General features: G+C 42.3%; 2 protein-coding genes and 2 long non-coding RNA genes across 15 annotated transcripts; 2 read left to right on the plus strand and 2 right to left on the minus strand.

The window, feature by feature from the left end:
- Nucleotides 1-16,176: 16,176 nt before the first annotated feature.
- On the minus strand, nt 16,177-21,394 carry LOC108352768 (uncharacterized). 2 transcript variants are annotated; one of them, XR_001841159.3, is made up of 2 exons: nt 20,985-21,394; nt 16,177-17,696 (listed from the first exon to the last, which is right to left on the minus strand). It is a non-coding gene; the product is annotated as an uncharacterized LOC108352768 (long non-coding RNA). The 2 variants fall into 2 exon arrangements; XR_001841158.3 differs by having other exon boundaries at nt 16,177-17,799.
- Nucleotides 21,313-76,095, plus strand: Bod1l1 (biorientation of chromosomes in cell division 1-like 1). Of its 7 annotated transcripts, none has more exons than XM_039092813.2 (27): nt 21,313-21,700; nt 27,915-28,039; nt 32,298-32,488; nt 32,966-33,580; nt 34,207-34,356; nt 37,027-37,193; nt 38,975-39,086; nt 39,578-39,716; nt 42,139-42,211; nt 43,644-49,617; nt 51,320-51,393; nt 52,321-52,405; nt 55,396-55,439; nt 56,729-56,789; nt 58,331-58,401; nt 58,877-58,949; nt 60,349-60,428; nt 63,599-63,677; nt 64,051-64,127; nt 64,853-64,928; nt 65,011-65,045; nt 66,314-66,359; nt 68,487-68,536; nt 68,638-68,719; nt 69,222-69,375; nt 71,777-71,917; nt 74,699-76,095. In XM_039092813.2, exons 1-27 carry the CDS (start codon nt 21,464-21,466, stop codon nt 74,814-74,816), a joined length of 9,129 nt encoding a protein of 3,042 aa, XP_038948741.1. In that variant the 5' UTR covers nt 21,313-21,463; the 3' UTR covers nt 74,817-76,095. The 7 variants fall into 7 exon arrangements, with proteins under 7 accessions (XP_038948741.1, XP_038948742.1, XP_038948745.1 ...); XM_039092814.2 differs by having other exon boundaries at nt 51,329-51,393; XM_039092817.2 differs by having other exon boundaries at nt 43,644-48,822.
- A 20,535-nt stretch (nt 76,096-96,630) lies between these two features.
- Nkx3-2 (NK3 homeobox 2) lies at nt 96,631-99,018 on the plus strand. Its single transcript, NM_001399522.1, has 2 exons — nt 96,631-97,106; nt 98,362-99,018. The coding sequence occupies exons 1-2, from the start codon at nt 96,656-96,658 to the stop codon at nt 98,895-98,897; spliced, it is 987 nt and encodes a 328-aa protein (NP_001386451.1). The 5' UTR covers nt 96,631-96,655; the 3' UTR covers nt 98,898-99,018.
- A 1,992-nt stretch (nt 99,019-101,010) lies between these two features.
- Nucleotides 101,011-111,036, minus strand: LOC102550431 (uncharacterized). Of its 5 annotated transcripts, XR_010057545.1 has the most exons (6): nt 110,626-111,036; nt 109,864-110,068; nt 108,274-108,381; nt 105,785-105,956; nt 103,256-103,363; nt 101,011-101,270 (listed from the first exon to the last, which is right to left on the minus strand). It is a non-coding gene; the product is annotated as an uncharacterized LOC102550431 (long non-coding RNA). The 5 variants fall into 5 exon arrangements; XR_005493312.2 differs by lacking the exon at nt 109,864-110,068 and having other exon boundaries at nt 110,852-111,035; XR_005493311.2 differs by lacking the exon at nt 109,864-110,068 and having other exon boundaries at nt 110,626-111,035.
- Nucleotides 111,037-143,623: the final 32,587 nt, after the last annotated feature.

Raw genomic sequence — 143,623 nt, forward strand, 5'->3', positions numbered from 1 at the left:
ACTGAGATGGAACCTTTAGATTTGTGGAAGCTAGGAACTGGGAGAATGCAAGTCAATGAATCACCATGGCTGCGGTGGGGAGGAGGGGAGGATGAGACGTAAGAGCTGAAGGAGAGAAAGTCAACCAGCCATGTAAGAATTGTGGCAAGTGGCCACTGGCCACTTCCCCGATTGGACCTAGGGTAGCAGGGGAAGATAGGAGTCTCAGGAGTACGGGAGGGGAGCGTTTGCTAGCAGGGGAATGTTTAGGAGTGCCCAATCTTTGAACCAGTCATAGCATGTCAAAAATTAATTGATGTGCTGACTGTGTGTGTGTGTGTGTGTGTGTGTGTGTGTGTGTGTGTGTGTGTGTCTTTCATTCAAGAATCCAAAGAGCTCCTGAGCATGTACAAACATGCCACCCAGGAGCCAGAGTGGTTAGCCAATTATGCATGGAAAAGCAGCAATTGCTGAACTATATCCCAAGTCCTACATAGTGCTAAGACAGTGATTTTTTTTTTCAAATTCATTGAGGAAAGATGGTTGAGAAATTTTACCAATAATTGGTCACCATCTGGAAAACTTTATCACTGACAGCAGTACCACAGAGGACATGAGCTCCCAGGCCACTTCCCCTCCTTCACTCTGAATTCGTACCAATCCTGTGCTTACTTCCAAATGCCTGCGTGTTTCATGGGGCCTTTAAATGTAGCTGTTCCTACCCATCCATGCATTGAAATATTAATTGCCTTACTATAACTTGTTTTCCTTTTCCTTTATAGGATGAACATCATAGTGACTTTAAAAAAAAAAAAAGCATGTCTGCAGGCAAGTTGGAGGATCAGTAAACCTCATTCCCAGACATTTAAGGAAGCATTATAGAACATTCGTTTTAACTCAGCACAGCGAAAACTCTGTCTAATACCAAAAGGCTGACATCTGGCCAGGGCCATCTGGTATCATACAATAGAGAGTAGATGAATAATTAAAGAGACAAGACAGGTTACATATATAATGTTACAGTGTAATATATTTTAAAGGACACCGTCACCATAGTGAGAAGGCAACTCACAGAGAATAAATATTTGCAAAGCATTCGAGACTTTGGAGCACTTAGCCCTAAATATGACATCTTCCTCAAACCCCTCCCCTCAAGGCTCAGGGATCTATGTGGATGAGCCAGAGGTCACGAGTGACTCCAAGGAAACTGTCTCCCAGACACAACAAGACTAAAACACACAATACATTCATAAGAGTTCATGTTCATCTTCAAACTTGCACATGTTCAAACCAGACAAAATTCTGTCACCATAAAGGAGATGCAAGCATAAAGTCCCATTGGTAAATAAGAAGCTATTTCTGACTGATATCTTCTGACAATAGGAAAAGCAGTTTTCTCCCATGGAGTGATACTGGGTAAATCAACAGTACCCAAGGGCAGGTCCCATTTTCAAGAATAGTTGGCCAATGGAAAAAAGATTTCATGGTTCTTTGTGTGCTCATGTTTTGTTTTGTATTTTTATTGGATTTTTTATTGGATATATTTCTTTATTTACATTTCAAATGTTATTACCTTTCTCAGTTTCCTGTCCATAGACCCCCCTCTCCTCCCCCTCCTCCATAAGGGTGTTCCCCCCAATCCACCCCCATTACTGCTCCTCCCCCGACATTCCCCTGCACTAGGGGTCCAACCTTGGCAGTACCAAGGGCTTCTCCTTCCACTGGTGCCCCAACAAGTCTTTTTCTTTTCTTTTCTTTTTTTTTTTTTTTTTTTCGGAGCTGGGGACCGAACCTAGGGCCTTGCGCTCGCTAGGCGCCCCAACAAGTCTATTCTCTGCTACATATACAGTTGGAGCCCTGGGTCAGCCCACGTACAGTCTTTGAGTAGTGGTTTAGTCCCTGGAAGCCCTGGTTGGTTGGCATTGTTGTTCTTATGAGGTTGCAAGCCCTTTCAGCTCTTTCAATGCTTCCTCTAATTCCCCTAAAGGGGGTCCCGTTCTCAGTTCAGTGGTTTGCTGCTAGCATTCACCTCTGTATTTGACATACTCTGGTTATGTCTCTCAGGAGAGATCTATATCTGGTCCCTTTCAGCGTGCACTTTTTAGCTTCATCAATCTTATCTAGTTTTGGTGGCTGTATATATATATAGGGGCCACATGTGGGGCCATCTCTGAATGGCCGTTCCTTCAGTCTCTACTCTAAACTTTGTCTCTGTATCCCCTCCTATGTATATTTTTGTTCCCCCTTTTAAGAGGAAGTGGAAGCATCCGCATTTTGGCCGTCCTTCTTCTTGAGCTTCATGTCGTCTGTGGACTAAGTCTTGGGTAATTCGAGCTTTTGGACTAATGTCCCTTTATCAATGAGTGGTTTTTTTTGTTGTTGTTTTGTTTTGTTTTTTTATCTTATTTGTTTTCACCTTGTTAATTTGTTTGCCCTTTTGACTTTTGTTTCTTGGTTTGTTTTTTTTTTAATTTTCATTTTCTTAGGGTTTTTTTTGAGGTTTATTTTGGTTTTGTTTTCTTTTAGAACTATTGAGAAAAACAACATGAAGTTAGGTGGGCAAGAGTGGAGAGAATCTGGGAACAGTTAGGGGAAGGGAAAGAATATGATCGATTTGAAATGTAAATAAAAAATATCCAATAAAATTAAATAAATAAATAAGTGGACAAGCTATTAAAAAGTGAAAAAAAGATTATCAAAGTATATTGTATGAAATATTTAATAAAAATTAAAAATAAATATTGAAAATAAGCAGGTAAAATATATTGCCTGAAATTTTTAAATAAAATAAATAAGTAATATAATTTCAGGATCATATAGCTAAAAAATCAATTTAGAAAAATAACTTGAAAGTTGACAAGTAAATAGGCTGGCGAGACAGTTCAGAGGATAAAGGTGCTTGCCAGGAAGCCCAACAACGTGAGTTCCATCTCCAGGTCCTCTGCAGTGAAGGATAAATCTGACTCTGGCAAGCTGTTCTCTGACCTCTATGTACACACACACACACACACACACACACACACACACACACACACACGCACACGCACATGCACATAAACACATACATGCATACATACATAAGTAAATAAACAAATTTGTTTTTGAAAGAAATTTAATGAGAAAGAGTTGAATGACTATAGAATTTATAGATGGCTGGCAGGGATAAACATCCTTATCTAACACTGGAAATGGGATTTGAAACAAGAAAATAACTCATCCCAAATGTCACGATGGCCATTATGGAATAAAGAACAACTTTTTTTTTTTTTTACGGAGAGGTTGTGAAAGATGTGGGGCTCTAGCAAGGTGCTAGTAGGAATGGGGAAATGGCAGCTGTGTTGGGAAATGTGTGGCGATTCCTGAAAGTATATAACATGGGACAATTCCATGATATAGCATTTCTATCCTTGAATGTATTCCCTACTGCAGCAGCACTAATAATCATCGAACAGCAGGAGCCTAATTGCTTTCACCAAAGAATGACTGTGAGTATAGCCTATGAGTATGTCTTAGCTTAGTTTCAAGAACACCCTGTCAGAAACCACTTAAGGGTGAAACTGTTCATTGCACATCACAATTCTAGGTTCTGGAAGTCACGAGGCAGAAGCTTGAGAGAACTGGTTAGATTGCATCCTCAGTCAAAGGCAGAGAGGAGCGCATGCTCAGCTCACCTTCTCTACCCTTAACCAATTCAGAATGCCCTGCCTATGGAATTCTGCCACCTACAGTGAATGCTCTTCCCATCTCAACATAGTCAAGACAGCCTCCCCACCCCCTGCAGATGCTCCTAGGCTAACCTGAACAAAAATCCCTCATAGAGTCTCTCTTCCCAGATGATTCTAAATTGTATCAGGTTAACAAAACTAGTTGTCATCACAGCATATAGAGCAATGTTACTATTCTTTCAAATACTGAATAAGTCCATTTAACTAAGAATCCTAAAGCAGACAAATTAACAGAGTCGGAAACTAATATAGCACTTGCCAGAGTATAAGACAGTTAACTGGAGTGTGTTCATTGTTTCGTGTGTATAAAGTTTCATGTAGAAAGGATAAAAATAATTTCTTTAGTTGGACAATGGTGGGTTTTACAATTTAATATAAATATGCCTAACACCATTGATATGTATGCTTACAAATAGCATGAGCTTCAATCTTCAATAGTTTTGATTTGCTAGATATTCATTCTCTTTAAAATTAGCATACAGAATAATGGATTTAGTTAACATACTTACAAATGTAAATCATGTACTTTGTCCATATTAATTCCCAAACTCATCCATTTATTAGGATCCTAATACAACTCTAAACAGTTAACTCACTCCTGCAATGGCAGTGGTCATCTTTTCATGGGGGCACAGCTCTTGTGATAGTATTGCCTCCTAAAGACCCCATCTCTCAATGCCACTCACTACCCTGGCCATTAAGTTATCTACACATGACCTCAGAGAGTCACATTGGAACTGCAGTAAAGGGCATCCCATTGCTGGATTGGTGGGCTTGGAGTGTATTTACTATTTTCCCAACATGCTCTACAGTAATTTCTAAAAGGCGTTAGAGGAAAGAAGGTCAGTTCACAGCCAACCAGAGAATTGACCAACCAATAGTAGAAGCTCATTTGACTCCGGTTGGTTGAGGAGATTCAAGAAGTACTGTGTGAACATGACATGCTTGCCACCATCCTGATGCTCCTACTTCTAGAAGAATTTCACACTGCATCAGCTTTGAGGTCTTCAAAGCAGGGTTGTGACCATGGTTGCAAATATGTGCCATCTGGAAGGCAGCTAAGCAAGTGTAACACACATTCCTAGGAACCTGTCGCATCCATTTCCACACCGTGCTCTGTGAGGCTGACCACTCCATGGGAGCTGCCATGTGAAAGACAACTTACCATCCCGAATTATTTCTCTCACGTTTGCCCTGTGTGCAGCACTAAGTACAAGAACCTAATGGAAAGGAACTAGTATTTATTTAGCACCTAATGCAGCATACTCAGTCTGAAGTGTTTTGTTTTTTTGTTTTAACATAATACCTTTCAAAGTTTAACCAAACCATCTTATGGGAGAAAAAGGTATAAATAGCATTAAGCAATCAAGACAAGTGAGACATTTCAACGAACCCCGACCCCTGGTAGTTCCGAGATACTGAGCCAGCAACCAAACAGCATACACGAGCTGGTCCGAGGCCCTAGACACATATATAGTAGAGTTCTGCTGCTCTGGCTTCAGTGGGAGAAGGTGTGCCTAATCCTCTTGAGGCCCTGGGGAAGGGAGGGGCCTGGTGGTGGGAAAGCATCCTCTTGGAGACATGGGGGAGGAGGAATAGGTGAGGAGCTGTGGGAGGGGGGACGGGGAGGTAGGCCACAGCTGGATTGTAAATAAGTAAAATAATAATAATAATGATAATGATAATGAAGAAAAAGAAAAGTAAGGAGACACAAGCTTACTTGGGAAAGTAATGCCAATGCGTAGATCATATCCAGCTCAGCCAAGTTAAAATCCAAGTTTGTCTACATCGCAGGTAACAATTCATCAATGGTGGATATTTGATACATATTTGACCCAAAGAAATAGACATACAACCAGCCACGTGTGATTACGGCACGTGCCTATGGTCACAGCAGAAGAGACATGAAGGCAGGAGTATCAGCAGCTAAAACACATCAGCCACACAGGAATTCAAAGACAGCCTGGCTACAGGAGACAGTCTCAAAGAAAAACCTGAGTTCTCCACTTAACCATGACAGACAAAGCATCCAGAGTCCAGAACAAGGAAAGAGATATGCCTTATCTCATCCTGGCTTTTAAAAACTAATAATGTAGACATGATTGCATGCCAAAAATAAACAAAAATAAGTCTGACAGCCAACAGGGACTGGGGTGGGGGGTACGATGAAATCAGTGGTCTGCCAGGCTAACTACTTACTGGCAGCTAACTCTGCAGAATTGCCTTCTCAGACACTAGCACATTAGATATTCAGCTAATGGCGTCAAAAACAATACCCCTCTCAAATCCCAAGTGAAGTACACGCTGGCGTCCTCTGCAGAGCTGTGTGTTTTCTGACTTTTCTTTTGGCTTTTCTTCCTGTCTGTTCCAAGGACCTCATTAGAAACAAGAACAGAGCCACGCCTGACAAAGAAGAGCTCTCCCGGGAAGGACTGGGAACAACCACTGCCAACTAAGCACATCAAGGCCACCATTTTCAGTCTCAAAATAGGGGGGATACCCTCTCCACATCATCCGTGCCTGGTAGCTAAGAAAGGACCCTGAACCTGATCTTATCTTGTGGGGTTGGGGGTATGCAAATGATTCTTGAAATGTTGTTTGCTGCCTAGAGTGGAAGTGCTCTCATCTATCAAGTGACTATGTGGGTTTAGTGGTACTAAGTACAGGCCTCCTCTCTTCCAGGTTCCTAAATAACAGGTACCTACCAGACCAAGGAACACCAGGAAAAGTCACACTACAGTACTACATGATGCTAAAGCCAGGCAAGTACCCCATGACTCCCTCTTTTGGGGAGAAAATTAATTAAAATAAACACTCTCCAATGTTCTTATGATACTTGAAATGCTTTGAATCTACCCAGAGAAAAAGGAAACAAAAAAATTCCTCAGGGCACCTGGTCAGCAGTTGCCCTCTCAGACTGTTCTCATAAGCAGGGCAGGAGAAGAGTGAGTGGGTAACACCATACCCACTCACATTCTGCATGTTCTGCAGAGGCTGTGTCACCCAAGTTAGTGTGACTTACACGACCCATGGTGTGCCAAGATCCTGGAACCCACTGAATTGTCCTGACCAGGAACTAGGATCATCACACATGGAACTCAGTATAGGAGCAGAAAGAGGACACAGGACATTCAGGGATCGAAGTAAGATATGACACTAATTAGAGCAAATGAATGCAACTACTAATAATGACAGTCATTATCCATCACAAATTGATCTTTCCACATTTTATCCCACTGCTTAATCTTATCAATCCTGTGAGATACACATTCATATCAACCTTGTTTACATGTAACAGACTGACCACTGGGAACAGAATCTGAAAATTGGCAGAAGAAAACTTAAGTGTTCTAAGTAGTTGTGGTAACACTTGAACTTAGCTTTTTACCAATTTGGTCCTTAGTCCTAGAAGTAATCATCTCAACAATCCTTTAGTTGTGCCTAAGTAAAGGAAGTTTATTCTGACCCCTTGGGTAGAAGGTAAGAACATTTCTATAGGGCTAGGAGGTGAGCCCTGGGAATAACCAGAATAGGGGAAGGAGGTCAGAAGAGAATGAGTAGGCATGACAGATCTTCCTTCATACATATTTGACATGTAGATCTATACCTATATAGAGGGAAGACCCAGGAGGGTCTGGGGTGAGATCGTTTGGTATTTATTACTTCAACTAGAGCACACCTCCTGATGGACCTATGCAAGGTCAGTTGGCAAGAAGAAACAGAACAATGTCCAAGAAAGAAAATATAGAAACAAGTGTAGGGGTGGGGTCCCAGGCTCGTTTGGTCAGAACAGTGTATTAGTCCTTGGCAGGGATGCTGTGCTCCACTGTGAGAGGTCCCCCTGTGTTCTAGGCTCTATCTTGGGAAGTGCCGTTGCTGTGTATGAAGTAGAAGAAATGACTTATCACAGTCTGTGACCCTGGTAACCCAATTTTGTAGAAGATATCCTTTACCAAAAGCAACCCAAGAGAATAGTTATTGCCCACTGTGCTGAAGAACCATGTGGAGGGCTGGAATTGGTTGTGTCCAGGCTCAAGGCTTTACCACTTCGGTAAGGGTAGACAAATCCCCAGAATTATTCCTCACCTGCAGAACCCCAGTGGGAACTCTTGAGCACTTCATGAAAATGCTCCTGAACACAAGAGGTAAAAACTGTAGCTAATCTGAACAAGCGGAAGACTGCAGACTCCTGCATTTGTATGAACTCTCAAAGTGTAGGTTTATCCCAGGTCCTAAACATGGGAGACAACTGAGGCTCACAGAGGATTAATAACAGAAGTTTAACGGCCCTTGGTGTTCACTGTTCTTGGCATGCTTCTAAAACAGACTGATTCTTGGGCTGAAATCCAATCCAATTGAATCTGCCTTTTGGAGTGGAGCCCAGAAATCAACTATTTCTGGAAAAACTCCCCAAATTATTATAATATGTGGACAGGTTTATTGAAAAGAACGAAACCAAGGGAGAGAGGCAGAGAGAGGGAGCAGAGGGAGAGGGAGAGGGAGGAGAGGGAGAGGGAGAGGGAGAGGGAGGAGAGGGAGAGGGAGAGGGAGAGGGAGAGGGAGAGGGAGAGGGAGAGGGAGAGGGAGAGGGAGAGGGAGAGGGAGAGGGAGAGGGAGAGGGAATCAGAGAAGGAAGAAAAGAACAAGGACAGAGAACAGGACAGGGAGAGGTACAGGGAAAGAGATTGATACGGCCATTGCTCTTGGTTTTCTTTTTAATTAACTAATTTATTTACTTTACATCTCAGTATCAGTTCCCCCCTCCTCCAAGTACCCCCTCATGCAGATCCTCCCCCATTCTTCCCTTTCCTTCTCCTCTGAGAAGGGGAGCCACCCTCTGCGTATCACCCTACCCCACCCTCTTGCACATCAAGTCACTACAGGATTAGGTGCATCCTCTCCTACTGAGACCAGATATGATGGTCCAGTTAGGGAAACAGCATCCTCAGGCAGGCAGGTAACAAATTCAGGAACAGCCCCTGCTCCAGTTATTGGGGCACCCACATGAAGACTAAACCGTAATCTGCTACATGTGTGTAGTGGGCCCAAGTCCAGCCCACGTTCACTCTGTGGTTCAGTGCTTGGGATCCCCAAGTGTCCAGGTTGGTTGTCTCTGTCGGTCTTCATCTTCCTGTGGAATCCCTTCCCTCTTTGTGTCCCTCAGTCTTTCCCCCAACTTTTCCATAAAGTCCCTGACTTCCATCCAATATATGGCTTTGGGTATCTGCATCTCTTTCAGTCTGCTCCTGGGTAGAGCCTCTCAGGACTACAAGCTTAATAAAGTATCATTGATAGTTTCAGGAATTGATCCTTGCCCATGGGATTGGGTTTTAGTTTGTGTTGGAATTTTTCTCTCTTCTCCTCATACCTCCAGTGGTTTCATTTTTTAATATTTATTTATTTATTTATTTATTTATTTATTTATTTATTTACATCCCAAACACTGCTCCCCTCCAGGTCCCTCCCTCACAGAGTTACTCCCCCATCACCCTCCCCTTCTCTTCTGAGAAGGTGGGCTCCCCCTGGGTATTCCCCACCCTGGAACATCAAGTCTCTGCTAGATTAGGCACATCCTATCCCACTGAAGCCAGACAAGGCAGCCATGGAGACTGAGCTACACATCTGCTGCATATGTGCTAGGGGCCTTGTTCCAACTCATGTATGTTCTTTGGGTGGTGGCTCAGTCTCTGGCAGCTCCCAGAGGTCCAGGCTAGTTTATTCTGCTGTTCTCCCTGTGGGATTCCCATCTCCTTCAGGACCTTCAATCCTTACCCTAAAGCTTCCATAAGTGTCCCTGAATCCTGTCCAATGCTTCTCTGTGGGTATCTACATCTGTTTCAGTCTCTTGCTGGGTAGAGCCTCTCAAATGACAGTTATACTAGGTTCCTGTCTGCAAGCATAGCCGAGTATCATTAATAATGTCAGGAACTGATGCTTGCCCATGGGATGGGGTTCAAGTTGGGCTGGTTATTGTTTGGCATTTCCTTCAATCTGGGCTCCATCCTGCATTTCTTTTAGGCAGGATAAATTTGGGGTGAAAAGTTTTATGGGTGACTTAGTGTCTTATCCCTCTACTGAGGGTTCTGTCTGGCTACAAAAGTTGGCCTCTCCAGGTTCCATGTCCCCACTGCTAGGCATCTTTTTTATAAGAATTTCATTCAATCTGTAGATGGCCATTTTCATTATATTAATCCTACAAATTTATGAGCATGGGGGATCTTTCCATCTCCTGATATCTTCACCAATTTTTTTTCTTCAGAGACTTGATGCAAAGAATTTCTTTTGGGAGGAAAACAATAACTTAACGAACACATCCAGACGATAGTATTAAAATAGGAGTACACTATGGTCAGGGAAATAGATAGGCTAATTCCAGATTTTCATTTCTCCCTCCCCTCCTCCAAGTCCAGCCCCCTGTTTCATCTGCAGCTCTGCAGCAGAACGCCTGCTGAGACCTTTCTTCCCCATGGCCGCATCCCCAGGGCTCCAAGCAGACCTTCCCCTCCTAGCCTCCCGCCCTCTGCTCATTGTTTAATCCCAACTTGCTCCAACTCCAGCAAGCATTCCCAGGGAACCCCCAGGCCACACTGACCGGGAGAGGAAGCAGATTAACTACAGATCTCCACCTCTCCCTCCGTTCCTCCAAGTCTAATCTCCCAGTCTCATCCCCAGCTCTGTAGCAGATCTTCTTCAGTGGCCTTTCCTCACTCTGTCATCACTTTCAGAGGAATAAGAAAACATAGGTAAAACACTTTGCTTTCCTCAAATATTACCATCTGTGAAGGTAATCTAAATGAAATCACTAAATAATGGGACAGACAGAATCCCAACAGGCCATCTCTTGTCACCAATGAAGCTTCCAGAACAGGGAATGGATTGCATCTAATTGAGTTGTTGGTCAAAGGAAATCCCGTGGGAACTTCCTAACACCTTAGGTTCTTGCCAAGACTCTAGATTCTCCACAAATAGACAGCAAAACCCCACTACTGAACACCTATCCAACTCACTAAACATGGAGAAGTCAAGCTAGCACCTGCAGAACCTTCACCGAATATTCTAGAATCTTCGGTACAGGAAGGTTTGCTGGACATTACCAAAACAGAAACAAATATCAACACAGTCACAAACTCTTCATCTACGATGCTGTCCTGTCTATGATATATGCTAGGGCAATGGTGGTACAAAGCTTGTGAGAGTGACGAATCTGATTTGATTTAAAGCCCAGTCCATGAGGTGGAACTCATACCCAACACTGCTTTAGTGACCAATAACCAGAGAAAAGATAGCTTGGGGGGGTCCTAGGGTAAAACTAAATACTATTGTTCTAAAAATTATTATTAAAAATCACAGCAATAAAATGGCTCTTAATGACTGTGGTGGTTTAAATATGCTTGGCCCAGAGATTGGCACTTATTAGGAGGTACGGCTTGTTAGAGTAGGTGTGGCCTTACCTTACTGGGGAAAGTCTATCACTGTGGTGGTGGGCTTTGAGACCATTCTCCTAGCTGCCGGAAAAACGGTCTTCTCCCAGCTGCATTATGATCAAGACACAGAACTCTCAGCTCCTTTTCCAGCATCATGCCTGCTTAGATGCTGCCATGCTACCTGCCCTGATGATAACAGACTGGATTACTGAACCCAATTAAATACTTTTCCGTATAAGAGTTGCCTTGGTCGAGGTGTCTCTTCACAGCAGTGAAACCTTAACTAAAACAATGACATTCTTCAATACTCATAGGTAAGTTCCCTTCTTCAGCTCTCATCAGAAACACTTCTTACAGCAGCATTTGGAAGCAAATACAGGGACCTACAACCAGACATCATGCAGAGAGTAAGAGACCTTGGAACATTTGGCTCCAAATGGGATCTCTCTACCTAATCCCTCCAACTTACAGAGCAAAGAACCCAGATATTGTACTTTTCTTTCTGTCATTTGCCATGGAGAGAAACGAAGGGTAAGAGTAGAATAAAGATGATCCTAGAATGTCTGCTGTTGGAAGTGAATGAAACTCATCTTTGGTCCTATTTGAGAACTTGACTTTAAGACCCTTGAGACTTCAGGCCTTTGCAGTCGGGCAACAGGCTGTATTGGTACAGGCTGGGCAGGGAGCCTGAAATGGGAAAATGGGTCTTCAGGTGTCAGAGAGTCTTTCTTGTGTCGAGGCTTTTCTTCCTAGATGACTTTTGAATTAAAAGTCTTTGGGGATGGAGGGTGCCTCTTCCGTGCCTGCCCTGTGAATACTCTTTACAAAGATTTATTCTAAGCCTAGATGATAACCAACACATGCTTCTATGGAAATTTACTGGGTTAAATCTATATTAAAGTACATGCGTGCATTTTTAATAGCTTAAAATAGTGAAAATTCTAATTTGTGTTCAAGCTAGAACACTCTTGGCTGATATTCAGACATTTATAAAAATAGTTTTCTGAATCTTGTCCATTACTCAGGTCACTGATGAGTGTGAAAGACACTTAACATAAACTCTACCAAATATCAAAAAAGTATGACTGACAATTCAGTGTTGCTTGTCTAATAATTACTAGTGAGTATATTTATGCAAATTTCTTTGACGAAGTAGCCATAGTTCCTCCTTCCAACTCTCTTTTGCTCCTTCTTGAGGCACACTGTTAACTATGGAATCATTCTTCAAATCTTCCTATCAAAAAGGTTCTTGCTTTTAAAGATTCCTGCCTAATGAATTCATGGCTTCCCTAAGTAAGTAAAACCCTAATACAAAAACAGTAATCCATCTATCTTGAAGAATATCAGATTTATGCTGGCAGTTTGATGCATGCCAGCATCAATTAGTAGAAAGTATCAAGTCAAGGTTCAGTTTGTTTACAATGTGATAATTATTTCCAAATGTGAAATTCATCAGCCCCCTCTTCATGCTGTGTGTTTCTTACATGCTCATGTGACTTGAATACCCTTCTGTTACAATGACAATGCACATTCCATATAGACAACACTGTTCGTATTAGCTAGGATCCCCTTGGAGAACTTGGTTCATACAATCAAATGACGTCTAGAGATAAATGAAGTGGAGCATATGCTGTGCAGGCAGGGCCCTCGCTTGCCTGCTCTTTTCATGTGTCTCACTCTGTGTTGGAAGACCAGCTCCACCCATGTGGCTGAGTACCTGGTGTTTTAATACGCCAGAATTCTGCTTCCAGTATGACCATTTGAGAAGGATACATGTTATCTTAAAAAATATCAGAGAGAATTCAGTTGGTCCACTTTGGGTCTTTTCTTTACCTCTAGACTACTCACTAATATCAACAAACCTTTCCTACCTTTCTACCAGAAACTTGTGTTACCATTGAATTATCACAATTTCAATGAAAAATATTGGTAATACAATTTTATGGTACTTGAAAAAGACCAGCTAGTCTTTTATCAAGAAAATTGACCCATGGACACATCCACAATCCAATCTGATGTAGATAATTCATTTGCGATCCCATCTTCCCTAGTGTCTTAGGGCTACTGTCACTATGATAAAACAACATGGTTTATCTGGCTTATACTTTCATATTGAGGTCCTTGATCAAAAGAAATCAGGCAAGGAACTCAAACAGGGCAGGAACCCGAGAAGCAGGAGCTGATGCAGAGAGCATGGAGGAGTGACTCTTACTGGCTTGCTCAGTCTGCTTCCTTATAAAATCCAGGGCCACCAACCCAGGGATAGCATCACCCACATGGGATTCCCTCCCCTTACTCCCAACACAATCTGATATTATGGAAATGTTTTGATAATTCTAGCTTGTGTTGAGTTGACACAAAACTAACCAATACGCCAAGTATGCCTAGGTGAGTGTCAAGTTGACAAAAATCTCTGACATTTCACCCTTTGTCAACTTTGACACACAAACACATCACTTCAACTCATACCCTTTTCCTCTTTTATCCTCAAGATCATCTGTAAATATTACAATATAAAACAGTACAATGGTTTGGGATTTAGCTCAGTGGTAGAGCTCTTGCCTAGCAAGTGCAAGGCCCTGGGTTCAGTCCCCAGCTCCGAAAAAAAAAAAAGAAAAAGAAAAAAAAAAATAAAACAGTACAATGGTAGTACATAGCTTTAATCCCAGCACTTAGGAGACAAGGAGATCTCTGAGTTTAAGGCTAGCCTGGTCTATAAAGCAAGTTTTAGGACAGCCAGAGCTACACAGAGAAGAAAACAAAAAGGAAAAACCAGAGTGCAACTTTTAGAAGCATCTTTCCACGCTTGAAATTTCAATGTCTCTTTTAAACAAAGTGTTTTAACTGTAGGCTCCTGTGAAATCAAAAGTCACATATTTTCTTACTCCAAATGGGACAAATAGGGACACAGTTACAATCAAATAAAAGCAAACCCCAAATTCAGCAGTGTGAATGGCTCAATATCTGATATCTGTGGCTCATTTACAATCCCTTTGGTCTCCAAAGGATTGACTTGTTTGCTTTAGGCCATTCATCAAAACATTTGTTTGCCAGCATTCAGACTTTTCCTTCTGCTAATATTCCAACATATTCTAATTATTGAGTAGTTTTCCTTCTCTTCTGCTCATTGCAATCTTGAACCTTTTCATTTAGAAATTCAATGAGTGGCTGATCGTAAATACACTAAAAATGTAAAGAAAATTCCCTCTGGCCCAACACAGTGGATTGTCAGGGTGAGATATAACGGCCCCAGAGGAGATCCTAAGATATTATCCCTCCTCTTCTCTGTTTGAAAAGAAACTTCCTTATTAGATGCATTGAAAAGAAAATAAGAAGTGATCACTCAGTGTCCCAACCCACTTTGTGTTCCCATAAATGTACAGGATAACCCCAAAATGCAATGGAGCGAGACCCAAGTGAGCTATTTTCATAAGCAGCACATAAATCTTAGGCTGAGGCTTCAACCTAAATGTTATATTACCATGCCTAATGAGTACACATTTCTGTGACTGGTATGCGGTATATTTATATGATAAAAGTCCTCTATCTAAAAAAAAAAGGTTCCATCCCAACTAAATTGCATTATGCTTAATACTCGATCTTACTCTAACTTCAAGTTTATAAGACTTGAGCAAATCTATCAACTAAGTCAACTTAAAAACACAAGATCCATTAAATAGAATAAAATAGGGGGACACTAAAAAAGGAAACTGAAAATCAAAGAAGGATGTAAAGGAGGAAAAAAAAACACAATTTGACACTCTAGCTAACCTTATATTTTATAATTGTAGTAATTCAAGTTGCATACTTTGGGAAAATTATATTCCTAGATGAAGGAGTCTAGCAAATTATGTCAGTTTTTTTAAAAAATGTATAAAAGCAAGATTATTCCAAATATTTTAGAAGTTGTGTCAGACTAAAGATGAATTCTGAAGAACTCATTTTCAGCCCTCGACTCTCTCCTTTTCTGCCATTGCCTCCCTCTTCATCACTCTCTCCTTCTACTCTATTCTCTAGCAATCCCCAAGGGGAAGAAAACCTATTTCGAAGTAAAAATATTATTATTACCTAGTTTTAGTCCTCACTCTCTGCCTCCAACTCTCCTCCAGTTTCCCTTCTGATCTACTGCCAAACTTCATGTCCTCCTCCTTCTATCATTTTCAAATTTTAAACCCACTGAGTCCATTAAGTATACAGTAGTCATGGGTGTCATCCATGGGGTATGCAATTAGCATCTGTTTTTAAGAGAAGGCCAGGAAGGAGAAGAGACCCTGATAGCTCTGGACAAAGGTGATTCTGAAAACTTTACCTATGAGGTTTGATATTCTTGCTGTGTGCGTCTGCTTATACATGAGTATATGAGCATTCTTAGAAAGTACAATAAGAATACTTATCTTCAAGTACATCAACAACTGAGAACCAAGAATAGCTGAGCTCAGCATCCCTCTGGTAACCTATCTAATAATTACTATTTATTGAGATACTTTTATATTTAAACCTTCTAAAACTTAGGAGATAAAGAAACAAAGAGACCAAGTCTCTTTCATGAGACTTGGAATTTTTCTTTATAATTTTCTAACTGACAAGAATATTGCTGACGCATTATTTACTGAAGCTTAACTGAGGATATTATATTCTCTAAACAGCCATTTTTTGTGGTCCAGACTTCTTTATTTGATTCAAATTTTGATATTTAAAATATTCAACTATTCACTTCCCTCATTAAAATAGAAGTTCCAAACAGTTCAGAATTTTAAAACTCTAAATCTTCTAGTACAAAACTCCATCATGGGGATACCATGACAATAAGAATATTAACTAGAACTAACCAGTGGGATTACTATATTGCTATTGTTCTTAGAAATAGTAAAATTGTTAGACAGCAGTCAACACTTACACTTCCTATTGACAGTAGGCTTGTCAAATTCATGAAATGATAGTAAACTCTGTGAGACAGAGATATTGAACTGAAAGGCCCCCGGAGTGGGGAGACCCTCACTCAAGTCTCGGGATGACGCAACCCCCCAAGAACTCACACAAGACCGTCCTTGTTGTAATCACATGAGGTTTATCGATAGCAACCAGTGCACTGGGGTCGAGACTCGTATCCCACGCAGGGGCAGTGGAGTTCGACCCCGAGAGGCTGGGAGAAGAGGTATTTAAAGGGAGAAACCACAACCCGAGGGGGCAGGGATGGCGTCATTGGAAAGTGTGTAGAATAACAGTGAAAAATCACAAGGAAGAACTCTCTGTCCCCCAAGATTGTTTCCTAGGAGAAGCTGTCTCCTACTTCTCAGATTGTTTAACTTCATGGTCCGATAGTTCCTAGGAGAAGTTGTTTCCTGCTTCTCAAGATTGTTCTCTCAGATTTATGGTCAGCTAGTTTCTGGGAGAAAGCTGTTGAGCTGGCCAATGTAATTATTCTATAGCCCTAGGAGAGGCTTCTTGGAACATATAATTCTGGGGCCTAACCTGTTTGTTTGTTTGTTTGTTTTCTGCTCTAAACTTTGTGTCTAGGGGGGCAACTTTAAAACTTTCATCTTTTAGAACTAGAAATGTTAGAACAAATTGAATTTACTAAAATGATTTTAAGACATGTCTTTAAAAGGAAGTTGTCTTAGCAATGTCTATTGCTGTGAAGAGACACTGTGTGAAGAGATCACCGCAAACACTCTTCAAAATCTCCAAATCCTTTCAGCTTCGTTGGCTGTTAACACACGTCTTTCTCTTGGGCTCTTTCCACGCCCCATCAGCAGCTTTCCTTGGCAAGTGCCTTCTCTGAAACTTCTTGAGCTGGGCCCCACAGTGCAAATCACACTCATCACCACTCTTTTCTAAGCTCCTACTAGGATGGCCCATTAAGCCTTGTTTAGAAAGTCCAATCGCTTTTCTAGTCCAGATTCCCAAAATGTTCCACATTTATTCAAACAAAAACGTGGACCACCCTATCACAGCAATACCTCATTTCCTGATATCAACTTCTACCTCAGGGTTTCTATTGCTGTAAAGAGACACTATAACCACAGTTTTATAAAGTAAAACATTTAATTGGGGCTGCTTACAGCTTAAGAGGTTTAGTCCATTCTCATCACACTGAGAAAGATGGCAGCATCCAGGCGGACATGGTACTGGAGAGGAGCTGAGAGTTCTACATCTGAATTGGCAGGCAGCAGGGAAAAAGAGTAAAACACTGGGCCTGGTTTGAGCATGCGCCATCTCGAAGCCCACCCACAGGACATACTTCCTCCAATAAGGCTACACTTCCTAATAATGTCACTCCTCGAAGTGGGGATTTCTGGTTTCCTTGGAGACTCAGTTGTGTCTTGTGTTTTTCTGGACGCTGTCTTATGACAGGATGTTTTGCTGAAGCAGACACATGGTGTTTTTCTGGACGCTGTCTGATGAAAGGGTATGTGATGTTTGGACAGATTGTAAGTATAACCCAACAGACCATGAACAATGCTCGGATACTGGCTCTCTATGCTGGTCTTGTGCTTCGCCGAGGCTGGTCTTCATTGCGTTTTCTTCGGTTCACCATGCTTTCTTTGATGATTTTTGCTTGTCCTGACTTCATAGAGAGAAACACATCAAAGACATCATCCATCAAGATCAAGTAGGCTTCATCCGAGGTGATTCAGGGACACATCAACTTAATCCCTTATATAAACAAACTAAAATTTAAAAATTACATGATTATCTCATCAGATGCTGGAAAAGCTTTGGATAAAATCCAACACCTGCTCATGATAAACATATTAGAAAAATAATGGATACAGGGCACATAACTAATCATAATCTAAGCAATATACAGCCAGGAGTCAACATCAAACTAAATAGAGAGAAACTTAATCCATTTCCACTAAAATCAGGGACAAGACAAGACTGCCCACTCTCTTCCTATCTTTGCAATATGGTTCTTGAAGTTCTAACCCAGCACACAAGACAACTGAAGATTAAGAGGATACAGATTGGAAAAGAAGAAGTCAAAATTTCACTATTGCAGATAATATGATAGTATACATAAAATTCTACCAGAATACTCCTATAGCTGAGAAACACCTTCAGTAAAGTGACTGGATACAAAATTAACTCCAAGAAAGCAGTAGCTCTCCTTTGTACAAATGAGACCCATCTGATGGTCAAGCACCAATCCCTGACACTATTAATAATACTATGTTATGCTTGCAGACAGGAGTATGTTGTCCTCTGAGAGACTCCACTCAGCAGCTGACTTAGACAAAAAGCCAAACAGTGGATGGAGCTTGGGGACTCTTATGGAAGAACAGGGGGAAGGACTGCAGGCCTGAAGTAGATAGGAACTCCACAGGAAGACCAACAGAGTCAACTAACTTGGACCTTTAAGGATCTTGGAGTCTAAACCATTAACCAAGGAACATACATAGGCTGGACCTGGGCCTCCCCTCTCATCTGTAGTAGAAGTACAGCTTGACCATCATGTGGGTCCTGAACAACTGGAAAGGGAGCTATCCCAAAAGCTGTTACCTGTACATGAGATATGTTCTATTAGCTGGGCTGCCTTGTCTAGCATAAGTGGAAGAAGTGTCTAGCCTCAGAGAGACTTCAAGTGCCAGGGTTGGGGGAATGCCCTGAGGGATCCCCCCAAGCTCAGAGAAGGAGAGGGACTGTGGGATAGGATAACTGGGAGAGGGGCAGTGAGGGGGAATGTAAAGCAAGTAAGTAAAGTTAAATTTTTTATATATATATATATATATAACTCTAAAGAAACAATCCAGAGCACACAAAGCAAACAGGGACACTAGCAAGAAACACTACTTTAAACAGCTTTCTAAAAATAAAAATTGTAATATCCCCCCTTCCCTTTTCTTCTAGGGTAATTATTCAGCCCTAGAATCTGTCCTCAAACAGAAAGAAAAATGCCTTTGAAACAGGCCAACAATACAGATCAGTGACCTGGATTCTTTTCAATGTGTCCAGGATGTTTTTCAAGGTTACAACATTGCTCAAGATACATTGTATCTAGAGTGTGGGATCAGTGTAAATGGAACTCCTGTATACCAGCATGCTACTTCTAAGATTTCAATAAGTCCACATCACTCAGTTTAGAGAATTAATTGAGAATTATCTAATTTACAATCAGTTTATACCTTCATACATTTTGGAAATGATTTAGGACATTTTATATATTATGTAAAAAATATTATTTCTAATTTTTTAAAGATTTTTATTTAAATTATATATATTTATTTTATGTATATAAATATGCTGTCTTCATGCACACCAAAAGAGTGCATTGGACCCCATTAAAGATGGTTGTGAGTCACTATGTAGTTCTGAGAACTGAATTCAGGACCTCTGGAAGAGTAACCAGTTCTCTTAGCCTGGAGTCATCTGTCCAGCCCCTTAAATTCTTTTTAGCAGCAACTACCTTGTATTAATTTTTTAAAGTTTAGTTGTTGTCCCTAATTACATTTGCGATTTTTTTTAGTTTTATGGATGACTCAGCTATTTTAGAAAAGTTGATTTAATTAGATATATACTTATATACCAAATAAACACTAAACCTTTTTATATTATATACACACTTGACAAGAAGCACTTAACATTCTGCATTTCACTGTTAATACACTAAGGAAAAACAAATTATAATCTCATCTTGTTGTGAAACCTTATTTTGAAAATTAATTACACAAAAAAATTATACTAGGCAGGTGTAGTGGTACACATCTTTAATCCCAGCACTCTGGAAACAGAGCCAGGTGGAATCTAAACAGTGAATTCAAAGCCAGTGAAATCTACATGACTAGATTTGTTTCAAAAAGAAAGAAGGGGAGAGGAGGGGAAGGGAGGGGAGGAAGCAAGCAATTAAATTATGCTTAACACCACTTTAAACTTGACTGTTTTTTTACATGTTTTCTTTTGTTGTTGTTTTATTTGTCTCTTTTTAATGTTTTGTTTTGTTTGTTTTTGAGACAGAGATTCTCTGAGTAGCTCTGGCTGTCCTTTAACTCTGTAGACCTTGAACTACAGTGGCCTTGAACTAAAGAGATTTGCCTGCCTCTGCCTCCGGATTCAAGGACCCACCACCCAGAACAGATTTTATAGACAACTCAGTCCTGGGTCAGGCGATTTCCCCGGTGAGTAAGTCGTGTGTTTATGTGATATTCTGATGTGCAAATTGGAATTAGTAGAGTGTCCTAGTATTACTATCGCTATGATGAAACACCACGGCCAAAAGCAACTGGGGAGCGGGGGCGGAGGGGGTGTGTGATTTGGTTTATACTTCCATTATCATCATCAGAGGAGGTCAGGACAGGAACTCAAATACGGTAGGAACCAGGAGGCAAAAAGCTAAGGCAAAGGCCATGGAAAAGTAGCTTGCTCCCTCTAGCTTACTCCGCCTACTTTCTTACAGAACCCAGGACCAGCAGTCTAAGGGTAGGCCCCTTCCTATGAACTAGGCCCTCCTACATCAATTAATAAATTAATACTACATTAATTAAGAAAATGTCTCACAGACTTGCCTATAGCCAGCAGATCTTAGGGAGGCATTCTTGACTGAGATGCCCTCCTCATGGATGACTAGCTTGTGTCAAGTTTACATAAAACTAACCGGAACATACAGGACTCAGTCTTAAGTGTCATCCAAGGACTAAACGCCCTAACGCGTGTATGCACCATGCCTAAGACACAACGCTATACAAGTTTCACTCATTATTACCACAATGAGCAGCAAAACTCTCGTAGCTAAAACCCTACCTTAAGAGACAGTAAAGGGAGGCTTATAGGATGGAGCAAGCGAGAGAGACACACTAAAAGAGTATAAAGGAAAACGAGGATGGGTAGGTGGAATAGAAAAGCGAAAACCCTGAAGTACCATTCTCGAAAAGAAACAGATCGAATCCTAGACTTCGGAGAGTTCGCCTGCTGGTCCCAGGACTGGTTCGCACTGCGGCGGACTCAGCAGCCGCAACAGTGAAACTAGACCAAGCCTTGTTCCAGCCTACTCTGAGCTGAAGCTAGCGGGCGCACCCTCCAACCCAGATCTTAGCTGTTCTGCTTCTCCACAGCAGTGGCCACCACAGCTTGCTTCCGCCCGTCTCAGCCTCGCGAGGGCGCTCATGCCGCTAGGCGGCTGCAATTGGACTTCCGCGGCCCCCGTAGCTAGGATTTAGTTGCCGCTGTCACCGCCTTTTCCTCCTTTCCCTCAGTTCCTTTTCACTTCCGGGGTTGCTCTAGATCCGCTGGTTCCGTAACAACATCCCGTTGGCTTCCCTCAGGCGGCGGGACCTGTGTAGCCGCCTCCCTCAGAGAGCCTGCCCGCCTGGGCTCGCGCGCTCCCTAGCCCGGGCCGCCATGGCCACCAACCCGCAGCCGCAGCCCCCGCCGCCCGCGCCTCCGCCGCCGCCACCTCAGCCACAGCCTCCGCCGCCGCCACCGGGCCCTGGAGCTGGCCCCGGAGCGAGCGGGCCGGGAGGCGCAGGTGCTGGCTCCGGGGACCCGCAGCTCGTTGCCATGATTGTAAACCACCTCAAGAGCCAGGGGCTTTTCGACCAGTTTCGCAGGGATTGTCTGGCGGATGTGGACACCAAGGTGCGGGGCTGGAGCGGCGGGCGGCGCGGGGAGTGGGGTCCCGCGTGCTCGGAGGGGCGACTTTCCCCGGGCCGGACCCTCGGGACTGTCTTGCACAGGGCTCCTTTTGCAGCCGCCGCTTCGTTTGTTTATTTGTTTGTTTGTTAGACCTGCAGAGGTGTGCAATGCACTCTGCAAGGCTTGGAATGTTCATTCATTCCCTTGCCCCTCTGTTCCTTTCTTGGGCTTGTGTTTCTTGAATACCTACTGTGTACCAGGCACTGCTTGGGCTCAGCAATTATACCGCTGTAGTAAGCTAGATCAAGTCGTTGTTCTTAGGGAGACTGGTTTGAAAGCGGGACTCGGTTTAGTGTTCATTCTTATTTCCCATGGTCTGTCTATTTACTTTTTCCAGCTAAGTTGTTTTTTGCCTATCAAAAGTTTCTTCGGCTTGTGAACACCACAGATTTTGCGTTTGCAGATATCGTAAAATGGTAAAGGAATGGTTTACAATGTGTTTTGCTGGATGTTGAGGGGCGGGTAAAGTTGCAAAGGTAGGAAGGCAAACCTAGGCAAAGAAAAAAAGTGAGTTGGGAGACTGGATGGTCTTTTGCAATGGCTGCCTAAGTTAGGTCAAGTCAACTTGCTAAGATGAGAAGAGGCAGAGAGAGGGAGAGAGGGGCCGGGAGTGAGGGGGGGAAGGATGGAGCCAGCCTTTCGGTTGAAAATTCCAGGAGAAGAAATGTGACAGCAACTTGCTGAAGTGAAAGAAGGACACGCGGGGGGAAGGGGGTGGGGGGGTGTGCGTTAGGAGATTGAGGCCCGTGAGGCAAGGGTCAGCAGAAAGGTTCCCTAACCAAAATGAAGGGGATATAGGCACTGAGACAGAACGGTGCTTTGCAGGTAAGCTGTCATCTTGGCAGCGATCCAAGGATGCGGGACCAAGCAATGAGTGAAGTTAGTGAAAAGCTAGAGAGTATGTTGGAAGCGGGAGAAGGAAGAAGTGTTGCTTCCTCTTGTGGGGTTTTGGTTGCTTTCATTTGGTTTTGTTTGGGGGTGTATGTGTTTATTTTTGCTGCAATGTGGGTTGGTCCATTGGATTGGAGTTGTGATAATGGAAGGTTTTCTTCGGCCTGTCAAGTCTGAAGAACCTGGTTTCTTTAAAAGGGGGTTGTTTGCAGCACCTTCACATCCTTGGGCTTTGAGGTCACCTGCACACAGTTCTGCCATCTCCTCTATAATAATTCCTCCAAAGAACTTGAGGATATCTAATACAAGGACTCTGGTCCTGGGCCCATTCCCTTAGCCTTTCCAAAATGTAGGTTTTATTTACAGGGACTTCAATTAATTGGGTGTGTATAGAAAGTATAATCTTACCTTGCTTAGGAGCTATCACAGCCATATTATAGTCATTGCTGTTGCCTTTTGAAAAATATTTTAATGGGGAAATATTAGGCATGGTCAGGTAAACGTTCCCTCATATAAAGCTAGTTGTTTGCAAGTAACAAGTGGATATTACACATTAATGTTCTCAGAAATCTGTGTATCTGTGTTGTCACTGTATATCGTGTTTAATAAATTTAATGTTTTAATATTTTGATGACAGGTGCAGTCTTTACAATTGAGCCTTTTATTTATCCTGTCTCCATTAAATACTACTGTTGCCTGTGGTATCCCTGCCCAATCTTCCAAAAGTAGATTTTTAAAATGTTTCTTGGGGAAAGAAGAAAAGTTGGTATGACAGTGTAAGTAAGGAACGTGGCCTTTCTCTTCAAATGGGCACAGTAAAGTGCTCTTTTCAGTAGTTGACAGTGGGTGACTGTAGGCAGTTTCATGAGGTTCAGCCTTGTGCTTTGTATAGAGAGTTGAGGGACCACAGAATGTTCTTCTCTAGATAAGAAAGCTTAAAGCTAGATAAGAATGTAACAGAAAAGACGCTCTTCCCAGAGAGCAGCACAGCGGGGCATAGTTGCTGAATCTCCCCTATAATCATTCAGTTTCTCTTCTACTCCCTACTGTTGTTTCTGTTCCCCCATACCTTCCTTTCCCTTAGATAACAGTTGTGTTGTTTTTAACCTAAATATTTATAAATAAGTCACATTTCTATTTTTTCTAATATGTAAAATGCAAAAGAATACTACTTAAGATTGTAGCATTTATAACAATACAATGAGTAGGCTAAAATAGAGGCAATATTCCCTATTCATGCAAATGAACTCTAGGTATCATCTGCCACTTATAGGAAGTATGGTATTCTTCATACCTGAAGATGAAAAGCTGCTCTGCTTTCTACCTAAAAGTCTCCCCTGTGGTGTATAGGCTATGAACAGTCAGCGGATTATGTCAGTCACATACATGTGTAACAGCCCTGGGTTCATCCAGTGTATCCACACTGGGGTGAGGGGTACCAGTGTCTACTCCCACTCCTGGAGCCATAAAACATAACTCTCCTGGTAGTCGTCATACTTGAAGGACTGTAGCCTTGGACAGCTCCAAAATCCAGCTACACCACTAAAGATGCGCCTTCTAGACAGCTAGTCATCAGGTGACTGACTCAAGCTGTGTGGCTTGAGAGCCATCCTGCCCCCTTCTTATTGATTACCAACTGGAGAATGAAGAGGGGCAAGCAAGAGGCCCAGCATTCTGTCCAGACAAGAATTTGATGGACCAAGAAAATTCAACTTCTCTTTTGATGACTAGTAAAAGTAGTTTCGGATACTTTCCCAATTATGAATGGCTTCTGGTCAATTAGTTCATGGATCAAGTAAGTATTCACTGATCAAACTTGTGTGACAGACATAGTTTAGAAGTTGGAAGTGCAACAGTAACCCAGAATCCTGCTGCTTCACAGTTTATCCTAGCAGAGGGAAAAAAAGTAAGTAGTCTATAATCAGCTCTGTGCAGAAGAAAAAAGCAGGAAAAGCATAAGAAGGCTTACTATTTGTTCTGGGTAAGGTTTGAGTTAAGATACTATTTGAACTATCCTTGAAGGGATTGAAAAACAAACAGAAAACGGATGCCTTCCAACCCTATAGCAGAGGTAGAGCCTAAGACCTGAGCCAGAACTGCTGGGAGGAGAAAGTACACCTCCCACCCCCAATCTAATGGATTGTGGATCTCAGCCTAATTGTTTAGGGTTTTTTTTAGTAGTGAGAAGTTTGTGAGTTTTGGGAAAAAGTTAATGATCTGACTTGTATTTTAGATGAGGTGATAATTCTTGGTCAACTTTGGACTACAAATGTTTTGCAACCCTAATTTTAGAAGATTTAAGGTACTCTCTCAGAAGAGGGATGTGAGTTAGGCATGGACAGGCAGGAATGTCGGATGTGAGAAGCCTTGGAGCAAGGCTGGAAAAGATAGTAGGAAATGGGTTCTGAACGTCCTCTGATGTATCTGCTAGGACCTGTAGACTTTGCTGACCAGAAGAACTTGTTGGCTTTAAATTTAAGGCAGGATCTTGCCATATAGCACAAGCTGGCCTTGAACCCAGTACATAGCCTGAGTAGACTTTGAAATTGCTGTTCTCCTGCAAAACCCCAGCAAATACTGATTACAGACATGGACCATTGTGCCCTGCTGGTTAAAAAAAAAACCCATAAGCAAGAAAAATTGTTCTTTGTGGGGGAACTGAAATTTGAATTTGTTTTGAGGGGACTAGAGAGCTAAATGTATTCAAGTCCAAATGCTTGTTAAAAGAAAAAAATACATGTTATAAATGTTAGAAAGACAGAAAATTTCCCATTGATTTAGAGTAAGTAAAGAGAGGCATGAATAAGTAATTGGGTGATTTTCCTAGGGAAGAGAAAAAAACAAAAGTTGAAAATTGAAAGTGATGGAAGAGCATTGCATAAGGCTAGGACCTTAAATTCTGTGGGAGGTAGTACCTAGTTATCACTGGCGTGCCAAGCAGTGTGGACCAGAGATGCAAAAGTACAGTGCCCTACACGAATTGCTAAGTGGTGGTATGTATAGAAGATGGCAGGAGTGTGAAAGGATGGTGGATAATAAGCTCACTTTGGATGCAAAGAATGAGCTCTAAGGCGAGAACTTTGTCAGGTGGACGAGTAGAGGGAATGGTTATGTGAGAATTGCTTACTGGGATAGCAGCTTTTGTAGGAGGGAGAGAGAGAAGTGGCACAGAGTGGTGCTGCTCTATTTTCCCTAAAATCCTTCCAGGTCACTAACTTATATTGAATGGGTAAAAGACAGATAAGCAAAGATAACCCTGAATGAGTAGATGAAGGGACTGATGTAGGTAAGGACCCTTATGTTTTGTTTTATTGTGTTTTGGTTTTGAGACATGCTTTCTCTGCATAGCCCTGACTGTCCTGGAACTCAGAGATCCCCCTGCCTCTGCCTCCTGAGTGCTGAGGATTGCTGCACACACTGCTGCAGCCCAGCTAAAGAGTCTAACTTTTTTGTTTGCTTTTGTTTTGTTTTGTTTTGTTTTGTTTTTTTGGTTCTTTTTTTCAGAGCTGGGGACCGAACCCAGGGCCTTGCGCTTCCTAGGCAAGCGCTCTACCACTGAGCTAAATCCCCAACCCCTTGTTTTGTTTTTCAAGACAAGATGTAGCCCTAGCTGCCCTGTGACTCATTCTGTAGAGCAGGCTCGCCTGGAACTCAGATTCACCTGCCTCTGTGCCACCACCACCCTCACCACCATTTCTCAAATAAAGACTTGATCTTTCATCCTCCTCTGCTCTCCTCCCACCCCCCTCCACCTTTGGTGGGAAGGAGGGGCAAGAAATGGGCAGTTAGAGTTTCTAACCTTAGACAGTGTGGACCTTTTAGGCTGGTTACTTGTAGGGTCTGCCCTGAGCTGTGTGGAGTATTCAGTGGCATTCCTGCCCTCTCTCCTCAGTAATAATCTACAGTGCTTTAGACATTGCCAAATTCCCCCTGGAGGGAAGAGAGGTTAAAATCATTCCTGCTTGAGAACTACTTTTACCCCATATTTAGTGTATAGTTCAGTGGTCTGTCCCTGAGGAATTTCTCATAAGTCTATAACTCGTACCTCATATCTTACCACCACAGACCTTCATTATTTCAGTTATTGCATACTTTTCCAGGTAAGTTTTGTGTCTGCTTACACATAGCTGTTCAACCACTGTGTTCATATGTGTAATGAATGGCCATTCTCAAATCTTGTACAAGTACCAAGTCCCAGCCTGTTTCCAGCTTTATTTCTGATGTCACTGGACTCTCTTCGCTAACTACATTAGACTACCAATATATGGGTTTCCCTAGTACTTCTGACATATTGTTTTCTAGTCCAGTGATTCTTTTCTTTTGTTATTGGCTCTGTCCACAAAGGGCATTCTCACCCCTAGTTACATCATGCAACTTTGAAACTAATTTTCCAGGTAGGTCATATGCCACATTCTTTTTTTTTTTTTTTTAACTTTTGTTATCTGTTTGAATGAATACAGACCATTTATTTGGAAGCTTTTATAAATATAGCAGCAGATATGAAATTTAAATTTTATTTAAACTTAAATTGAAAACGGTGTACTGGACATTGTACTGGACCCTCAGTCCACCTCTAATTCTCCTGTCAGATCTTTCCAGGGAGTCTGCACCACCCCTTCTCAAGGCCTCTTGAGTGTGCAAACACTTCTTGCTCATGCAGCTCTTATAGCATCCAACCAACCACGCCTTCCTCAGCCAGTTTTAACCTTTCATACTCTGGGGGAGATCTCTGGAGGTGATGCATTTCCTTCAAGCTCAGGTCTCTGCTTTCATTCCGTAGAGATCTAGAGAATCTGCCAATCAATCAACAGGCTCACTGAACTATCTGACTCCAGTACTGCAGTGTTTGGGACAGATATGAAGAGAATCTTACTGTCATTCTTAAAGCAAGCAAGAGGGACATTAAAATAACATTGCCACAATCTTTTTCAGGACTTTTTTCCTCTCTCTCTTTGTTTCAAGGCCTCTAACATTAACTTTTGTGTTTTATTTTCTGGGTTTTTTTATTTGTTTGTTGTTTGGTTAGTTGGGTCTTTTTGTCTACAAAAGGGTTGTTTTCTTCATCTTAACTCTACTTACAACTTGTCTTAGATAAACTTTATTTGTAAGTTTTAACTGTGAAACTTTCCATCAACTATAAGAAACCTTAGGACTATGAAAAATGTTATTATGTTATGTTAAAATTACTGAACTGGTTTTCAATATTGTATGAATTAAAGGTTTCTAGCATTTATGGGTTTTTGGTTTGTTCTGTTTTTCTTTCTAGCCTGCCTATCAGAATCTGAGGCAGAGAGTTGACAACTTCGTTGCAAACCACTTGGCAACTCATACATGGAGTCCCCACCTCAACAAGAACCAACTGAGAAACAATATCCGACAGCAAGTTCTGAAGTAAGTCTGAGTTCAGGGCATAGGCTAGGTTTAAAATGCCATTGTTTACTTTGTCCAAAAGCAAATGGACATATGTTCTCCTCATGTCGGTGCTTTTGGAAGTTTAATATGACTTAGTCCAGTAGTTTTAGAGTATGGCCTCATAATTTCTATTTCTTTTATAAACTTTAACTCTTCTTTTTCTGTAGACTTATAGTTGTATTTAAATACTTGAGAAAAGAAATAGCACGACTTAAAGGAAAACCATCCCAAAAAACTCTATGTAAATATTAATAGATGTAAATGCTATAATGTCCTAGACAGTTACATTAATGACTATTTTCTTGTTTAACAAGTAAAACATGACACAGCTCTGAAATTTAAAAAAAAAATCTCTTGATTATAGGTGTTGTCTTCTAATATATTCAGCATGTAGCTAGATAAAAGAATTTTCTCTTCAGTCATTTTTGCATCAGCATAAGACACAAAGAATAAAGGCTGAAATATTTAGAAAGTCTGAAATATTTACTTTTAAAAAGGGCAAACTTGATTTACAGTCTTCTGCTTGTTTTTGAATATAAATATTTGCTAAGACAAAAAAGGCTTTCTATCTCAGTTGTTTAAAGAGTGCATATTCTTCCTGCTTTGACAAATATTTATACTCAAGAACATTTATAAAGTGTGGCTTTAAACAGGTGATAGTACTGTATCAAGCCCATGTAGTGTGATAGTTCCAAGCTGTAGGAAGCCCCAGAAATAAAAATGCACTAAAAAGTTCATTTATCCCAGGTAATGCTAGGAACCCAGAACCAGGGAGCTTAGGCGGTGTCTCCCTGCACATAAGAAAAGGAAACAGCACTAGACTTCTTGTCTATGTTTTAAAAGCTACGAAAAGTCTGGGTGAGATCAAAAGATGCTATCAGAAGGCTGCTTAACAATAATACCTCTTGGTAAAAAGTCAAGGCTGTTTCCTGAAAAGAAGATACTAGAAGGAGTCTGTTGCATGACAGGCCAAGAAGGCTCCTTAGTTCCACAAAGTCCTTCAGTAGCAAAGTAGCACAGGAGTGGGAGCTGGGGTGCAGCTGTGGTGCCTGACTCACATTTATATGCAGTGCTACTGATAATGCAAGGCTCTGTTCCCACACTTCCTCGATGTGGCCGTCTACAGATGATTGCATTGCTTCATTCCCATCCCACTTAGAAGGCTCTTGCACTCTTCTCGGGAGAAGGGTATCTTTACAGTGCCGAACCAGTTCACAGGATCCAGCAAATCTTGCACTATTTTATTATCCAGTGTTGAGAGTCTCAAAAAGAACAGTTTTCTGGTGTTTTTATTTATACATTAGTGTGCAAGATCTCTTAAGAAGGAAACTGTCATTTGATTTTAGGTGAGGGAAATGTGAGAAATCACTTGCAGCACTAGTACAATAAAAGACATCTTGACCACAGTTTCATGCCTGGTAAAAGGTAAGGAAGCCCAAAACTGGCAGCGATGAGTGAAAGAACACTGTGAGACTAAAGACTGGGAAGGAGAATAGCCGTATTCTGGGAATTCACAGCCACTCTTCCTGAGACTTCTGTACATTGTCCCCTCGTTACCCTGTGGATATGGAAGTCAAAGAAAATCTACAGTGGAATCCAGGTCATTGGGCTTGTACTGCAAGAGCTTTAACCATTGAGACATCTTGCTTGCTCCATTTGCAAATCTTTATGTTAGAAGCAGTATCATATTGAAGTTTTCCTTAGAGAAGGATTTTGTTACAGTTGATTTTTTTGTTTGTTTTCTTGAGATAGGGTATCTCTTTTTTGTTGTTTTGTTTTGTTTGTTTTTTTGAGACAGGGTGTCTCACTATGTAGCGCCGGCTATCCTAAAAGTCACTCTGTAGACCAGGCTAGAAACTCATACCACCTCCCTCTGCCTTAGAGTACATGTGCACTACTGTGCCCGGTTAGTGAAGGGTTCTTTAGTTGTATGCAAACTCAGACTGTATGGATGGACTAGCCCTATAAATAACTGTAGTCTCCAGCAGGTTTTCACACACACTTAAGGAAGTACTTAGCAGACAAACCATCACATTTACCATTTCTATAGAACAAATGGACTACTGTCAGCAACTTAAAGCTTATCTTTTTATTCAGAAGGAAGGAAATTTTCACTCTGTGTATTCATGCTGCAAAATCTGAAAATGCTAGATAGCTTTCAGTAATGATTTGGACAAAATTTTAAAAGAGAAAGAAAGGGTTAAAAGAGAAAGAATGTTTTTTACTTATATATTTACTTTTTCCCCCCAGTACTAGAGGTAGAATCCTGGTTGTCATATGTGCAAAAATAAGCACCTTATCACTGAGGGACTTTAAAAAAATAGTAGGGTCGCCGTATGTAGCCATGAATCTCATATTCTATATGTAGCCCAGGCTGGCCTTGAACTAGAATGCTGGAATTACAGGCATCTACCATCTTGCCTCAGCCCTTTTTGTTTGTTTTTATTTTGAGGAAAAGTCTCCAAATTTGCCCAGGAGGACCTTGAACTCTTACCCTAAAATTTCCCTGTTTCTCAGGCTGGTCATAAACTTGTGATTATCCTCCTCAACCTCCCCAGTAGTTGGTATTACAGACATGCACTAACCAGGTCTACAGGTAAGTAACTCGAAACAGGAAGGTTTCTGTGGTCAGCATTTGACTTTACCTATGGACCTAGAGCTGAGACTTGTCTCTCTGAGGTGGCAGCTAGGGAGTACCTAAGGCAGTGAGTCTACAAAGCAGTGGACCAGTAGATGTGGACCCGATTTTTGCATAAGATCTTCCTCCATGGGAAGAAAGACTAAATTTAAGAGTATTTTTGTTTACAGGACAAGAAGCCAAAATATAGGCAAAACAGAGAAAGGTAACTGAAGCAGCACTTTTGGGTTCAGTGGGTTTTATTCTTTAATTTTATGCCTTTGTACTTATACCTTGCAGCAAAAACGTTTTAGTGGTTCTTTGTGCCACATTTGCAACTCATGTTTAAAGGGGTCAAAAAGACCTTCAAGATATAGCACTGTTTTCAGGATTTGCATTCTGTTCTTTAATTTTGTAACTTGAAAAAGCAGGTAACCTACTTTGTTGCATGTCAGCTCATTTTTCTTTATGTCCCACATAAATAGAATTATGTTATCACATGGCTTCAAAGTGCCTCAGGAATTGAAAATGCAGTCCACCCTCACCAGACAGGTACACTCAGAAACAGCATTTGACAGTGTAAAGATAACACCTCCTCACCCACTCTATCTAGAAAGATGGGGGCCAAGAAGCAGGAGGTGTCTACTGCCTCGGTCTCCCAACACTGTCCTGGGCATTTTGACTCCTCCTAGTGCATTCTAAGAAGAGATGTGATCTTAACTCTATCTTGCTCAGATGTCCTTTTACACAAGTGCTGCTTAGGTGTTCTTGTCGTGCCTGTGTGCCCTCTGGGTCCTTAGACTTACAGTTACTTCCCTCCCTTCCTCTCTACACATCAAGACTCAGCTCAATGGCTTCTCTTTCTGCAGTATTCCACCTTCTTGTGGACATAGCCAATACTGCCTTACTCTTCTCTTTCCCCACAGTAGATTGTGTGTGTTCATGTCTAGCCTCTTGTATTTTAATTGTGTCTGTATCTTTAACCAACACAGGGTCCAGGTCTGGTTTGTAGTTGCCTGGTGGCCAGTATGGTGCATTTTATGTAGAAGACATTCATAACCTACGTCTTTAAATGGCTAAATCATCCTATTTTATAACAGGAAGGTAATAAAAAGGAAAGCCAGACATGTTGAGTTTTATTTTGTTTTCCTTGTTTCTTGTTTATCAATTTGATGAAATTATGCCTTGTGTATATTCTTTACCTTAACTAAAAACTCAAAGACTTGCAAAAAGTTTATATTTTCTATTTTTAAGAAAACATTTCAGAGTCAAGATTACTAGGCCTGGAACTCATCAGTCGTGAGGCCCTCTTATGTTCCAGGGATGGAGGTTGAGAGAGGTACCACCTCCTTCATGCTCTTCAGCACTGCAGCAACGCCAGAGACCTTTTCTGTGTTTTAGTCTTTCTACCAGGGATGCATTGGTGGATGGTTTACAAATGTCTTTGTAGTATAGCATGCCTAAAACCACTACTGTATTAACTTTCCCAAATAGAATAATGAAGGTTGAACACATGTAGATACTATTTTCTTTAAAATAGTTTGTGCAAATAATATAAAATTATTTTTTTTTTTTTTTTTTTTTTTTTTTTTACCTTTCTGTGAATTGCTTGTATTTCAGATCAGGAATGCTGGAGTCTGGTATTGACCGAATTATTTCTCAGGTTGTGGATCCAAAGATCAACCACACATTCAGGCCTCAGGTAGAAAAAGCTGTGCATGAGTTTCTGGCCACATTGAATCACAAAGAGGAAACAGCTGGCAGCACAGCTCCTGATGATGAGAAGCTGGAGTCCTCTGTCATTACCCAAGGTGCTTTGCTTTTCTCTTGTCGGTTCCCAGGCTTTCCTTGTTCTGATTGCCTGGATGGAGAGGTTTGGTTTTTAATATATTGCTCCATTTTGCTACTCTAATGAAATTATATGTACTTTCAATATTGCTCAAGTTCTCCAACTGGCAAGACATTTCTATTTTGAAATTAATTTCAGAAAGCATTGTAGTAATGATGAGTTTGTGTGTGTGCACACTTGCTATAAGACAGAAGGCAACTGAAATAGTAAAGACATTTTTTTCACAAGTGGAATGTTCTCAGATGTGTTGGCATCCTTCCTGTAAGACACTATGTACTCAGGAGATAGAAATTTTTTAGTATGTGTACCAGCATTGTACCTGAAAAGCCTACAGGAACATGTGTTTCTGCTCACCTTATAACAGTTGTGTGTAGTGTCAATGAAGTAGAGGGATGTACTTTTTCATACATTAATTCCAAGTCCTATCTTCTCCTTGAAGGTGCTCCTGCTCCTGGGCCCAGTGCTAATGTAGCCAGTGATGCCATGTCAATCTTGGAAACCATAACTTCTCTTAACCAAGAAGCTAACGCTGCCGCCAGAGCTTCAACTGAAATGTCAAATGCCAAGGCCAGTGAGAGAATATCCAGAAAACTCTCATCTCAGCCAAGCACTGACATTAGCACAGACAAGGAGAGAGGCTCAGAGGATGGGGCTGAGAGAGAAAAGGTTACCCCTGATTCTGGAGGAGAGGGGCTAGAAACTGCTCCCAAGTCAGAAGAACCCAATGATCTCCCATGTCCAGTGGAAGAAACTAAAAATCATACGAAAGAGAATAGCTTACTGTTCCTAAGTAAGGATGCTCAGCAGGAAAACAGTGACCCAAAAATTAAATCAACGGACAAAGGAGAAAAGAAACCAGATGGTAATGAGAAAGGAGAAAGAAAGAAAGAAAAGAAGGAAAAGACTGAAAAAAAAATTGATCACTCTAAAAGGAATGAAGACACACAGAAAGTGAAAGATGAGAGGCAGGCCAAGGACAGAGAAGCGGAGAGCACGAAGCTTCCTTCTGAAAAGATCAGCAGCAGAGCCAGGGCTGCAGAGGGGACAAAAGAAGGTACATGGATAAGCCACATGGTTTCAAGAGCAGATTGTTCCTTACAGGAAGAGGGACAGTGTCATATTTGGTTTTGATTGTAATGATTTGTTTTGGTGTTTTCATGTCAAAACTTGCAAAACAGTAAAAGTAATAAGCTGTGCATGGTGGCACCCTGCAGTAATCTTAGCACTGGACATGTCTATTGCAGGGTCCAGGCTAGCCTGAGCTAAATCATTCTGCCCCATTTGGGCTGGATGGCAGGCAGGAAATAGATATAATTTCTTTACTATACTGATGTCTCTATTCACCAAAAAATTAACAGAAAAGCTACAAACTTTGTAATTTATATTATCATTTTTTTCCACACTGTTCCAAGCAACTTATATCATGTATACTAATTTTCAAAAACCAGGTAGTAATAATAATAGTTACTTAAAATCTACATTTGTATATAGCCTTACATTATAAATTAATAGTTATTGTTGCAAGTGACTATTTTACCTTTGTATTTTATTAAGATAGCTGCTTTTCTTTCTGATAGCTAAACTTATTGTTTAAAGCAGGAAATTTCTAATACTGAGGGCTTAGGCTTTAAATACATTCTTGTGCTCAGTTGTTTACTTTGCTTCATGTTTTTCTTAAAGATTGTTCTTTGGTAGATTCTGATGTGGATGGTCTCACTGATATCACAGTTAGTTCTGTCCACACCAGTGACCTTTCATCTTTTGAAGAAGACACAGAGGAGGAAGTTGTCATGTCTGAGAGCATGGAAGAAGGAGAGATTACATCAGAAGGTAAGGGTAATGCATTTTTCTCAATATCTCTATGATATTTTTGTAAGCATTATTTGCATTCTGTTCTAATGGCTACTTCCTGACTGTGTGGCATAACTAGAGCCTGCTACCTTGTGATTGCAAGATTGGCTACTGATTGAGCTGCAGGGTTGTCTGTTTAATTATCCTTGTATATGTTCCCAGCCCTCAACAAGCCATCATTTGATGCTGTTACAAAATTGAGAGAAGACAGTGTACACAGACTTTTATTTCTGTGTGAATGATACTTGGTGGAATACAAGCGCGAAGGCTGCCCTCACTTCTACCACCAGTTAGAAATTTGAGGGACCTAAACAGCACCCTTGGAAAACTGATTTCCTAAGAAACCTAACAGAGTTAACCAAAAATACGTATATTATACTAGTCAGGTATGTTGTCTTGTGCTTAGAATCCCAGCACTGGGAAGGCTGAGGCAAGAGAAAAACTGTTAACTAGGTCTATATAGGGAGTTCTAGGCTATACTTCTAATGTAGTGCCCTGCCTCAAATAGCAAATACTAGTCTACTCGATACAGTTGATCCAGCTAAGGAACATAGTCAAATCAGAGAAGGGATGGTATACAGAGGGTCAAGTTTAGAAACATTCCAAACAGGACCCCTCTGTATGTTCTCCCTAGAATTGTGGGCAACTTGACATCCGTTTCTATAATTGGGATAGACTATGATAAACCAGAGAACTTCGAATTTACAGATATTCATTTACCTCTGCCTCTGAAGTGTTGGAATTAAAGGTGTACACTACCACACCCAGATCATACCTGAGATCTTAAGCCTACCTATGTGTTCAGGGAAACACACAGAACTTCGGTCTGAACTTTTTATGTGGACTGGAGGATTAGCCATAATGGCCTGCCTGCCTTTGTGCCTCTACCTAAGAGATCTTGCTGCAGGACTGGATCCCATTCCTCCATCTTAACAATAGTAGACTTTGACCATGAGAGAACCAGGAAAGCAGAAGCACATCAGTCAAGTACAACATCATGAGAGCCTGGAGATGACCTCTCAGAAGCCTAAGGCAAATGTCAGACCTCTCTGGGCAAAGTTGAAATCGTTATTATAGAGTTTGCTTGTCAGCCAACCCTTCCTACATGCTTACTAGGGTCCAGAGACTGTGCTAATGTCTTTCTTTGTCTTAACTCCTGCAGCCCTGGAAAGGAGGCACAACAAAGGGAACAAAGTCTTAAAGTATGTCCTATCCAAAGTCACATAGCCACTGAGCACCAGGGCAGAATTCATAGCTGAGTCTGCATGTAGCCAGTACATGGGGCTGCTCTTTGCCCTGATATACTCTTACCAGTAGGCAGCATCCTTTACATTTTCTGCTAGTTTTGGATAGGATGTCTAGGAAGAAACTCAGAGGGGGAAGTAGAGCCTTTTAGCTTCACGGATCCTTTTCTTAGCCTTTCATGTCTTTAAATTTAATGTATATGTCCAGAAGAATCAAAGTTACATATTCAGAATAGGGGCAACAGTGTACACTAGCTATGATGGTGGTCCTTACTGCCCAGCTCATGTAGAAAGGCTAGTCCCCATCCTGTGATTCCTGTGGTTTTTCTACTCCTCTGATGCTTTGGGGTCTGCTGGGGTGCTTTCTTGGTTGGGGCTAGATTTTATGTGTACATGCTCTAAACATAAGAAGTTCACTAAGAACAATAAATAATAAGAAATGAAAGCATTCCTTTTTTCTGCCTTTCTGCTGTGTCAAATGGAAAGAATGCCTTCCCAGTGCAGAGGTGTTAGTGTAAGGTGTGTGTGATTGACTCCTGCTTTTTCCCTGAACGCATAAGTAGGGTTAAGATCTCAGGTATGAGATGGGTATGGTGGTGTACACCTTTGAACCCAACACTTGGGAGGCAGAGGCAAGTGGGCATCTGTAAATTGGGGACCAGCCTGGTCCTCACAGTGAGTTCCAGGACAGCCAGAGAAAATAGTGAGACTCTCTCTAAACAAACTAAAAAAATAAGTAAAATTTCAAGTATGCTTTAAAGTATAGTTTCAAGTGAATTTCCTCAATTTAACAGTGATAACCATTTATCACTGTTACATTTATATCAAGACCAAGAATTAATTATTTGTCAAATTATGTTATTTAAAATAACTAATGAGAGGAACAGTTAGGAAGGTTCCAGCAGCTTCAACTAAGTAGCCTCCTGAATTACATCAAACAGTAGACGGTAAAGGAAGACTTAAGCTTAGACTGGCAGAAACAATCTATCAACCTCTGAGTGGAAGCTTCCTTCCCATCAGGTCATATTCAGGTCACAGTTCTAAAGGCCTAGCAGTAGTACAGCCAGTGTGTTCTTGGCTTCCATGTTGAGCCTACAAAACCACACCTCTCCAGGGGCAGAGTGGAGCCTCTGTGCCTCCTCTTCAGTTCTGAGCCTGTCCTGCTTCTGCCCTGCTCTGTGCAACTTTCCTCTATGCTTTTTTTTTTATAACACAAATGTCTAACTTGCTCTGCCTCTATATATATGTGGACTGTAGTTTTTTAAACTGTCAGTTTCTGAATTTCCTCATACAGACAACCCCTTTGGACCTTTAAATACATTTGAAGTATATTAGTATCTTTTGCTGCATATATGACATGTTGTTGCTTGTTGACAGAAGCACTTTTTATATGGCTTCTTTCCAGATGAAGAGAAAAACAAGCAGAATAAAACAAAAGCTCAAACTAGTGATTCTACTGATGGAAAAGCCAGAAGTGTACGGCATGCCTATGTTCACAAACCTTATCTCTACTCAAAGTACTACAGTGATTCTGATGACGAACTCACAGTGGAACAACGGCGGCAGTCCATTGTAAGTCCAGTCGATCCCTGACTGATTTAGCAGTGGTTCTAAACCTTCCTAATGCTGCAGTCCTTTAAACATTCCTCATGTTGTAGTGGCCACCACACTATGAAATTATTTTCTTACTACCTCATAACTGTAATTTTGCTATATTATTTTGTAATTATGAATTATAATATATATATGATATGCAGAATATCTGATATACAACCTCTGTGAAAGTGTTGATCAACCCTCAAAGAGATCACAATCCACAGGTTGAGAACAACTATGATTTAGCCTGCTACAACAGACTGACAAAATTTGAATGGTAGTCTGTGCACGGTATAGTATGCACACAGCAGACATGGCCTTGCCCTCGGGGAGCTTGGCGTGGAACTACATAGAATAGACAACAAAGGTGATACACCTCATCACTTTCCATGGGAGATCTGGAAAGTGCTGATCCCAGAGCGTTTATGCTGATGGAACACAGCTAAAAATCTGCAAGTGTAACTTTTTTAAAATGTAGTATGGGAAGCATAAAAAATATATCAGTAGTGCTATCATATCATTGTTACAAACAAAAGTGAAAAAATGTATGCTTCATATTGTGAAAATGCTCATATCCCTCTGACTCATTCCACACAGACATACAGTGAGTAACTAGTATAATATTGAGAGAAACGCAGTCTACCAATTTTCTAGGTTTGAAAATGCTTCCTATTATCAAGTACCGTGTTCAATTATTGAATGCTTTTCAAACAAGATTCATTAGTTTTTAAATGGCTTACAGTTTAAGGAACATAACAATTTAAAAAGTTTCTTATGTCATGATTAGGGAATTTATAGAAATAACTGTTGAGGACAGCACTATGCAGTGTGACTGCTAGCCAGTTTTCCTTCTAGGCTTACTTCTTAGAGAGGATTCAGAGTAGGAGCTATGCACCTGCTTAGGATTTTGAGTTGGATGTTTTGAAAGTTTGGCTTTGAGCTCTGAGCCAGAAAGGGATGGTTTGAATAACAAGATGATTGTGAATTCTCTCTAGTTGAGATTCTGCCAGCAGAAAGTCCCAAGGCCACAGTCGAGGCCCAGGAGTGTAGCCACCAAGTCAGATTGGCTGTAGAATTTACCTGTCACTTGAAGTTCTGAAGACTTACCCATTTATGCTTGATATTTATGTTTCTATGACTTTTCTCTCAAATAACAGTACTCTTTTGTGGTTGTAGCATCACCTTTTTTCAGATAATGCCTTTTCTTCTTCAAATTAATAGCATTCTAATATAATAATTAAGTTTTCCTATCTGTGCCTTCTATCAGCTGGTAGCTTCCAAAACAGAGTAGTCATACCCATACCTAGGCACACACAGTTAATATCTGCTTCCTTTTTTTTTCTTTTCTTTTTTTTTTTAAGATTTGTGTGTATGTTTTGCCTGTGTGTATGTGTATGCCTGCAGAGGTTAGAAGGTGTTAAATTTCCTGAAAAGTGGACTTAGTGATGATTGTATGCTATCATGTGGTTGCTGGGAACAACCTTAGTCAGCCTGGGTCATCTGTGAGAACAGCACGTGCTCTTAACCACTGAACCATACTTTTGCATATTCTATTGATTTGTAAAAACATCAGAAGAACAAACTAAAACTTTGTTGGTGGGGGCGACTTTGAGTACTAGGGTTTACAACCCAAGGCCTCCCTCATTTGCAGAGCCGGATCAATACCTCAAGGATGTACTCTCAGCTATTTTCTCACATACATTCTTTCAGAGTGTCTTTGCTTTTACCTGATAATATTCGGGCAATTGTGGTTTTAGGCTAAAGAAAAAGAAGAGAGACTTTTAAGAAGACGAATCAATAGAGAAAAACTTGAAGAAAAACGAAAACAGAAAGCAGAAAAGACAAAGTCTTCCAAAGCGAAGAGCCAAGGTATAGCAGATATTACTGTTATTTGAGAGTATCTTATACACACCATCATTTTCTAGTTAGTCTCATATTCCTTGTGGCATATGCACATAAAAAGGTGATATGTTCCTAAGTGTGGAAGAATTTATTCTGCAGTAATGGTGGAATGGATTTCAGATAGAAGCAGATGAGCATTTCCAATGATGATAATGCAGCTCACATCATCTTTGCTTTTTCCTTTTACTTTTGTTATTTCCTCTGATGCTGGGGATTGAAATCAAGGCCACAGACTTGCTAAACACAAGCTCTGCCCCAGACTGTATTGCAGCCCTTATGTTGACTTTTATCTGGCACAGTAAATATAACAAAATTGGCGTCTGTTTTTCCTAGCAGAAACGGAGACTCCTTCGAAGCTATTTTGTGTTTTATACTGATTATAAAGCTGTAATGAAAAGTAAATAGAGCACTGTTACAGAACTGTCTTCTGAAATAAAGCTTCTTTATTTACTTTCTAGGCAAAAGTAGTGTGGACCTAGAAGACTCGTCAACTAAGACTTTGGAACCTAAAGCCCCAAGAATTAAAGAAGTCCTTAAAGAACGGAAAGTTTTAGAGAAGAAAGTAGCTTTAAGCAAAAGAAGAAGAAAAGATTCAAGGTGCATTTTTACCTGTTATATTCTGAGTGTCACATTAATGGTGTGTTTGCAGAAGAACAGCTTTGAAAGTGGGCATAGGCTGTCTTAAAAAGTAGCTGGGCATAGTGTGGAATGCATATAATCCCAATACTGGGGAGGCAGGAGCAGTGGGATCTCTGTGAATTTGAGGCCATCCTGATCTACACAGAGAGTAAGGACAGCCAGGGCTATAGACAGAGACCCTATCTCCCCATTTAAAAAAAAAAAGTCCTTTTCACTTCTTGATGGATTGTGAGTTTCTGTGTTAACCATCATTTTTTGCACAAAGAGACATCTCTGTTGAGGTCTGAGAACTGTACTAATCTATAGGTGTAGAAATAACCCTAGAACTCTGGCCTTGAGCTCACTCTGGTCCTTCTGCCATGGCCTCTCCAGTGCTGGAATTAAAGGTGTGTAGCTTTTTTAGAGAGAGGAATTTATAGGGCAGTTTGATTTTATATCTATTCAGCAAAATAAAAGTAGTATGTCCACCTCTGGGTCCCATGAACTCTCGAATCATGCATTTTAAATGTCATAAGTATTTAATATTAGTATGACTAATATGAAAATTAGTCAAATTTACAGTACCGGGCACATGTCTCTTGTGGATCAGGCCTTAAATCCAACCAGAACATGATTAGTGACACCCATAATGTTCATGCCACTGTTGCACCTATGAGCATGTCTTACCATGCTGGTGGTTGTTGGAGCTCACAGGGTTCACAGCTCTGTGGACTGTTGATGACTCCCTCCATCCCCAGGAGCCTGCTTAATACCTTCTGGTACTTTGAAGTTTACCCAGCAGGGAAGAAGCTTTGAGAATAGTACTAGCTTGATTTCTCCATGTCCTGTGGTTGCAACCAAGATCAGTGATAATAGCTAGTACTGTTTTGGGAATCTCTGAGACTCCTTCCCAACCAACAACTTGAGAAGAAGCATCTGACACTTGGGTAGTTATTTGGCAACCTAGGGCTTCTAGGGGAAGCATTTTCCTCTGAATATCTGGGGATAGAACTCAGGCCACCTGTCTTGGCAGGAAGCAGCTTTATTTAATGGGCCATCTTGCTGACCTTGACATTCGTTTATTATTATTATTATTATTATTATTATTATTATTATTATTATTATTAATCATTCCATTTGTTTACATCTGAAATGATATCCCATATTCTTAATAGAAAAGCAGGAACTGTTGCACCCATGGGAATGATTTGTACTACAACAGACGAATAAAAATTAAAAAAAAAAAAAAAAAACAAAAACAAAAACCAATCTGTCAGAAAAAAAAAGAAAAGAAAGTCTCATGTTGACTGTAGGTGTTACTGTGTGTTTATAAAGGCCTTGCCTTGCAGTTTATTGTTTTACCGTTTTTCATTGTGTTACTACCTATAGCATTTTAAAGTACATTTTTAATCTATGAAAATATGACAGACGCTTTAGATTGTGTCCTAGAAAGTGTATATACATAGACATCAATTCTCCCCTGTTGCAGGGAGTTGACTTTATGGGCTCCTGGAAGTAATTGTAGAAGCATCACGTCTGGGCCAGTGTAACCACTTCTAACAGAGGTTGCCTCTGTTCACTAGTCTTCCCAGCACCTATTTTAACATCACGCCATGATTTCCTCTTCACTGAAAGTTGGTTTTTTTTTTTTAAGTACTGTATTTTCATTGCTTCTATTAGTTATTGAAGAATTACAGAGAAACTCTTGAAAATAGCTATGATGTAATGTGAACCATAGTCTACAATTTTATTATTCCATTCCAATTCCTTTCTTAAACTCACTAATTTTATTTTATGTGTATGTGTATTTGTCTACATGCATTTATGTGTATCACGTATGTGCAGAAACCTGTGGAGACCGGGAGATGGTGTTGAATACTCTTGAACTGGAGTTACAAACGGTTGTGAGCTGTCATGTGGGTGCTAGGACCTGAACCCAGGTCTTCTAGAAGAGTAGTGGATGCTTTTAGTGGTTAAGCTCTCTGTCCAGCCCATCATTACAATTATGTAAATTAGTCATAAACTTGAAGATAAGTGGATTTATAGAACTCAGAGAGAGGGGAGCCAGTTCTCAGGTTTATTGAACCCTATTCATATAGCTTTGAGTCAAAAAGATCTCCCTGCATTTTCAAAAGATGGTGAGGCATTCAAATGTCTGCATAGTGGGTACAGTGTTTGAAGGACAACACATTAAGAACTGTCCGTGTAGCGTGTTTTGCTTTAGCACCAGGGGTGTTCATGCCATACTTGGACTGTGTTCTCTGATGACTAAACATAAGGTTAAATTAAAGTGTAACCAGCCTCCACTGATGAAGTGAGTAGTAAAGAAAAGAGTTTCACCTCTCTTGTGAGATTCTTAGATTCTGATTGGAAGTTCATATTTGATTTACTCCCCTCTCAGGAATGCTGATGAAAGTTCTAAAAAGAAACCTCAGGCTGAGGAAGAATCCAAGGAAGCCCTCAAAACAAGTGAGGTATGTCTTAGTGAAACCCTTGTCAGAACCTTTTTGTTAGGTGTGGGTCATTCAGTATTCCTTTGCAACAAAACAGCATAATATGATCTTTTCAATATTATATCTTAAAACCATTCTGCTCAGTATCTTTAGCCTCCCATTCGGCCTAAATTCCTGTTGTAATGAGTTGATGCATATGATTTTGTTTTGTGTAGAGAGTAAGTTCTCTTCCTTTACTCTCTTCACTCTGTTTCTTATATACAGCAATAACAAAATTGTCAATAAGAAAAAAGAAAAAACAAAAATCACTCAGAGTAGGTTCTCTATTTTATCTCCTTGGTTTCCACATATATAGAGTTTTTTGGAAGGGAAGTATTCCAACAAAAAAAATTTTTTGAGACTTTTGCTCACTTTGTGTTACTTCATAATGTGCATAATTGTTTAACAATTGATTAATCTACTGAATGGATACATTCTCAATTACTTAAGCACTACCTTGTATTTGACACTAGGGTTGTGTCCAAAATGTGCAACTTTTAAATTGTGAAAATACATTCAGGGAATGCATTTTTCCCTGTGTTGGGTTATTTTCTTGGGGCAGATTTAGCTTTAATTGAATTTAAGTCTTTATTTGTATGAATATATTCATAATCCTGTAGCTAACTCACTGTTATGTTTCTGAGGTAGAAACACTAATAGCTTAGCAATTGTTAAAGCCAGTAAATTTCTTTATTCAGAAACTAGAGTCATATTTAGACATAGTCCTGATATGTTACTGTATATATTTAAATATTTAACTTTCCTTTTTGTGGAAATTATCTCATGAAGTCTCATACTTAATATATTAAGTGCCAAGACTGGGGTGGAGAGGAAAGTTCAGGTATTGTGCATGTTTCCCCAGTATGTCCCCAGAACTTATAAACATACATGTATGTATGTGCTTATGTCACATGTGTATGCTTACACTGTTATTCAGTTACTATATACATTTGGGATTTTGTAAATAAAATATTGCACAAATAGTTTAAATCCATCTGATTTCTATAAGTGATTTGGGTCTCTAAATTTTAAAATAATATAAGTCTATCCCAACATGCATATTTTTATACTGAAAAGAGCACTAGGCTGTACCTTAGTTAGCTTACATTTATTAAGGGCTGTTGGGTCATAGTGAGCTATAGTCATTTATAGTATTGAAGACTTTCTAAAGGTATGAACCAGTTAGATGAAATAATTGCTCTAAAACTGGGAAGAATGTGAGACGCAGAGTCTGACCACCTAGACACTTACATTTCACTGAATTTCAGCTTCTTGGTGCCTGATACTTACTATGGGCTACCTCATCCATGGAGCAGAAGTGCCTCCCATGTTTGAGAGCTCACATAGTAACTATACCCAAATGTTAAGTTTGTATCTAAAATGTATTTCCTAAGTACCCTTTGTTTTCCAACAGCACTGTGAAAAAGAAAAGGCCTCCTCCAAGGACCTGAAGCACACTCATGGAAAAGGTGAACCAAATAGACCTGCCAGGAGGCTTTCAGAGTCTCTGCATTCAGTAGACGACAACAAGACTGAATCAAAAGTAGAGAGAGAATATAAGCGACGGACATCCACACCTGTTGTATTAGAAGGAGCTCAGGAAGAAACAGATTCCAGAGATGGAAAAAAGCAACCCGATCGCTCAGAAATTAATATGGAAGAAACTCAGAAGCAGAAAAGCACCCTTAAAAATGAAAAGTATCAAAAGAAAGATGATCCTGAAACACACGGGAAAGGCCTACCTAAAAAAGAGGCAAAGTCTGCTAAGGAGAGACCTGAGAAAGAGAAAGCTCAATCAGAAGAAAAATCCTCATCAAAACACAAACACAAAAGTGACAGTGTCCATAAAGTGGGTGACGAGACTGAACCTCATTCTTCTGAGAAGAGTGAAGCAGAGGAAAGTGTTCGGAAGCAAAGTCAGCAAACCAAGCTTTCTTCAGATGATAAAACTGAGCGTAAGCGTAAACACAGGAATGAAAGGAAATTGTCGGTGTTGGGTAGAGATGGGAAGCCGGTGTCTGAATACACTATAAAAACAGATGAGCATGCACGTAAAGATAACAAAAAGGACAAGCACCTGTCATCTGAAAAAACCAAGGCAGAACACAAATCAAGAAGGTCAAGTGACTCTAAACTTCAGAAAGATGTTCTAAGCTCCAAGCAACACAGTGTAACCTTGCAGAAAAGAAGTGAGAGCTGTTCTGAAGACAAGTATGAGACAGACTCCACTAATGCTGACAGCAGCTCAAAGCCAGAAGAGCTTCTTCATAAGGAGAGGCGACGGACAAAGAGTTTGTTGGAAGAGAAGCTTGTGTTAAAGTCTAAATCAAAAAGTCAAGGCAAACAAATAAAAGTTGCTGAAACAGAATCACAGGAAGGTGTCACAAAACAGGTGACAACTCCAAAGCCTGATAAGGAGAAGAACACAGAGGACAACGACACAGAACGGCAGCGCAAGTCCAAACTTGAAGACAGAACTTGTGAAGAAGCTGTCGCTGAACCTGCATTAGAGAGTGCTGTGCCTTCAGCACATAGTTCACAAAAGGACTCTGGGCACAGAGCTAAGGTAGCATCAGTTAAGGAGAAGCATAAGACGGATAAAGACTCAACCTCCTCCAAACTTGAGCGGAGGGTCTCAGATGGTCACAGAAGCAGAAGCCTAAAGCACAGTAATAAAGACGTGAAAAGGAAAGAAGAAAATAAGCCAGACGACAAGAATGGTAAAGAGGTTGACAGCAGCCATGAAAAGGGCAGAGGGAATGGCCCAGTCACAGAAAAAAAACTAAGTAGAAGGCTGTGTGAAAACCGAAGAGGAAGCACGTCACAGGAAATGGCCAAGGAGGATAAGTTAGCAGCGAACTTGTCAGGCACTGCCAGTACTTCCTCTCTGCAGAGACCCAAAAAAAGCACAGAGACCGCATTGATCCCTGAACAAGAGCCAATGGAAATTGATTCTGAGGCAGCTGTTGAAAATGTGTCTGAACTTTCTAAAACCGAGGACATCAGTAGTAATAGTTCTCAGCAAGACACTGACTTTGAAAATGTTACAAAACATAAAGCCGCTGCTGGAGTTTTAAAGGATGAGTTAAGAACTTCTATGGTCGATTCAAAACCAGCAGCAGCTGTGACCTGTAAATCAGGGCGTGGGCTAACAATAACGAGCAATTCTGAAAAGCATGCTGACCATAAAAGCACCTTGACCAAGAAAGTGCATAGCCAAAGTACTGCATCAAAAGCAACTCCTAGGGAGAGGGAGCCCGCTCAGAGAGGAGCCCAGGAAATAAGTGTAGACTCTGAAGGGAGTCGGAAAGTGCTTTCTAGGGCCCTATCAGAAAATGAGAAGGGACAGAAGAATTTGAAAGGCGTGTCCAAAACCACTGAAGAATGTGGCACTCACAGAAATGCTTCTCTTGAATTCTCTACAGACTCAGACCTCTTGTCATCCTTAGGCTCTGTGAGTGTTGTTCCTCAGAAAGAATCTCATGATTCAAGTACAATTACTGTAGTTGACAGAGAAGCCATTTCAGAAGGTGGCAAAGCCAGTACCTCCCTTGTAAATCATTCTGATATTCCTAACCAAAATTTGGCTGTTAAGAAGTCAGAAATCCTTAAGACAAATGGCAGCAAAGAAGGTAATGATGGCTTCACGGTAGATATACTAGCAAAAGCAAATGGCAGTGGCAAAAGGCACCTTTCTGAAGATAGCCAGGCCATGTTGCTATGCAGTAAAGAAGGCAAAGTAGGCATAGCTCTTGCTGGCAAGCCAAGTGGCGTGATTGGGGAAAATAAGAGCATTAGCAAACAAAGGAGCCTGATGGGCACAGCCAAGAAAGAGAGTGATCTGAATGTAGATCCTGATGTAAAGCAAGACAGTGCAGCAGGCGAGCATGTCGTAGACCTGACTACAAGAAAGGAGGCTGAAACAATCAGACGTAAGCATAATAAAGATCCAGATGAGAGTAAAAAAATACCAACGGATATTGAAAGGAAGACTGAAAACAGTGAAGTAGACACCAGTGCTAGGCGTGATTCTGCCCCTGTGCCACAGCAAAGGCATGGGAAAATGGAGAGGGGGGCAGCTGGATCTGGTAGACGAGACAAATCCTTTATTGCTACTAGTACTGAAGGGACGGACAAAGGCATCATGTTAAACACAATCAAGGCTGGAGATGCCACTACCACCTCATCAGAAACAGGAGGGAAGGGGGTGGCCTTACCTTGCACCAGTATTGAGGCAGATGAAGGATTCATTATGGGTGCATGCCCTAGAAACAATCCCCTCCAGGTTGGGGCAGAAGCCAGTGAATGTACTGTTTTTGCTGCAGCTGAAGAGGGAAAAGGTGTTGTCACAGAAGGATTTGCTGAAAGTGAGATTTTGCTTACAAGCTCCAAGGAAGGAGAAAGTGGAGAATGTACTGTGGCTGAGTCAGAAGACAGAGTAGCAGGTCCCTTGACTGCTCATACAGTTCAAGCTGAAACCAATGTGAACAGTATTACAACAGAGGAGAAAGATGATGCAGTAACCAGTGCAGGCTCTGAGGAAAAGTGTGGTGGTTCTTCATGTGCAGTCGAGGGGACCGCTACTTTTGTTGGTGAAGTTGAAAGTGATGGAGCCGTTACAAGTGCTGGAACAGAAATAAGAGCAGGATCTGTGAGCAGTGAAGATGTTGATGGGTCCCAAGAAAATAGGATACAAGTTGGTCCTAAAAAAGAAACAGAAGGCACTGTGACATGTACCGGAGCCAAAGGAAGAAATGATAACTTTGTGTTCTGCTTGGTAACGGGAGCAGGAACCCAGGAACAGCGTGTGGTTACAGGTGCAGATGTGGTCCAGGAAAATGATGATAAATCCCTAGAGGCAAGTGCTAACCAAGGAGATGGTTCTGGAACTGATGGTACAGAAGGTGAGAGTGCGGTCACCAGCACAGGCATTACTGAAGAGGATGGGGAAGCATCAGCAAATTGCACAGGCTCAGAAGACAGCACAGAAGGGTGTGCCATTAGCTCTGAGACAGAAGAAAATGCAGAGAGTGCCATGGACAGCACAGAAGCCAAAGACATGACTAATACACCTTTGGTGGCTACTGGTCCCTGTGATGATGAAGGCATTGTGACCAGCACAGGTGCAAAAGAAGAAGATGAGGAGGACGAAGGTGTTGTGACTAGTACTGGAAGAGGAAATGAAACTGGACATGCTTCAGCATGCACAGGGATAGAAGAAAGTGAAGGAATGTTGGTTTGTGAGAGTGGAGAGGGGGGTGGTCCGATTGGCCCTACTATGGACCACGTGGATGCTGAGGCTGGGGCAGCAGCTATGAATACAAATGATAGTAATGTTGATAGTATGAGTGGTGCTGAGAAGGAAATCAAAGACACTGACATCTGCTCCAGTGCCAAAGGGATTGTGGAAAGCAGTGTAACCAGTGCCTTTGCAGGAAACAGTGACAGGCCGCCAGTTCTAGAGAGTAGTGAGAATCCTATGGCTAGTGCAACTTCTCACCACAGTGATAGTCAGCTTACCAGGAAAGAAACAGTAGAAGATACAACTATTTCCACTGGCTTGGTGAGGGGCAGTGATGATGTTCTTCTGTCTGGTGCAGTTCCAGAATATGAAGTTGGCCACATGTCACCCAGGGAAAATGAAGAGTGTGATGGCCTTATGGCTTCTACAGCCAGTTGTGATGTTTCCAACAAGGACAGCTTAGCTGGGAGTAAAAGTCAGGGCAATGGCTTGGTGATTCCTACCAGCACAAATGATTGCACCCCTCCGATAAGTGCGGTTATAGATGTGAGAGGAGGGCATTCGTGTACTCTGAGCACTGAAGAAAATAGGAATGATGCTAGAGTACACATGGAAGGATTTGAGGCTCCTATGCCCAGCGCAATTTCAGATGAGAAGAGCCAGCTCACTGCTAGCAGAAGTGAAGAAAAGGACGAGTGTGCCATGATTTCCACGAGCATAGGGGAAGAATTTGAAGTTCCCATTTCTAGTGCTGTTACCATCACATGTGCTGAAAGGCAGCAGCCAGTTGCAGCAGTTGAGGAAAGTACTACAGGTCCAGCCTTGGTAAGCACTGAGGACTTTGAGATACCTATGCCCAGTGCTCCCACTGAAGCTGAAAGTCCTCTCGCTTCAACCAGCAAGGAAGAGAAGGATGAATGTGCTCTCATTTCAACCAGCATAGCAGAAGAGTGTGAAGCCTCTGCCTCTGGTGTAAGTAGAAATGCACCATCTGACGGGAATGCAGTCATCTCAACAAGTTCAGTGGAAGACTGTGAAGGCTCTGTGTCCAGTGCTGTCCCTCAGGAGTCCGTCTGTCCCTCAGTTGTACCAGTAGAGGAGACAGGTGACACTGCCATGATTTCTACAAGCACCTCTGAAGGACGTGAAGCAGTCATGGTTGGTACTATCCCTACAGATGAAGACCAGGCCAGCACTGTGAGAGGGGAAGATTTGAGTGATGCTGCCATTATTTCCACCAGCACAGCAGAGTGTGTGCTGACATGCACTAGCCTAAGCAGACATGAAGAGAGTCAGCAGGCCTCTACACACAACCCAAGAGGAAATGGTGGACGTTTAGTTACAAAGCAAAGTAAGTGTGAACTACCCATGCCCAGCCTCATGACTGAGAGTAATTGTAAGTGCCCTGGGCCATTCACGACGGGCAAAGGAGTAGGGCCTTTAATGGCAGTAAGCACCAGGGGGGAGCATGACAGACTGCCAGTCTGTGAACCCTCAGCAGGACAAAGCCAGCCAGGCACTGCTTTGTGCTTAGGAGAGGAAAAAAGTCATGGCATGGACTGCCCTGGTCAAGACCTCAATGCCAAAGAAAGGAATACATTGCTGAGCTGTGTTCAGAGGGAGAGCAAAAGTGTAGAGGCAGAGGCCGCAGGGGACAGTAGCACAGCCAGTGGTATAGTGAGAAAGGACTCAGAGAGGAATGCAAACTCACTGTCTGAGACAAACTGTCTGAGACGACCAGAACAGAAGTCTGCTGAGGACTCCTCTGGCAGTATTCACTGTCTGGCAGCAGTAAATACTGGTGCTAAAACTGATAACATGCTGCCCATCACAGATGCTGCATCGGAGTGTCCTTCTGACCAGCAGGAACCTGAGAACAACTTGAAAGCTACCACCAAATGTATTACAGGTCAAGAGTCAAAAATGCCTTCTTCCCACACAGCAGTCCTTCCATCTGTCTGCCGTGTAGCTCCATCTGCTCCAAAACGGGAGGGGGGCCTGCCTGCAAAAAGTGACCACAGTGGCACATGGACTAGTGAAGGGTCTGCTGAGAAAATGGGACATGTTGCTGGTGCAAGGCAGTCATACCACAGGGAAGGAAACCTTGATGTCACTATTCCTCCTGAGGATAATGGGTGTGGCATAGGTGAGAGTCCATTTATAATTGTTTATTCTAACAGGTGACTTGAGAGCAAATCCTGTGTCTTAAACATTAAAACTAGACCCATTGCTCCTGGGTCAGTAGAGAAGAGGCAGGAGGCTAAGGGCAGGCACTTAAACATGTTGGTTTCTGAGCTTCATCCGTCCATCTTCAGATTTAATTGTCTGTACTTAAGTTGGTTAGTTGAGGATTGAACCCAAACCTCTCACATACTGTACAGCTGAGCTACGGACATTTCTAGCTCCTATTTTTGTGAACTGAGTTGGCGATTCAAGTAAGATGCATTAATTTCCAGTTTAGAGCATTTGGAAGGGGCAGGGGAGACAGATGCTCCTTCTTCAAATGTCCTGTTCTTGTGGAAATCAGTACTGTCTTTCAGAGGTGTAGTGCAGTTATTACACTGTCTGGTTTCGGGTGGTGTGTACAGTTACTACTATACTAGGCTAGGGGTGCAGATAATCAATGGGGGGAAGACAGCTATGAATTCTGCCACAGTGATTCAAATACGACAAGAGTTTAGGGTGAAGTGAAGAACAGCATATTCTACAAACTCAGTTTCTGACTTAGAATTGAAGGAGCCAGTAGACTTTGATTCGTCTCCATTTTAGCTTTATAAACTATGGCATCCTTAACATTTAAAGAGGAACCAACTTTACTTCAGAAAGCTGCGGCTAATAATGTTAAACAGCATTAACAAATGCCCTAAGGAGTCTTCTCCATGGAAAAACACACCAATTGGTTGTCTAGCACTAAATAGCCCAGAAAATACACATAATACATACTGAGCAGGTCATGTTTAGGGGTGGGTGGGTGGGTGTGTGTGTGTGTACCCACAGGCAGGTCGCCACTAACTCCAGTTCCAGAGGATCTGACATCCTTGCAGAGATGTATATGCAGGCAGAACAATGTACATAGATATAAATAAATACTTTAAAGCAAAAAATTAGGAAGAAAAGTATTCTAAAGGTTGAAATGAATAACTTTTACCATTATTACACTTAGCCTAGAATGAATCGAATACTCCAATGATTTATGTGAATCAGTTATATTACATTCATTTATTACTCTGTCCCCTGAAGAGCAAATAGAGGCCTTTTAACAAGAAAAACCACAGGATCTTGAGGAAATGAAGGCTCTTGCTTTTCTTTATCAGCTTCTGTATAAGACAGGTGAGGGAAATAAGCCACAGCTACAAAGTGGTAAAATTGCTACCTGACAAGATCCCATTGTCTCTGCATCTGCTTGGCAGGTTTTAATTCTGTGTTCAGTTTCACTGTGTCAGAAAGCAAAGTGAGTCTACCGTACATCACCTTTTTGGTCAGGTATTTATAAATCTCAAGGTTCAGAATGTTGCTTATATATTTTTAGAGACATTTAATGGAACTGACTATAGAATGATACTAGGAAGAAAGATAAATCCACAAATAATATATTTTATCTCCTTTTCTGGGCAGCTTACCTTTTTATGCAAACACGAAGGAATTCCATTCCCCACAGATGAGCAAATGGCCACTGCCTTTTTCCAACCCCTTCCCCCCACAGTGTACTTCTTTTTGCTGCATTTTTGCTCACAGTGAAGTAAGTCAGCGGGCCCAGGTGGCTCTGACTACCAGATAACATGCCATTTCTTTTCTGTGTGAGATGTATTTTTGCATTCAATTTTTTTAAATTATGTTAATTCTTTGAGTTTCATTAGGCAATGAAGAGTTACCACCAAAGGGTATAGAAGGATCGGAACTGTCGGCCAACTTAACAACTGAGGTAAGACCAGACACGTGGTGTTTTCACTGTATGGGGTGAAAAGCTAAGAACTTAGGAATTTTAGTAAAAAATACTGTTGTCAATTCCATCTCCTCAAGACAGACATGGAGCCTCCTTCAGTTTCTCTGTCACCCATGTTTAATTTGCTGTCAACAAAACATGAGTCCATGACTTTCTGTTCCCATAGCTACCACCCACGCCTCAGTGATGTTTGTGGCTTCCCATTGGACCTGGACTTGTGCTATCACCCTTCCTATGGTTTATGTTACCATGCCCAGTGTCTTTAAACATAGAAATTGGGTCTTGTCATAGCTCTGCTTAACTTTTCCATGGTTTTATGGTTTGAATAAAATTGTTGTTAATTTCGACAGATCTGTACTATACACAATTTAGACTCTTGTTTCCTGTTTCTAGACTGATTCCTCAGTACTGCCAACAGTGTGAGGAGCTGGCAGTGAAAGGGGGTTACTAACAATGCAAAGGGAGCTTACCCCAAGAGAGCATTAAACAGGCAGCAAGGAGAGTTTGCAAAATGACATTGGTGCAGAATCCTAAAGTAGAGTTGAAGTGTATTGAAAGAAGAGAAAACCTAGGCAGAAAGAGAAAGGATGAAAGCTGTTGTGGTGCTCCAAGCTCCCACTGTAAAACTGCATTCTGGCTAAGGAGTGGCCTAATCAGGGAGGAGCACACGTCTTGTGCTAAGCTAGAGAGTTTCAACCTTCTGCAGTAAGAGAAGCATTGCTGGGTGGAATATGAGGTCGGACTGATTTTTCCTGTTTTGTTTTTAAATGTTGACATGTTCATTCTTCAGTTCATGGGAAACATTTTTAAATTCCTTCTGGATGCTGAGGGAGGAGGTCTTTAATTAGCCACAGTTGACAGCTAGGCTCATCTCGCTTATTTTTGTGGTGCTTTGGATTTTCATAGATATCTGTGAGTTCAGAGGAAGATACAAATCATGGAGTTGTAGCAGCACCCGAGAACCCGTGTGTTGGAAGGCCGAGTGGGGCAGGTAGGCTGCCTCTAGCAGTCATTCACACTGTCTGTTGTTCACACTGTCTGTCTCTGCATTGAATTTTATCTTTCATTGCAGCTTAAAGGTGGTTGATAGTTTAGAGAAAACACTGACAGACTATGAATTTGCCTCTTACTTTTTAAAATAGTTCAGAGAAAATACATTTTTCTATTTTTTTTTTTGTTGTTGTTAAAGATTTATTTAAAATTTTGTTTATTTGAGTGGGCGGGTGGGTATGCACATGAGCATTTGCAGGTGACCTGTGAAGCCAGAGCTGTCAGATGTCCTGCATCTGGAGTTAGAAGCAGTTGTGAGTCACTTTGTGTGTGCACTGGGAGCTGAACTTTGATCTTCTGCAAGAGCAGCACACCCTCATAACTGCTGAACGCTCTCCCTTGAGCCCCGTATTCTTTCATTTTGTACATACCCCCTTTCCCCTCCTGTTTTACATAGGGTTATTGTTTAAATCTGACATCTCCAAATAGTCATGGTAGAAGGAAAACTGTCTAGGTGCTTCATTCCCTATGTGCTTCTTCATGCCCTTGCTGCCCTCCCAGGGCTCCTGCAGCCTGTTTGCAACAACCGGTCATGTGCCCTAAGCCCTCGCATGCTGGCTTCGGCCCTAGTAACAGTATGGAACCACTCTTAGCTTGCCTTACCTTTTTCAATCTACAGCATTCTCTATTGTCAACCATAAAACTTTAAAGAGAAGTCTCGGAATTAGAAAGGATTAGGGCAATAGCTTTCAAATGTTTTAGTTTCAAGACAGTTATGAAGAACTCCAGGGTCAAAATATTGTCAGTTTGATGAGTTTGAATGTAGAATGTCTCCACAGACTTACAAACTTGAGCAGATAGTAGTGCTGTTTGGAAAGGTTAGAGAGCCTGTAGGAGGCGGAGCCTCACTGGAGGAAAGGGTTTAGATAGCCTAGCTGTTGTTCATTCTCTGCTTCCTGACTGGAAGCAGTGTGCCCAGCCGCTTTGTGTTCTGCCAGCGTGCCTTCCCTGCCACAGTGGACTGTGCACCTCTGGAATTGTAAGCCAGAGTAAAGTCTCTTCCTTCTGTCAGCACGCTTCACCACAAAAAGGAGAACATAACTAAGACATACATTAAGACTACTAAAATGTTATCTCCCTTATGAGTTCATGACTGTGGTAGGGAGTTTTCAATTGACCCTGCATCTGCCACGTTTGCAGTTAACTAAAAGGGTCCCAAACTCCAATAGCGGCTGAAAGTATAATTCAATTCAGTAGTAAGTATGGCACTTGCCTAGCATGTGGGAAGCTCTTGGTTTCAGTCACCAACACCACCGCCAACAAAAAAATCTCCAGACAAAATTCACTATACATCTATGCCATACTTTGTTCTTATATTATGATTTTTAAAAAGAAAGGAAGAAAATAAAAGAATGAAAAGAGCATCCGAGGAGGTGGAAGCAGAAAGGAGGAACTCCTTCGGGCTCCACCTGTCTAAGAACCATTAGGATAAGGAAATAAGAATGAGAAAAAGTATAACAATAGAAAATTATTTTCTTCTCAGCCATACATTAAGAAGAAAAGGACTGCTCTGTCAGAGTATAGCTCAATGGTCAATTGTGCCATATCATATAGAAGGCCCTAAGTTCAATCTTCAGGCCTGTAGTGGGAGAAGTTACTAGAAACTTTTGAGGTTTTAACTCTTTCCTCTCTCCCTTGCTCCCTGTCCCCCTCACCCCCTTTCTCCAATGTTAAATATCATACAAGAAGTGGTACAGCCAACAACATGAAACCCTCCAAAGACTACCTGAAAGGAAATATGTAGCTCCCAGAGATGAGATGCCGCAAGGCATGATCAAGGAGCATCTGATGCAGACACAGCCAGTAAAACCTGGATCTCAGCTCCTCCACTCATCCTCCTATAGATCCGATTCCTCAAGCATAACCTTGAGAAAAATGCCTTTGTACATTTGTAACTTGTTCAGAAGCCTGAGGAGTGTATTAAACCAAATGCTCTATTTCTGGTATTGAATAGTGTTGCATACCAGAGTCGGGGTTCCTGCAGAAGATGCTAGGATGGCAGTCATAATATCTACTGTAGATAGCACTTCTAAATTATTTCTCCAACAAAACATTATACTAGGTGCTATGAGAAGCAACATATATGCCATGAGTAAGGTGCAGGAAAAGCAGATCATTCAGATTCAAAGAATACTACATATAAATCCAAATTATGACTGCTACCTGGAATGTTGGCAGAAGGGGCATAACTGAGGACCTTTCTGGACAAACACATCTGAAATGACCTCAGGAGCCTTCTACACAGAAATTCACAGTCCTTAAGACTACACAAAGATGCCAAGTCACTCATTCCAGAGTTAAATAATCCAAAATATGAATCCATTGGTTAAATGAGTATGGGTCTTTAAATACTGTATAATGTTCACTGTCAAGGAGATGTTTGTGCGTTCTCAGTCTTTGGTTCCCATATCTACTTTTAGACTGTTTTACTGTGTTTAGGTACAATTCAATAAGAGATCTATTTACATAGAAGGAGGCTGTTTAAAAGAAAAATGTATATTCTGTCATTGTTGAGGAGAAACAGTAGGCTTGTTACTTCAAGTTCCAAAGAATATAAACAGACCATTGCTGTGAGGGGAAAGGATCTAACCTTTCATCTGTTGGCATTATTTTTAAGTGAGCCAGTGTTAACTGCAGCTTAGCAGATAACATTTAAGATCTCCCACCTTTTCCTTAGCTACAGATCATTGAAATGGTTAAATCACTGCAGTGACTTAATGGGCTGCAGACATTATTGTAAAAATCCAAGCTGTTTTTCTGGTAATACGCAGAACACAGGTTGTAAAAAATGATTGGTCAGAGTTTTACGATTCACAAAAATAGAGGTCACTTGAGATTGTCTTGTTCAACTCCTCTGCTCTGGAAAGCTTTAAATGTGTTGTTCTACATTTCAAACAGTGTTGTTTCCTTCTGTCTCATGTTTTTGCACAGCTGAACTACAGGTGGAAGCTTTGTTGATGAGTGAGTCACTAAATGTAAGTAGTTGTAATAGCTTGGCTTTTGATGGTGGGTTTTTTCTCCCCCCATTTAAAGATGAGTAGAGAAAAAGTAACTAGTGTATGGGGAGTTGTGTACAGGAGGCGGTGTGGAACCATTCTCTCCACTCAAGTTCAGCAGCTTTTACTTGACCTTTTCCACAGTCACCTTCACGCCCTAACAAAGAACTCTGAGCTTTCGGTTTTTATTGTAATAGAATTGCAAATTCAATTGTAATATCTTAGATTTTAATGTTGATGTAGACAAAATAATTTGAGAGTTAGACTTCATGTTAGAAGACTTGTCTGAATAAACTGAACTGGGATTACTATAAACATTTTTCCCCAGGTATGGTTTTCATAATTGCTTTGAGTCCTTGAAAGTTTTGTTTCTGTGTTGCCTCAGTGTATCTATAGGGAACTTAACACCAGGAGTGAACATTTTTATGAAATGCTCACAGATCTACATTAGCCATGCTTTCCTGTCTCCTGGAAGAAATGGGAGAGCTCTCCTACTGCCAGGCACTGTAGGGTCAGGGTCCTTAGCTCAATTTATTGAACCACCCAGTTCTGTGCCTAGACATTCACAGAGTACGCTGAAAAGAAAGAGAAGTAGTGCACTTTTGCCCTCTAAGTTGAAACCCACTCCACCAGACCAAGTATGCCACCCCATTACTGCAAGTCCCCAGTGGAGTACAACCTCCAACGGTCATGAGGAATGTAAAATGTTGTAGGACAGAAGACTTTATAGTTTAAAGTATGGTTGCCAAATAGATAATTTTCTGACAAAAATATGTAAGAGTTTTATTGGGGTTTTTTTTTTGGGGGGGGGGGTTCTAACTTCTTGAAACAGAGTCTTGCTATATAAGCTGTTGCTTCATATGTAGACCATCTGACCTTAGCCTTACAGCAGTCATTCTGCCTCAGCCTCCCCAGTGGTAGGATTGCAGGTGTGTGGGCTACACCAAGCTCGAGTTTTTATAAAGAGAACTTGTAAGAGTTCTTTGAGTGAAAGAGAACTCTCAAACATGAGCTTTTTTCTTAATTTGCTTTTTCCAAAATCATTTTAAAGACAAGGAGAATAAACACTGAATCATGATAACTTAATAGGTTAGAATTTTTTTCACAATGCAGGCTCTCTGTACCCTTCAGCTTCTGGGTCAAGTGAAGAGAACATGCCCCCTAGTCCTGACAGCATTGTTGCAAACAGCCAAGTGCACACATGCCTTTTACCTGCCTTTAAGTTTAAGTGAGACTATCCAGAAACCACCCTTTTATTGTGTATTTAGGTTGAAAATTCAGAATCAAGAATTAATGAAGAAATTCACTATGACTCTCGAAACAAAGAAGGTAAGTTAATGAATCCTACCATTGTAACTTTAGTGTTCATTATATTTACTATTTCTTGAGAGTCTTCATGTACTGTATTCCTCTTACTTCACAGATGTTCTTATGTAGTTTATGTAATTCAATCAAATGAACATTAACCATTGCATTTGGAGTTAGGGAAATAGCTGACCGAGATTGAGTACTTTGGCTATACAGCTAAGTGGTATTTGACCTTCCCTAACTACAGGGACTTTGCCAGCAGCAGCCTCACAGTGGGTTCAGTCCGATGTTGGCCCAAACTGCAGTCTCATGTGATTTGTATGGTAGAGATATGTTAGCTTCACAGGCTCAGTGAGATACGAGATCAGGCTGTCACATTCGTAGGAGTCAGCCCTTGATGCGCATCACCTCTGAAGGTCACGAGCTCCAAAAAAAGAATTCTGTTCTCATCCAGTATGTGAAGTTTCGTTGGTTTCTGCTAATTTAGTTGATAATGAAGTCAAGTTTGAAAAAGATTATATATCATATACTCAGTTCTAATATATGACATCATATTTTAGACAATAGCAAAACAGTGCCAATGATTGATAGACACGTGTGTGCCCATCACCTCATTCATCATACCTTCAAACTCAGCATATTCGTTTCACTCATTTGTTAAAATGTTACAAATGTAGTGAGTCCCCATGACAGGGCTACCTTATCACAGTCTCTTTCTCTTTCACCTCATCCAAAAGGAACCACTATTCTGTAACCTAGGCGTATGTAGCATATGTTGCCTTGTTTAGGTGAATGGTGACCACATTTTACAAACCATTTCTACAGTAGTTGCCTATTATGCAATATGTTCTGAGGTTCTGTCCTCTTTATTTTATAGTCCAGTTACTCCATTGTAATGCCAGTTAGTATTACATTGTATAATACGGCACAGTTATTCTCTCTTTGTTATGTGTGAATATTGCAACCTTTTTACAACTTTTTCGAATTATAGAGTACTATTTTGCATGTCCCTGTTCCTCAAAAACATGAGCAGTGTTCTGTGTCTCCAGATTTGCTTGGTTACAAGCACATCATCTGCATGCTGAATGCTAGCTTATCTTGGTTACGAGCATATCGTCTGCATGCTGAATGCTAGCTTATCTTCAGGTGGCATACTTGTCACTTCGCACTCGCATTGTGCCTGACCTCATTAGGCTGTGATGCTTGCTGATCTGATGGCTGTGGTGCAGTACGTCATGGGGATTCCCTGGACACCTAAGACTGTTTGGCTACAAAGCTGAAGGAAGAAGGTCTTGAACTCTGCTGTGTAAAATTGAGTTTTGTAGCACTGATCTTAATTCACATAACAGTGACAGACAGTGGGACTTCCCTATCAGCACTGTTCTAAGAATCCATCATAAATGATCTGAACTGTTGTTCACAGTGCCCAGCGCATAGCTGCTACTCAAAGGGATGAGTACACATTTTCCCTTAACTACGTGCACAAACATCTGCGTGGTTTACTTCAAAGATTTAATATGGTTTTTTAAATATGGCTTTTGTCGTTGTATTTACCATTTCAGAAATAAGCTGTGGTAGAAAAGACAGCACGGAAGCTCTAAGCGGTTGCAGTGCTGAAGCAGATCCTGAAGAGGTATGTTCCCTAGTTCACTCATGTGTTCTGTGTAGGGTTTTCACCTACAGGAAGAAGGGTGGTAGAAAGGTTTTCTTGTTGGTTTGGGTTTTTTTTTGTTTGTTTGTTTGTTTTGTTTTGTTTTGTTTTTTTTTTTGGATTTTGATTGGTTATCTGAAAGTTTCATGTGTGGTTTGGTCGTATTTGCTCTCTCCCAGTTTTCTCCCTCCACCTGTACTTCTCTACCCATCCAACTCTGTTGTTCCTGCTGTTTTCTAAGCTCTTCAAGACCAATTTGTGCTGCTTAAATACTAATTAAATTAACTAGCTCTAATGACAGTCTAAGCCGAGGTACCAGTTTCAAGTACAGTTGTCCTTTGTGTTATTATTAATGTATCTACTTACTGTAAGTGATAGAAGCTATTGCTGTACGCCGTTACTTTAACTGACTGGATCCAGATCCTGCAGCCTATAACATGGTCATTGTTAATTCCAGGTTGAAGAGGAAGAAAGGCATATATCTAAAAGAAACAGAAAGCAGGATTACTCCTCAGAAGAAGAAGAACTAGGTATTCATATGTGCTTCTGTTTTAGATGTTGGAAAAGTTACATGCATACCTAATAATGTGGGGCAAGAAAATAATTCATGAAGATAGTAACTGTTTATTACTTCATAACATTTGAGGCTAATTGGAGGCATCAACAGGATCTTTTCAGCCTTGGATCCAGAAATGAAACTATTGCCTGCAGAAAACCCAACATGTGGACCCCTGCCAAATGCCTGATGGCAGTGTAAGCTGTGATTCTGTTATGGGCAGTGAGTGAGGCACTGTAGCCAAGGCACATGTGACAATGCCTCTGCCTCATCCTGTTGATATCATGGCCTAGAACAGCCACATGATAGAACTTCTACAAGAGTGGACATGTAGCATTGTGACTGGCTACTAGAGGCTGTTGAGCATTTGGATATGGTTAATGTGGATGAAAGACTGAGTTGTTTTAATATTTTTTTCAGTATATTAGATAGTATAGGCCATAGTAATAAATTTGAATACATAATGACACAGCACCATGAAGTTTTCTGTCTTAATGCTGAGCCTGATCCCACGGACCTGGAAATCCCAGCTTTTCAAGAGACTGAGCAGCAGGGCATAAGGTCCAGGCCTAGCTGGGCAACAGAGGAATACTGAAACACATGTTGCCAGTGGCTGCCATGACAGACATTGCCTGACACAAAGTAGAAATGTATTAAATACAAGTGAAGGAATATATGCAAAGAATACATATTTTCTCTTTTTTTTTAATTAGATACATGTAGTTAGTTTGTGGTAGTAAATTGAGTTCATATTTTATATTCAGATACAATGCATGGTACTTTTATTTATAGCTCCAGTTTATCTTCATAGTATGTAGTGAATAGAAGGTAAAGTTCTGAGAGGTTTACTTCATTTCCCCAAGCAAACCTGCTCCCACAACCCAGGTCTCCTGCTCAAGGCTGTGCCTCATGGATGAAACTTATTCAAGAAAGTGAAATTGCATTGTCTCTGGGACTGAAAGCACCCAGCCCTTCCCTAGACTCAGGGTCTCTTGTCAGCTTCTTGGTGGTTGTTTTGGTTTTTTTTTGTTTTTGAGGCAAGGTCTAGAAATATAGCTGAGACTTGTCACTGAACTCTCAATACTCATGCATCCATTCCTGAATTCTGGGTAAACTATCATAGGTTCTCAGGGTTAGGCTATCATGCCCTGATAACACTTGGAGGTTTGGTTTTGTTTTGTTTTGTTTTGTTTCATGCTTCCTTTCTTGGCAAGCCAACAAGTCTCTTAACATTTTTAAAATGTTTAGAATAACTTTTGGCTCTAGCATATCATATACCAAAAAAACAAAAAGTCTGCTCTCCTAAAATAGAACTGTATTTCAGTTTCAGTTACTTTTTGTTCTTTTGTGACTCTGTCCACACTGATTTACAGATGATAGCCCAGATGTCCTGGATTCCAGAATACAAACAGCACAGAGACAATGTTCTGAGACTGAGCCACATGACACAAAGGTAATCTTCTACTGACTGATTTTAAGTTTGGAGGTAGCCTAGTTACATCATTATAAATACTTATAATTTTTATTCTGCTACATTATGCTTCTGACAGTAATCAGCTTGTGATAAAAGATGAATATAGTGCTTTCTTATAACTTTGCTCGATGGTCTTACTTATTTCTCAAGGTTTTCAGATGTTTTCTTCTGAAAGTTTATCATGAAGTATGTGCACTAATGGTGATGCATATTATTTACACATGTTGATGTGCTGCCTCTGATTACTTTGCTTCAGAGAAGCAGCCTATGGCTACTTGCCTTCCCTCTGCTCCTGTTCCTGCTGGTCCCAGATGCGCACGTCCCGCTGTGTACTTTTGCGTGTTCCCTGAGCCATGGCTACTCTCTATCTCTCCTGACTGTGCTGTTTTCTCCACCGAGTTCTTGCAAACATAAAAGCTGACGAGAGCCGTTCTCCTTGCGTCCACAAGAACTGGTGAACTAAATAAAAAGAAAGGATTTTTAACAGCCAGAGAAGGAAAAGTAGCATAGTGCCATAAATTTCAGTGAGTTGTGCCTAGGAAAGAAATAGGCTTTTAACTCATTCCTCATTGCCCTGTTCATAACTAGGGTCATAAGACAATACTCTTACATGAAGAGAGAAGCAGTCTGAAGAAATTTTATTTCCCCTCAATTTCATGTAAGTTTTGAAATAATTAATTGATTTAAACCTAATAGCTCAGAGATAGAGCATTTGATTAGAATATATAGAACCCTGAGCACCATCTTCAGTTCTTTAACATAAAAAAGCATAGCCCATTTCACAGTAATAGTGATCTGTAGACTAGGTTGGGAGTGATTTTACCTTTCCTAAAACATTTCATGAAGTAAGGATGTATCACTTTTTATAAGCAATAAAGTCATTGTCAAATTGGTATGACAAAACTACAAAAGATAAAAATTAGATTTGGAAAAGCCCCAGACACTGGAAAAGTGGAAAACAGAGAATAAAAATGAGTTCACACTTGTCATGAGGAGCTGGTAGAATTCTTGTGGGACCTAGTGCTTGCTCTAAAACAATCATCCCCTAACTGGAAATACATTCTGTCCCAGACATGATGACTGGGCATCATCCTCAGACATCCATGAGCCTGAGCAAACACCAGCTAACTAACAAAGGCACGCATCTGTCCTCCCACCATCCAGCACATGAAAAGAGTCTAGGTCGGAAGTCAGTCTATATGTGAGCCTGAGTATTAATAGTGACAAAGTAAATAGCTTGTTCTACAGACAGCTCTTAGGTTCTCTCAGGTGGGCAGACCTTCCGTATTCTAAACCCATACCCTCCAAGACCAAAAGCATAAAAAGCAACTAGAATATTTAAAATCTGCATTTTAGTTCTATTTTTATTTAAAATTATTCTAAAATTCTCTGTGAATATTTAATATAATAACTAGTCCTGGTGTCTGCAATCATAGAGAGCCACATTGTCGTTCCATGTCTTGGTACTGGTCATATAGTGCTTTCAAAGTCCTTAGGGAAATCTGGGTGTTCCACAGGTGAGGGGACTTGGGAATGACCCCTGGCTTTCAGCATCATGCAATTAGGTTTTACAGATAATCAGTTAAGTGAACTTGCAAAGTTAAATTCAGTGACCTAACACAGTGGATATCTTAGGACTCCTACAAAGAGAACATAACGTTGTATAATCACACACAAACGAAAACTGCCTGAGCTCACACTGCTATTACTAGGAGATAGCACAAGCTTCTTGTCATCTTCGTTACTAGACAGGAAGAATCTGCCTCAAAGTAGGCCATATAATATATTCCTAGTGTCTGTAGTCATACTACTATCTAGTAGAACACCAGAACTGGATTTCCTATTTCTTAGCAGTCATTGGCCAATCAAAAAATATTTTCAAAAATGCATTGGAAATATATACAAATATATATGTGTATATTAATATGTATTTTTTCATCTCTTTCCTACTCACCAGAAATAATTTTTTTTTTGCCCATCAAGTTTCTTTTTTACTGCCCATATATTTTTGGATGTGTGGCCTTCCACTGAGGCATAATAGACCTAGCAGGGACCACAATTTACAGAAAGCTGACTCTCCCTCACTGGCAGCTATCAGTTGCCAATAGTTCCTCACTAGGGTTGGGACTTCATACCTACTTTCCCTCTCCCTGCCGGGATTTGATCTGGCCTCAGCTTGCAGCATAGGGTGTGTGTAGTGTCACAGTCACGGTGAGTTTCTATGTGCGGCTTCCCTGCTCTGTCCAAAGGCAGTTTTACTTCTGGCTCACAGGGTTTCTGCTCCTGTGATGGTCTGAGCCTTGGGGAAGAGGAATGTAGTATAGACGGCCCATTTAGGGCTGAGCAGTCAACAGTGTGTTTTATTTTCTGTACTTTGGCCAGTGTGGGCCTCTGTGTTATTAATCTATCTACAGTGAATAGAAGCTACTCTACTGAGGGGAAGGGATACATTTATGGGTATAACAGGAAGTCATTAGGAGTCAGTTTAATACTGTGTCCATTTAGCAGAAATAGTAGGAAACTTGGAAAAAATAGGTTTGCTCTAGTCACATGTTCTTGGTCCAGCAAATAGTTCCAAGTATGATTTTCATTTTGCAGAGTGGAATTTTAATCAGAAAGTGGTTAGCCCTGTGGGCATGTTTTACTAGCCTAGTTATTACTGTAGCTTTCAGGGTTCACTTGATGCTTTGTGCTCAAAATTTTTTTTTCTTGACTACTTGTGAATAATTTAACTGCTAGAGATTACTACTCTAAATTAGTTCAACTAGGTCCCCACATGTTCCTTTTGACGTATTCCCTCTTATTCCTTCCTTCTATCTCTCTCTCCTCTACCACTCCATACGGAAATGCAATTATAGTACTTCTTCCTTTAGAGTTTCTCTTAAAACGACAAAGTACATTTTGTAGGAAGAAAATAAAACTAACCCTAACCTTGGTATCTAAATCTGCTTTTCTGCTTTCAGTTTTTGTTTATCTTCTTTTAGCAGATCCAGTAACTACAATGATGGTTATATTTTTTTGAAAACATTTATCAAACTATTCTCAGTGTCAAATAGGAAATTGTTATTGTGAGAAACCTAGGGAAGTGTGAATGGATGCAGAGTTAAATTTGAAAATGAAGCCTCTGTTCTTGTTCAACTTTTCTACAGGAAGAGAACTCTGGAGATCTGGAGGAATTCTCTACACTTAATTCAAAGGCAAACAGCAGCCCTGCCCTGGAAGACAGAGGTGAGTGTAAGCCCTCCATGGGAGTGCTGGAGCCCAGGCCTCACAGCCCATACCCTCCACCAAGCTTCACCTGCTGGAGCATCCCTTTGCCCATTTGCTTCCTCCCTAGAGCATAGAACTTTGTGCATACATTTGTAAAGTTGAGGGTTATTTTTAAGTTTCATCCTCTTCTCAAAGTGTGTTTTTAGTCAACTATAATTGGATTTATTGGTTTAATTATGGAAATATGCACATGAGAGAGAGTGTGTGTGTGTGTGTGTGTGTGTGTGTGTGTGTGTGTGTGTGTGTGTCTGGAATTGTGCTGATTCTCTGAAGCACGAGATGAAAACTTACCTGGTCACCAGCATAGCATTGAGCTCTGCCTTTTCCTCAGATGAATTTAGCAGCAGTGAGGGTACAGGGGAAAAGATTGAGCCAAACGAAGATGATGGCAGCGTCAAGTCACAGGAGGTAAGAGTTGGTTTCCTAGTTATTCTCTCAAAATAACTTCAAAATAGGACACTGTTTTATGGTTTATTAATGTCATTCTGATTAATTTTGTTTGCTTGGTCTTATTTCATCAAAGTATTTTTATAAAACCTATTTATGTCATCATTAGATAGGGTCAGTCCAACATTTTGTCAGGGGCACTGACAGGTTCCTGCCTTTGCAGCTTAGCACTGCAGGAGGAAATGGGAACAGCTTCAGCAGGGCCCAAGGAGACCTAGCTCCGCCCAGGAGGTTGCAGCTTCCCCATGCCAGCCATGTCTGCATCCAGCCCATTCAAGTTGACAGCTTCTGCATCAGAGAATGATAGTGGCCTGAAACAAACCTCTAAATCCCAAAGGAGCCATTGCTATTTTACCAACTTTTTAGTGGTTTCTTGTGAGAAATTCACTAGATTTTCTTTTTTGGGGGGAGATAACTTTTGACCACAAGTAGCTTAAACCAAATCCCAGACATAGTTCTTGCCTGGGACAGCACTCACTGAGGATTTGTTACTCGTGTGGGACTGTGGATTCATAGGCCTGTCAGTACTCACTAAGCAAGGGGACTACAGTAAGAAGAAATAAAACTCCATAACACTGCACCTAAGCTGGGGTTCATTCTTATTATTAAGGGAATGCTGAATTGATTCAAGGGAAGGTAAATTATTCTTTTATTGATGAGGATTTTTTTCCTCACTTCCCTCTTAGGATGATCAACCAATAATTATTAAAAGGAAAAGAGGAAGACCTCGCAAATACCCTGCAGAAACAGCCTTCAAATCAAGTAGGTGTGAGGCACATCTTCAAGTCATACACAAGAACTTTCTAAATTGACCTTCTAAGTAAATCTTTATTTTATTTTGTAGAAGAAGACTCCAAAACAGAGACTGACATTACCACTGTAAGTAATTGTAAAAGATGGGAAGTGAAACATTCAAATATTTGCTTCTGGCCTGTGAACAGCTCATGTGGTAGACTCTTTGTATTATTTAAATACTTCAAAAGACTTTCTTAAAATGTGGACTAGCCATTCAGATAATGCCTCGTTTAGTGGTATTTTCCTATGCACAGAGTTCTGATAGCTGTTTGTAAGCTGATTCCATCATACCTAGGAGTGCAGCTGTCTAAAATTAGAGCACCTAGGATAAAGTGCAGGAAGAAATTAATGGTTTTGTGGTTTTGAGTGGAAACTTCAAGGGAAGCTTCTCTTGGCCTTTGCTGCCTTATGATTTTCTCTTGATTGTGTTTGTACTCAATATGCACTGATTTTAGTACAGGGGAACCATCATTGCTATTTGTCTGGATGTGGGTGTGCTGTGTGCATATGTTCATGTGAGAGCACACATGTGTGAATGCATGTGTGTGCATGTGCATGCACACATAAAGGCCAGAGGCCAACATCAGGTGTCTTCCTTGTAACTCTCCACCTTAGTTTTTGAGGCAGGGTCTCTCAATTAACCTGTAACTCATGATGTAAGCAAGTTGGCTGAGCAGTGGAATCCACCTATCTCTCCTGCCAACTCTGGTTTACAAATGCGCATCTCTGCACCCAGCTTGTTACATAGGTGCTAGGATCCCACTGTGGGCCCTCGTGTCTGTGGAGCCATTTCCCAGTACTGCTACTTTATCTCTTTGAATGTTCTTGTCTTTGACTCTGGAGTACATACCCAGTGAAATCATTATAGGAAGATTTTATTCCTTGTACCTCAATGGCCATGAGCAGTGACTTAGAAAGCATCACTTTAGCTTTGCACATACTCCAGACCTGTGTCATGTGGCCAGTCGTGTAATCCTCTGAGACTCCTTCTGTGGCTCTGAAGTAGTATAGTACTGTAGCATTCATTAGAGAGCTTCTCTCGTAGGACTATAAGGCTGCAGAAGCCGAGAACCACCTGGGAAATGACCAGCTGACCTCAGGGAAAGCTGACAGCGTGATCATAATTCACCACTGTGGCATTGTCTCCAGAGTTGCACCAAGGTGGTGGAGAAGACACATGGCTCGGAGATTGGTCAGAAGCATGGGCATCCACACTTGCTAGCTCTTTTTGACCAGCCACAAGAAATAGATCCCCATTATTCTGGTTATGTACTAAAGGTCTTAAAATTTACTGGTTGTCTTACTGTGTAGTAATGACAAACTGTTCTTATTTTGTGTTCATTTAAACTTAGGTAGAGCAGTCTCCACCTGGTGACAAACTGAAAGTCAGCCAAGCAGGTATGTTCCAAGCATCCCTCTGCCTGTGGTCTAAGGAGGGGCTGTTGTTTCAATCATGTGCAAGAACTTTTAAGAGCGTTTTTCTAAATAAGATGTTTTTCCTTAAGCAGGGGACCTAGGCTGGCTGGTAGGGGAGATTTTACAATTTCATTGTTTCTCAATGAAGTGAGCTGACTTTTGGTTTAAAAAGAAAGTTATATATACTTACTGTCGCTTTTCTTTAGTCTGCATTTCAGTCTGGGACACTGTCATTGCAGGACAAGGTGGTAGAAAGGACAACAATGAAGGCTGGAGATAAATGTAGCACGGTGTCCGAGCCATGGTTGGCTGCATTTGTGTTGAGATGAGCACTGCTACCGAGTGAGCAGAGGTTCATCATGGCACTCGACTGCTCAGACTGAGATCTTTAAAAGATAGAATTCTTTCAAGTATTTTGTCCTCATTCCAAAGAGAGAGAAAAAATTCCAAAATGTTAATAATGTTTGCCCCTGGATAGGGGGCTAAATAGAAGTATTACTTATTATTTAGTCTGTCTTTCCAGATATTTACGTTTGTACATTTTAATCTCATAGCTTAAGGATTTTTAAATGAAAGAAAGCACTATCCATGGGTTTAAAACACTGACAATATGCAAAAAGCTGTTTAATTGGTAACAATCAGCTTGGGAAATCGTACAGTCTGGGCATCAAAATATAGCAAGTACATAAACCTTTGTACAGTGTTTACACACCCAATTATATAAGTTTTTTATTTTGCTTTACTTTTTCTCTTGTCTCTTGGTAAATTAAGTTTGTTTTGTTGTTTTGGTTTTGGTTTGGTTTGGGGTTTTTGCTTGCTTTTGGGGGCATGGGCTTTTATTTTTGTCTGTTAAGGGTATTTTAAATCCATACAATAAGGAATCTTTATACATTGCACTCACTTTAAAGATTCTTATCTATGTGATCATGTGATGGTTTTGGGTTTTTTTGCTCTTTTCTGAGTCTGGGTAATGATGACTAGCTTAGGACAGACTTTGATCTTACTGAGTTAACCTTTTCACGTTCACTAGTGTAGTGAGACTTCAGGGAAGAGACAGTACTATGTCTTCATCTCTGACGAGGAGGGCCTTGAGCCCTTCCCCAAAAGAAGTACTTTTGAGTTGAGTACTGGCCCATAATTTTATATTCAAATAATATACCACCCAGTCTTTATTTTCCTTACAAGAACACAATCTTATAAAATTATAACATCTATATCAGACAAATGTTTAAAGAATAAAGCATATTTCTATTGTATATTTTTGTTGTTGTAGTTTCCATATGTAGTATTTGGAGTGAAAAGTCCAAATACTACTCTGCTTGTTAATTATGTGACTGAAGAAAGTATAGAAACCAAGTTACTCAAGCTCGATCTTTCTCAAACTGTAGTTGAAATATTTATAAAGCAATACTGAGACTTAAAAGAAACATCTCTAGTCAAAACCCTGAAATGCTTCAGAATCCAAAACCTTTCCAATATCGACATGATAAAGTGGAAAGTAATATAGCTGTCCTGTTCTGGTTTGCATTCTGGATACAGATGCACTAAAAATATTGTATAGTATTACCTTCTGGCTATGCGAATGAGGCATATATGAAATATAAGTGCGTTTTACGTCTGCTTTTTTAATATGTATATGTGAGAGTAGGGCAGGATGCTGTACTTGTATGCATTTGTGTCTGTACCTACATGTGGAGACCAGAGGAAAAGCTCAGGTGTTGTCCTCAGGTATGCCATCTGCCCCCATCGAGTCCAGGTCTCTTATAAGCTTGTAGTCACTGATTGGGGTGGACTGGCTGGCCATGAGCCATGGCATTCTCTCCACCTCACCAGGGTGATCTAGGGTTCTGAAATCGGCTCCTCAGGCTTTCAAGGCAGGCATTTAACTGGCTGAGCTAACTGCCTCCCCAAACTCCAAGTTTTATGTTTACGTGTAGCTACCTACGTAAGATCTTTCATTATGATGTTTCCTGATAGTTCCAAATCTGGAAAAATCTTAAATAATGAATTATATAACAGTGTATTAACATTGTGATGATGACATATCAGGCTAGACCTAGTGTTGAAATTTAATTTCTGGTGTGTTTGTTTATTGTTTTTTTTTTAAAGATGAGTTCAATAAAGAAACCACCGACCTACAAGAAAAAAGTACAAGCAATGTAAGTTCTAGGTTTTTTCTTTAATCAAAACATATTTTCTAGAAATAAACTTAATAATGCTCAGCTAAGCACCCTTTCCACTTTAATGCTGTTGTTTCTAGGATGATAATGAAGAAAAAACAGGGAGTGTGCGTCGAAGAGGAAGAAAGCCCAAACGCTCACTGACTTCATCAGATGATGCTGGTATGAGTATAGCATGTTCTTTTCTCCCACCCCCCTCTCTCTTTAGAAAACAGCAGGCCAATTTAAAACAAAAACAAAAATAATACAAAACAGGGGGGAAAAACAAATAAACCAAGAAACACATATTGTTACATTGTTAATTACAGTCTTATTTCAAAATCACACTTTTCAACAAATCTTTTGGATGAAGAAAAATCCAGCTGGGTGCAGCTAGAAATAATGTTGCACAAATGTGTGTGAAATGGCTCTAATCCCTGCCAGAAATGGCACATCCCAGATGCTTTTCTGAGCACATGTGAATTTTTTGCAAATGCTGGCTGTGAACTACATAAGTAAACTATCCCAAATGTGTTTGAGATTAAGGTAAACAGTTGTGAGCTGCAAGTACTGAAACCAAAAGGAAGTGGAAAAGCACTAACATCCTAAGTTCTACTCCGTGGCTGTCCTTTGGAGGTGTCGTTGGGAACTGAATAGTCCAGGTGTTACCCTTCTGTCTGAACAGAATCCTCAGAGCCAGAAAGAAAGCGCCAGAAACCATTTTCTGAAACATCTGAGGACAAGAACGATCAGGATTCTGATGAGGAGGAGGAAGAGGAGGACGAGGATGAGCCCTTGGGAGCCACCACAAGATCAGCCACCAGATCAGAGGCACAGAGGTAATGGGCGCCACCAGGGGCCTCCAGTGGCCTTCGGCAGCTGCTCTGTCTGGAAGCAGCTCTTGGTGTCATGGGACTCTCTTGACGCCGTTTTCTTTCCGTGTTCTCTTCTTGACTGTCTCACTTTAGAGATAATTTTTTCTCTCAGTTGCTGGGGTAACTTCAAAGTCTTCGACTGACTTAAGTGCATATTTGATGAAGTCAGTCAGTTCTCTCCAGACAGTTTTTAAGCATCTACTGTCTCAGACCATGAAGAAACCCAGAGGCCCCCACACAGACATCACCTGTGCTGGCCCTGATGAGCCACCTGAATTTGCATGTCCCCCTAAAGTATGTGCTCTCAAACCCTGATAGAGGTACAATCCTTTGGAAAGAAAACTGGATATGTGGTCAAATGTGTTTGAAGAAGTTATGAGTTCTCTGCTTCTAAGTTAATGTATGTGAAATCATTAATTATGAAGCATTTTAGGTTTGGCAAAGTTCTAAGTGAAGGTTGTAGTATTTAGCCGCCAGAGTCCTCCCGAGCCCCTCCCGTGTTTTTATTCCTGTTCACACCAGCAGTGCCCCTTCTCCACTGAACACTGAGAGATGATGTGTGTGATGCTGCATGGATCTCCCTGGTATTCACCAATACTTTCCCATGTCAGTGTCATTCATACACTGTTTATCTTGCCATAGTCTTCTATAAGTTCATTCTCCAAATTAATCAAAAAGGACTGAAATGTTTAATTTGAAAGTATTACCATTAACACCTGTCACCATAATATAATGGTAATACAGTATCATGTTTATACAAAGATTTAAAGTCAACCCATTTCTAAATCCTCCAGACAGACATTATTAGCCTCTGGTGCTGTGGTTTGATTTCTCAAAAGAGATTTAAAATACAAAAACAAACTCAAGGAGCTTTCATGACTAAAGTTAAAATGATGGGACGTGTGGGTTTTTGGAGGAGGGGATGGGGAGGAGGAATAGGTGAGAGGAATAAAGTGACTGAGCCACGAACCCTATTGAGAGAAGTGAACACGCCCTGTGTGCACCACTAGTACCTTATGTACCTCTGTGACTCTTATGCCGAAAATCCTGGGACTCCTCCAGTGTAGTAGGACTCAACCACAGAAAGTTCATTAGACTTTGTATCTTCCAGAGGGTATCTAAAGGTCACTAGCAGGCTTACCTTTCAAAATAATAGCCAAAGTGTATTATATACATGTATGGCATCATTTATGATTAGGAAAATATATTTTTAAAAGAATAAATCATGGGCTGGAGAGGCAACTCAGTGGTTAAGAGCACTAACTGCTCTTTCAGAGGTCCTGAGTTCAATTCCCAGAAACTACGTGGTGGCTCACAACCATCTGCAACTGTACCTCCATATATAAAATAAATAATTTTTAAAAAGAATAAGTCATTTAATTTGTAGATAAATGGTCATTTGAGTGTTGTCCATTTCTTTAGGAACATTTGATTCATCCACAGACTCTTCTCTCTTTGGTTTATATTTCTCAGCATTGGTTGGTTGGTCCCAGGGCTTTAATATCTTTATGGTTTCCCAGGCCCTCAGGGTCAGATGTGAACTCTGATCCTCTTGTGTTGCTAACCTTGGGTACCTGAGCCATGGCATCTCCTCTGAATTGGTCACTCTCTGAGGCGTGCTGCTAGGACAGGTGAACCTCCTCTTCCTTGACCTTGTCTTCCTGTGCACTGTAGATGCTAGCATCCCTATGACTTCTGCTCTTTTGAAGTTCTACTCTTGGGGCCTCATAACAATTCTCCTCAAGTATTTGAGGGCAGTTTCCAGGCCTTCTTCTTGTCCTGAACTTCCTTGACATCTTATTAGTGTTTACTCTCTTATCCATATCCTCCCTAAGAAACAAATGTTCCACACCAGGTGTGGACCAAATAATCCAGAAGGGTTGTTCTGCTGACCTTATGTTATTCAGTATGCATCCAAACTGGAACTGCTTCAAATTGAATTACATATATACCATATGTAGAATAAATCCTATTTCTTCCTTTTCTCTGGAAATCTGATTTCTTTCTTGTATAATTAACTGCTTGGAGATTTAGTGCTGTCATGACTTCAGTGACCTTAGCCTCCTATTCTGTTTGATGAGCTCTTTGGTATCCTTGTTGGCCAATATAGTTGCAGTTTTTTCAGAGTCATCTTCTTGATTGTGGTAAAATATGCACAGGAAAAGCAAAGACAGTTTCCTAGAGGAAGAGTTTAGCCCTGGCTGACACCAAGGTCTTTACTAGCAATGATCAAGACACCCAGCCCCTTTGATCCTGTGAGTCTCCATAGCTTTCTTGCTTGTGCAAAATCTCTTCCTTTCTAGTAGCCCCCAGGACTAGAGAATCCAGTGCTACCATTGCCCAGTGTTTCTATAATGTGTTTCAGAAAGAATCATAGCAAGCCATCTACACGTGCAACATCCAAACTTGGCATCCCAGAAACAGTTTCTCCTAGAAATCGCCAAAAGTTAGCAAAAGAGAAGTTATCTACCAGCGAAAAAGTTAGTAAATCTCCCCCATTAGGAAGGTAAGTCCCTGCCTGCCCTTCAAGTTGTTTTTAACTCCCAAGTAATGCTTTTCTTATGTTCTTAAGGATATCTGTTTCACCAAATAGGTGACTTGGGGGATCATGGGTTTCCAGAAATAGGAAGGCTTAAAATAAAAGTGTCTGTACCGGCTTTGCCCCCTGGCCCAGCCACACAGGCTTGTCTTTGACTCTTGTGAGCCTTAATAGCCAACCATCATGTACAAAGACTGAAGTCAGGCATGTTTCTTCCCAAGTGATTGCATGTCTGACTACGTAGTTCAGTCTGTACAATGTGGTGAAGCATGTCACAGCTTAGAGTCACTTCTGGTTTAAACTATTATAGAGGTGACAAAGAACTTTCAAACAGCCACCTGCAGCTTGCACCTTCTACCACAGCTGGATTCACCTCTGCTTCCCACAGTGCTCCTTCCTTGCCTCTTCTGTGCTTAGGCAGTGGGTGCTCGCTGCCTGCCTCGGTGAGTCAGGTCCTTCCTTTCTTTAAAACCCTCTCCTTCAGGGCCTCCTATCTGCTGCAGCCCATTCTCATCTTTTCCTATTGCATCTGTAATCAGCACTAAACAGTTAGGAGTGGCAGGTGGCAGTGGTGTAGGTAGCCTATTTGCTTCTCCCCCTGAACTGTTAAGTTTCTTCCTTGAGGTTGGGAACTTGTCTTCCTCTTTGTATATGGTAACATTCATAAACAAAAGATGATTCCACGAATATAAAGATTGTTTATGCATACTCTTACAGTGTTTGATCCTAATAGCACACCTGTAATATATATGTGTCTTAGAAAGGAAGGAAATTCTCTCATTTCATCGTCATTGGGTGAGATGAAATATTCATCCTCATTTTTATGTGGACAATATGGATGCATGTTTCTTAGAATTGAATGTGCAGAGGAATTATTACATGGTGGAGGTGCCTAAGAGTTGGGCCTGTGACTGCACTTCCGGCAGGCTTCTGGGTATAAGGAAAGGGCTTGGTTTGGTCAGTCTACCAAGCTCCCACAAGAGGAGAGAAGGACCTGACTCAAGATCCTGCTTCCTGCTAACAGCTTACAGCACAACACTGGCTCCTGCTGTCCAGCAGCTCCACAGTAAACTAGTGTTCTGTGTGCACACAATGTGGGATGAAGTATTAGCAAACATCTCTTAGCCATTCTCAGCTCATTCATAGATAACCTGTAAGAACCATGTTGTCGGCAGCACCATTCAACTCAGTGTTTGCTTTTGCTGTTAGAAGAGCAGTAAGCATGCCTCTGCAGCAATAAAGTTGCATTTCTCTTTACCCTGAAGCTTTAGTTTTCCAGTCCTTTAATTTATTAATAAGACATTATCTGCATGTTTACCATATGACGAGCAGATGTTAGAACTCTAGCTAAATAACATGCTTAGTCTTTGCAAGTGCCCAAAGAATGTCTCCTGTAATGACAGGAGCAAATGTGTATAAGACTAAACTACTATAACAGATAAAACACTCACTAGTAAAACTTTACTAGTATGGCGACATGACAGTTTCTGTCATTTTCCATTACCATGTTGCTTTAAAGTATTGGCCGTAGTCTGCACTCTGAAAAGGCACAGTGGATAACTTCTAGTGGCTAGTGCTGTGGTAAAACTCTAAAGCGCTGTTTAGTTCCTAGGGAGCAAGCTGCTTGCTCTTTTGGAAGACTTCTCACAAGGGGGCTTTTGAACTGAAGTTGGAAAAAAAAAATTGGTCAAATAGGTCATATAAGATGATTAGGGAAAAAAAGAGACTTGAGCATGTGGCTCAGTCTTAGACTGCTTACCTAGAAGGCATGAAGTCTTGGGATGAATCCCTGGTGCGTGCTTGTAATATCACTCAGGAGGTGGAAGTTCAGAAGTTCAAACTCATCATGTGCTGCATCGGGAGTTCAAGGCTTACCTAGGCAAGCTATATGATACTTTATCTCAAAAAGGAATAAAAAGAAGAAAATCACTTGTTAAAATGTGGACAGGGATGACATTTGTTTGAACATAGCGGTGCTTAGAACTTATTGCAGTCCAGAGTGCTGAAAGTCGAGAGCTGGCTGTGTAAAAAGATGCACCGTGGTCTGATTGTTTTGTCCTAGAACAATGGTTCTCAGCCTGTGGGTTGCAGTTCCTTTGAAGATCATGTATCAGATATGCTACATATCAGGTGTTTACATTGTGATTCATGACAAAAGCAAAATTACAGTTATGAGGTGGCCGTGAAATAACTTTTATAGTTGGGAGTTGCCACAGCATGAGGAACTGTATTAAAGGGTCTCAGCATTGGGAAAGTTGAGAACCACTGTCCTAGAAACATAAGAGAGCTAGCAAGAGTTGTATATGTCTGAGGATGGTGACATGGCTGAATCAGTTACTACGCTCATCTAAACCTTTTCCTGCTGTGCCAGCTGGCTTCTCTAATGCTACTCTGAACACGATTTGACTGTCAGGTGCTAGGTCACACTCCTGCTGTGTTTGTGCTAGTTGTTTCCAGTGGGGTCTCTGTGTGTGTATCAGAAGAACAGGAGTGTGGGAAAGGATGCTAACAAGGTGAAGCTCAATATCTCAGGGTGGCAGGTCTGGCACAGAGTGCAGGCCTCTGTGTGCCTCTTTCAGAGCACTGTCTGTGCTCTGTTCAAGGTTCCTGGTAAAGAACCAGGCATTCAAGCACTCCTGGTATTAAAGACTGGGGCTTTCCCTCCAGGATACTGTTTTAAAGTCTCCCAAGTTATTTGAAACAACTGATTTTAACTCTCCTTATTGCCTTGGCTTTTGCTCAATACAGATCAAAAGCACAGCTCTCCCCTTCTGTCAAGCGCAAACGAGAACTCAGCCCTCCTGGAGCTCGAACGAGAGGCCAGCAGAAAGTAGACGAAACCCCTCTGAAAAAGGCGAAGCGGTAATGGTGGCTCTGGCTTTCAGAATAACAACCCAGTGGAGAGAAAAAGGACAAGCCTTGCCCCATGGGCTCTTTCTTTTTTTAAAAACAAGAAAAGGATCTGCATGTGCTGTACGTTCTAGGTGCGAGCTTGTTCATTTTATGTTTTAAACAGCTTTATAAACCATTGTTCATGGAGGGGATTATGTACATTGACTTCAGATAAAGGAAGATAAGTTTACTTTGTATCTGAACTCAGCAAAGTAGTTGTATATTTTAACAGCGGAAATTGGAGTTTCCAATGTGACACATCAAGAATGCAGTCCTTCCAACCCATCAGACAACAGGCTGCCCCGTGGGGATCTGTGTATAGTATATAAACATGTAAAAACAGGCTGTATTTTACTCAATGTATGATGCTAATCAATGAACACTTTATTTATTTTACAGAGAAATCTTACCTGTGAACTTTACTATATATCTGTTTATTTTATTTTATTAATTTTTTTTAATAAAAAGAGGGTTTTAAATGCTATGCAGTCATTAGTAGAAGAGTTCTAGGACTCCGAGTGCCCTGTACCTATCTGCATATGGCCTGGCAGGAAACAGAAATTCACGCATGCGTCCAAGTAAAGTAGATTAGCTGAAGAACAGACTCCACTGCTTCCGTCCATGGCCATGATTGTTTTGTCTTTGACTACCCTTGCCCCTGTGGCTCTACCTGCCAGCCCTATAACCTGGTAATTACCTGCTTCACATCCTTCACCTGCAGGCGGCATCCTCTGTGGGTTCACTCTTCTCTGTGTTCGCCCCATGCCACCATCTGCATACTGTCTGTCGAGTGATGAGAAATGCTTGAAGATAGATTGCTTCAAGCTGTTCAGTTTCAGGGTGTCATGTTGTTCTATACAGGTGTTTCAGGAGAGAAACTGGTTCTATAGCCAGATTCTTTTTTAAACATGATTTAACTCCCATAATGAACAAACTGTCTGACTTAAGTTTTTCATAAAATAACGTTTTCTTAAGATTGGATCTGTTTCTTGCAATGATATGATGAGTTGCCAAATGATTGAGATTTTAAATGCTCTGTTCATACTCTTTGTTTTATAATTAAAATTTACATTCATTATGTGTAGGTTTTTCATTGTTTGGGTTATGATTTTTTTGTCTTTTTTTCTTTATCTTTTTTTTTTAACTTTTGGTTTTATTTTATTGTTTTGGCTCTTGTACGGTGAAAATCCTTGTCATTTTGCATTGTTTCTTACTGAACTTTTATATATAAATTATAAAATGTTTCCCTAAAACTTGAGTGACAAGAATTTTTTTCCCCATGTAACTTTCAGTGGTTCCGAAACCCAAATTGAGAAGAGAAATGACTGTATGGGATAGGAGATATTGCAAGTATGAAGAAGCAGGTCACAGTCAGGACTTGATGCTGATAGTATTTAGCGGGGTGGAGGGGCTTACAGCAGGAGACATCCTAGTTTACAAGGTAGTCTCAGCATCCTAAGGACTACCTGGCTTAGGGGCTAGAGAGGTATGTTGCTCTTTTAGAAGATTCAAGTCCCATCACCACCATCCATTCCTCCAATTCCAGGGTATCTGATGTCTTCTGACTGCTAGCATAGAAAATGTTCATGGTGTACATGCAACATGTATACGTGTAAGCAAAACACTCATACACATAAAATACCCAACTCAAAATTTCTGTGGCTTTCTCCTACAAACCCACTATAAAACACAGATATCTCCAGCTGTCATTTTTCTGGGTTTAACATTGCCACCACAGTACTCATCAGAAGCCTTATCTGCCAGCTACTCCATCACAGAGCCATAATCAGTCAAAGGTAGGAGAGTGCCCCAATGATTGAAGATGCCAGGGTGCTGTGGCCCACAGAAGACAACTGCTTAGTCTTGATTCATACCCTACCACTGTTCTCCATCTCTGTTTCTGGACTCTTTCCTCAGATTCTCCAGCTTAACTCCCACCATCCAGTCTTTAAATACCAGACCCTAGTAACATTCGCCATAGGTAGGAATAGCCTGCAGGTAGCACCACTCTCCTAATGAGATCTCTCACAGTGACTTGATGCAAACTGGAAACCACTCTTGTCTCTAAGCCCTAATCCAGAAGGTTGTTTCCTTTGCTTGTAGAAAGGAGGTGCTGAGCTCTCTGCAGAGGCACCCTAGAGAACTTTTCTCCAAGCATGTTTGCAAAACCCAACTCACTTGTGATCCAGAAAGAATATTAAGTGAAAGACCAAAAACAGTTTGTTGTTATTGTTGTTGTTGTTGTGTTATTGTTCATCCTTGATGCAACAATATATCACTTTTTCTAAAAATCACTGCTCAATCATCTTTAAACCTACACTACAGACTCAGGATAAGGAAGTGTAATAGCAGGCATCTTTCCACCAAGACCGCTGTTCTGGAAAGTAGATATCTGTCTAGGACTGCATATGCCAGGGATGCATCATGAACCCAAGACTTCAGGAGTGGCAGGGACAACAGAGTTACATCTACAGAGCACAGCAAGGGGGCTGGAGAGATGGCTTAACAGTTAAGAGCACTGACTGTTCTTCCAGAGGTCCTGAGTTCAAATCCCAGCACCCACATGGTGGCTCACAACCATCTAATGCCCTCTTATGGTGTGTCTGAAGACAGTGACAGTGCACTCATATAAAGAAAAGAAAAGAAAAAGAAAAAAGTACACAGCAAGGAGCAAAGCACTAATTCCTGGCCAGCTTTGTAGTTCAGGTTTTAAATGTTCCAAGCAAAGTTGGATCTAAAGAAAAGAACATTTTCGAGGTCAAGATGGGAAGATGAGACAAAGGTGCCACCGTTTTTATCACCACATCAAATTTCCAGAAACTTGCTGAAGAGGACAGAAAATAATATAAAATACCAGTTCTAGGAGATATGCTTTCATTGGGTCCTAACTAGACATTCCATGTGCACATTAACAAGTATTAAGACATCATGAAGCTGGGCCTAGTGACATATGCCTTTAATCCTAGCACTCAGAGGCCGGCAGATCTATGAATTCTAGGCCAGCCTGATCTACATAAGGAGTTCCAGGACAGCCAGTGCTACTTAAAGAGACTGTTTCAAAATCAAGAAAATATGACAATGCTGGAGGGGTCTGTGGTCAAGAATGATTATGACTTTCACAGAGGACTGGAATTCAGTTCCTTTCTCCTATGTCAGGCAGCTCACAACCGTGTGTGACTCCAGCTCCAAGGAATTCCCAATACCTTTGACCTCTATAAGCACTGCATTTATGTGCACATACCCACAAATACATAATTAAAAATGTTTTTAAAAAACATCTTAAGAGGAATCTGGTTGGTTCAGCAGTCTTCCCCAACATGCATGGAACCTAAAAACATCCATTAAACTCAATATCATGTATCACTTTGAAAACCTTTAAGTCAAAGGAGCCTTTGTGGAGGATTATCTCATCCCATGTTTTACAATTGGAAGAAGTAGAATATATGGTGGGTAATAGCTTGCTCGAGGACATAAACAGCAAACCCGAGTGGGTCTGGCAACAAGATCATCTCTGTTGAGCTTAGGGATTCTTCCATCTCAAGTGCCCACAGTGGACTCTAATATTCTCTTTCAACCTCGTGCAGTGTGCTTGATTTTTTTTAAAGCAGATGTTATAAAATATCAACAGTTAATAATACCATGAAGGATTGTAAAAAAAAAAAAAAAAAAGTAAAGATCATCAAGCAATGAAGAAAGGCACTCCCAACAGTCTTCAAAGCCAGATGTTATAACCTCACTTTGCTACACATGCATACATCTCTACAATACTCTAGCTTTGGTGCATTATGCATTATATGACATCACTAGTTTATATTAGTTATATGTGGCCCTGATTAGATATCTCATTAGAGTTTGCATTCTGAGCCATTCACCTGTCACTAGTTATCTTAGGGTTTCTCAGGGTGTCATGAAACACCATGATCAAAAATCAAGTAGGCAAGCAAACAGTTTATTTGGCTTACACTTCCATATTGCTCATCGTGGAAGGAAATCAGGACAGGAACTCAAGCAGGGCAAGAACCTGGAGTCAGGAGCTGATGCAGAGGCCATGGAGCGTGCTGCTTTTCTGGCTTGTTCCTCATAGCTGCTTTCTCATACAACCCAGACTACCAACCGAAAGGTAGCAACACCCACAGTAGTCCCAGCCCTCTCCCACTGACCACTAATTAAGAAAATGTTTTACAACAGATTTAATGGGGACATTTTCTCAGCTGAGACTACTTTCCCTCTTATGACACTACCTTGTGAAAATTTGACATAAAACTAGCTAGTATATTATTCTTTAGGTTGTTCTTTAGTCAGAGAATGAGAGGGGGGAGAGGATGGGACGGGGGGAGAACTTTCTTCAGCGCAGAGCTTCCCAAACTCACTAGTGTCCTAATACAATTTATTTATAATTGTTAGGCTTCAAGGTGTCCGTATATCCAGATATGAACTAAAGCTGGACTGCAGAAGTTTTTAATGATTAAATAAAAAGCCAATGTGCCTTTCAAACTTTTGTGAAATGGCCCTTGATTCTCCAGTGGCATATACATATATGATATATGCATATCAGAGCCCACACTGACCTCTAGGTTTCCTCAGTACCACAAGTACCACACTAGCATTGTAGTGTGAATATGCTTGGCTCTTGGGAAGTGGTGCTATTAGGAAATGTGGTCTTACTGGAATAGATGGAATAGATCTTGTTGGAGGAAGTGTGTCACTGTGGGGGAGGGCTTTAAGGTCCTATGCTCAAGTTTAACCCAGTGTGGAAGGGAGCCCCCTCCTTCTGCCTGCCTTTGGATCAAGATGTAGAACTCTTAGCTCCTTCTCCAGCACCCATTCTGCCTGCCCGTTGCCATACTTTCCACCATGATGATAATGGACTGAACCTCAGAAACTGTAAGCCACCCCAATTAAATGTTTGCCTTTATAATGCCTTGGTCATGGTCTCTTCAGAGTATTGAAAACCCGATCTAAGATAAGTATCTAAGCCTTTCCCTCCCTCCAGCTACTTGCCCTAATAATCCTCATGATTGATCCACCCATCCTGTCCCCCTCAGTCCTTGCTATACTCTTATTTAATTTTCATTCTCATTCTCCACCCACCCCCTGTTTCTCACTATTCTCATGCTGTCTCACTGCCTACACTCTTATCTCCCACTCACCTGTTTCCCTAACCCTGGCCATGCCCACTTTCTCTTTCTGCTCTGCTGTGGACTCCTCAAGATGCCTTTGGATATTTTCTCTTACAATAAAAACCTTCACCCCAATAATGGGGCAGTCATGTCAACAGTTTCTTAATGCACCCTCTCAGATACACTATCTATAGGCACACTAAGGACAACATTAGATGTCATACAGCTTTCCTGATCTGGTTTTCTAGTCTTTCAACCCTAGACCCAGGAGCTTATGCCAGCCACTGTCAGACCAGGTTCTCAAGCTTTGAGCCTCAAGATAAGAGTTGTCCTACTAGCTTCTTTAGTCTCAGACCTGCACTAAGACATGCTTCCAGCCACCCAAGGTCTTCAGCCTACAGACCCTCTTTGTGGGAGTCCATAATTGTGGGAGCCAATCTCCTGCCCTATATCTACAACTTTGACCAATTTAAGACATTCACACATAAAGAGCCTTTACTTCATAACCTTGCAACTTCACTTACATTGTTTGGCAGGGTACATAGAACTGAAGCATTTGGCTTCTGATGGCTTTATGTTTCTTCTAATCTACTAAGGAGACAAGCAGTTTGGTAACTATATGTGATGCTCTGTCACTGTCTTAGTCCTCTCAGACAGGGTCTTTCACTGAAGTTGTAATGAGTCTGCTGACAGAAAGTCCCAGGGATACTTCTGACTTTGCTTACCACAGGACTCACCGGGGTGACAGGCAGTGTACATGGGTGTCTGACAGATACTAAAGAGGACCAAAGACCTTGACACCTCTGCCTTCATGTTGTCACTGACTCTGCCTTCTTAACCTTTGGGTCAGATCGTCTTCACTCCGTTCTGCACAGACCAAATATTGGTCCAGAATTGAGGGCACAGTATGGATATACTCAAAAGTTCTCTTCTTTCTTTTTTTCCAATCTTGATTGGTGGCATAAAGATGGGAATAAATATTTTTAGAGCCATCATGACCTTGGTATATGTGAACGCCAACTATGAGATTTCTCATCAACCTGTTCCAGACTACCAGTGATACTTGATAAGTCTCCACTTACCAATCTTCCCTAACTATATGCCCTCTCTTCTCCTTTACTTAAAGATAAAGGACCTTAAACTTCATGATGAAGGACTGAAGAGATAGCTCAGGAGTTAAAAGCACTTGATCTTTAGAGGACCTGGGTTCCATTCACAGTACCCACATGCTGGTTCCTAACCATCCATAACTCCAATTCCGGGGCACTCAATACTCCCTTCTGATGTCTGCAGGCACCAGCCCTGAACATCGTTACTTGTGCACATGTCTGGAAATACTCAATCTACATAAAAATAAATCTTTTTAAAGCTTTGTGTTGAGTTAAATTTGTCTATTTAGAAAGCTCATCCACCACCTTCTTAATTTTGCTGGATTAACATGATTTTTCCTGACTTTGCACCTTGTTCTGTTTTTAAGTAGCAAGTAAACAGTCTTGGGCTTGGTGACAAGGGCATTTGGCTGGAAAAGAAGGAGCCTACGAGTTGGGATGGGAATCCATGGGAAGACCAGATGAGGCTGTGGATGTTCACACTCCTACCTTTAATGAGTCTTCCTTGCCTGATGTAACCTCTTAAGCAGATACATCCTCTCCCATCACGGCACAGATCTGGCCCTCTTCTGTCTGAGGACACTGACGGGAGGAATCAGAATGTCCTCCACCGAGGCAGTTGACAAGAAAGACAACTTTGGGTATTCTCAAGATTCACTCCTATAAGGGGTGTGTGTGTGTGTGTGTGTGTGTGTGTGTGTGTGTGTGTGTGTGTCCTATAACTAATGGAAAAAATACAAGCAGAAAGGTTAACTTTCAGGTTAAATGAACACAACTTCAGCAGCACTCAAAAAAAAAAAAAAAAAGACACCCAATGGACACATTTCCAGCTCCAGAATAGACAAACTTTGTCCAGATAGACAAAATAACAACACTTGTATATTGGTTCTCTGAGCTAGAGAAAGAGAGAGAGGTCTATTTAGTGGGAAGGGCCAAATGTAAACCATTAGAGCTTCCAAGATTTGAGCATTTTGTGGAGCTATAACCCCTTGACTGAAGGAGAATTTGGGACTATACCAAGAACTCCAGAACATCACTTAAAAAAAAAAAAAAACACTGTTATTCTTTCTCCCAGTTCCTCCCGAAAGAGACCTACAGTCTTTTGTTAGGATAATTGTTCATCATAGAAAGGGGAACAGTTAGATCTTTAAGAATTACTGGACCAAATCTCTGAGCTAGTGCTGATTTCAGAAGACCTACAGGCCAGTGTGTTTTACCAATCAGGAACCAGGTAATACCTGAGGCATCAGCTCAAGCCTGACTCACGGTGTGTTCACAGGGGCCCCAACTCAGTTTGGAGTTGTTTCCCCAGTTTCAGAAAGCATAGCTGAAGCATATGTATTTAGATGATAAAACACCGTCCTGGTTTCCTGACCCAGATAATTTTCTTACAGCCACAACAGAATAATAAACAAAACCCAATTAAGGAGAGAAGGGTTGATTGTGGCTCACAGTTTGAGAATACAGTCCATCATAGTGCAGAAGGCATGGAGGCAGGAGCTTGAAGTGGCTGGGCACATGGCATCATCCTTCAGCTCTCCTATCTGTCATATGAAAAAGACAGATAGGGACTGGAGAACACCAATGGATTATCCTAAGCCTAATCAAAAGGTAATTTCAATACAGGTGTGAAGTGGGGGTTGGCCTAATGCTGCTTGTCTTATAATATTAATTTTGGTCCCCAAAACTGCTTATACAGTGTCTGCATATAAGACACTGAGGGATCCTACTGCTGTTGGCTCTGATTGGTAGATAAGTAAATAAAGAACAGACAGAGGCAGGACTTTTAGGCTTGGGACAGAGAGGATAGAAAATCCAACTGCCATGAGAGGGATGTAGGACAGACCAGCCATGTAAGAATTCTGGTAAGTGGCTCTAGTGGCCACTTCCCCTTCCCCGATTGAGTCTGGCATAGCAGAGACGAAATATAGATTTTAAAGGAGGGAAGCATTTGCTAGCTGTGGGAAGGATTTAGAAGTGCCAAGCCTTTGACCTAGCCAAGGCATATAAAAATTAACTCTCTCTCTCTCTCTCTCTCTCTCTCTCTCTCTCTCTCTCTCTCTCTCTCTCTCTCTCTCTCTCTCTGTGTGTGTGTGTGTGTGTGTGTGTGTGTTTCATTCTCGAATCCACTTAGCTCTTGAGCAGGTGCATGTGTACGACCCATTGGGAGCACCAAGTGTTTAACAAACTCGCTAACAAACTCGCTTCTACACAGGTGCTATACTCTTGCAAGGTAAGTTCACCAGAGAACACCCACAAATGCTCTTAAAGCAGAATAGAAAGTCTGTAACCAGTGGCTACAGTGGAATTATGTTCAAATCATGTAGCCTCAAGCCTCCCTATTCTTTGTCTTTTATGTGCAAACCCCACATCCCAATTGATACACTGTGGTTAGCAAGAACACTTAGCAAGAAGTAAATCAAAAGACTCCCAAAAGCAAGGTTCATATATTTAAGGATTTTTCCTGACTCCTTGAACTATGAACTGTCTTCGTTCCCATTTTGGCTGGTGTTGGGGCTTATGTATTGGGTTCTCAAGTCAGAATGGTGTATGAAAATCATGGCATCTGGGGCCTACTAAAGTCTGAGGACTTGCTATATTACCTGACACACTTTCACTGCTTCCGTACATTAACAATCTCCTGACAACAGTTATGCAGCCTCTGACCTGAACAGTAGCAACCCTCTTGTCATCCCTGTCCATAAGACCCACCCACAGCAGCTTGTTTCCAATTGCTGGGACCAAGAATACTGACTCACAATAATTCACCAATTTCCCATCCCTCTGGTTTGCTCAAATCTTTCTCCCTTTTCCCTTCCTTGTGCTAGTGCACGGTTCTATTACATCTATTACATGATTAGCAATCAGTCACTAGTGGTAAGAAGTGATTATTGTTCTGGGTTTACTGGTAGGTTTTATTAGGTCAGAAGCTAGGGAATAAGCAGAGTTTTCTCACTACCCTGGTGTAGATATGCAGAAATAGTTCTTGTAAGGCCGAGGATAAACTGTTGCATCTAACAAGAAAACGAAGAAAGAGACCCAATGCCTGGCAGACCTGTTTGGATTTTGGAACGTAGTGGCATTTTCATGTGCCCCACCTACAAGTAACATAAGCGGCTGGCTCTGAGTAGGCCTCAGAAGGAAGGCTCTAAAATAGATCCCTGTAGCTGTGCAGGCTGCTGTGCACTTGAATTATATAATCCAGTAGATTCTATAGTTTTGGAAGCATCTTGGTAGAAAGAATTCTACCTGGAGTCTTTGGCACGCTCCCTTTACAGCACAGGTACTTGGTATAATTTTAATTTAAAAAAAAAACTATTTTTAATGATGGTTCTTAAATGCTTTAACCCCCCTTCTAGTCTACCACCCACCACAGGCAGTGGAAAAGAAGGAATATAGAGGAAATGGACCTGTTTAGAAATGGTTATTTGGAACAACTCCCATCTGTGTTGTCAGGAAATCGCTAGTTTAGTTCACAGGTCAGCAGCGGCAGCTACATCTACTCCTAAACACGTTATGGATATACCAGTAGTCCAGTTCCATAGATTCAACGTAGCAAACATACATCAGCAGTGATGGCGCTGCCTAGCAAAGACAGCTGGGCCTCAGCCTCCGCACAGGTCAGCAGGAGGGAGTTCTCAGTTCTCCTGTAACTCTCTCAAGGAATCAAAGATCATCAAATGCAAGACCAACAAGCGTTGTATAGTCAGTTCTGCCAGCAAGTCAAGCTCAGCTCCATCACTGTCCTTTTCGAACCCTTTCCATTCTCCCTCAAACATCACGTGTCCTCCAGCTGACATCACTCTGCCAATCGGCCTAACTCTGAAGAAGGGACAGGAAACTACATCGCCAGAAGTTTTTTGGTGCATTTCTCTCTATAGCGTCCTGACAAATGGAGCTCAACTACACAATATAAGACAGACATGTCATTAGCAAAGAATCCTTCATCACATGTCCTTTCATGCACGTCCTTAAATAGAACATCCTTTTCACCTGTGTTGACTTCAGCAATGCGTTCCTTCACGAATCTTAGTCTTTCACCTAGGTCTGCTTCAGCAAAATGTTTCTTCATGTGTTTACCCCAACAAAACACCATCCAATACCACTGACTTTCCAAAGAACCCTGAGGTTTCCACTTTAGCTTGGGATTTTGGAAACCTTGCTACTGTTATCCACTGCTAACTCCTTTTCCTTTTTTAAAATTACTTTTTGTTATTTCTAGACGTAATGGTAATTACGTAATGAGCACTGTCATAAATATTTCCTCCCTATTTTGTTAAGAACACACATAGACTCACATACATACACACACACACATGTATGTACACACAGACACAAACACACATACATACATGTACATAAACATACACATATATAGACATGCACATATGCACAGACACATATATAAATACACAGACATAGTCACACATACACACATGTACACATACATACATGTGCACACACACATATATAATATATGTATACTTAAGTCATAAAGAATCAAGAGAAAGTAAACACCACTCTAGGCTCTGTCTCCTATTACTGGGGTGCAGGATTAGTTCACTTTGATGGGTTTGATGGGTGGAATTGCTGCACCACATTTGTATGCTATCAATATTAAAGCATTATTAACTTATGGGACTGGCATTTACATACACTAAGTGTGGATTAAAATGATGTACACAGCAGGGAAGTTGTGGTGTTATATGTAGAAATTCTTAGAAATCTGGTAAACCATTAATTTTGCATGTGTCTGCGAAGAAGTTAGTGTGTAAGTTTGAATGGACTATACAGAGAACATCTGCCCTCTGTGTGGACAGATACCACCCAGTTAGCAGAAGTTAGGGAGAAGAAAGTGAAAAGGTATACGTATATGTTTCAATGAGCTGGGATATCCTCTTCCCTCCCATACTTACCCCTCTGGCCTCAGGGGTCTAAGACTCAATCAGCCCCTTGCACAGTTCTCAGGCCTTCAGTGACAGCTACCTCAACAGCCTCCTTGTTCACTGAAGGCCTTTGGACTTTCACTGAGCCAGGCTACTGTTTAATACCAATCTCCACAAGCACAAACTAAGTTCCCCAATAAATGCCAGTCAACATTTGCCTCTTTAGATACCTGACTGACTCTCTTTCTCTGGAGAAGCAATCCTCTCTAGACAGAACTTAAAGGGAGCACACAGGCAAGAGGGAAAGGTGGACTTCAGAGCCCCGGACAGAACAAAAATATAGAATGAGGAATGAGTTTGAGAGATAATGACAGAAGTATTAGATCAAGCCACTTTCTGCTTCTAGCTCACCTTTCTAGATATTCCAACTTCAAGGCCATGGAGATGGTTGCCCAGGAAAAAGTGCCCGCTGTGCAAACCTGAGGACCTGAGTTCAATTCTTAGAGCCCACAACAGAAGGAGAGAACCACCTTCCAACAGCTGTCTTCTGGCCCTTCAGAAACTTCTTTCCCCAGCACGCACTGTTGGAGTTTAAAAGGCTGTAACATAGGATTTCAGAGTGCTTTTTAAAAACACCCCTATCCCCTCTGTGAAAGCCCCATCTAAGATCTGCCCACCCTCCATACCTGGACCCCTATCTTTTCTGACCTGGTGCAGACTTTTTCCAGAAGCAGCTTGGAGAATATGCCTATGATTGCCTTTCCCATAGCTCACTAACAATCCACTTTGCATTTACAGGAAGTGTGTGTCACTGTCCTGGTTCACCTGTGATTCCTCCAAAGCTTCTCCAACTGCTTCCTTTGATAGTTCCCAGGACAGCCCCATCCCATCTGTTCCTCTGACACTCCATTAAGCCTTGCTCTACCACAGGATCCTCTTTTCCCCTTCCTGTTTCTAGCCACACTTACTCAGACCAAATGACAGCGCTCGCTGGCTGTAATTCCTTGCCATAAATCTCTTGGGTGAGCTTTCTCCCTATCTTAAGCCTCGTACTCTTAAGGCGCGGCCCTCCAGCATTCTCCCTTTCAGAACCTAGTCCAAAAGGTCCCATCCTGGAAATAAACATCTGCGAGTTAGATCTGGCCCTTCAGAAACTTCTTTCCCCAGCACGCACTGTTGGAGTTTAACAACAACAAAAGAAACTGAAATATGTTATTTGCGCTAAAAGGGCTAAGGGAAGAATTGGTTTCCTAGGAGTGATGGTGAGTGAACACACATTTTACTAGACAAACTCTGTGACAGGCATCCTGATGAATGCCCATGTTCCAGGTGACTTGGAACACATCCCGTGGCTTCTTTGCGTCTCAAGTTCTTTATCTGTAAAAAGAAACCTGATGCCTGCTTTGCTGACCCCAAAGGGCTCAGGGTAAAATGAGACCATGCATGCAATAAACATCTGCTAAGAGCCTACCATGTGCTGGGCCACTCAGCATTAGGGATGTGGTAGTGACTCATATGAAGAATTGAGTGTATGAATTCATCTGTATGTCTGCATGTGATTATAGATGGGTCATCTCATTGATGTATACAATATCTTAATCTGTGAGTGTATCACACATCACACTCAATTTATCGATTCCAACTGCTAAGTATTAGAGTAGTGTATTAGTTACAAAGTAATTGGAAAGAAGGATTTTGTGTGTGTGTGTGTGTGTGTGTGTGTGTGTGTGTCTGTGTGTGTGTGTGTGTGTGGTGTGTAGTTCACAGTTCAAAGGCACAGTCAGTAGGCCAAGGTGAGGGATGTAGATATCACGTTGTAACCAGGGTGAGGAGTGAGAGATATCACATTGAAACAACAGGGGGAAACAAGGAAAGATGATTGCTTTCACCCATGTTCTTCCTCCTTTTCAGGCAGTCCAGGACCCTTGCTGGTCAGATGATAACAGCCACACTTAGCGTGTGTGCTCCCTCCTCACTTAAACCTCTCTGAGGGTTTCTCACTCCTATGTGATTTTGAATCCAGTCAAGTTGACAATTAAGATTAACCATCCAAGTTAGTTTCTAGGATTTTAGCCATTACCAAACCAAACCAACCAAACAACAACAAAAACAAGACAAAACAAAGCAAAAAGGCTGCAGACATTCTGACATGTATCTTGGTGGGCTCATAGGCATTTCTGTTCCTTTTAGTATTTCCAACTATGCTAGAAACTTGTAAGTTGATTCTGCTGGGATGTGACAACCTTGTAGCCTTGTTAATGTGCACTCAGAACAGTAGACACCGTCATTCCCATGTGTTGTAATCCAAAGGTCACACTGGTTTATCTGCAGTGTGTGTGTGTGTGTGTGTTTGTGTGTGTGTGTGTGTGTGTGTGTGTGTGTGTGTGTGTAAACAGAAAAGCTATCCATGGCAAAATAATGTTTGACTTAAATATTTATAAATTTATTAATATTTCTTTTATATCACTTATACAAAGATTTGAGGGTAAAGCTTTTCAAGTTAAGAATAAGTCATTTAAATAAGGTCATTAAATCAATTGTGATAATAGGATACACACAATTGTAAAAAGGAATATATGAAGGCTAACATTAAAGGCACACTACTCTTTAAAAAACCACCCTTTTGATGTAAGCACGTTTGTTTATTATCATGAAGGGAAATTTTTCCTGAGTGAGTTAATTGATTGAAGACATAGTGCTCATACTCTGCAGAGGGGAAACCATTCTAAAGCCATGGTTTTCCTTATTTCCAAGAGAAAAGGTTAAATATGAAGAGGGGTGGGAAAGCCCTAAACATAGTCATTCAGATACCAAGAAAAGGCCAGAAAGAAAAAGATTAGGGAATTACTATACAGCTGTGCAAAGTGGAGGGTGCATCTGCGACTGAAATCCTGATGAGTGAGCACTCATTCATGCTCCTGCCCCATTACAGTCCACCTGGGTAAGGCCTAGGTAGGAGAAACAGTTGCCCTCCCAGAGTTTGACCATTACAATGGTTTAATTACTTTAAATTCTAGGGATTTAAGATTGAGAAGGATTTGTAATCACAGACTTGTGAAACACAAAATGAGCCTTTGTAAGACATGCCAACCCAAGGAGCAGGACCTATAGTTGCAGGTTGGTGGGTTAGGCTTTTGGGGAGAGTCAAGGAGCATTGTTGGGGCATGAACACTGGGGAAGAGAGCACGAAGGAGGATGTCCAGAGAGCTCGGAACTTAGTGGCTGGCACTAGAGTGTTCTCAGGCTGTCAGTGACACCGAAACCAAGGTTTATAGACCTGCAGGTGCTGTCCTGTCATCTGCGTCCCAGTTTGATACACAGCCAGTGATTCTCTGGTGCTCCTGTGAATCCTCTCACGAGCTTCCTGCTGTGTATTCCACCCACGTGTCTGCTCCCTTCTTCCTCTTACGGGAAGGTTCCTTTTCTCATCCCCCCCCCCCAGTTATGTGTTCTTCCCTCTTCTCCCTCCCTCCAGCCCTGTTTGCTTTCTTTTTGCATATCCTCTGTCACACTCTTTACTTACTACTTGTTTTAAGATCCTCTGAGCACCTTCTTGGTTTGTGACCTGCACACATGCACCAATATAAAGAAGTGCATATATGAGTTCTGGGGGCTGTAGATCAGTGGTAGTGTGCTTGACTGGCATCCATGGGGCCCAAAGTTCAATTCCCAGGACTGCCAGAAATATTAAAAAAATAAAAAGGAAACCACTGATTCATTGATTTGATGTTGCCTTGAGAATACTTTAAGGCTAGGACTGTAGCTCAATGGTTCAGTGTGTGTGTGTGTGTGTGTGTGTGTGTGTGTGTGATTTAAAATCTAGGTTCTTCATATGAAGGAAAACAGCTTAATGAGAGCATAACAGGTAGAGTAGCTCCTACTGAGTATTTAAGTAGATGCTACTCAGAGTCTTTAGACAAATGAAACGCTCTTCATTGTCATTCTTTCAACAAGTGTGAGGCCAGCTGGTGTGAAGCATTCTCCTTCCAGCTGAGAATTCCCCAAAACAGTTCTAGCACAATATCCTCTTGAAATCTTTCTTCTATTTCACGTCCACCGTTGTCAGTACACGGCTTACAAATACTTTCACTGTGGTGGTTTGAATAAGAATCACCTCATGGATTCATGTACTTGAGTGCAGGTGAGGGGCACTATTTGAAAGGATTAGGGGGTGTGGTCTTGTAGGAGGAAGTGTGTCACTGGAGGCAGGCTTTGAGGTTTCAAAACCCCAAACCAGACCTAGTGGCTCTCTCTTCCTGTTGCCTGCTGATCCATATGTAGAACTCGCAGCTACTTCTCCAGCTGGCACCATGCTCCCCCTCACAATAATGACGGACTGAATCTCTGACACTGTAAGAAAGCAATCAAATGCTTTCTTTTGTAGGAGTTCCCCTGGTTCCCCTGCAAAGGGATCTCTTTGCAGCAATAGAACACTGACTAAGACAGTCACCTGCTCTACATGGTTGTCAGTATTTCGGGTCTGAATCTCTGAACAGTAGGTAAGATGGAATCCATCTAAAACAGATGACTTTCTCAACACAACTCCTCCGATTCTGAGCTGCTCTTGAGACCAGACCCAGAACACACCTTGGATTATGTCCTTTTTCTCACCTCCACCCAACCCACTGAGTCCTTTGAGAATACTGAGAGATGGGATGGGAGAATATATTTCAAATCATCCTTTGTATAAGTAACCGATATCTACAAAGTATAAAGAACTTCTCAAATTCAGCTACCAGATAACAGCCCAGTTCTAAAACAGGCAAGCAACCCAAATAGACAGCTCTCCTGTGCCCAATAATCACGTCATCTGATCTTAAAGAAATGTGGAGCAATCCAACAGCATTGTGCCACTACTCGCTCGTTAGAACGACTACTATCACAAAGACAGAAAACAACAGAAGTTGGTAAGGAGATGAAAAATTAGAATACGTGTGTTCTGTAGGTAGAAATATAAAATGGGGTAGCCATTATGACAAAATGGTATGGAGGTTTCTTTAAAATTAAAAATAAAATATGGAATCCACAAATTCTCATTCCTGACTCTATATTCTGAAGAATTGTAAGCAAGATCTGAAAGAAATATCGACATGTGTGATTTCTTTGTATGCACAAACAGGTCTTCTTGGCAATCATGATTTCATCAGTACTCAGAATTACTGAGAGATACAAACAACACGAACGTCCAAGGGAGCCAGGCGTGGTGCTCAATACCAACCCTGGAGAGGCATAGGCATTCTTAGTGAGTTTCAGACTAGCCTGGTCCTCATTAGCAAATTCGTGGAGATTATAGAATGGTGTTTGGCAGGAGATGGGGAAGGGAGGAGGGGCATGTTAGAGTCTCATGTGGGCAGAATTTAGGTTTTTGGAAGATGGTAAAGTCATTAAAACTGATGATGGTTATGGAAGACAGCCTGGGACGTATGAGAGCCTGTCTCAAAAAAGAAAGAAAAAGCCCCCCAAAACACCGTATTTTCAAAAGTATTCCTATTGTGCTAAATAAACTCTCAGGTTAACTACCTTAATCATCATGGGGAGAGCCATGCATAGTATGTAGAACCTGCTCGGGGGGAGTAACGGGGTGAACCAGGTCCAATTCTCTCTAGCTAAACCGCCTCCGGGACAATTGAGTCCAAAACCTTCTCTAGTTCTTTCCCAATCCTTTCCTCTTGCCTACTACTGAACTGAACATTGATAGGAGTCAGAATGCTGACCAGTTCCGCCTCACTTAAAATGGAATGTCTCCAGTACTGGAGGAAAGAGAAACTGAAGCAACACAAACTTGAGAACAAACCATTTTCCCCCTGTGGGGCTCTCCCGTAAGTCAGGTGTGGGTGTGTTGCACATCCAGGAAGAGGATCGCTAGGTGGCGCTCGCCCTCCACCTTGCGTGCTGCGGGTGGTTTGGTTTCTTTTTCACACGTGCGCGAAAGCTAAGCTCCAAGGGAAAGTGTTTTCCGTGGGCTCATTTCTTTCTCTGCATCTCAGACTTGAGAACACATTTCTTTTTTCTCTGAACCCAATGGCTTTCTAGCACCTGTTGTCCCTTCACCTGTGTAACTATAGTTCGTTACTTATATATTAAGACACAAACCAGGGCTGGAGAGATGGCTCAGTGGTTAAGAGCACTGACTGCTCTTCCAGAGGTCCTGAGTTCAAATCCCAGCAACCACATGGTGGCTCCCAACCATCTGTAATGGGATCTGATGCCCTCTTCTGGTGTGTCTGAAGACACAAACCAAAAAAAAAAAAAAAAAAAAGGTTCCCTTTACTTTACTAGGTTTGAAGTTTGGTTTCACCTCGTAGGCCTGAGTCCGCTCGTTCGTGGTCTAATGTACAGAAGAGGAGATATCGTTAGGTTTATGTGCTTTCTTTGGTTTCTCCCGGGTTTCCAGAAGCTGGAGTGTTTTAGAATGAATCAGAAAACTCTAAGGAAATACTTAAAGAGGAAAACCACGAAGGCTGGAGAGAAGAACAAGCTAGGGTGAGGAAGTCGGTTTGGTTGGTTTCAGACCATTTTGAATCCCGATTTAGCCACCCACTGAGAGCCTTGAGTCTGTTTTGTCTGTGTAAAAGCAGGAATGATTTCCAACTCATCGCAGCCCCGGGAGGTCTGTTCTTTGAGTAAAGCAGTAGCCTCCAGGGTTCGGGTGTTCGCGGTACCTTGGCCTGTGTTGGTGAAGTGTCTCTCTTCAGTCTGATAAACCAGAATGCTGCGCGTGAAAACCCCTGCTAGGGGCTGGTTGACTAGAGCACGGGGAACCCACGTCTGCCTGCTTGACCCTTGGTGTAAGTGGCTGCTTGTAGAGCCCTCAGGGCGTTTGCAGATGAGGACCCTTACTCCCCGGAGCGACTGTTCAGCTCCAGTGAGTCAGCAAACGCCTCCTCTTCTCCTTTGCTCCGGCAACCAGCTAAGAGCCCGGTTTTAGGGGTTGGGGATTTAGCTCAGTGGTAGAGCGCTTGCCTAGGAAGCTCAAGGCCCTGGGTTCGGTCCCCAGCTCCGAAGGAAAAAAACAAACAAACAAACAAACAAACAAACAAACAAAAAAGAGCCCGGTTTTAAAGGAATGGAGAAAGCAAGTGACTTTCACTCAGTCCCGGTCACAGTATGTGGCCTGCAGGGATAGAACTAAGATCCACCCGTGCCCAACACCCTAGAGATGATTTAGCCACCCAGGGGTGGAAAGGAAGGCAACCTCTGCTCTCCAGGTCAAGAGAGGTGTGGGTGACATCCACCGGTCGCAGCTTGACCTCTGGGGAAGATTTCCCTGGGGGCTTGAGCGCCACAGAAATGCCTGTGTGCGCGCAGAAGCTTGCCAGGAACGACAGAAGCTGTGGGTTCTCCCATCCTATCCCTTCGCGGCTTTCTCATTACCAAGGCATCGCCTCTGCGACGACGCGTAGAAGCATCGTGTCCCAGCAGCACACCAGGCCCAGGCTTCCTAGGGGACCGAGGGCTCCGCTCATAGGCGTCGCACGGGAACCAGACTGCAGAAGAGGTGCGGGACCTACGTGTGGATCCTGGAAAGGAGGCAGCTGGAGAAGGAACAGATTGGGGAGAAGAGAAGAGGGATCCGTCAATGAAAATGTGGAACCTAGGGGCGAATGAAAATGTGGAACCTGGGGGCGAGGAGGGGGCGCCACCACGGAGACAGGCGCAGAGTGATGACAGGTCTTGTGGCAAAACGGGACCCCTAACTCAGACTCCTGGTCAGTCCAGGCCGGAGGGCAGAGCCAACGCCAGGCCAAGAGCCACCGTCATTGGCAATCACGGGTTTTCCGAAGCTTAAGCTAGCTACTTGGCCTGGAGGCTATCACACACGTTGTCCTCGAAAGGGGGCGGGGGGGGGTGTGCCTGTGGTAGTGGAGCAGTTCCAGACCTCCTCTGACCTCTTGAGCTGGCCTTGACTCAGGACGTACTCGAGGTACTTCAGTGCATCCGGCCATAGCCCCCAACGCCTTTTCATCTCTTCCCAATTCTTACTCTTTCGGGGGCTTCCTCTCTTTGTAGCTCAGAACCCGAGTGTTTATCTTCTTCCAAACATACGCCTCCTGGCCCTGCCTGCAGCGGTCACTCCCGAGACCTAATGATGATCTGCTAACCTCTGCCAAATTCCATCTTCCTGCGCCTCCTGGAGATGTGGGTTGAAACCACTTCGTTATTCTCATGCAAAAACCAGCAACGCTGACGACATCTAAATTCACCAAACCGTGGCTTTTTGTGCTTCAAAAATGTCTGCTACCTACCTCTGTGTCAACTTGTGGTTTGAGATTAAAAACAACAACAACAACAACAACAACTGTTGTTTCGGCCAAATAAAGAGTGATCATTACTTCAAATAAGTATATGGAGAGCCAAATCTAACCCTCTCGCTCGGCTGTTACACCCTCTGATATTCTTGTCCATTCGCTTATCCAGAACTCACTGGTTCTTGTGCCCACTGAGCCCTATGTCCACAGGCGAACGCACACATACTCTACACCTGAGTAACCCCAATTTTCTGTCATTCTATGTCCCTAGTCCTCCACTGGTCCCTAAAGAAAAATAGCTACAAACATTCTCGTCACCCAGCATGAGGTGCAGAGAAGAGGAAATCAATTTTAATAAAACATGAAAACTTTGAAGGAGGAGTGGGGAGCCTCATTTTGAAACCTTGTAAGCATTTCACTGGGTCCCTGTCCTAGCCAGAAGACCGTCCCTTGACTGATAGATTTGCCAGATATTAACAATGAATTTAACTCGTTTCCTCAAAACTTAAGCTTTGTAAAGAACTATGAAGAGTTGTAGCCCCTTCAAGAGAGCCCCATCCCTTACCCGAACATACCCTGCAGCATCTTCATAGGGCTGGGAAACAGACTAGTGACTGCATCCGTGAAGTCTACAAGCTTCTGATCGTTCCTGAGGCGAACAACTTTGACTAGGTAACGACTTCTTCCCTGCAGGGTGGATCCAGCTCCGTCCGAGAAACAACTCCAGGAGGCCTTCCCTATTCTAATGACACCAATGAAGTAGATTCATTCGCTTCTGAAATTAAAATCACAACTATTTAAATGCGTTCACAGGTACAAGCTTGTGTATTGGATCAAGCCTCTGGTCAAGTCTGTGGAGCAGTGAGATATGTCACTTGAACAAGCTTTTCATTAGAAAGATGTTTCATAAATAGGCAACATATGTTTTGACATAACCACAATGTTTGTACTTTGTATTTACTTCCTTCTCCTGAGTAAAACAACTTGGTTCTTAGTCTTAAGGGCATTAAATATTAGTTCTGTATTTCACTATCGTGTAGCTCCCAGATAGTCTCTTTTAAAACTTCCCTATTCCCTCTCAATTCACAAGAAACAGAATATTTAAAGAACAAATTAAAAGCATTTTTATTTTTTCCTTCCTGGTGTACAACAAATTGAACAAGTAACAATTAATTCAGAGTTGATTGCCCACGGAGACCAATACCCAGTTCCAAAAATTCTTTCCCCAAGGACCTTCCGATTCCTCGCCTCACTTGGGGCTTAACTAATATTTTTCAACCTAGCTTTTTAAGTCGTCTGCAGAAATCCAATCCAATCAAATGTAAGGAGAGAAGAATATTTGGTAGAGTGATTTTAATTATCAGATTACTTCTGTAAAGAACATTAGCAGAGAAACAGCTGAGAAACTTTAAGAGCGGGGAAAAAAAAAGATGAATTTTGTTCTTCGACTCTGGGCTCCTTCCTAGAGTAAAGAAACTACATGTTACATCTGGAGACACTTTCCGTTGAGTTTTCGCCGAAAAATTGGGCTGGGGTTCATGCTTGTGTTCCAGAAAAGCGCTGGAGTAGCGGCTATAGGAGCGGAAATCAGAACCGAGGTTTCGGGATGATTGCGTCTCCACATTGCTGAAGGATGCTCTGAAAACCAGGCTTAGGAGGGAAGGGGTTAATTCAGACCCCGTCTTTCGCTACTCAACTTGTGGTGTTGAGTCTCTTAAAGTCAACGGCCCCCAGTTGGAACCAGCCAATCCACTGCAGGGAGAGCCCTGGACATCCAGTGAAGGGGCGTGGCCCGATGCTGTCACTCAGCGGAGAGGAATGACACTCTGATGGGGGTGGGGGTGGGTAAAGTGGAACGCAGAGGCAAAGAGAAGAAACAGATAAAACCCGGGCAGAGGGTAAAAAGGTGTCCCCGCTCTTCTCCGATTTTAGGGGCCTCGGCTGTCACTGCGGGCGCCAGAGGGGTAGGCTCCGGAAGAGCCAGCCCAGAGGGGAAGAGGGAGGACCCGCCAGGAGCAAAGCCCTACAGGCCGGGAAGACAGAGGCGCACAGAGAAAGTGACTTGGGCGGTGCGCCCCGGCGGCGCTCCTGAGGCGACTGCAGACGCGGAGAAAACCCTAGACAATTCCTGCCGGCCTCCCCCAGGGGACAGACCCGGCCGGCCCCCCGAGGGCCACGAGCGAAGAGATAACTGGCCGAGCTGTAGGAGAAGAGCATCTGGCGCTAGATTCCGGGGGAGGGGGTCCTGGCGAGGTGGGCCTGAGAGGTGGGGTGAGGGTCGGCGCGGATCCTGGAACTGAGGGGGGCGGGGGCTGCGCAGGAGTGGGCTGCGGGGTCCTGGCGCGCCCCTCTCACTTGCGCTGCGGTCGCCCAGCGCTCCGCGTCAGGCTCGAAGCTGTCCCCGCGACCCAGCTGCTCGCCTGGCTGCCGGCTCCGATCCGCGGCGCAGATGGCTGTGCGCAGCAGCAGCACCTTGACGCCCTTCTCCATCCAGGCGATCCTCAACAAGAAAGAGGAGCGTGGCGGGCTGGCCGCGCCCGAGGGGCGCCCGGCACCAGGGGGCACAGAGGTGGCAGTGGCCGCGGCGCCCGCCGTCTGCTGCTGGCGGCTCTTCGGGGAGACCGAGGCCGGTGCGCTGGGGGGCGCCGAGGACTCTCTTCTGGCGTCTCCCGCCCGAACCAGAACAGCTGTGGGGCACAGCGCGGAGAGCCCCGGAGGTTGGGACTCGGACTCAGCCCTGAGCGAAGAGAATGAGGGCAGGAGGCGCTGCGCCGACGTCCCGGGAGCCAGTGGAACGGGCCACGCTAGGGTGACCCTGGGCCTGGAGCAGCACGCCGCCAAGGACCTGGAGGAGGAAGCCCGGATCCGCAGCGACAGCGAGATGTCAGCCAGCGTTTCAGGTCTGCTGCTGCGGGGGTTTCTCCAGGAAGGGGGCTGGGCTGAAGGGGGTGGGTTAAGAGGTCAAGCACTCTGAGGCGGGGTGGGCCTACAGTGGGAACAAGATGCCCTGCAAGTTCTGCACGTTGGAGCGCGCTGCCCCAAGCCTGAAGCAAGTGAGTTGCTTAGAGCCGGTGTCCTACGTACCATGTGCCCTGCGCTCCGCACCGAGAGTTTTGAGTCCATCTATGGTGCCTCCGCTGTGTCCATTTAAAATCTCTAAACTTAGGAAAGGGGGACCAGAAACCTAGGAGATAGATCATAGAGCTCTCCCCTGACACAGTCGTGCTAAGGACTGCAAGTCCTGTCTTGGGAAAGGGCGTGTTTAACTTCCCTTACTCCAGGACTGACAAAACAGGCTTTGGCTGAGTACCTAGGAGCTAGAAACAAAAGTAGCAGTTACGAGGCAGACGACTGTGGAGAAGTGTGATCCAGGTCGTCCAGGAGGCACTCAACATCAAGACCGTATCCAGTCACGGGTATATTTCTTGGTCTGAAAGGCCAGCAGCTGGCTTCTACAGTCTGCTGTAGGCCTCACATAGGCTTTAAGCCGGCCAGAGCGCTGACCTCTTCGCAGGCGCGCTGCAGGGAGCACAGAAGAGGCTGGGGAATGGGGTTCAGATCAGGGTCTTCACTACCTACACCCGGCTTCCCTTTATTTTCTTGCAAAGAACAGGAAGGCAAGTGTACTTCGGGCCTTGATGTTCCTCCCAGTTGCCATGACTCTGAAAGCATCTCTGGGCTGTCAGGATGGAAGACTGTATACCTCTGACCTCAAGATCTGCCCCTCCCCCTCCCCATTTCTCTTTCATGTAGCCAACTGATGTGTGTATGTGTGGGTGTGCAGAGGTGTACGGCCTGGAGCCGAGAAACAGAAATTCAGTGTAGAAAGCCACGATTCAGGGCTAAGTACAGAACAAAGTTGTGAATGAGCTCGGGCCAAGTATCCTACGTCCCTGCAGGAAATCCCTCTCACCCCCAAGCTCAGGGAGAGGTGTTCCCCTCCTGCTCTGGCAAGCAGTAGAAAAGATACAGATTTGAGAAGCGTGGGGGACAGAGTTCTGAAACAGAACCCTCTGGAACTTCTCGTCCCCTTTCAGTAGGCTCAAAGCGGGTTCCCCTGCCCAGTCTTCCGCGAGAAACCACTGCAACCGAGACCTATCTTTCCCTCTGCGATTCTGACAGGTTATTGCTTTTTGTTCCTACTGGAATCCACAGGCGACCACAGCCCAAGAGGCGAGGACGGCAGTGTTAGCCCTGGAGGTGCACGCGTGCCTGGGTTGTGCGGCACAGCGGGCGGCGGGGCTAGCAGCGGGCAGGCGGGCGGCGTGGAGGAGGAGGAAGAGCCCGCAGCCCCTAAGCCGCGAAAGAAGCGCTCTCGGGCAGCCTTCTCTCACGCCCAGGTCTTCGAGCTGGAGCGCCGGTTTAACCATCAGCGCTACCTGTCCGGACCGGAACGCGCTGACCTGGCAGCTTCACTGAAGCTCACAGAGACGCAAGTGAAGATCTGGTTTCAGAACCGTCGCTACAAGACCAAACGCCGGCAGATGGCCGCCGACCTGCTCGCCTCAGCACCCGCCGCCAAGAAAGTGGCCGTAAAGGTGCTGGTGCGTGACGACCAAAGACAGTATTTGCCCGGAGAGGTGTTGAGGCCACCTTCTCTTCTGCCACTGCAGCCCTCCTACTACTACCCTTACTACTGCTTCCCGGGCTGGGCGCTGTCCACATGCGCGGCCGCTGCTGGTACCCAGTGAAGCGTTTGGGACCAGGCAGAGAAGGATCCCCAGTTTGCATCGCCGCGGACAGGTGTAGAAATTGTACCCAGTGTAGGCGAGCTCTGGCAACCTGGGCAAGGTGCAGGTGGAGAATGAAATCCGGCTGGGACCTCCTAACCCTGGGTGACAGGGCCATGGAACTGAGTCTGCCCAGAGAGGGCGCCTTATTGTGATTTGAACAGCTGCGCCCTATGACCCCAGGCGCTCTACACACCCGCCACCTATCCGCAAGCCTCGGGACGCTATTTATTATCACAACAACGTTGGATTTGGATTCTGTCTGCCTGGGGATGGTGTTTGCCCAGAGTAGAGAGGATTCCTGGAGAGCCCCCCGGTAGCCTGAATCCTCAGAATCTCGGGTCGGCCAGGCGCTTCTGGCGCTAGGCCACACTAGTTCATGGTATCCATGCTACCAATCTGTATCTGCATATCTTTAATGTTTGGAAATTACGTTTGTGACAAAGAAGTGCAGAATTCTTTCAGCTCCAGGGCAGGAGTTGAATTGAACCTCGAAGCGTTTTGATTTGGGGGGACCTCCACTCCACCCCTCGCGGGGCGCCTTCCTGGATGCTGAATGTAAGAATGGGAGCCTTTCAGCGCGGGGCAGGCCAGGGATTCTCTCCACTTTCTCTTTCTGTAAATTCAGGGCCACACCCAAAGGGAAAGTGCCTGAGAGACCCACAAAAAGGGCCCACCGCCATCGTAAAAGCCCCTTTCAGAAACCTGCCTTTCTTTCTTTCCTTTTTTTTCCCCCTTCAAAGACGGTTGAGACTTGTAGCACTTTTCGGTTGTTTGTATTCAAATAACGATTATTTTTTTATTCAATGTGAATATTCCTGGCCTGCGTTTTCGCGCGTCTTCCTCCACTTTCCCTGTTCCTCTCTTTCAGCCCCCACACCCTCTGTGCCTTGCTTGTTACTGAGACGACACGTCTCAGTCAGCCTCGCAGCTTTTCGCCTCTTTAAGGGCACTGTGCACTCAACTAGAGTTATCTTTAAAAGATTTGTGAATTTTGGAAACTCTATTCGCTGTATTTTTTTTTCTTTAATTTATAAACTTTAGTTCAACATGTCCTCCCCGGGCTTTGTTTTCTCTGAAATGTTCTTGGTACGGCTTTGGGGTGAGGATTGGAGGAGGGTTGGAGGCAACGGTGGATCATTATTCACCTATGTCTAGGAGAGAATGTTCGCTCTGGGACCATCCCCTATCTGACAACAGTCTTGCTGGCCACCCGCTGTGAAGGTTTTAAAACCCTTGAGAATCACAACTTCAGGGTCACGGAAAACCTCACTGGATCTCAAAGCAAATGTCTACAGTTCCTTATTTTTTTCAGTCCTAGCGCCTCAAATCATGGAATCCCTGGGTTGACCGAACCCACAGGCTAGTTCTACTTAACACCCAAACGTGCAGCTTCTACTCCGTCTTCCAGTCTCCTCTCTGCTTTCAAATTCCTTGTCAGTGTTTCTCCAAAGTGACCCAATCTTTTCAGAACGAGCTGTACAAACAAAAATCCTCACTGAAATTCTAATTCTATTTGAGGAGAGTCAAGTGTCAATAATGTTCTTCCAGGAGAGGGTCTCCTGCTCATTTTGCTTCTACAGGTGCAAATCTTATTCTATTTAAAATGTTTTCAAGAGCTTCTGCTCCTTGGTGACCTGGAGTCATTTGATCTGCACGGAAGCCCACGGGCAGTGGAGGGTGAGCTGGGCCCCGTGTGGGGGATACGGACCAACATGTCCCCGCCATACAAGATTTCCCAGAATATCCACAGAGTCTTCCCAAGTTAACCGCTTGCCTTCAAGGTCGCTTTAGTTGGATCCCTGGCAAGCGAGGACCAGTTAGTACCACGGTGCCACACTCCCAACTCCTGCCTGGGAACAGCCAAAACTGAAAGTTGGGTTTGCCCTCTCATTTCGGGTAACCCTTCTCAGCCTTCTGGCCTCCAGGCCTTGGGGTTCTAAAGACCGGGACAAGGAAAACCTGCAAACTTCTGGGTAGGCCTAGTCCAGCTTTCATAAACAGCGAAACTGTTAGAACAAAGCCCCTAAACCATTTTCAGGGTTCCCCTTAATCCCAGTTATCAGGCGTTTGGTCCCTGAGATAGCTTTATTTTTAATTTTTTTTAAAATATTCAGTGTTTGTTTTATAATTTAGCGAGATGCATTCTCCTTGAACTTTGGACCTTCTCCCTTGTTGCTGGTATCTCCCCACTTCATTCGCCTTTGGAACATTCAGAATGTTCTCGGAGGGGAGGTAGAGGTCTGCCCCACTGGGGATGGCTGTTGTCAGCCTTGCTTTCTGAGGATGTGGTTTGTGTTTAATCCCTGGGATTCAGGAAGAGAGCTACGGATTCTTTAGAGAAGCAAAATGAACAGAGGTCCGAAGTCGCGCGTGTGCAGCTCCCTCTTTCCTTGCAGACCCCATTTTCAGCGAGTAGGGGATGGTTCCTCTGCCTTTCCCGGTTGCTGGGCTCAGCCTGGGAGAGCTGCTCTCAGCTATCCGAAACTTTCCCTGGGGGAAACTTTACCCAAGTGAATTCCATTTGATCCGTACAATGACAGCAGCCGGGTTTGCAGAGGAAGAATACTGGGCTATAGCATAACCTTTGGATCTAGTTCAGCTTACCGGGATTCCACACCCGAAAAATATGATCGTGGACTCACATGGTGTTGGAAATACATATATTATTATTATATTCGCTAGTCTGCTTTTTTTCCTACTCTTATAATCTACTCTTTCCTTCTTTCCTCCTTTTGTTTTTCCTTCCTTTTTAAAACCAAAACTAAAAACATCACACACACACACACACACACACACACACACACCTTGATTCCTCATCAAAGGATTCTTTTTTTTTTTTCTTTCTTTTTTTTTTTTCCTTCGGAGCTGGGGACTGAACCCAGGGCCTTGCGCTTGCTAGGCGAGTGCTCTACCACTGAGCTAAATCCCCAACCCTGATCAAAGGATTCTTCTCTTTTTTTTTTTTTTTTTTTTTCTTTTTTCTTTTTTTCGGAGCTGGGGACCGAACCCAGGGCCTTGCGCTCGCTAGGCTAGCGCTCTACCGCTGAGCTAAATCCCCAACCCGATCAAAGGATTCTTAATGCGATCCTTCCCATTGTCTTTGCTGCCTGGGTCCGCTCTCCCAGAGAGCGGTCACAACTGTAGCCTCAATCCCAATCCGGGTCCTTTTTCACTTTGTCCTATAGTATCTTTGGCCTTAGTTAACATAAAGATAACTTAGTGGGACTGGGTTCTGACTCACTCTGCCCTTACAGATGATTAAACCAAAGAGAGGGAAATCAAGTTAGGAACAGGTTTAGAATGGGCTTTGATCTGCCCTGAAATCAGTCTGGCCAGCAATATAAATTTTGCCCTGTGTGTGTGTGTGTGTGTGTGTGTGTGTGTCTGTGTGTGTGTGTGTCTGTGTGTCTGTGTCTGTGTGTGTCTGTGTCTGTGTGTGTGTGTTGAGATACATTTTACTTATCTCAAGGTGTGTCCTGCTCCAAGAGCTTAGATTCGTGGGCCTCACAAGTTTCTTATCTGGGTATAGATAGAGCTAAGGAAGTTGAAGTTTGTTTTTCTACCGTGTGGACTCCTCCATACACTGCTCTCAGCACTGAGAAAGTAGGCAGATGATGCTGAGTATGGCTTTCTGGGAGACCGTTGGAAATGATCTCAAACGCCATGGCCATGTCCTAATGCACAGCAGCCAGCAATGCCAGCATTCAAAAGAAATGTTAGAGACAAGGCTGAAAGGGGAGTGTTGTCTGGGACTTCTGGGGAGTGGGGCTTGTCCTGTAGCCTCGATTACAGGAATTGCCCTGATTTGTTCTCTTAGTCTGGGGCTTGGGGGGGGGGTGTTCAAGCTGTGAGTACTGCCTGGTGGAAAAAGTCCAAGAACCTCAGAGAGACAAACTCAGCCCAGGCCTGCAGACATCCCACCAGGCCAGGCAGGGCACAGGGTTTCTAACATTCTAACCAGCCATTGCCAGAGCTTAGAGCTCTGCAGTAATGCTGGCAATTCACTGTCCTAAACCCAAAGTTTCTATCTATGTCCCAGAACAAAACCTGGAATCTGGCAACTCCCTCCAAGTCTGCAGACTTCAGCTTGTGTGCACAAAGGCTCCTGCGTCCTCTCAGGAGAACGACTCCAGAAGTCTAGGATGCTCAGAGAAGGCATGTTCCTCAACCCCAAAACCGGCTGAAGAACTCCTGGGCCCCAAAGGAGGGCAAGGGATACTCTACCAGCAGAGATGCTAAATGGAAGTAGAGTAGAGCTCCTTGGGAGCCCCGCTAATACTCGGAGCCCTGGGGTTTTATTCTAGGCAACCACTCACCTGCCAACTCTCCCGGTGAGTTGCCGGGAGTGGGAGGAGTCAACAAATATCTGTTTCCCAGGGAAACACCAGCCGGGGCTCCTAATCTGAGGCTATCCAAGATGACACCTGAAACAATAGTCAACAATAATAATTATAAGATAATTATAAGAGCGATTACAAAATATTCTTTACCCCACCCCCAGCTTGCACGGGAAGAAGCACTCCAACCCCTTCCTGTTGGGGTTACTAGCCCTGCCTGTGGTTTAGTGGGTAGGTTCTCTGTCTGATGAGTTAGAGGCTCCAGGAGGAAAGGACAGCTTTCCCACTATCACACGTGACCTGCCAGCCTTTCAACATCCAGAGGTTGCAGAAAGGGTTATCCTGGGGTGCTGCGCTCTACAGGTTGGACTCCAAGGATTGAAAGTGAATCACAGAAGTGTGGATGGATTTTGAAAACTACAAGGAATAAACAACTGGGTACGGATACTTGTGTGTTCTAGATAATCTCATTGTTGACTCCAGATTACCTGAACCCTCAGGGGAGCCCAAGCAACCTGTGGCCTTTTGAGCTCCAGGGTACACTTAATTGAAATTTTAAAGTCCTGACCAATAAAAGGGGTAGGCAGTCGAGGCCAAAATGGAGAAGAAAAATCTCATTTTATTACAGTTACATCATCTAATAAATTGTTTTTGCTCCTGTTGAATACACAGGGTTGTTCAAGTCGTTAAAAATACATTTATAAGATACTGATTACAAAGTCCCTGCTAACAGGGGTGGTCCAGAGTAAAGTACAATTTTAAGCTGAATGATAAAAAATTTCTCAGACTTGTGGTGTGGATGCCTGCAGCTGCCCCTCCTGTGATGGAAACGCCAAACGTCTGATTTTGGTAAAATTCAAGAGATGTAGGAACTGGGGAATTCGTCGGAGTCAGAATTAACCAGATTAACTTGGCCACCTCGATTAGCGCTGAATAGTTCTAGGCTGAGGCGTCTAGTTCAAAGACAGACAGAATGTAGGGGCTGGGGGTATGTGCAGGCGGTCGCTTTCCCTGGAGTCTCTGCTTGGGGTTGGTTAGTTGCTACGTTCAATGATTTCCTCCGAAGCTTAGGTAGGTGAGTGTGCGTGCGTCGGTGCACAGTTGGCTTAAGACGCTCTCTAGTTTTCTGGCTCGCAAGGGCACCCTTGTTGTGCCCTTCCTGGCAGGACGATTACCACGGGTCACCCTGCAGTTCATACAACTAAGGATCTGAAAGTACATTAATCTCCGTGCCGATCGATCGATCGTGTGTTCAGCCAAAGCCAGAGTCGCTGTTCCGGCTGAACGCCCTCTCTAGTGAGGATCTAGCACAAAGAATTCTGTGCTCGCTTCTCGGGGGTTCCTGAGGAGGTCTTGTCTCCGCCGGTGATCTCATTTCTAGCACCAGGGCTCTTTTCCTAGGACCCGGGCGTGTGAGGATGCTCCAGATGGGATAATTTCCCCGCACCGTGCGCACGGAAAGACCGAAGTAGTGAACTTGTGTCCACTATCCCTGGCCCCCCTGCACTCCGACACATACACTCAGGTCACAGGCGCCTGAGGTCCGGGGATCCACAAACCTAAAGGTAGCTTTGCCAAATATGTTGGTGAATCTTAACTAAGTTACTAACTTCTCTTTTCTACGTATCTATTAACAAACAAACAAACAAACAAGCAAGCAAGTAAAACCAAAAAAAAAAAAAAAGCCCTCTAGCCCTTACTGAGCAATTTTGGCTTTTATTTGGGGGTGGAGCATTTTTTTTTTTTTTTAAGGATTTGGTGTCTCGCCCAAGAAGCGGATCCTTGGGCCTTCACAGAAAAGCCTTTATCCAGGGCCCTATCTGCCCTCCCTTCCTCGCAGGAATGGGAAGCTGTTTTGTAGCATTTAGCTTTTCCTAGAGGAAGTCCTTTCTCCACCCACCAAGCTAAGAAGGGAGGACCAGAGGCTATTCCCGCTTCTAGGGAGTGCTGGACACTAAAGAGAGCTCCCATTCTTGGCTAGAGACAACATTAAGCGTTAACAATGGTCACAAGTGCGTTCTCCTTCACGTCCCCCAGAAATCGAGGGTGGGCGGCTCATTGTAAAATGAGAACCAATAAAACTGCTCATTTTAATAAGCTTATTAATGTTTTTGAAAGGCTTCCCTTGTGTGTGCATGAAGGCCTCCCTGAGAGGGGCCGCCCACTGTGTCGCTGGGATTTTTGTGCCCTAACACCCACAAAAACCGCTTGGTTTCAGGGGCCTTCTGTTCCGAGGACGTTACCAGGCTCATAGAGGCGGGAGGCGCTCAGCGCCAACACCAGACCTCCACATCATCCCCTTCTTACTACGAGCAGCCTTAAGAGTGTGACTACCGGTGGTTTCAGGCTATGAACCTATGTTCAGAAGTCATGAAGGACCCTTGGTAAGGAAGACTTTCTACCGGCCTAGGCTTTGTTCTGTCCTATTGGTTTTGGAAAAGGTTCTACAGATTTGACTGGCATGAGGATTCAAAAATCTGAGCCCATCAAACCTCGGCTCCGGTGTACCTCTTTCTGACAGTTGACTAGACGGCAGCTCCACTTTGGTTGTGCCCATACATGTCAGACGGGCTGAACAGTTGCCCTCAGGGTGGTTGACCTCAGGAGCTGGTTTTGCTAGGTGAAGGTCTCTGGCACTGTGCCTCATTTTCCTTCCCATCTTCTGAGTTGGCTGCTAGGGCTGTGAGACAGAGCAGTAGAGACATACCCATCCAGAGACAAAGACAGTCCGTCATGACATAGGACTGAGAGCACACTTTCCCTACTCTCAGGAATCTTTCAGTTCTCCACAACGAGGTCTCAGGTAGTCACTGGGTCATCTCATAAACAAACATTAGTTTTTAAATCTGTCCTGAGTAGGTCACACCATCCGGGTACTTATTGTCTGAGCAGGGTGACTGAGGGATACCAGGTTCATTGATTGAGCTGGGGTGCTGCTTGGCTCTCTGCTGAGTGGTCCAGCTAGGTACACAGCACCTTACGGTGGCCCAAGCACCTACCACTGTATCTGCCATATTGGCGAACATTCTTTTTACTGGAAAGATGTACTGGAAAGGCTAATGAGCCAGGATCTTCTAGCTTTCTTGGTAACAAACAAGCAAACAAACCTAAAAGCATTTCAGACTCAGACTCACCCTGGAGCACAGAGCAAAGCTGGAAAGGGAGTATGCAGAGACAGATGAGCCCTCTGTGGAGATCTGTAGACCTGCGCTTGTGTTCTTCCAAGTATCTGGGCATGAATTCTGGGACAAAAACCTCAGGCAAGACCTAGGCTGGTCTTAGATGGAGGCCATGCTCTTCTCTGCCAGTACTATGGATTCTTCCCTGACTGCCTTACCACCTCACTCTTAAATGGATGAAAGTGTGTGACTAACTCCCCCAACCACAAGCAAAGGGCTGAAAACCCAGTGCTCTGACAATATACTCTCCATCCCTGCATCATACTGAAAGCGAACTAAACTTCAAAATTGGACAGTTATAGACTTGAGGGAGCAACTTCCTAGGCATAACTGGAATGGGTAGACACACCCTTGGTGAGGTATAGTGGCTTGGCAGAACTAACCTAAAGAAATACAGAGTTCAGCATCTTGCAGAGTACCTTTGCCCAGATGGCCTATTTGGTGTGTGTATAGCTAAATGCCCCAGCATGGTGGAGGTGGTGGTGGTGGGTTAATCTAAAGAATGGGAGTGTGGGGGAGGTAGTTGCTTTCCAGTAACTTCTCTTGTTCTGTGGATTTCCAGCGTAGTGCCTGGCATGTACTAAGTGCTTGAATGTGAAATGGAGTTTCAGAGTCTTCAGAATGAATTCTCCGTGATACTTTCTCTTTAAGCAGTACTGGTTCTGTGAGAGGTTACAAAGACTCAGGCAAGGTTCTCTTCTTAATGTTACAAGGGAAACACTCATCCTTAAAGTCCCTCAGGGAGCAGTGACTTTTAGAAAGCCTTCTGTCCTAGCAAGCCTTGTTTGGCTGGAACCCCACTCTCCTCCCCACCCCACGCAAAGACGGGGTGATCACTGAACCATATGCTTCTGGAGAAGTTGGCGGCCTAAATGCTTGCAGACTGTCTGATAAATTTGCAAAGTTAAACAAGGATATGTGCCATTTAAAATTATTTTATGGGCAGGAAAAAAATGGGCAGAGAGCAATAGTGACTGACAGAGTCCAAACAGTAAGATCATTCAGCCTTCATCAGAAACCTTCAAAGCATCAAGTTCACCATATCCTTGATCATACGGCTGTGTGGTGGAGACATAAAACGGTATGCAGTATATCACACACATACCATGCTCTGGTTTGGAATTTTCATATGTATGTATATATGTATGCATGTATACATTTATATATGCATGCATGTATGTATGGATCCACGCATGTATGCATGTATGTATATATGTATGTATGTATATATGTATGTATGTATGTATGTGTGGTTGTATGTGCCTGTGCTCCAGTGAGCACATGTAAGAGTTCCTAGCTCAAATGGGTTTAGATCTCCCAATCTTCCTGCCTCTATTTTCTGAGTTCTGGGCTTATAAGATTACAGGCTTATGTCTTCATGCTGCACAGAGGTCCTTTGTTTATTTTTAATGAGACAAACCTTTGCTGTAGAATTATCCTGTCTTTTATCTTTCATTCCTAACTAATTTATATATTTGTTTAGATGTGCATGAATATTTGTTGAACTCCTTCTCTGTGCCAGGGGTATGGAAAAGGAAGGTCCCTTGTTGGAGAACTTAACCATCTAGCTGGAGACACTGAGGATGTTGCTAAAAGAAAAAGGAGATGATACACTGGGGGACTGACATGGGGCAGGGTGGATCACTACAGGAAGATAAACACAAATTTCTGCAAACCAATAGGTGGGTTTTGATGGGGCTTAGCTTCTGTCTTTCTACATCATTGAATATGGTAGCCATGAAAGTGAGGGGAAACTGTCCTGGAGCTCCAAGTGCAGGCTGTTCCCTCCCCAGTCCACCTTTTTCTCAATTCACTTACACAGAGCCAGTTTCCGGTGACACTGGTTTCAAACTCTTAGGCTTCAGAGTACTCGAGACTGACCACAGGACTTTCCATACATGTCTTCAGTTCCCCAGCATACAAGTTCTGGGACAAGGACAGCATTGTGGCAAAGACAAGCAAGCAAGCAATCAAACAAACAAGCAAACAGGCAAACAGATAGAGCTAGGGACTAAGTGAGTGTCTTTGTTTCATCCAGCATTGTGCTAGGAGCTGGGTTTGGATACAGTAGCTCAATTTTCACAGCCTGAGAGGCAGATTCGCTGACTGGTAGAAAGGAGAAAAGGCATGTTAACCAAAGCTGTGTATGTCTCAAAATGGGAAAAGAGGCTTTGGGGGTGAGATCAAGCTTGGCTCTTCTCAGCCCTGTGGTTCTGGTGAATTCTCTAATTTTTGGCTTTGTCACTGTTGGAACAAGTGAGACACATAGTTTTCCTTGAAAATGAAAGGAGGTAGCATCCTGCAGAGTTAATGCCTGGGATAGAAGGAGCTCTCTAAAGGTTATTAGGATTTCAAGCTAAGATTCTGACTTCTTGGGATTCTTGTCTGCTTTCCCACTTTTCTTCTCACTTGCCAAATAGGGAGACTCTTTCTCAAACTTACTGCTCTGACTGGATAGTAAATTGCACTTTGCATCCAGAACACAGAGGCCTGAAAAGGGTGCATTTTAACCTTGCCCCACTGGCTGCACACCACTTCTTAGCAGTGGTATGGATACTGAGAGGTAGCATTCTGGAGCCTAGTGGGCTGGAAGCTGGGGCAGGTGGAGGGAGACAGCATAGAGGACTCTGGTCCTTCTGGTCTATTTAGACTGATGGAGGTGGGGGTCCGGTAGGCAGAACAGTTACTCCCAGTTTCATCTCTACTTCTCTGAGATTCTGCTCACCTTTCTCAGGTGCTGGGTGACCTGAGTTTCTCAGTGCCAGCCAATCAACCCTAATCCCAGATCCCCCCACCCCCATCATCTTGTCCCCAGTGCAGAGAAGGCCAAGCTGAGGAAGGGACCAAGGGTTTCATAGGTTCCTAGCCCATACATGACTTTGCTTAGTCCTCATAAGAATTCAGTGAAGTGGCTGGAGATTATCCTTTTACAGATGGTGAGCAAAGTTCAGGAGAGTCAAGTGACTTGGGCAAGGTCACACAGTTTGGAAGTGGTGGCCAAGAACTGGCCAGAGGGGCCTTGGGACTTCAAAGTCTCTAACTAGTGGATCTGACCAAATACAACTGAGCTCCACTCCTGCTTCTAGGGTGGGGTCTTGGCAGTCGAGAGAGGAAGGGTGACTCCTAAGGGGGTGGGAAGGAGGTATTAGTTCTTTGGGCAGTTTCCTATTAAGAAAACACCCGACTGTGACTGCCTCCTTCCCTAGGCTGCTACTCAGCCTCCTGAAGGCGAGGCCTGTATATTTGTAGTTTGATTCCACCCGTCAAGGCTAATTTCTCCCTACAACTTAATGGACTCGGCTTGACGTGCATAATGATTCCTAATCACGAACATTATTTTCGCTAGCGAGGAGACATGTTCCAGTTGTTGTGACAGATCGCATTTCAGCCATAATGACGGAAAATTACCATTTCTAATTCTCCGGTTTTTGACACCTAAGTCCACAGACCATATGTGGCAGGGGAGCTCTGGGCCCGACTGTTCCAAAACCTAGAGGTCTGCAGTCCAGAACTGTGCCCAGAGAGGTGGAGGGATGCGGCCTGGCTGAGAGTCGGCTTGGTTTTGTCGGTTTCTCAGAGTTCTTTACCTCTCCTGAGAGCAAGGTTCCTTTACCTACAAGGAAAACCCAGCGCTCAGAAGCCTTGGAATCTGATGAACTTTGGGGATCTAGTTACTAAGATCCATGGTTGCTAAGTGAGGGCAGTTTCTGCAGGAGCTCATGTTAGTCCTAAGGACCTGTTGCTCCAATGAAGGACCAGAGGCATGAGGCTCTTGTTTGTGTCATCCTTCTGCCACCAGGAAATGAAGAACAAGCTCATTCCTTCATCTGAAAGTCTCAAAACCATCCTTAAAGCAAAGCTCTGTGAGAGCTTTGACAACCAACCCGGCAAGGGGCGAACCAGAGAAACAGAGAGGCCAAACCATCATACAGCCCTGTTCCAGGGGAGTGGAACCCAAGTGCCAGCTCTTAAAGGCTTCCGAGGTGACCTCTGACTTTCAAGGGCTGACATGAGCCAGGTTTAATTATTGGCACTTTAGGTCTGAGGAAGTTGAGGCTATTTGGTGGAAACCCAAATCAAAGGCTGATCTGAGGTGTCAAGTCTTGCTCTCCTAAGAGATCAGGGCTCCGGGGTCCCTCAGTATCTAGTTTATGGGACATATCTTCCTACCTTCTCACTTTTTTCAGACTCAGATGTAGGGAGGCCTTTGACCTGCCCACTGCAGGTTAGAATGCCCCAATAGTAACTGAGGAAGTTCATCTCTTAAGCCGTGTCCCATGGTTGTCACCTCACAACTTAACAGTTCTTTAGATATACATCACAGATCTTCAGGTCCTTCTTCTGTAAAATGGGTCTAAAACTCTCTCTTATAACGGAGGTTAAGAAATCAACAGACCTTCAGTCCAGGTAATAAGTGACCCCAGTTTTCACCGACACACCCTAGTGATTAGGATAAGCGCTGGCAAGAGTTGGCGCGAGGAAGCTGCAGGTGTAAGAAAGCTGCAAGTGTCAAGGGACACTCCCTACAGAGGCGGGAGACCTGGGAAGTGCCCTGAGCTTTCTCAGAGTAGCGCAGAGTTCCACAGTGCTTTGTGATGCAGAGTTCTGAGCTGGATGAATTGGGGAAGGAGTGACCAGAGCACCCAGGCCTTGAGTCTGGTGAGTCCCAGCCAGGCTACTGCTCCCTGACCTGTCCCATCTCTCCCTGCCCAACCCCCAATGGAAGCACCAAGTCTAACGCTCCTTTCCTAGAGCTGAAGCATTTTTCAATCAGTTGGTCAATGACACTTGGCACCAGGACGCGCACTGGAGAGTGAAGATCTGCCGAGTGCCTCTAGCTCCTGCTCTCTGGTTGGTCATCTTCAGCGGTGCCTGCCTGCAAGCTACACCACGCTCGATACCTTTTCCCACGCTGATCCCCAGACCTCGCCACGAAAGATATTTCTTCCGGCCTGCGCACTCCACACGCTCTCACTCCACAACCTCAGTAGTTGTGTCTAACTGACTTCGTGAAACTCCCGGAAGGGGAGAGGGAGGGGAAAAGATGAGGTCTTGGTCTTGGTCTGGCCAGCGGGAAGTTAGTGATGCCTCTTTGTTTCTGGGTTTCAGTTCCTTTAGTGAACTTCGAGGAGGTTTCCAGACACTTTCCAGAATAGAAGGTAGCAATGGAAGGATCTTTGTAGCTGACTTAGAGTACGTACGCACAGAACTGCGGATGTAGCCGCGCTGCGCTACTGACCAGAAGCCACAGAGGTAGTTGTTCAGGTTTCAGACACACACCTTAAGCATTGAACCAAGAAGAGTTGATTTGGCTGTTCAACTCACCAAGGTAGAATCTGAGGGGTGGGGGAGATAGGTCTCCTTAGGTTGCTTGAAGCTTTAGTTTAGAATGGAAATTCTATCAAGGGGATTTATTTCAGTAAGTTGTGAAGATAAAAGAAGGCGAGGTATCAGTTCACAGGTTTTCAGAGCAAAGGAGGCCTCCATTTTTTATTGGTGTGGAGCCATTTTCTGCCTTTCAGTCTGGGTACCAGCACCAACTGTATCTTTTACAGGCTGTGCGACATTGGGCTGTCAGCTTGCTTATCTGTAAATTTGGGGTGGCAATATAATATATTCCATAGGGAACTGGTTATCATTTTAAATAAGTTAAAATGTCAAGTAGCTTGACATATAGGATAGTACCCAACATCCAATAAGTACTTTATTATCAAGGCCTGGCATATGGAAAGCACTCAAGGTGTGTTTACTATTCTAGGAAGATAGCACAGCTATCCTGAAAAGGAAAATCAGGTCTTTGACTAGATTCAAAGAAGCAAACAAATGCAGAAACTAGCACAGACCAATAGAGGCTGAAGGGATCTTGCAGAGAAGCACCCTTTGGGCTGCCCCAGTACCGCATCTTGAGGGGAGCCCTAGCTAGAGGTCTGGACATCAGTTACAGCTCTGCCACATACCAGCCAGGTAACCTGGAACATACGGGGAATTCCTTTTTGCCCCTGTTTTTCTGTGTAAAACAAGAATAGCATACCTGTAGGAAAAGGATATTCTGAAGTTTAATAAATAAAATATTTTTAAATAGAAAATTAATTCTTTGAGAATTTTATTCGCTGTATTTTCATCTTCCTTCCAACATCTTCCAGCACTGCCTTTCAGATCTGTCCTTCCTTTGTCCAGATTTGTATTCTTTCCAAAATTTTGTTTAATAGCCCTCCAACTCCAATTTGTGCTGTCCATATACTTCTGAGTCTAGGAAACCACGCCTTTAAAGAAAACTGACTCCCCTCTCCCCAGAAGTCATCAACTGCCCAGAGCTCTCCAGTTAGGTGTGTGGGCTCACGAAGCCCTTCCCAGTCATTATGCAAAGCTTTTAAAACCAAAAATGGCATTGAGTGAGTGCTTTGTGTTTGCTTTTAAAAAGACACACGTGGAGAATCATTTTCCACCAGAACTCAGTATTATTGGCTTTCATTCCTTTTTAGTATATGAACTGCCTTTGCAGGCATTGCCAGTTTACAGTAAGATAATGCGATTGGTCACTTTTCTGGTAGCTGGTTCCATTACTGAGAGATGAAGCCTTTAAGGATTAAAGCTCAAGACCACTCACTTGCTGGGTGGGCTGTCACCACCCATAGCCTCTCTAGTTACCAGTGTCCCTGTAGCAGGGGTTCTGGGGCACAGAGGGCAGTCAGAAGCGCATCTTCTAGCTATTCTATAGAGAGTCTGGGATCTAGAATTCTAGCGGATACATCCTGAGAGGTGGTTAAGCTGCTGATACTGCCCCTTGTGCATCTGAGAGGAAATCCAAACGATAAACAAATTCACCTGCTGCAGTTTGGGTCTTTGGGTGGAAAGGCTTTTAAAACGTGTGTAGGGAGTTCCAGAAGGTCTTTAAAAAACAACAAGTGGGAACACCTGATAGTATATTTTTTTAAGTGTCTGTAGAAGAAAGGATAGAATTCTGTGGTTCACAAAGGTGCTGTCTTCGGAGCCGGGTATCCTGAGGCAGACAGCTGGTCACTGTCCTCATCTTAGCAATAGCTCACTGTGTGCTGCTCTGTTTATAGGCTTATGGCATCCAAATTGTTGACGAGGTACCTGCCGAGAGCACCCATGATTAAGCCGAACACTGAACGTTTGAAACTAAAAATCTGAACGGAACCTTTTGGGGAGTTTCTGAGAGAAAAATTCACGTGTGCATTTTAAAGTCTTTCCCAGAAAGCCTTGGAAGCACCAGGGAGACAACTTGGATCCATTTCACTGGAGGATACCATAAGGCCTTTGCCACTAGAATTTCGGGAGGTAGCCAGAGAAGGCTCTGGGCACTCGCTCCAGTGCTCAGCGGGAGTTTTCCAGTATAGCTGCAAGAATGCTTTGTCAGGTTGCCTCTCTCCACCTCTCTGAGTCTGTGCCCTCTTGGTACTAGTTTCCTGGGACTTCTCTACTTTGCATAGGGACAGGACTCAGAGCTAACTAAACCTTTCTGCAGAGTTTCGACCTGGGACATGGCTGGCTTCTGCAGAATGCCTTGTTCCTCTGGCACCTGTTTTCTTGGAGCTCGTCAAAAGAGCAGGTTGCTGGAAAGATCTGGAAAACAACAAACAAACAAACAAACAAACAAACAAACAAACAGTGGCAACTGTTAAACTTACTGAAGCTTAAACTTACTCAGTGGTAAATTATTCCCATTCAACAAACTATCACCTCTACTCTATGAGGTTTAACAGTAGTGGGCACCAAACTATAAAGTCCAGAATTCCTCTGTGGCTCTCCACCTAGTCAGATGGGGCAGGAATTTGAACCCTGGCTTGAGCTGAACACCCCAGTCATGACTCTACACTGCCTCTTTTTGTGTTACTAGGACCCAGAAACAGGCACATGGTAGGCAGGCTTCTCTGAATATTTGGGAAGAGGATGTTTTGATGGTGACACTGAACTTGCAAAGAGAAAATTGTGTGCTCTGGGGTACAGAGCCACCCCTAGCAGCTCCAAAAATGTACAAGAGGGCCTTTGAGGTTGCTTTGGATGTGTGCTGGTCATGGTCATCCCATTTCTCACAATTTATCTTTTCCGTTCAATAAACTGTGGTCCAGTCCATGGTGCAGCACCATCCCTCACTCCACTCCTCCCTCTACCTTAATGTTTGTGAGTTCTCGGCAGTAGCCAAGATCTTACTGGCATTTCACAGTGTGTGCAGAGAAGATTTAACGAGGAACTGCGATTTGGCTTGGTTGGAGCAGCTAGCAGAACAGAACAGATGGAGTGGGTGTATAAGAGGCAGAACCAGAGGAGGAGGGGGAGGAGGAGGAGAGGGAGGAAGGGGGAGAGGAGGAAGAGGAAGAGGAGAAAGAGGAGGAGGAGGAGGGGGAAGAAGGGGAGGAGGAGGAGGAGGGGGAGGAGGAGGAGGGGGGAGGAGGAGGAGGAGGAGGAGGAGGAGGAGGAAGCAAGTGTAACCCTGCTGGGGGTTGGGGTTGGGGGCTGGCAAAAAGCTTATCCTGGTTCCAGTTTGGTGGAATTGGGAATTGCAAGCTTAGACTCCTGTTGTTGCTATCTGGCCAAAGAACCCAGCCTGTGTCTCCTTTTTTTCCTTTCCTCCCTCACTGTATCAGGGACTGGAGAGCCCAAGGGAATGCTGAAGGTAAGTAGCCTTCCACACTGGTCCCTCCCTCCAGTCCCTATCTCCTTCCTTCCCTCTACCAAGTACAGGCAGTCCTGACAGTCGGAAACCTAGAGGTTGTGAGTTGCAAGGGGAGGGCTGGTGTGATTTCTCATGCTCTAGTTTCTTTTTGCTTTGCTTTGTACCAGTGAAGGCAGAGCCCCTTAACAGCATGGGACACTTTTTGCTCATGGCTTGGCTTTGCTTATTCTCCAATCCCTCCAATCCTTGTATCAGGCAGAACTGGTAATGTCTGTTTCCTTGAGCAACTAGAGAAAGATAGCCATCACCCCTAAGACCAAGAGACAAGGGTGGGAAGAAGGGAAGGAAGTGGGTGATAGGGGAGGAAGACCTGGGCCTAGTTTCAACAAGTGGGAAAATTCAGCCTGAGGTGCTTAGCTTTAATGGATGAGGTGGGCCCAGACTCCCACATTTTTACTCTCAGGATGCTCCCAGTGAGGGTGTTCCGCATCTCACAGGGAGGATGAGTGGACTCTAGCCTCAACTCCAGGTCATGGGGACTTTGAGACTAGAAGGTGTGGATAAAGGTCTGCTCGTAGGTTTAGCAGGGAGGTGACAGCCCTGGGGGTACAGCTGCCTTTAAGCCACTTAACACCTGTAAAGTTTCTAGAGGTTAAGGGCCAGTGTGCTCTAGCGACCTCTCTTGGCCTGGGCATGGCTTTTTTGACTTGAAATCTTGAGGCTTAAGCTGTACTGGGCTCAGAATGGTATAACAGCCTGGCTTCAAGCATTTTGGAGAGCACCTTTGAAACCACCAGTCTCGATGAAGCCTGAGGAGGCCTCAGGCACCAAGAGTGTGAGGTTTAAATTTTGCTTGTCTTGAGTCTTCCAATGGTTTACTCTAAGTCCAGCATGCCTACTGCAACCGCTACGCAGAGGCCAACTTTTTCTTTCAGAGAAGTGAGCTATTGCCTCAGCCAGCCTGGTTGGGTCACAACAGGCTTTGGTTTGTACAGGACCTGGCAACCAGTGAGAGCCACCTGCAGAGACCCTCTGGCAAGGGCTGATGTGAGGCCACACCTGGACCATGCCCCTTCCCACTCCCTTCTCAAAGCCTCTTCCTTTCAAGGTCTGTAATGGAGCTAGGGACCCCTCCCTTGCGTGCAAGGCCATGTCGTCAGGGAGTCACAAGCAGACAGTGTTTGCTCGCCCTTACCTATCCAGGTGAATTATTTGCGGTGACTTCTAATTTCCTTCCCCAAAGAAAACCATGTACCCCCATCTTTTCATCCTCCCCCAACCTTTAGCTTAAATAGTGATGAAAAAAATGATGGAAAAACATCTTCCGTGGCGTTTGGCTTCTCCTAGAAAAACAACCCAAACCCAGACTTCACTAGCAATAGTGAGAACTTAAAAATTCAAGCCTTCAGTCCATGCTCCCCTACTTTTAAAACTGACAAACATATCAGGACAAACAAATGTCAGGATTAATACCTGGCTGTAATCAGAGATGGCCTGTGGCTGGGGTGACTGGGTGAAAAAAACACAGGTTTGACACCTCAGACTCCCAGTCTCCTTTCTTCTACTCAGCTGTTGACAACAGCTTACCCTGTGACCATGTCAGAAGAAGTTCTCCCTCTTTCTCTTGTTCTAGATGTGCTGTTTGTGTAAGGAAAGGTAGGATATCAGCCCATGAAATTCAATAAGAATGCCATTAGAACTCCCTCCCCAGCTCCTTCACCTTGGATTCTTTTATATGAAATTCCATATATAATATAAACTATTTCTATAAAAGTTTTCTGTGCTACATTAACCAAAAAAATACGAGGAATGAAACAATTAAGGAACATAAATAGGCACATTAATTAGCCCACCTTGCACATGCAGCTATGGATTCTACATGATATTTTTCATTACTACACGAGCTGTTAAATATATGAAGGAGGTACATTTGTGGGCACATTAACACACTATGAGAACTTGAACTTGTTCATTTCCTGGCTTTTATGGGCTTGGGTAAGCTGTGTGGGCATTCTTTATACCTGCTCATGTGCCCTGAACTCCTATTGACTTCTAGACTCCTGCCTCCACAGATGGAGGGAGGCAAAGAGAAAATGGCTAAGTGTAAGGAGGCAGAATGGAGTCTGTCTCTGTATGCCTAATGTTAACTGATGACAGTGGCCTTGGATCTACTACAGAAAGACAGAGGGTAGCTCTTGCTCTGTATGAATTTGGCCTGGGGTCTGTTGCTTCATTCCATTCCCTTTGAGAAGACCACATAGCAAGTCCATTATTAGTTTGGTAGCCTCCCCATTGGCTTGGTTGGGCCTCTTTTGCTACGAATGATTTTTTTCTTTTTTAATTTAGTCTTCCCTGCTTCCTTAATGGGTGATCCGGTTCTTTGTCTTTGTTCAAGTGAGTTTGAAGTAATTTTCGTCACATCCACCCAGGATGAGCCACTGTGGTTTCATAAATTATTTTTTGTCTCTATTCTTTATCCCCAAAGGAAGATATTTTAAAGAGGATGGCTATATTTATAGAGCTGGTTTGCCTAGTAAAGAACAGGTAGCCTGACAAAGAAAGAAATAATCTTAGAAACATCGCTGTGTCTTTAAGAGAACTGTAGAGACAGTGCCTATCTTACATGACATACTCTTTCTAGGTTTAAAAAATAGTAGCTTGTTTGAATCTAAAACTAGAATAAAAATATTTAGGATGGTGCTTGACAATGGATGACGTAAGAATTAAAGTTGTCTTCAAGACAGATCTCGAAGCAAATTCTAAAATATGATTTAGTACAAGCAGCAAAGAAGGAAAAGACTAGAGTTATTTTCAAAATGAAAATGACAATGACGAAAAGTGGAAGACTGCCACTGTCATTTTCCATCTGGTTATGAGACCAGATCACCAGATATTTGAGAGGAAAATTGTTGGCTTTTGGAGAGAGAGAGAGAGAGAGAGAGAGAGAGAGAGAGAGAGAGAGAGAGAGGAGAGAGATTGAGTCAAGAGTCTACTCTTTAACTGGTGAGAACAAGCAGTATATCATAGATCAATTAATAACTATCAGATCAATTGATACCTAGATTGAATATTGATCATTTTAAAAGATGAGACTTGCCATTTCTGATCAAAAAAAAGTATTGAATCGAAGGCATACCAAATTAAATATAAAAAGAGCAGACAAGTGGCTAAGTGCTTGCTACATGCCAGGTACCATAGTACCTTACAAATGGCTATCCGTGTCCTCCTGTGAAAGTCTTCAGCATTATATTTATGAATACATTATTTGTACGTTCATGAACACATAAAAATATGAGTATACAAAGAGCCTGCTTCCCATTATACACATAGTAAATGCTAAACATGGGAATGTGTGCCTTTAGGATGTATGTTTTAGCTCCTAATTGAAGCTGCAATCTCTCCTCTGACTTGGATAAGCATGCTTCCCTGAACAGACACAAATTCACAGAACTTTGCATTTAAAAAGAGAAATGTTTACTAAGTTAAAATAGTCCAAGTCAAAATGGTGGACTTGGCCATGAACTTAGACTCCAAGAAACATTACCTGGCTTTCAAGAAGGTGGTCTTAGCTGCTAGGTCTGAAATGTTTTACTTTACTGTTCTGTTTTGAAATGTTATTTTTTTGGAACAAAACCAGTGGTTAGGCTCAGAAATGGAAATGGCAATATGAAAGAAAAAGTGCTGGCATGTTTTTGAGCCATAAAGCAGAAAGAGGGAGCACAGTTGGGCACGGTGGGAGGCGATGCACATATCGCTTTCATATCGGATGATGCAGAAGTCCCATAGGTTTCACATTGAGAAGGTATTTTAAAACATTTGTTCCCTAAGCTATGTAGCTCTAAGGACCAGCCTCCCTGGCTTGGATACCAAAGATATTCTGCATTTTGAGTCTTAAGAAGAGCTGTGAATTAATCCTTCAGAAAAATTCCTTCCATTTGCAAGTCTGCCAATGCAGGGTTTTCAGAGAGGACAGTTGACCAAGGAAACTGGACTCCCTTTACTACGCAGATGTCGAGGAAGAACATGCACTTCAAAGCAGAGCTCTGGAAAGTAGGCATTCCCCCCCCCCCCTCTTTGAAATAGATTTCCCACTTGGTATTTGGTATCTAAATTACCTCTGCCTTTCCTATAAAAGTTTTAGTCTCTTTGCTCTTTGTTACTGTTTCATGGTGATTAGTTAGAACTAAGCAACTTTCAGCGAAAGACTTAAAAATATCAGCCATCACTTCCAATTCTCTACAGCTGTTAAAAAACAAGCAAACTGCAGTAACACATGTGACATTTGGGCTGGGTTTTAAATATAGTCTTAATAGTCCCGATACTTAGAAGCAGCAGAATTCTTTTGTGGTTGAAGAGTATTTAATATTATTGATTGAACGTGATGAGTGCTGACTGGGCAGGTCAATACGCTGTCTTTTTAATAGGGAGGTTCTGCTACTGGCTTGCCTTCCATAGTCAGGCACTTGGGTTGTTTTCCAGGACTTTGGGAGCTAATGAAGGCCAATTTAAAGCAATTTTCTTGAAGATTGCCATTCAGCCCTGTCTGAATTATAATTCCAACATTTATGCCAGGCAGGAGTGAGTAGCTAGAGGTTAGTAAATACAATTATATTAATATTGCTGTTATTTGAGTTACTTAGTACTCAGCTATCTTTCAGGCAGTCAAATTAATAGGGACCCGTCCCATTTGATGCATACAGTACATCGATAAGCCTAGCATTTTACCAGACATTTAAGCTACGCATTTGAGAAAGGCTGAGCATGGAAATAGTGTGTGTAGCATGAGCTTGCTCCCAGCTGCTAAAGAAGGACGACCAATTATCTTTTACTCTAAAATAAATAAGTTGTTAGAATTTGCTATCTTAGGTAATGTCACTGACTTGTTTAGGTAGACAATTATGTTTTTTTTGTTTGTTTGTTTGTTTGCTGTTTGCTTTTTTAGTTTGTGGAGAGGTGAGGTTATAGATTTTGTTTTGACCACATCTCTTAGGATAACTTTCTCAAAAGGGCCAATGAAGAGGCAAAAAACAACCACAGTCCAGGCAGTGATCACTCAGTCAGAAGCTGGGTCAGTGGTCTCAGGAAAAGCTCATTGGGCCCCCCCCCTCCACTCACTGAGCTCATTATTTTTGGGAAAATTATTTTACACATTTTTTTTTCTGGCAGCCTGTACCCTCTCGGCTAGTTTCACTTTCCATTTTAAAAGTACAATTTCACAGGCTTATGTATTTGGATTCACTTTTGATGGTTAACAATAGAAAGTGAAATGGGACACATTCTTCCAGAAACTAAATTACCTTTATTATTCCATTGCATGGGATTTAATTTAGTACACTATAATATTTTATACTCTCAATTTCCTAGAGATCAAAATGAAATGAACTTGTCTTAGGAGTGAAATGTATTCATATAAATTATCTCAAAGACAATGACTCAAAGGAATTATGCAAATTAGATTTGCTCTCTCTCTCTCTCTCCCTCTCCCTCTCTCTTTAAAATTATGCCCACCTCATCCAGCAGAATCCACATCATAATGAGGAAAATTTAAGCATATCACATTTGCAGTCAACATTAGTAAGTCTTAACATAGTAAAAAGAATCAGATTAATACTGTTATGTTGTAAAATGAATTGCTTAAGCACTTCCCAAAATTTTAATTCCATTGACAGGTTGTGACTTGCCCCGTTACATGAAGGCCATATTTTAGAGATAGTTTAAATAAAATCTAAAATAAGATAACTGGGTCTGCAAGGTTAAGTCACTATTTGATGCAATTGTAGCATTTGATGTAGAAGTGATGTCTGAGTGAATCAGATTGAACTTCTTACTTTAGGCCTTTTACCTGAGTTTGCTTCAATATGAAACATATAAAAAATATAATGTTAGAACTTTGAGGCTGATGTTTAAAATTTTCTTTTCTTTTCTTTTTCTTTTTTTATTATTAACTTGAGTATTTCTTATATACATTTCGAGTGTTATTCCCTTTCCCGGTTTCCGGGCAAACATCCCCCTAATCCTTCCCCCTCCCCTTCTTTATGGGTGTTCCCCTCCCCATCCTCCCCCCATTGCCGCCCTCCCCCCAACAGTCTAGTTCACTGGGGGTTCAGTCTTGGCAGGACCAAGGGCTTCCCCTTCCACTGGTGCTCTTACTAGGATATTCATTGCTACCTATGAGGTCAGAGTCCAGGGTCAGTCCATGTATAGTCTTTAGGTAGTGGCTTAGTCCCTGGAAGCTCTGGTTGCTTGGCATTGTTGTACATATGGGGTCTCGAGCCCCTTCAAACTTGAAAAATTTCTTTTCAATGACGAAGAATTAGGTGGTTATGTAGGTGGAAGGAGCATTTTCATTTGATGTCTGTCTGAAAGAAACTACTTGGCTTGCAAACAATTCTGAAAGATTATGCTAGTGATGACCTTAGGAACCTGTGACATCACATCCCCTTCTGAGTTTCTCTTTGTCTTTCAGTTCTCAGGCATAATACGGAAGTGTGTATAATTCAATACGATGTAGTAACTTTCTGAATGGTCTTTCTCATATTTCCCCCTTGGAAGCTATTAGATAATTTGTTTTTGTAGTCCTGAGTCAAACATTCAGTTTAATATTCTTTCTCAGCACAGAGCATGTAATCACCAGACAATTAGACATCTCATAATTTGGGGAGGTGGTTTAGTTTCGTGCTTGCTTATTCCTGTGCTGAGAGTTTCTCAAAATTACAACCTTTAATTCTGATTTTTCAAAAGCAAGCAAACAAACAAAGAAATAAGAAAGAAAGAAAAAGAAAAGGAAAAAAAAAAGAAAAAGAAATTACCCAAGATGCACATAAAAGATGCATTAAAGGGGTTTCCTATTTTATGTTTTTTTATTATCCCTCTACCTTACCACCCACCAGTGTTGCGGATTTAAGAGAGTCGACATAATTGAGTAAGTAAATTACCAAAAACCTAGGCAGCTGCTGCAGACACCTAGCAATAGGCTGTACCTCGGTCCTAATGTTCTCGTATTAGCACATTAAAACAAGCAGAAAGGGGCTCTTAATTACGCTTGGCTTTATGGGAGCACAATAAATTCCTTTTGTTGACCTTGCTGCAAACTCAATGGTGTTTTTGTGCAGCGTTGAATTAAGAGATATCAAAAGTCGTAGATTGAAGGATTATTCTGAGTATTTAAGAAACGCGTAAGTAGGCAGTAATGAACCCACAGCACAAACCAATCCGCTTGTCTGCATGCAAAAGTACCAGTTATTCAACATTTCAAACTGACAGCTTGTAAATGTAAATTTTATTAAATGCACAGCAATAAAAATTTGTAGGTTTCTGTCACTTTGAATTTTAGTGGCTCGAAATGAGGCCTTTAGCCTTTTAAATCACAGCAGGCAGAAGCAGAACTCTCACGCATTCAGCGTTTAAAAGCCGGGACCATTCTCAGTTTCAGTGTATGCTTTTGCTCACATAATATCCTTTGCAGAATCCAAGATGGATGGGTCATGTCACTGACAGGCCTGCAATTTCCATCGCCTTCCTCTATCCGGGTTAACAAAATGTTTCTCGTGCAAGCCTGGTGGAGGTGTGGGTGTGGAGTGATAAATGGAAATACATGTTAAAGAAATTTTAAAGGTAAATTAATAAAGGAATAGAAAATAGTATCATGTGGTAAAGTTGCCAATGGAAAAAAATTTGTATACTAAAAAAATTTCAGGCTCAGTCTTATGTAAGTTATAGAAAATAGCCAACTGTCTGAATTCATATAAAGTAAGCCTGTAGTGAGGACTTATTGTGAGGAATGAATCCTTGGTACAAATTTTATAAAGATTTCCAAAGTATAGAAAGGAAATTAAAATATGCATACATCAAGGCTCAGTTCACGGCCAAAACGATAATTGGTTTTTCAAGAAAAGAAAGACCAGCATTAGTCACAAATAGCAAACATTTCCAATTCCCTGTCCTCGTTTAGTAACAGAAGTGTTTAATTTCTGTATTCATCATCCAGCAGAGGAACAGCTTTAAGTGATACCTGACCAAAGTAAAAGTTTAAACTTTGATAACTGAATATGCAGTTTGTCGAGAAATATTACTTTGCTGTGGTGGACATTGTTGTTGTAAATGACTTCTCTGATGAGACTTGGGAGAAAGAATTTGGCCACCTGCAGTTGTTAAATACCCCCCTGGCACTTTTTTTTTTTTTTTCTAAGAGTTGAAGTATTACCCTGTGTTTTGGCCACATTCCAGTTTGTGCTAATGGCATTCGTCCTCTCAAAGTTTTCTTTGCAGTTTTAATTGGATTTGACCCTTTTCTTCACTTTAAGGAGCCTGCCCCCTGAAACAGTCTTATTCTGGCAGAAGGAGAGGAGACAATCCTCCTTTCTTTGGCTGAGCTTCTGGAGAGCATTAGAGTGTGCTGTGCATTATCAAAGTGAATTTAAACCCGGCACATGTGCTCTCATCAGAGTGTTCTAGTTACAATTAAAAATATTATTTGAGACGTGCACAGACTCTTCTTTCAAATGGGTTTATTTTTTTGAGTATTTTAACCCTATGTTTAATTCAATACCTTATTTCAAAGGTAGAAATCAAGAATGCCTTATAATAATTTATATATATTTAAGGAGTATGACAATTACATTTATAAGGGGCCAGCTTTGCTTTTCGTATTGAAAGCTCAAACTCTTGTTCAAAGACCTGTCTGGTTTAGCTAACACTAACTTGAAGCTATTACAAACCTAGTACTTCTTTATATCGCTATGGTTTGACAACTGAAACTCAAGTTAAATACAAAGAATATATCACTCACAGTGTTTTTTTTCTTTTAAAGAGAACCACTTTTAAGATTTTTTTTTTTAAAATTCCTGGCTTGTCCTTTTCCGCTGTCTCTTCTGGGTTGAATCTGCTGCCAAGATCAATTATTGGTCTGATGAGAATTTTCAGTACAGCTGGATTTCTTCATTTAAGTTTTTTTCTTTTGTCAGGGTCTTATTGTATAGCCCTGACTAGGAACTCTTATCTATAGACCACGTTGACCTTGAACTTACCCACCCCTGTTTCCCAAGTGCTGGGATTAAAGGTGTGCAGTACTATGCCTCGCTCATTTCTTTTTGTGAAATTAAACTGGAGTTGCAGATAATTATGAGTGGCTATGTGGGTGCTGGGCATCAAATTTTGTTCTTCTGGAAGAGCATCAAGTATTCTTATTTGCTGATCCATTTCTCTAGTCTTAGAAAACAAACGATCAAAAAACCATTTTGTGTGTGTGTGTGTGTGTGTGTGTGTGTGTGTGTGTGTGAGAGATAGATAGATAGATAGAAAGAGAGAGAGAGAGAGAGAGAGAGAGAGAGAGAGAGAGAGAGACCCCGAGCACATGCATGGGTGTGTGTTTGCAGTACTACAGTGCATGCAAAAAAAATTATAATTGTCCCAGGGACTTGCTGAGTCATCTCATTACCCTACCCCATCTGCCTTCTTTGTGTGTGCATTCCTCTCCTGCAGATTTATCTATCAGTCATTGGAAAAGGGGAAAACTGCAATTGTGTCTGTACTAAACAGTTTTCTGTTCTCATTTCAGAAGCATTATGCCAACTAATCGCATAGCATTTACCTTGAATTAGGTCTCAGAAACTATCTAGAGGTGTCTTAAAGTATTCAGTAGTATGTGTTCAGGTTACATGAAAATGCTGAAGCATTTTAATAAGGCATTTGTGCACCCTCAGATTTTATTTTATTTTTTTCAAGACAGAGAGTCTCTGTGTAGTTCTGGTTGTCCTAGAATTGGCCCAGGCAGGCTTTGAACTCAGAGATCTGCCTGTTTCTGCCTCTCTAGTGCCAGGATTAAAGGTGTGTGCTGCCGCCAGCCGGCAAGCATCTTCAGATTTTTATATCCTTTGAGGGCTGGGAAACAAACACTTGAATCCACAGAGGCAACTGTCTCTTGGCAAGCACTGTGGGAAGAAGGAGCTGGAGTAAAAACAGAAAGTAGTTCTTAATATCATGACTTTTTTAGAGCTATAATTTTAGAGTTTATATTTAACCATCTAATTTATCTATTTGTCTGTCCTTTCTCCCAACTTACATGTCTGGCTGATACAAATCATAAACTATATAGCATAAAATAAGAGCATACAAATTATATTCCTAGTCAATAGCCCATTGCTGAATGTTGTATTGATATAACCATATCCCCCAAATACTCCTTTTTTGTATAGATAGGCTGATTGCTTTAGAATGAATACTTGTTGGCTGGGCTGAAGCTGTCTCAGGTTGTAATCAAGGCAAACGTGGTCTAGAGAGATTGTTAGTATTCTGTCTAAGCTCCACCCCCACAGCTACCTGGCAAGAGCTAGGTATGCTCTGCCCCACAGTTGCCTGGCAACAGCCAGCTGTGCCTGACACTATATAAGGGGCTCCTTGTCCGCCTCTCATTCTTTCTTACTCTTCTCTTTTCTTCTCTGCCCTTGTGCCCTCTTTGTCTTCCTCTCCCCATTCTCCACCCCCCTCCCACCTTCCCTCCACATGCTTATGGCAGGCCTTTACTTACTTCTTCCCCCTTCTACTCTTCTTCTCTCATTAAACCTTTCGATGTGGAACCATGTTGGTTTGTTGTGCTCTGACTGGACAAGAGCCAAGATTTAAACCCCAATAGAGATAATCTCTCTTCTATATTTTAAAGATTTTTAAATATTATTTTATGTGTACATGTGCTTTTGTCAGTCTGTGTACACATAGGGTTGTGAGCCATCTGATATGGGTGCTGGGAACCAAGTTCTGTTCCTCTGCTAGAGCAGCAGTAAATACTCTTTTTTTTTAAAGATTTATTCATTTATTATATATAAGTACACTGCAGCTGTCTTCAGACACACCAGAAGAGGGCATCGGATCTCTTTACAGATGGTTGTGAGCCATCATGTGGTTGCTGGGAATTGAACTCAGGACCTCTGGAAGAGTAGTCGGGTGCTCTTAACCGCTGAGCCATCTCTCCAGCCCAGCAGGAGATAGTCTTAATGGCCAAGATGAGATTATCTTTCTCAGGACACACATTTTGGACAGAACTGTGACATTTACTTTTTTTCTCTCAAGTTTAGTGAAAGTTCTGTTTTATACACTGGCCACTCTGAGGAATCCTCAAATCATTCTGGACAGCCAGTCTAGTCAAATCAGTAAGCTCTAAGTGCATTGAGGGCCCGTTTCAAAGTCAGGTTGAAACCTGAACCAGCCCGCTCCGTAATCTTCCTAATATTACTAGTAATACTTCCTAGTTGCTTTACCAATGTTGACAAATAAGATTGGTTTCTGTAGATGGATCTTGCACTAAACAAGTTTACGAGGTCATTTTAGGGAGCTGAAGAGGTGCCTCAGGGGTTTAGAGCATTTGTTACTATAGCACAGGAACCTGGTTTAGTTCCCAGAACCCTCTGTTCCGGTGGCTCAACCACCTGGAACTCCGGTTCTAGGGTATCTGATGCCCTCTTCTGGCCTCTGGGGTCACTGCATGCATGTGGTGAACAGACATGCAAGCAGGCAAAGCATCCGTAGGCATTCACTAAAAACAAGCAAGCAAGCAGGCAAAGAACAAACAAACCAACCCAAATAAGTGCATTTAGGGATATACTTCTTCAAGTTGTCCTCTGACTTGTATGAGCATGCGTGAAACACACGTGCACATACATGCATACAAACACATACGTAAATGTATAGAACTAAAAAAAATAAGTATATGGAGATTTATAAGTTTGGTTTTCTAACATTTTCTTTAAATAATTTTATTTTTCTTGGATATTTTATGTATTTCATTTCAAATGTTATCCCTTCCCCCCCCTCCCTTACCCCCTTCTCCTGCTTCTGTGAGGATGCTCTCACTCCCACCCACCCACTCCAACTTCAATGCCCTGACATTACCCTGCATAGGGGGAAACAATCCTTCACAGGATCAAAAGCTTTTCCTTCTATTGATGCTGGACAATGCCACCTTCTGCTACATATGTAGCTGGAGTGGTGGGTCCCTCCATGTGTACTCATTGGTTGGTGGTTTAGTTCCTGGGAGCTCTGGTGGGGTTTGGTTGGTTGATACTGTTGTTCTTCCTATGGGGTTGCAAACCCTTTCTGTTCCTTCAGTCTTTTCTCTAACTCCTCCATTGGGGTCTCCTTGTTCAGTCCAATGGTTAGCTGCAACCATCATCATTTGTATCAGTAGGGCTCTGGCAGAGCTTCTCAGGAAATACCCATATCTGGCTCCTGTCAGCAAGCACTTCTTGCAATAAGCAATAGTGACTGGGTTTGGTGGCTGCATATGAGATGGATCCCCTGGTGGGGCAGCCTCTGGATGATCTTTTCTTCAGTCCCTGCTCCACTCTTTGTCCCTGTATTTCCTTCCATGAGTATTTGGTTCTCCCTTCTAAGAAAGAATGAAGCATCCACATTTTGGTCTTTCTTCTTCTTGAGCTTCATATGATCTGTGAATTTTTTCTTAGGTGTTCCAAGATTTTGGGTTAATATCCACTTATCAGTGAGTGCATATCATGTGTGTTCTTTTGTGACTGGGTTACCTCACTCAGGATATGTTCTAGTTCTAACCATTTGCCTAAGAATTTCATGTTGTCATTTTTTTAATCTTTATTAACTTGAGTATTTTTTATTTACATTTCAATTGTTATTCCCCTTCCCTGTTTCCGGGCCAACATCACCATAACCCCTCCCCCTCCCCTTCTATATGGGCTTCCCCTTCCCATCCTCCCACCATTACCACCCTCCCCCCAACAATCACGTTCACTGGAGGTTCAGCCTTGGCAGGACCAAGGGCTTCCCCTTCCACTGGTGCTCTTACTAGGATATTCATTGCTACCTATGAGGTTGGAGTCCAGGGTCAGTCCATATACAGTCTTGGGGTAGTAGCTTAGTCCCTGGAAGCTCTGGTTGCTTGGAATTGTTGTTCATATGGGATCTCGAGCCCCTTCAAGCTCTTCCAGTCTTTTCTCTGATTCCTTCAACGGGGGTCCCGTTCTCAGTTCAGTGGTTTGTTGCTGGCATTCGCCTATGTATTTGCTGTATTCTGGCTGTGTCTCTCAGGAGAGATCTACATCCGGCTCCTGTCGGCCTGCACTTCTTTGCTTCATCCATCTTATCTAATTGGGTGGCTGTATATGTATGGGCCACATGTGGGGCAGGCTCTGAATGGGTGTTCCTTCTGCCTCTGTTCTAAACATTGCCTCTCTATTCCCTACCAAGGGTATTCTTGTTCCCCTTCTAAAGAAGGAGTGAAGCATTCACATTTTGATCATCCTTCTTAAGTTTCATGTGTTCTGTGCATCTAGGATAATTCGAGCATTTGGGCTAATATCCACTTATCAATGAGTGCATACCATGTGTGTTTTTCTGGGATTGGGTTACCTCACTCAGGATGATATTTTCCAGTTCCATCCGTTTGCCTATGAATTTTATAAAGTTATTGTTTTTGATAGCGGAGTAATATTCCATTGTATCAATGTACCACATTTTCTTTATCCATTCCTCTGTTGAAGGGCATCGGGGTTCTTTCCAGCTTCTGGCTATTATAGATAAGGCTGCTGTGAACATAGTGGAGCATGTGTCTTTGTTATATGTTGGGGCATTTTTTGGGTACACGCCCAAGAGAGGTATAGCTGGGTCCTCAGGCAGTTCAATGTCCAATTTTCTGAGGAACCTCCAGACTGATTTCCAGAATGGTTGTACCAGTCTGCAATCCCACCAACAATGGAGGAGTGTTCCTCTTTCTCCACATCCTCACCAGCATCTGCTATCACCTGAGTTTTTGATCTTAGCCATTCTCACTGGTGTGAGGTGAAATCTCAGGGTTGTTTTGATTTGCATTTCCCTGATGACCAAGGATGTTGAACATTTCTTTAGGTGCTTTTTGGCCATTCAATAATCCTCAGCTGAGAATGTTTTGTTTAGCTCTGTACCCCATTTTTAACAGGGTTATTTGTCTCCCTGCAGTCTAACTTCTTGAGTTCTTTGTATGTCTTGGATATTAGCCCTCTATCAGATGTAGAATTTGTAAAGATCTTTTCCCAATCTGTTGGTTGCCTTTTTGTCCTAATGACAGTATCCTTTGCCTTAACAGAAGCTTTGCAGTTTTATGAGGTCCCATTTGTTGATTCTTGATCTTAGAGCATAAGCCATTGGTGTTTTGTTCAGGAAATTTTCTCCAGTGCCCATGTGTTCTAGATGCTTCCCCACTTTTTCTTCTATTAGTTTGAGTGTATCTGGTTTGATGTGGAGGTCCTTGATCCACTTGGACTTAAGCTTTGTACCAGGTGATAAGAATGGATCTGCATTCTTCTACATCCTGACCTCCAGTTGAACCAGCACCATTTGATGAAAATGCTATCTTTTTTCCATTGGATGGTTTTGGCTTCTTTGTCAAAAATCAAGTGACCATATTTGTATGGGTTCAATCCTGGGTCTTCAATTCTATTCCACTGGTCTGTCTTTCTCTGTACCAATACAGTACAGTTTTTATCACTACTGCTCTGTAATACTGCTTGAGTTCAGGGATAGTGATTCCCCCAGAAGTCCTTTTATTGTTGAGGATAGTTTTAGCTATCCTCAGTTTTTTGTTATTCCAGATGAATTTACAAATTGTTCTGTCTAACTCTATGAAGAATTTGGTTGGAATTTTGATGGGGATTGCATTGAATCTGTAGATCGCTTTTGGTAAAATGGCCATTTTTACTATATTAATCCTGCCAATCCATGAGCATGGGAGATCTTTCCATCTTCTGAGATCTTCAATTTCTTTCTTCAGAGGCTTGAAGTTCTTATTGTACAGATCTTTTACTTGCTTGGTTAAAGTCACACCGAGGTACTTTATATTATTTGGCTCTATTATGAAGGGTGTCGTTTCCCTAATTTCTTTCTTGGCTTGTTTCTCTTTTGTGCAGAGGAAGGCTACTGATTTATTTGAGTTAATTTTATACCCAGCCACTTTGCTGAATGTGTTTATCCGGTTTTGTGGTTCTCTGGTGGAACTTTTGGGATCACTTAAGTATACAATCATATCGCCTGCAAATAGTGATATTTTGACTTCTTCCTTTCCAATCCATATCCTTTTTATCTCCTTTTGTTGTCTGATTCCTCTGGCTAGGACTTTGAGAACTATATTGAATAAGAAGGGAGAGAGTGGGCTGCCTTGTCTAGTCCCTGATTTTAGTGGGATTGCTTCAAGTTTCTCTCCATTTAGTTTAATATTAGCTACTGGTTTGCTGTATATGGCTTTTACTATGTTTAGGTATGGGTCTTGAATTCCTGCTCTTTCGAGGACTTTTACCATGAAGGGGTGTTGAATTTTGTCAAATGCTTTGTCAGCATCTAATGAAATGATCATGTGGTTTTTATCTTTCAGTTTGTTTATATAGTGGATTACATTGATGGTTTTACGTATATTAAACCATCCCTGCATCCCTGAAATGAAGCCTACCTGATCATGATGGATGATTGTTTTGATGTTCCCTTGGATTCGGTTTGCCAGAATTTTATTGAGTATTTTTGCGTCGATATTCATAAGGGAAATTGGTCTGAAGTTCTCTTTCTTTGTTGGGTCTTTGTGTGGTTTAGGTATAAGAGTAATTGTGGCTTCATAGAAAAAATTCAGTAGCGTTCCATCTATTTCAATTTCATGGAATAGTTTGGATAGTATTGGTATGAGGTCTTCTATGAAGGTCTGATACAATTCTGCACTGAACCCATCTGGACCTGGGTTCTTTTTGGTTGGGAGACTTGTAATGACTGTTTCTATTTCTTTAGGAGTTATGGGGTTGTTTAAATGGTTTAACTTCGGTACCTGGTATCTGTCTAGGAAATTGTCCATTTCCTCTAGATTTTCAAGTTTTGTTGAATATAGGCTTTTGTAGTAGGATATGATGATTTTTTGAATTTCCTCTGACTCTGTTGTTATGTCTTCCTTTTCATTTTTGATTTTGTTAATTTGGACACACTCTCTGTGTCCTCTCGTTAGTCTGGCTAGGGGTTTATCTATCTTGTTGATTTTCTCAAAGAACCAGCTTTTGGTTCTGTTGATTCTTTCTATGGTCCTTTTTGTTTCTACTTGGTTGATTTCAGCTCTGAGTTTGATTATTTCCTGCCTTCTACTCCTCCTGGGTGTATTTGCTTCTTTTTGTTCTAGAGCTTTTAGGTGTGCTGTCAAGCTGCTGATATATGCTCTCTCCTCTTTCTTTCTGCAGGCACTCAGCGCTATGAGTTTTCCTCTTAGCACAGCTTTCATTGTGTCCCATAAGTTTGGGTATGTTGTACCTTCATTTTCATTAAATTCTAAGAAGTCTTTAATTTCTTTCTTTACTTCTTCGACCAGGTTATCATTGAGTAGAGCATTGTTCAACTTCCATGTATATGTGGGCATTCTTTCCTTATTGTTACTGAAGACCAGCTTTAGCCCGTGGTGATCTGATAGACATATGGGATTATTTGTATCTTTCTGTATCTTTTGAAGCCTGTTTTATGACTGACAATATAGTCAATTTTGGAGAAAGTACCATGAGGTGGTGAGAAGAAGGTATATCCTTTCATTTTAGGATAGAATGTTCTATAAATATCTGTTAAATCCTTTTGGTTCATCACTTCTCTTAATCTGTCTATGTCTCTAATTTCTGTTTCCATGACCTGTCCATTGATGAGAGTGGGGTGTTGAAATCTCCTACTATTATTGTGTGAGGTGCAATGTGTGCTTTGAGCTCTCATAAGGTTTCTTTTGTGTATGTAGGTGTCCTTGTATTTGGAGCATAGATATTTAAGATTGAGAGTTCATCTTGGTGGATTTTTCCTTTGATGAATATGAAGTGTCCTTCCTTATCTTTTTTGATGACTTTTGGTTGAAAATTGATTTTATTTGATATTAGAATGGCTACTCTAGCTTGCTTCTTCAACTATTTGCTTGGAAAGTTGTTTTCCAGCCTTTTACTCTGGAGCAGTGTCTGTCTTTGTCTCTGAAGTGTGTTTCATGTAGGCAGCAAAATGGTGGGTCCTCATTGAGTATCCAGTTTGTTAATCTGTATCTTTTTATTGGGGAATTGAGTCCTTTGATGTTGAGAGATATTAAGGAATAACGATCATTGCTTCCTGTTACATTTCTGTTAGGAGGTGAGATTATGTTTGTGCTTGTCTTCTCTTTGTTTTGTTGCAAAACGATTAGTTTCTTGCTTTTTCTAGGGTGTAGCTTGCCTCCTTGTGTTGGGCTTTACCATTTATTATCCTTTGTAGGGCTGGATTTGTAGAAAGATATTTTGTAAATTTGTTTTTTTCATGGAATATCTTGATTTCTCCATCTATGTTAATTGAGAATTTTGCTGGATACAGTAACCTGGGCTGGCATTTGTTTTCTCTTAGGGTCTGTATGACATTTGTCAAGGATCTTCTGGCTTTCATAGTCTCTGGTGAGAAGTCTGGTGTGATTCTGATAGGTCTGCCTTTATAGGTTACTTGACCTTTTTCCCTTACTGCTTTTAATATTCTTTCTTTGTTTTGTGCATTTGGTGATTTGACTATTATGTGACGGGAGGAGTTTCTTTTCTGGTCCAATCTATTTGGAGTTCTGTAGGTTTCTTGTATGTTTTTGGGCATCTCTTTCTTTAGGGTAGGGAAGTTTTCTTCTATGCTTTTTTTGAAGATATTTACTGGTCCTTTGAGCTGGGAGTCTTCACTCTCTTCTATACCTATTATCCTTAGGTTTGATCTTCTCAATGTTTCCTGGATTTCCTGTATGTTTTAGGCCAGTAGCTTTTTCCGTTTTACATTATCTTTGACAGTTGTGTTGATGATTTCTATGGAATCTTCTTCTCCTGAGATTCTGTCTTCTATCTCCTGCATTCTGGTGGTGATGCTTGTATCCACGGCTCTTTGTCTCTTCCTTTGGTTTTCTTTTTCTTTCTTTCTCTCTTTCTTTCTTTTTTTAAAAGATTTATTTATTTTATGTATATGAGTACCCTGTAGCTGTCTTCAGACACACCAGAAAAGGGTATCAGGTCTCATCATAGATGGTTGTGAGCCACCATGTCGTCGCTGGGAATTGAACTCAGGACCTCTGGAAGGGCAGTCAGTGCTCTTAACCACTGAGTCATCTCTCCAGCCCCACTTTGGTTTTCTATATCCAGGGTTGTCTCCCTTTGTGCTTTCTTTATTACTTCTATTTCCATTTTTAATTCCTTCACCAGTTTGATTGTGTTTTCCTGTAATTCTTTCAGGGATTTTTGCATTTCCTCTCTATGGGCTTCTGCTTGTTTATTTGTGTTTTCCTGCATTTCTCTAAGGGAGTTCTTTATGTCTTTCTTGAAGTCCTCCCTCATCATGATCAAATGTGATATTAAATCTAGATCTTGCTTTTCTGGTGTGTTTGGATATTCAGTGTTTGCTTTGGTGGGAGAATTGGGCTCAAATGATGCCACGTAGTCTTGGTTTCTGTTGCTAGGGTTTCTGTGCTTGCCTCTTGACATCAGGTTGTCTCTGATGTTACCTTGCTCTGCTATTTCTGACAGTGGCTAGACTGTCCTATAGGCTTGTGTGTCAGGAGTGCTGTAGACCTGTTTTCTTGTTCTTTTTCAGCCAGTTATGGGGACAGAGTGTTCTGCTTTCATTCGTGTAGTCGTTCCTGTCTACTTGTCTTCAGGTGTTCCTGTGGACGTGTGTCCTGAGTCCACCAGGCAGGTCACTTGGAGCAGAAAAGTTGTTCTTACCTCTGGTCTCAGGCCTGGAGTTGCTTCTCAGAGCCGGGTTTCAGCCGTCTGTGAGGGCAGCAGCCAGAAGGGCCTCCCCTGCCTTTGCTTGGGACCCTGTGCACAGGGGGCCCAGATGGCGCTAGGCGTTTTCCTCAGGCCTGTTTTTTTTTTTTTTTAAATTAACTTGAGTATTTCTTATATACATTTCAAGTGTTATTCCCTTTCCCGGTATCCGGGCAAACATCCCCCTCCCCCCTCCCCTTCCTTATGGGTGTTCCCCTCCCAACCCTCCCCCCATTGCTGCCCTCCCCACACCAGTCTAGTTCACTGGGGGTTCAGTCTTAGCAGGACCCAGGGCTTCCCCTTCCACTGGTGCTCTTACTAGTATATTCATTGCTACCTATGAGGTCAGAGTCCAGGGTCAGTCCATGTATAGTCTTTGGGTAGGGGCTTAGTCCCTGGAAGCTCTGGTTGCTTGGCATTGTTGTACATATGGAGTCTCGAGCCCCTTCAAGCTCTTCCAGTTCTTTCTCTGATTCCTTCAACGGGGGTCCTATTCTCAGTTCAGTGGTTTGCTGCTGGCATTCGCCTCTGTATTTGCTGTATTCTGGCTGTGTCTCTTAGGAGCGATCTACATCCAGCTCCTGTCGGTCTGCACTTCTTTGCTTCATCCATCTTGTCTAATTGGGTGGCTATATATGTATGGGCCACATGTGGGGCAGACTCTGAATGGGTGTTCCTTCAGTCTCTGTTTTAATCTTTGCCTCTCTCTTCCCTGCCAAGGGTATTCTTGTTCCCCTTTTAAAGAAGGAGTGAAGCATTCACATTTTGATCATCCGTCTTGAGTTTCATAGGCTCTAGGCATCTAGGGTAATTCAAGCATTTGGGCTAATAGCCACTTATCAATGAGTGCATACCATGTATGTCTTTCTGTGATTGGGTTAGCTCACTCAGGATGATGTTTTCCAGTTCCAACCATTTGCCTACGAATTTCATAAAGTCGTTGTTTTTGATAGCTGAGTAATATTCCATTGTGTAGATGTACCACATTTTCTGTATCCATTCCTCTGTTGAAGGGCATCTGGGTTCTTTCCAGCTTCTGGCTATTATAAATAAGGCTGCAATGAACATAGTGGAGCACGTGTCTTTTTTATATGTTGGGGCATCTTTTGGGTATATGCCCAAAAGAGGTATAGCTGGATCCTCAGGCAGTTCAATGTCCAATTTTCTGAGGATTCTCCAGACTGATTTCCAGAATGGTTGTACCAGTTTGCAATCCCACCAACAATGGAGGAGTGTTCCTCTTCCTCCACATCCTCGCCAGCATCTGTTGTCCCCTGAGTTTTTGATCTTAGCCATTCTCACTGGTGTGAGGTGAAATCTCAGGGTTGTTTTGATTTGCATTTCCCTTATGACTAAAGATGTTGAACATTTCTTTAGGTGTTTCTCAGCCATTCAGCATTCCTCAGCTGTGAATTCTTTGTTTAGCCCTGAACCCCATTTTTTAATAGGGTTATTTGTTTCCCTGCGGTCTAACTTCTTGAGTTCTTTGTATATTTTGGATATAAGGCCTCTATCTGTTGTAGGATTGGTAAAGATCTTTTCCCAATCTGTTGGTTGCCGTTTTGTCCTAACCACCGTGTCCTTTGCCTTACAGAAGCTTTGTAGTTTTATGAGATCCCATTTGTCGATTCTTGATCTTAGAGTGTAAGCCATTGGTGTTTTGTTTAGGAAATTTTTTCCAGTGCCCATGTGTTCCAGATGCTTCCCTAGTTTTTCTTCTATTAGTTTGAGTGTGTCTGGTTTGATGTGGAGGTCCTTGATCCACTTGGACTTAAGCTTTGTACAGGGTGATAAGCATGGATCGATCTGCATTCTTCTACATGTTGCCCTCCAGTTGAACCAGCACCATTTGCTGAAAATGCTATCTTTTTTCCATTTGATGGTTTTGGCTCCTTTGTCAAAAATCAAGTGACCATAGGTGTGTGGGTTCATTTCTGGGTCTTCAATTCTATTCCATTGGTCTATCTGTCTGTCTCTGTACCAATACCATGCAGTTTTTATCACTATTGCTCTGTAATACTGCTTGAGTTCAGGGATAGTGATTCCCCCTGAAGTCCTTTTATTTTTGAGGATAGCTTTAGCTATCCTGGGTTTTTTGTTATTCCAGATGAATTTGCAAATTGTTCTGTCTAACTCTTTGAAGAATTGGATTGGTATTTTGATGGGGATTGCATTGAATCTGTAGATTGCTTTTGGTAAAATGGCCATTTTTACTATATTAATCCTGCCAATCCATGAGCATGGGAGATCTTTCCATCTTCTGAGGTCTTCTTCAATTTCCTTCTTCAGTGTCTTGTAGTTCTTATTGTACAGATCTTTTACTTGCTTGGTTAAAGTCACACCGAGGTACTTTATATTATTTGGGTCTATTATGAAGGGTGTCGTTTCCCTAATTTCTTTCTCGGCTTGTTTCTCTTTTGTGTAGAGGAAGGCTACTGATTTATTTGAGTTAATTTTATACCCAGCCACTTTGCTGAAGTTGTTTATCAGCTTTAGTAGTTCTCTGGTGGAACTTTTGGGATCACTTAAATATACTATCATATCATCTGCAAACAGTGATATTTTGACTTCGTCTTTTCCGATCTGTATCCCCTTGACCTCCTTTTGTTGTCTGATTGCTCTGGCTAGAACTTCAAGAACTATATTGAATAAGTAGGGAGAGAGTGGGCAGCCTTGTCTAGTCCCTGATTTTAGTGGGATTGCTTCGAGTTTCTCTCCATTTAGTTTAATGTTAGCAACTGGTTTGCTGTATATGGCTTTTACTATGTTCAGGTATGGGCCTTGAATTCCTATTCTCTCCAGGACTTTTATCATGAAGGGGTGTTGAATTTTGTCAAATGCTTTCTCAGCGTCTAATGAAATGATCATGTGGTTTTGTTCTTTCAGTTTGTTTATATAATGGATCACGTTGATGGTTTTCCGTATATTAAACCATCCCTGCATGCCTGGGATGAAGCCTACTTGGTTATGGTGGATGATTGTTTTGATGTGCTCTTGGATTCGGTTTGCCAGAATTTTGTTGAGTATTTTTGCATCGATATTCATAAGGGAAATTGGTCTGAAGTTCTCTTTCTTTGTTGTGTCTTTGTGTGGTTTAGGTATAAGAGTAATTGTGGCTTCGTAGAAGGTATTCGGTAGTGATCCATCTGTTTCAATTTTGTGGAATAGTTTGGATAATATTGGTTTGAGGTCTTCTATGAAGGTTTGGTAGAATTCTGCACTAAACCCGTCTGGACCTGGGCTCTTTTTGGTTGGGAGACCTTTAATGACTGCTTCTATTTCCTTAGGAGTTATGGGGTTGTTTAACTGGTTTATCTGTTCCTGATTTAACTTCGGTACCTGGTATCTGTCTAGGAAATTATCCATTTCCTGAAGATTTTCAAGTTTTGTTGAATATAGGTTTTTATAGTAAGATCTGATGATTTTTTGAATTTCCTCTGAATCTGTTGTTATGTCTCCCTTTTCATTTCTGATTTTGTTAATTTGGACGCACTCTCTGTGTCCTCTCGTTAGTCTGGCTAAGGGTTTATCTATCTTGTTGATTTTCTCAAAGAACCAACTTTTGGTTCTGTTGATTCTTTCTATGGTCCTTTTTGTTTCTACTTGGTTGATTTCAGCTCTGAGTTTGATTATTTCCTGCCTTCTACTCCTCCTGGGTGTATTTGCTTCTTTTTGTTCTAGAGCTTTTAGGTGTGCTGTCAAGCTGCTGACATATGCTCTTTCCTGTTTCTTTCTGCAGGCACTCAGCGCTATGAGTTTTCCTCTTAGCACAGCTTTCATTGTGTCCCATAAGTTTGAGTATGTTGTACCTTCATTTTCATTAAATTCTAAGAAGTCTTTAATTTCTTTCTTTATTTCTTCCTTGACCAGGTTATCATTGAGTAGAGCATTGTTCAATTTCCAAGTATATGTGGGCATTCTTCCTTGATTGTTATTGAAGACCAGTTTTAGGCCTTGGTGGTCCGATAGCACGCATGGGATTATTTCTATCTTTCTGTACCTGTTGAGGCCCGTTTTTTGACCAATTATATGGTCAATTTTGGAGAAAGTACCATGAGGAGCTGAGAAGAAGGTATATCCTTTTGCTTTAGGATAGAATGTTCTATAAATATCCGTTAAGTCCATTTGGCTCATGACTTCTCTTAGTCTGTCTACATCTCTGTTCAATTTCTGTTTCCATGATCTGTCCATTGATGAGAGTGGGGTGTTGAAATCTCCCACTATTATTGTGTGAGGTGCAATGTGTGTTTTGAGCTTTAGTAAGGTTTCTTTTATGTATGTAGGTGCCCTTGTATTTGGGGCATAGATATTTAGGATTGAGAGTTCATCTTGGTGGATTTTTCCTTTGATGAATATGAAGTGTCCTTCCTTATCTTTTTTGATGACTTTTAATTGAAAATTGATTTTATTTGATATTAGAATTGCTACTCTAGCTTGCTTCTTCTGACCATTGCTTGGAAAATTGTTTTCCAGCCTTTCACTCTGAGGTAATGTCTGTCTTTGTCTCTGAGGTGTGTTTCCTGTAGGCAGCAGAATGCAGGGTCCTCGTTGCGTACCCAGTTTGTTAATCTATGTCTTTTTATTGGGGAGTTGAGGCCATTGATGTTGAGAGATATTAAGGAATAGTGATTATTGCTTCCCGTTATATTCATATTTGGATGTGAGGTTATGTTTGTGTGCTTTCATTCCCTTTGTTTTGTTGCCAAGATGATTAGTTTCTTGCTTCTTCTAGGTTATAGCTTGCCTCCTTATGTTGGGCTTTACCATTTATTATCCTTTGTAGTGCTGGATTTGTAGAAAGATATTGTGTAAATTTGGTTTTGTCATGGAATATCTTGGTTTCTCCATCTATGTTAATTGAGAGTTTTGCAGGATACAGTAACCTGGGCTGGCATTTATGTTCTCTTAGGGTCTGTATGACATCAGTCCAGGATCTTCTGGCCTTCATAGTTTCTGGCGAGAAGTCTGGTGTGATTCTGATAGGTCTGCCTTTATATGTTACTTGACCTTTTTCCCTTACTGCTTTTAATATTCTTTCTTTATTTTGTGCGTTTGGTGTTTTGACTATTATGTGACGGGAGGTGTTTCTTTTCTGGTCCAATCTATTTGGAGTTCTGTAGGCTTCTTGTATGCCTATGGGTATCTCATTTTTTAGATTAGGGAAGTTTTCTTCTATAATTTTGTTGAAGATATTTACTGGTCCTTTGAGCTGGGAGTCTTCACTCTCTTCTATACCTATTATCCTTAGGTTTGATCTTCTCATTGAGTCCTGGATTTCCTGTATGTTTTGGACCAGTAGCTTTTTCCGCTTTACATTATCTTTGACAGTTGAGTCAATGATTTCTATGGAATCTTCTGCTCCTGAGATTCTCTCTTCCATCTCTTGTATTCTGTTGGTGAAGCTTGTATCTACAGCTCCTTGTCTCTTCTTTTGGTTTTCTATATCCAGGGTTGTGTCCATGTGTTCTTTCTTGATTGCTTCTATTTCCATTTTTAATTCCTTCAACTGTTTGATTGTGTTTTCCTGGAATTCTTTCAGGGATTTTTGCGATTCCTCTCTGTAGGCTTCTACTTGTTTATTAATGTTTTCCTGTGTTTCCCTAAGGGAGTTCTTCACATCTTTCTTGAAGTCCTCCAGCATCATGATCAAATATGATTTTGAAACTAGATCTTGCTTTTCTGGTGTGTTTGGATATTCCATGTTTGTTTTGGTGGGAGAATTGGGCTCCGATGATGCCAAGTAGTCTTGGTTTCTGCTGCTTGGGTTCCTGCGGTTGCCTCTCGCCATCAGATTATCTCCAGTGTTACTTTGTTCTGGTATTTCTGACAGTGGCTAGACTGTCCTATAAGCCTGTGTGTCAGGAGTGCTGTAGACCTGTTTTCCTGTTTTCTTTCAGCCAGTTATGGGAACAGAGTGTTCTGCTTTCGGGCGTGTAGTTTTTCCTCTCTACAGGTCTTCAGCTGTTCCTGTGGGCCTGTGTCTTGAGTTCACCAGGCAGCTTTCTTGCAGCAGAAAAGTTGGTCTTACCTGTGGTCCCGAGGCTCAAGTTCGCTCGTGGGGTGCTGCCCACGGGCTCTCTGCGGTGGCAGCAACCAGGAATACCTGTGCCGCCTCTTCCGGGAGCTTCACTGCACCAGGGTTCCAGATGGCCTTTGGTGTTTTCCTCTGGCGTCCGAGATGTATGTACAGAGATCAGTCTCTTCTGGTTTCCCAGGCTTGTCTGCCTCTCTGAAGGTTTAGCTCTCCCTCCCACGGGATTTGGGTGCAGAGAACTGTTTATCTGGTCTGTTTCCTTCAGGGTCCGGCGGTGTCTCTGGCAGGGGTCCTGCCGCTCCCCCACGGGAGCCCAGAGGCCTTATACGGTTTCCTCTTGGGCCAGGGATGTGGGCAGGGGTGAGCAGTGTTGGTGGTCTCTTCCGCTCTGCAGCCTCAGGAGTGCCCACCTGACCAGGCGGTTGGGTCTCTCTCTCACAGGGTCTGGGAGCAGAGAGCTGCTGCGGGCCGGGATCCGAGGGTCCTCAGGCCTGTTTTATGACTGCTTATACGGTCAATTTTTGAGAAGGTAACATGTGGTGCTGAAAAGAATGAGTGTTTTCTTTGTTTTAGGATGAAATGTTCTATAGAGGTATGCTAAATTCATTTGTTTCATAATTTCTGTTAGTTTTACTGTGTCTCCATTTAGTTTGTTTCCATGATCTGTCCATTGATGACAGTGGGGTATTGAAGTCTCCCACTGTTATTGTGTGAGGTGCAATGCATGCTTTGAGCTTTAGTAAAGTTTCTTTTATGAATGTGGGTGCCCTTGCATTTGCAGCATAGATGTTCAGAATTGAGAGTTCATCTTGGTGGATTTTTCCTTTGATGACTATAAAGAGTATTTCCTTATCTTTTTTTTATAACTTATGATTGAAAGTCAATTTTATTTGATATTACAATGACTACTCCAGCTTGTTTCTTGGGATCATTTGTTTGGAAATTTTTTTCCCAGTCTTTCTTTGTCATTGAGGTGTGTTTCCTGTATGCAGCAAAATGCTGGGTCCTCTTTATGTATCCAGTCTGTTAATTTATGTCTTTTTATTGGGGAATTGAGTCCACTGATGATAAGAGATATTAAGGAATAGTGATTATTGTTTCTTTATTATTTTTGTTGTTAGAGGTGGAATTATGTTTGTGTGGCTCTTTTTGTTTGGGTTTGTTGCAAGAAGATTACTTTCTTGCCTTTTCTAAGGTGTAGTTTTCCTCCTTTTGTTGGAATTTTCCATGTATTATCCTTTGTAGACTGGATCTGTGGAAAGATATTGTATAAATTTGGTTTTGTCATGGAATATCTTGGTTTCTTCATCTATGTTAGTTGATAGTTTTGTTGAATATAGTAACTGGGGCTTGCATTTATGTTCTCTTAGGGTCAGTATGACATCTGCCCAGGATCTTCTGACTTTCATAGTCTCTGATGAGAAGTCTGGTGTAATTCTTATAGGTCTGCCTTTATATGTTACTTGACCTTTTCTCCTTACTGCTTTTAATATTCTTTTTTTGTTTTGTGTATTTGGTGTTTTGTCTATTATGAGATGGGAGGAATTTATTTTCTGGTCCAATCTATTTGGAATTCTGTAGGCTTTTTGTATGTTGGCATGATGTTCATGGGCATCTCTTTCTTTAGGTTAGCAAAGTTTTCTTCTATAATTTTGTTGAAGATATTTACTGGCTCTTTAAATTGGGAATTTCATTTTCTTCTATACCTATTAATTGTTCTTAGGTTTGGTCTTCTCATTGTGTCCTCGATTTCTTGGATGTTTTGGGTTAGGAACTTTATACTTTTTGGATTTTCTTTCATTCGTGTCAATGTTTTCTCTATGGAATCTTTTGCCCCTGAAGTTCTCTCTTCTTGTATTCTCTTGGTGATGCTTGCAAGGTTGCCTCCCTTTGTGATTTCTTTATTATTTCTATTTCTGCTTTTAGATCCTGGATGGTTTTGGGAGAACTGGACTCTGAGGATACCAAGTAGTCTTGGTTTCTGTTGCTTATGGTGCTTGACTCTTTTTGTTAATTCTCTCTCTCTCTCTCTCTCTCTCTCTCTCTCTCTCTCTCTCTCTCTGTGTGTGTGTGTGTGTGTGTGTGTGTGTGTGTGTAGCTGAGGACTGAACACAGGGGCCTGCTAGGCAAGCGCTCTACCTGAGCTAGATCCCCAACCCCAAGATTTATTTACTTATTTTATGTATATGAGTACACTATTGTTGTCTTCAGACACACCAGAAGAGGGTGTCATTACAGATGGTTGTGAGTCACCATGTGGTGCTGGGAATTGAACTCAGGACTTCTGGAAGAGCAGCCAGTGCTCTTAACTGCTGAGCCATCTCTCCAGCCCTTGGGCTTGCCTCTTGCCATCTAATTATCTCTGATCTGGTTGTCTTGCTGTCTCTGACTGGAACTTGTTTCTCCTGTGAGCCTGTGAGCCTGTGATCTTTGGAGTGAGAGCGCTCCTGGTAAATCAGCTCTCTGTGGGCAGGTTCTGTTTTGGGTGCAGATAGAGACAAGAAGGGTCCTGTCCTAGGCAGCCTTGGGACTCCCACTCTCTGTGTGTTCCCAGGGTGTCTCTCCTTGGGAAGAAAGTGGGGTCTCTCCTGTGGGCTGAGGGCTTAACAGGGAGAGTGCTCCACGAAGACCAGCTCTCTGTGGGCAGGTTTTGTGTCCAGGGCTGTGGAACAGTCCTGGTTCTGGGCACAGATGGAGACGGGAAGGGCCCCATCCCAGGCTGCCCTTCTAATATTTTTTATGTAGATGACGTACCACCTAAAGAGACACCTTTGGCTTGTTCCTTCTAGTTCTTCTGATGATGCATAGAAAAAAATAATGCCTTAAAAGTCTTTGTGAAGTCTCTTCTGAGCTAGTTTGCAAATCAGATTAGAGACGTTTTCTTCTACTTCTCATTTAAAGGGTTTTAAAAGACATCATACACAAATATAGACTTTTTGTGAATGTACTTTGGCTAACTTATATTTCAGTCGTGTGTGTGTGTGTGTGTGTGTGTGTGTGTGTGTGTGTGACTGAGGGTGGTTTGTACACACCAGTACAGTGCTTGCAGAGGCCAGAGATATCAGCTATCCCTCAGGCAGCAGTTACAGGTGGTTGTGATTCATTTGACAAGGGTGGTGATGGCCAAACTCAGGTCCTCAAAAGCAGGATGTGCTCTTAAATGCTCTGTCCTCTCCAGTCTATAGTTTCTGTCATCTTTTAAAAGGACCAGGCTGATTTCATTTTAGAAATGGTCAGTCCTGTGTATAACGTAGACATTAAGGCAAAAAAATCATCAATGAACCAAAAGTTTATTAAAATACAACACTTACTAAAAATTATGACTGTAAAGAAAGTTTCAGTTTAACAGCTTTCCCTCTGATATCCGGATGGAAAGAAGATACTTGCTCTGAACATCACTCTTCGCTATGGGCATTAGTAGTCTCTATGATTATAAAATAATTGAATTTGTAAGACTTCAAGTCATCTATAACCACAGAGTTAATGTCATTTGCTGCTTCATTTTTCTGAGTCACTATGGATTGTCTTGTGTGCTCTTTTTTTGTATTTCTTATATTTAGTATTGTATGGTCAAGGAAAGACTGCCTCAAATCACAATGGTGGGAGCCATTCTTGCTATGAGTCCATTTACAGGTGGAGTGGTCAGATGGGAGATGCCCTGAGAGACAGGTCCATGTACTTTTCTGTACATCTCTGAGTTATATGAAACTCCATCTTCGAGGGCAGAATTTATGGGAGATCACCTAA

The sequence above is a fragment of the Rattus norvegicus genome, chromosome 14, assembly GCF_036323735.1.
Source record: "Rattus norvegicus strain BN/NHsdMcwi chromosome 14, GRCr8, whole genome shotgun sequence".
Classification (NCBI taxonomy): Eukaryota; Metazoa; Chordata; class Mammalia; order Rodentia; family Muridae; genus Rattus; species Rattus norvegicus.

Bases quoted from the DNA above. Each gene is read 5' to 3' on its own strand.
- Bod1l1 (XM_039092813.2), top strand. From the start codon at position 21,464: ATGGCCACCAACCCGCAGCCGCAGCCCCCGCCGCCCGCGCCTCCGCCG. The intron at 58,950-60,348 runs GTATTCATATGT...ACTGATTTACAG, and splicing joins CTCAGAAGAAGAAGAACTAG to ATGATAGCCCAGATGTCCTG. The intron at 60,429-63,598 runs GTAATCTTCTAC...ACTTTTCTACAG, and splicing joins CTGAGCCACATGACACAAAG to GAAGAGAACTCTGGAGATCT.
- Nkx3-2 (NM_001399522.1), top strand. From the start codon at position 96,656: ATGGCTGTGCGCAGCAGCAGCACCTTGACGCCCTTCTCCATCCAGGCG. The intron at 97,107-98,361 runs GTCTGCTGCTGC...TGGAATCCACAG, and splicing joins GATGTCAGCCAGCGTTTCAG to GCGACCACAGCCCAAGAGGC.